Source organism: Balaenoptera musculus, chromosome 15 (assembly GCF_009873245.2).
Source record: "Balaenoptera musculus isolate JJ_BM4_2016_0621 chromosome 15, mBalMus1.pri.v3, whole genome shotgun sequence".
Taxonomy (NCBI): Eukaryota; Metazoa; Chordata; class Mammalia; order Artiodactyla; family Balaenopteridae; genus Balaenoptera; species Balaenoptera musculus.
The window spans coordinates 72,884,686-73,028,864 of NC_045799.1; the positions used below are offsets into that span (position 1 = coordinate 72,884,686).

At 39.4% G+C, this 144,179-nt stretch overlaps 4 protein-coding genes across 10 annotated transcripts in view; 2 read left to right on the top strand and 2 right to left on the bottom strand.

The window, feature by feature from the left end:
- Positions 1-570: 570 nt before the first annotated feature.
- SEPTIN14 (septin 14) lies at positions 571-40,922 on the bottom strand. The gene is made up of 10 exons (XM_036826117.1): positions 40,887-40,922; positions 39,923-39,992; positions 30,523-30,643; positions 29,949-30,144; positions 20,125-20,311; positions 17,051-17,212; positions 11,326-11,422; positions 9,871-10,039; positions 6,782-6,914; positions 571-1,253 (listed from the first exon to the last, which is right to left on the bottom strand). The coding sequence occupies exons 2-10, from the start codon at positions 39,953-39,955 to the stop codon at positions 1,074-1,076; spliced, it is 1,278 nt and encodes a 425-aa protein (XP_036682012.1). The 5' UTR covers positions 39,956-39,992; positions 40,887-40,922; the 3' UTR covers positions 571-1,073.
- A 3,256-nt stretch (positions 40,923-44,178) lies between these two features.
- MRPS17 (mitochondrial ribosomal protein S17) lies at positions 44,179-87,235 on the top strand. 5 transcript variants are annotated; one of them, XM_036826693.1, is made up of 7 exons: positions 44,206-44,351; positions 54,126-54,553; positions 55,150-55,235; positions 63,080-63,375; positions 66,741-66,867; positions 67,195-67,287; positions 71,059-75,040. In XM_036826693.1, exons 5-7 carry the CDS (start codon positions 66,834-66,836, stop codon positions 72,099-72,101), a joined length of 1,170 nt encoding a protein of 389 aa, XP_036682588.1. In that variant the 5' UTR covers positions 44,206-44,351; positions 54,126-54,553; positions 55,150-55,235; positions 63,080-63,375; positions 66,741-66,833; the 3' UTR covers positions 72,102-75,040. The 5 variants fall into 5 exon arrangements, with proteins under 5 accessions (XP_036682586.1, XP_036682588.1, XP_036682589.1 ...); XM_036826694.1 differs by lacking the exons at positions 63,080-63,375; positions 71,059-75,040 and adding exons at positions 84,601-84,740; positions 86,786-87,235 and having other exon boundaries at positions 44,257-44,351; XM_036826691.1 differs by lacking the exon at positions 63,080-63,375 and having other exon boundaries at positions 44,179-44,351; positions 71,059-72,535.
- Positions 87,236-91,098: 3,863 nt separating this feature from the next.
- NIPSNAP2 (nipsnap homolog 2) lies at positions 91,099-118,552 on the top strand. Its single transcript, XM_036825329.1, has 10 exons — positions 91,099-91,263; positions 101,287-101,426; positions 101,509-101,554; positions 104,406-104,500; positions 104,836-104,906; positions 105,835-105,975; positions 106,837-106,868; positions 111,887-111,981; positions 116,105-116,188; positions 117,398-118,552. The coding sequence occupies exons 1-10, from the start codon at positions 91,172-91,174 to the stop codon at positions 117,460-117,462; spliced, it is 861 nt and encodes a 286-aa protein (XP_036681224.1). The 5' UTR covers positions 91,099-91,171; the 3' UTR covers positions 117,463-118,552.
- A 7,275-nt stretch (positions 118,553-125,827) lies between these two features.
- Positions 125,828-144,179, bottom strand: part of PSPH (phosphoserine phosphatase) — a 25,372-nt gene continuing 7,020 nt past the window's right edge. The window contains exons 3-7 of one of the 3 annotated variants that reach the window (XM_036827674.1): positions 131,237-131,395; positions 130,203-130,337; positions 129,588-129,733; positions 128,434-128,582; positions 125,828-126,326 (exon numbers count right to left, since the gene is read on the bottom strand). In XM_036827674.1, coding sequence (XP_036683569.1) covers positions 126,219-126,326; positions 128,434-128,582; positions 129,588-129,733; positions 130,203-130,337; positions 131,237-131,395 — 697 coding nt within the window. In that variant the 3' untranslated portion in view covers positions 125,828-126,218. The remainder of the gene's footprint in view (positions 126,327-128,433; positions 128,583-129,587; positions 129,734-130,202; positions 130,338-131,236; positions 131,396-144,179) is intronic. The other 2 variants (XM_036827675.1, XM_036827676.1) reach the window with 2 other exon arrangements.

The window sequence follows — 144,179 nt, forward strand, 5'->3', positions numbered from 1 at the left end:
AAATCATTGTGGATATACCTCCCTTTCCCTGTATTTTTCAAAAAAAAAAAAACTTTCAAGAAGTAACGGTATTATAAATCAGATTATATTTTCTCAAATATTTTGAGGCGAAATCACAATACCCTGATACCCTGAAAAAAAAATGCTGCCTTTGAAATGAATGCAGTAATACAATTACAACAGAAGAAAAATTTATTCTTTTAGGGACATGAGAAAAATTCCATGAACTATGCCAGATGTAGCTGGAGTAAATATATACAGACCCTCAACGGTAGTACTTTCATAGAATGAGTCACGGTGAGTCAGCCATACACATAGGTGAACTGACATTGTAAATGCGGAAAATCAGGATATATAGTCAGAAGGAAAATTTTGAAATGGCAAAAAAAAAAGTCTACTTTATTTGATAACTTTCGTTTTAACATATACCCCAAATATGTAAGGTGTAATATTATCATCCAAATGTTACTCATGGTTTCCCACTCTTTTCTGGCTCTCCCTAACTTTTCAAGATTTATTCCAATATTAGTTTTACAAGGTCTAACATAAAAGCCTAAGAGTTCCAATCAGAAACAATATTTTATTTAATAAAAAGTATCAAGAAATTATTATCAGTAGAATTTGTTAAGGAATATCAGCATAAGAATTAGCTTTTTATAACATAATATTTTATGCCAACAAATCCCCTACTTCTATTTAGATATGAAATAGTATATATATATACTTGGTCCCTGGAGCCACAGGTAGGGCTATGGTAAAAGAATTTCAACAGCTAATCACTTTTTACACTCTGCTATATAATTCTTTGATTTTCTTTCATTTTAGCAAATATGTATTGAGTGCTAATTCTGTGCTATTCTTGTTCTAAACACTGAGGACAGAGCATTTAACAAGATGGTCAAGGTACCTACTCCCAAGGAGTTCACATTCTAGTTGGAGAAAATATACAATAAGCAAACAGATTTTAAAACTTAGTATAATTTCAATCAGAATTAGTGCTATGAGAAAAATCTCACAGGAAGATGGGATTGAGAGTGATAGGGCTCTATGACACACAGAACGGTAAGAGAGGATTATTTCTTACGATCTTTGTCCTTCCTTATATTGGTACACCCCTGAGTCTGCAATGTTCCAGAGGCAGCCTTCATTTTATAAAAATCTATTATTTCTTCTTCTAATTGTCTTCTCTCCTCCTCAAGTTTCATTGTCTCCTTTTGTTGGACCCTCTTAAGATGCTCAAACTTGTCCTGTAGCTGTGAAACAAATCTGCAGTTGTGACTCAAAGCACGCTATGGTGGCACATCCCCAAGAACATGTTTCTTTTTTTCTGGTTATCAAACATACCCTAATCATCAGAGTAACACTTGATCTTAATAACAGTCTCAAAAATTATCTCTGCTGGAGTCATATTGCTCGTAATTACATTTTCAGACCTGAGAAGCAAATGAGCATCTACATAAAATGGCAAGAAGAATGATTGCAAAGGCTGGGGATGTGGGAGTGTGGTATTTATAAATGATGGCAAAATCATTGAGAAAACTTTTTACTTAAAGATGGGAGGTTGAAGGTAGAAATCAGAGAAAGCTAAACTTTATCTTAATACATAAACGTTTCAAATATTAACTACTCTGGTGAGAAACTTGGACTTTTCCTGCAAGTCAGGTTCAAGGTAAGGATGTCCCCCCTCACTACTCCCTTTCAACATTGTACTGGAAGTCCTTGCTAATGCAATAAAGTAAGAGAAGAAAAATAAAATGTATACAGATTGGGAAGAAAGACATAAAACTGTCATTGTTTACAGATAACATAATCATCTATGTAGCAAATCCAAAAGAACTGACCAAAAAACTCCTGGAACTAATTAGCAATTATAGCAAGGTTGCAAGATATAAGGTTATTATATAAAGGTTAATTGCTTTCCTATATACCAGCAGTGAACAAGTGGAATTTGAAGTAAAAAACGCAATAACAATTGCATTAACCCCCCAATGAAATACTTAGGTATAAATCTAACAAAATACATACAAGATCCATATGAAGAAAACAACAAAACCCTGATGAAAAACATTAGAGAAGAACAAAATAAATAACTATTTCATGTTTGTGGATAGGAAGACTCAATATTGTCAAGTTGTCAGTTCTTCCCAACTTGATCTACAGAGTCATTGCAATCCTAATCAAAATCCCAGCAAGTTATTTTATAGATATTGACAAACTGATTCTAAAGGTTTTATGGCAAAACAAAAGACCCAGAATAACCAACACAATATTGAAGGAGAAGAATAAACTTGAAGAACTGATGCTACCTGACTTCACTGACTATAGTAATCTGACTAAAACTACAGTAATCACGATAGTGTGATATTGGTGAAAAAAATAGAAAAATAGATCAATGCAACAAAATAGAGAGCCTAGAAATAGATGCAAATATATTTAGTAAATTGATCTTTGACAAAGGAGCATAGGTAGTACAAGGAGGAAAGATAGTCTCTTCAACAACTTGTGCTGAAACAACTGAACATTCACATGAAAAAAAAATCCCCAAAGAATCTAGACACAAACCTTCACAAAAATTAAACTCAAATGGATCATAAATCTAAATGAGGGGACAGAAAAAGTGTTCTATGCAAATGGAAATGAAAAGACAGCTGGTGTAGCAATACTTATATCAGCCAAAATAGGCTTTAAAGCAAAGACTGTAACAAAAGACAAAGAAGGACATTACATAATGATAAAGTGATCAGTTCATCAAGAAGATATAACAATTGTAAATATAGATGCACCCAACATAGGAGCACCCAAATGCATAAAGCAACTATTAACAAACTTAAAGGAAGAAATTGACAGTAGCATAATCATATTAGGGAACTTTAACAATGCACTCACATCAATGGACAGATTATCCACACAGAAAACCAATACGGAAACATTGGTCTCAAATGACAGATGCACACACACACACTCACACACACATATATAGAATACTCTGTCCAAGAGCAGCAGAAATATACATTCTTTTCAAGTACACATGAAACTTTCTCTAGTATAGACACATGCTAGACCACAAAAGAACTCTCAATAAATTTAGAAGAGTGAAATCATATCAAGTCTCTTTTCTAACCACAGCACTATGAGCTAGAAATCAACGATAAGAAAAATACTGCAAAAAACACAAACATGTGGAGGCCAAACAATATGCTGCTAAACAACAAATGGGTCATGGAAGAAACAAAGAGGAAATTTTTAAATACCTGGAGATAAATGAAAACAGAAACACATTTTTCCAAAATCTATGGGATACAGCAAAAGCAGTGCTGTGAGGGAAGTTTATAGCAATACAAGCCTACCTCAGGAAACAAGAAAATATCTAGTATAAACAACTTAACATTACACATAAACAAATTAGAAAAGAAGAACTAACAAAACCCAAAGTTAGCAGAAGGAAATAAATCATAAAGGTTGAAGCAGAAATAAATGAAATAGAGGCTTAAAAAATAGAAAAGATCAATGAAACTAAGAGCTGGTTCTTTCAAAAGATAAACAAAATTGATAAACCTTTAGCTAGACTCATAAGAAAAAAAAAGAGAGGGCCCAAGTAAAATCAGAAATGAAAAAAGAGAAGTTACAAATGATACCACAGAAATACAAAGGATCATAAGAGATTAATATGAAAAATTATATGCCAATAAAATGGGCAACCTAGAGGAAATGAATAAATTTCTAGAAATGTACAATTTCCCAAGACTGAATCAGGAAGAAATTCAAAATATGAACAAATTACCAGTAGTAAAATTGAATCAGTAATTTTAAAACTCCCAACAAACAAAAGTCCAGGACCAGATAATTTGACAGGTGAATTCTACTAAACATTTAAAGAAGAGATAATGCCTATCCTTCTCAAACTATTCCAAAAAGCTGAAGAGGAAGGAATACTGCTGAACTCATCCTACAAGGCCAGCATTACACTGATACCAAAACCAGACAAAGAAACCACACACACAAAAAATTACAGGCCAGTATCACTGATGAACATAGATGCAAAAATCCTCAACAACATACTGGCAAATCAAATTCAACAATACATCAAAAGGATCATATACCATGATCAAGCAGGATTTATCCCAGGGATGCAAGGATGATTCAATATTCACAAATCAAACAATGTGATATATACTATATTAACAAAATTGAAGAATAAAATCATATGATCATATCAATAGATGCAGGAAAAGCTTTTGACAAAATTCCACATCAATTTATGATAAAAACTCTCAACAAAGTGGGTATAGATGAAACATAATAACCTCAACATAATAAAGGCCATATATGACAAACCTACAACCAACATGGTACTCAGTTGTGAAGAGCTGAAAGTATTTCAAGATCAAGAACAAAACAAGGATGTCCACTCTCACCACATCTATTCAACATAGTATTGGAAGTCCTAGCCAGAACAATCAGCCAAGAAAAAGAAATAAAAGGCATCCAAATTAGAAAGGAAGAGGTAAAACTGTCACTGTTTGCAGAGAACATGACACTATATATAGAAAATCCTAACGATGTCACCAAAAAACTGTTAGAACTAGTAAACGAATTCAGTAAAGTTGCAGAATACAAAATTAATATACAGAAATCTGCTGCATTTCTATACACTAACAATGAACTATCAGAAAGAGAAATTAAGAAAACAAACCCATTACAATTGCAAAAAAACATAAAATACCTAGAAATAAATCTAACCAAGGACGTAAAAGACTTGTACTTGGAAAACAATAAGACAACGATGAAAGAAATTGAAATGACACAAATAAATGGAAAGATATACTGTCATCGTGGATTGAAAAAATTATTGGTATAATAACTACAATACAAAAGGCAATCTACAGATTCAATGTTATCCCTATCAAAGTACCAATGGCATTTTTCACTGAACTAGAACAAATAATTCTAAAGTTTGTATGGAAACACGAAAGACCACGAATAGCCAAAACAATCTTGAGAAAGAAGAACAAAGCTGGAGGTCTCTCCATCCCTGATTTCAAACTATATACTACATAGCTACAGCAATCAAAACATATGGTACTGGCACCAAAACAGACACACAGACCAGTGGAACAGAAAAGAGAGACCAGAAATAAACCCACACTTAATACGGTCAACTAATCTACAACAAAGGAGGCAAGAATGTACATGAGGGAAAGACAGCCTGTTCAATAAATGATGTTGGGAAAACTGGACAGCTACATGCAAAGGAATCAAACTGGACTACCTTCTGATGCCATATACAAAAATAAACTCAAATTGGATTAAAGATATAACTGTAAGATTTGAAACCACAAAACTCTAGAAAAAACATAGGCAGTAAGCTCTTTGACATCGGTCTTATCAATTTTTTTTGGATATGTCTCCTCAGGGAAGGGAAACAAATGCAAAAATAAACAAATGGGACTGCATCAAACTGAAAAGCTTTTGCACAGTGAAGGAAGTTATTAACAAAATGAAAAGGCAGCCTACTGAACGGGAGAAGACATTTTTAAACAATATATCTAATAAGGGGTTAATAATCAAAATATATAAAGAATGCATACAACTCAACATAAAAAAAACCCAAACAATCCAATTACAAAAAGAGCAGAGGAACTACACAGACATTTTTCCAAAGAAGATATGGAGATGACCAACAGGTACATGAGAAAATGCTCAACATCACTGATCCTCAGGGAAATGCAAATCAAGTTCACAATTAGATATCTCTTCACACCCTTCAAAATGGCTATTATCAAAAAGATAACACTTTGGCAAGGATGTGGAGAAAAGGCAACACTTGTGCAGAATTAGTGGGAATGTAAATTGATACGGTCACTATGGAAAATAGGATGGAGCTTCCTCAAAAAATTAAAAATAGGACAACTGTACGATCCAGTAATTCCACTTCTGGGTATTTTTCTGAAGAAAACAAAAACACTAAGTTGAAAAAATACATGCACCTCTATGTTCATTGCAGCATTATTTACAATAGCCAAGATATGGAAGCAACATAAGTGTCCATCAATAGATGAATGGATAAATAAGATGTGGTATATATATACAATGAAACATTAGCCATAAAAAGAATGAAATTTTGCCTTTTGTGACAACATGGATGGACCTGGAGGGTATTATGCTAAGTGAAATAAGTCAGATAGAGAAAGATAAATGCCATATGATTTCACTTATACACGGAATCTAAAAAAAAAATTCAAATGAACAAACATAATAAAACAGAAACAGACTCATAGATACAGAGAACAAACTGGTGGTTGCCAGAGAAGAGTGGCATTAGAGGATGAGTGAAATAGGTGAAGGAGATTAAGGGATACAAACTTCCAGTTATAAAATAATGTCATGGGCATGTAATGTACAGCATAAGGAATATAGTGAATAATATTGTAAAACCTTGTATGGTGACAGATGGTAACTGGGACATCACGGTGATCATTTTGTAATGTATAAAAATATTCAATCACTGTTGTATACCTGAAACTGATATAATATTGTAAGTCAAATTATACTTCAGTTTAAAAAATTAAAAAAGTAAATTCTCCAAATGCTCTAGAAAAAAATAAGATTACAGATGGCAAATTTTTAAAGGCTGTATCCAAAACCTATATGGTAAATAGCTACTTTTTGAAGAATAGCAAGGATCCTCCAACAAAATCATCTAAACTCTTGAGATGAAAACCTCCAACTTAATAGAACACCTAAACTTGAATACAAATTATATCAAACTAGCAGGACTTGCCTCTTTTTCAGCTTCTTTAAATGCTGTTTCTTTCTGCTTTACTCTCTGCATAAACTTCTGTTTCAACTCTTCTTCTTCCCTCTGACATTGATCCAAGAACTCCTGCCTTTTGGCTTCATAGATCTCTTGAAAACTGAAAAGAAATTTGTGTTACTTTTATATTAAAATGTTAATATAAATAAACATGTAAAAATATATATTGTTTATTAATATAAGTAGCTCATACAACTCAACAACAAAAAACCCAAACAGGGGGCTTCCCTGGTGGCGCAGTGGTTGAGAATCTGCCTGCCAATGCAGGGGACACGGGTTCGAGCCCTGGTCTGGGAAGATCCCACATGCCGCGGAGCAACTGGGCCCGTGAGCCACAATTACTGAGCCTGCGCGTCTGGAGCCTGTGCTCCGCAACAAGAGAGGCCACGATAGTGAGAGGCCCGCGCACCACGATGAAGAGTGGCCCCCGCTTGCCGCAGCTAGAGAAAGCCCTCGCACAGAAACGAAGACCCAACACAGCCATAAATAAAATAAATAAATAAAATTAAAAAAAAAAACAAACCCAAACAACCCAATCGAAAAACAGACAGAAGACCTAAATAGTCATTTCTCGAAAGAAGATATACAGATGGCCAACAGGCACATGAAAAGATGTTCAGCATCCCTAATTATTAGAGAAATGCAAATCAAAACTGCAATGAGGTACCACCTCACACCGGTCAGAATGGCTATCACTAAAAAAATCTACAAATAACAAAGCCTGGGGAGGGTATGGGGAAAAGGGAACCCTCTTACACTGTTGGTGGGAAAGTAAATTGGTACAGCCACTATGGAAAACAGTATAGACATTCCTCAAAAAACTGAAAATAGTGTTGCTATATGATCCAGCAATCCCACTTCTGAGCATAAATCCAGACAAAACTATAATTCAAAAAGATACATGCACCCCTGTGTTTATAGCAGCACTCTTCACAAGAGCCAAGACATGGAAACAACCTAAATGTTCATCAACAGATGATGGATAAAGAAGAGGTAGTACATATATACAATGGAATACTACTCAGCCATAAAAAAGAATGAAATAATGCCATTTGCAGCAACATGGATGGACCTAGAAATTATCATACTAAGTGAAGTAAGTCAAAAAGAGAAAGACAAATACCATATGGTATCACTTATATGTGGAATCTAAAATATGACACAAATGAACTTATCTATGAAATAGAAACAGACTCCCAGACATAGAAAACAGACTTGTGGTTGCCAAGGAGGAGCGGGGAGGGGAGGGATGGACTGGGAGTTTGGGATTAGCAGATGCAAACTATTATATATAGAATGGATAAACAACAGGGTCCTACTGTATAGCACAGGGAACTATATTCAATAACCTGTGATAAACCATAATGGAAAAGAATATGAAAAAGACTATATCTATATCTATATATATATCTGAATCACTTTGCTATACAGCAGAAATTAACACAACATTGTAAATCAACTATACTTCAATAAAATACATATATATATTGTTATGTCACATATAAGGACATTTACCAATATTCTCTCATGTACAGAAATGAAAATTTCTATATCACGAGATGTAAAAAAGTGAGGTGCCATATTGAATATAAGTATAGAGAGTGTATATATAGTAAGTACTCAAATTTTGAAACACTTAAAGTATGTTTTGTTTCTCCTACCACTTTTTATTATATCACACTTCTTCACATCTTTTGACAACAAAATTTGGGGAAACATCTAATTTATGAGGTTCTCAAAGCAATTAAAATAAGGCAGGCGTCTTTCAAAATATGATGCATTTAAGATAGCCAGTTCAATTCTGGTTGCCTTCAAAGTACTGTAACTAATATAACTGGATTGTTCTACACTGTGACCCTTCTGCAGCACAAATCCTATTCCTCCTCAGTATAGCTAAGTACACCTGCTCTCAAACTATTTTCACTTGACTTCCATTGAAACTGAGTCCCCCTAAAACCTAGTTCCTCTGCCAAGTTTATGATTGAGCTCTCCATCCAAAATGTTATTCCCTATCTTGTCCAACACCTGTTCCCCTCAAGATTGAGGAATATCAAAGAAAAGGGGAGATTGAAACCGAGCGGGATGTTGTGGGACCCTCCCAGACATAAAAGCCTTTCCGTGTACCCCCTTTCTTGTTTGTGGGAAAAAGGCTTTCCACCTCCTAGACCTTCCCTGAGTTCCAAAGGGCAGATTCAAACAGTTACTGGGAGGAGAGTGAGGGAATGCAGAAAGAAACAATAGTGCAGCATGGGGTCCTGGACCTGGTTCCTCCTGGGGCAGGGGCGGGAGTGTGTGTATGACAATCTGATACAGATCTCTTGAGTTCTTCTACAGGAACTAACGTGCCTACCCAGGTGGAGGATGATAATTTCAGGCTGAGCACAAGCATGTAGACCCAGACTGGTAGGAACCAGAAGGCTGATGACTGAACATCACCCTGTTACCTCACCATCAACCAATCAGAGGAGGGTTACACACCCTATAGCCCTCCCCCACAAATTTTGCCTATAAAAACTTCTTCCCTGAAACCCATCAGAGAGTTCAGGTCTTTTGAGCATGAGCCACCCATTCTCCTTGCAAGGTCCTTGCGATAAACCTTTCTCTGCTCCAAACTCCAATGTTTCGGTTTGTTTGGCCTCACTGTGTGTCGTGCACATGAACTTGGATTCGACAATGCCATGACATTACACTGCTGCTTTTCCTCTTTCCTCCATCCAATCCTCAATATCCTTTGCCATCCTTTTCAATATCCTTTGCCATCTTATACCAATTTTTACTAATATTTGCAAATCTCTTTCCTGAGCTTCTGTTCCATATAAAATATACTTTCTCTTTTGGATACACATTTCAGCACATACACATATTGGATGCATATAAATGAGCCCTTGCATTATGTTGCTCCTACTAACTCTCCATCTAAGTCTGAAGATGATGAAAAACCACAAAATTTAGGATGTGAGAAGTACAGCTATTCTCATTCCGAAATAATCATATCTCATCGTTGTAGGGGATTTCTAAGTCACCCGTCATCTTGTTTGAGCAAGATCTCCACTCACCTAACTGGCTGGTTGTCTGGACCCACATCAGTAAATCCCATTTTCTGAAGTTTGCTGCACCTATAACGTTCATAGTGCCAAGTGTGGGTTTGTTCTTTCAAGTCTTCCATGTTTGTATAAAGAAGCACATCCCGGAGCTTAACAAAGTCACAGTGATCTTCATTTTCCACTAGGCAGAAGAATAATAAAGCCACAATGCTTATTATCAATCCCTATCACTTTCTAAGTATTCTTGAATGAGCTAAGAGATCGTTCTGATTAATAGCTATAATTCTTTTAACCATGTAACTATGGTTATATGGTACATACCAATTATAGGTAGAGCTTATTTATAGACCAGGAAATTTGCTTGAAATTTATTAGCCAAAGAATAAATAGGAAACACTGAAATAACATGTAATATTAGTAGATGGCATAAACTTTCATTAATAATTATGTTAGTATTTTTCAAATGAATATTCTCAAGGTATTTTACAGAGCACTAAAAAAGAATATAACATAATTTCACTAAAGTAAATAATTTTATTAAAGTAAATCCTGCTAACATAAAGGTCTTAAAAACTATGCATGATTTAGTTATTAAACTATATTTACACACCATATTTATGAAAATGAATTAGTCAATTTTCAAAATCACTCAGTAAATTCACATGGCTCTCTACTGTGTTTGTCATATCCAAAAGACTGAACACAACACTTTGTGCATTGTGTATGATATTGTAACCAAATGTAATATTCATTAAAATATGTTGTTTTTAAGTACATTTCATAAATTAAAAAATTTGTAATATATTAACTGAAAATAACATTTGGAAACTAGTCCCCAATAATTAGTATCACAAGTATACGAATCAGACAATAAATGACTGCTATTACACTATTCTAACTCATCATGATGCTAGATAACTAATATAAATGTCTAGGTATAATTTATCCAAAAATGAATTGTACTACTTTATTTTTAAAATGGTTTTCCATCCCTTTTTATAGTGACCACTTTAAAATGCTTTATAAATTAGGTAGCAATTAACTTATATAACATCTTTCAAGTACCAATATTTATGCTTCTGTGTTGTTCAGAGTTCTTTTGTTCAAAGAACTTTCCAACATTCTGAATGTGATGGTTTATGCATAGAGAGGTAATCTGCATATGGCAGATAGGGGGAAATGAGGAGGTTCTGCCCAGTTTCTGAAGTTTTGCCTAAAGCACCATCCAGAAAACTCCCGTGAGAATAGATTACAATCAAAATAAGCATTATCTTAAATGAAACAGAATCTGTGCTCCTTATCAGTAACTATTAATTTGCTGTTTAGCAAGAGTTACCAATATTGACTCAAGTTAAAATGTTTTGTTTTATATATTTATACAGTTATATTTTATATAATTTTTATAATTTTATATATATTTAAGCATAATCATTCCAGAGCAAGCCTGCGCATCTTTGTTACATTTACCTTGTAAAACTCCCCAAGGGTACTGACGGCCTCTGACCATTCTTTTTCCAACTTTCACTTCATCCATACTTCCTACTACAGCAAAAGGTAAGAGTCCCTAGAAAGTAAGTACAATTTTAATCATGTTTCCTTATACCAATATGACTTACTCTGTTAGTCTTATTTCTGTTATGGAAACAACAGAGACAATAATATCATCATAAGTTTATTCAAACAAGTGATTTATCCTGCCTCAGATTTTATGACTTCACGTTAAATATGTGCAAATTAATTTCTGTAAGCATTTGTGCAAGATCATGCACACAGTTGAAAACTGCCTACTGAGTACAGCCTAAAGCAAGGCATTCTACTGTGGGGAATACAAAGAAAACAGTTTTTGGTAGACATATAATTTTTTCTCACATTATCTTTACCCTGAAACACAATAAGCAAATCACTTTTAACACCAGTATAAAAGCTAAAAGACAAAATTAAGAAAACTCTAATAATTAGTTAATTGAAATATAACATAAAGCATATTAATAAATAATACTATATAGAAAATGGAAAAGAAAATTAAAAAAGAAAAAAAAGGAATGCAAATCAGAAAGGAATAAGTAAAACTATCTGTTCTCAGATGATTTTGTGTGTGTGTGTGTGTGTGTGTGTGTGTTTACTTTTTTTTTTTTAATTTATTTATGGCTGTGTTGGGTCTTCGTTTCTGTGCGAGGGCTTTCTCTAGTTGTGGCAAGTGGGGGCCACTCTTCAGCGTGGTGCGCGGGCCTCTCACTATCGCGGCCTCTCTTGTTGCGGAGCACAGGCTCCAGACGCGAAGGCTCAGTAATTGTGGCTCACGGGCCTAGTTGCTCCGCGGCATGTGGGATCTTCCCAGACCAGGGCTCGAACCCGTGTCTCCTGCATTGGCAGGCAGATTCTCAACCACTGTGCCACCAGGGAAGCCCTCAGATGATATTTTTTAAAATATTTTTTAATTGGGATATAATTGACATATTATATTAGTTTCTGATGTACAATATAATGATTTGGTCTTTGTGTATATCGTAAAATGACCACCACAGTAAGTCTAGTTAACATCCATCACCACACAGTTACAATTTTTTTCTTGTGATGAGATCTTTTTGAATCTACTCTCTTAGCAACTTTCAAATATACAATACAGTATTATTAACTACAGTCACTATGTTGTACACCACATCCCCAGGACTTATTTATTTTATAACTGAAAGTTATATGACACAAATGTACATATCTATGAAACCGAAACAGACTCACAGACATATAGAACAGACTTGTGGTTGCCAGGAGGTGGGGATTGGGAGAGAGAAGGAATGGGAGTTTGGGATTAGCAGATACAAACTAGTATATATATAGGATGGATAAACAACAAGATCTTACTGTATAGCACAGGGAACTATATTCAATATCCTGTGATAAACCATAATGGAAAAGAACATGAAAAAGAATATATATGTATATATATACATATATAACTGAATCACTTTGCTGTACAGCAGAAATTAACACAACATTGTAGATCAACTATACTTCAGTAAAGTATAAAACAAAATAAAATAAACTATTTGGGGTTAAAAAAAAAGAAAGGCAACTGATTTCTGTATGTTAACATTGTATCCTTCTACCTTGCTGAATTCATTTATCAGTTTTAGTAGTTTTTGTGTGGAGTCTTTAGGGTTTTCTATATATAGTATCATGTCACCTGCATATAATGACAATTTTACCTCTTCCCTACTGATTTGAATACCTTTTATTTCTTTTTCCTGTCTGATTGCTGTGGCTAGGACATCCAATATTATGTTGAATAGAAGTGGTGAGAGTGTGCATCCTTGTCTCATTCCAGATTTTAGCAGGAAGGCTTTAGTTTCTCACTGTTGAGTAGTATATTGGCTGTGCGTTTGTCATAAATAGCTTTTATTATGTTGAGATACATTCCCTCTATACCCACTTTCGTAAGGGTTTTTATCATGAATGGGTGTTGAATTTTATCAAATGCTTTTTTCTGCATCTATTGAGATGATCATATGGTTTTGTATGGTGTACATGGTGTATCACATTGATTGATATGCTTATGTTGAACCATCTTTGTGACCCTGGTCATGGAAAGCTTGTTTTTTAAAAGGGTAAGCAAAATTGACAAGCCTTTAGCCAGGCTGATTTAAAAAAATAGAGAGAGAGGACCCAAATAAACAAAATAATAAGTGAAAGAGGAGAAATTACAATGAATATTACAGAAATTAAAAAATCATAAGAGAATACTATGAATAATTGTAAGCCAATAAATTGGACAACCTAGAAAAAATGGATAAATTCCTAGAAAAATATAATCTCCCAAAACTGGACCAAGAAGAAATATATAATCTGAACAGACCAATATTTAGTAGTGAAATTGAATCAGTAATCAGAAAACTCCTAGCAAACAAAAGTCCAGGACCAGACAGCCTCATATGGGAATTCTACTAAACATGTAAAGAAGAGCTAATACCTATCTTTCTCAAGCTACTGCAAAAAACTGAAGAAGAGGGAACACTCCCAAATTCATTCTATGACTCTACCATTACCCTGATACTAAAACCAAAGACACAGCAAAAAAAAAAAAAAAAAAGAAAATGACAGGCCAACATCTTAGATGTATATAGGTACAAAAATCCTCAACAAAATATTAGGAAACCAAATTCAACAATATATAAGAAGAATCATAAACCATGATCAAGTCTGATTTATTCCAGGGATGCAAGGATGGCCCAAAATCTGCAAATCAATCAGTGTGACACACCATATTAACAAATCAAGGGATAAAATCTCATGATCATCTCAATAACTGTAGAAAAAGCATTTGACAAAATTCAACATTCATTCATGATAAAAGCTCTCATCGGTGTTGGTGTAGAGGGAACATATCTCAACATAATAGATGCCATTTATGACAAACCCACAGGTAAAATCATACTTAATGTTGAAAACTGAAAGCTTTTCCTCTAAAATCAATAACAAGACAAGGATGCCCACTATCACCACTTCTATTTAACATAATATTGGAAGTCCTAGCCACAGCAGTCAGAGAACAAAAATAAATAAAAGGCATCCAAATTGGAAGGGAAGAAGTAAAACTGTCAGTATTTGCAGATGACATGATACTATATACAGAAAACTTTTAAGCCTCTACCAAAAAACTACTGGAACTAATAAATGAATTCAATAAAGTTGCATAAAAAGGTTAATATACAGATTTCTGTTGCTTTTCTATACACTAATAATGAACTATCAAGAACAGAAAGCAAGAAAACAATCCTGTTTTAAATCACATCAAAATGAATAAAACACCTAGAATTGGCTTAAAAGAGGAGGTGAAAGACCTATACTCTGAAAAATATAAGACGTTGGTGAAGGAATATGAAGATGACACCAATTAGTGAAAAAAATATACCACGATCATGGGTTGGAAGAATTAATAATGTTAAATTGTCCATACTACCCAAAATAACCTGTAGATTTAATGCAACCCCTATCAAAATACACATGACATTTTCCACAGAACCAGAATAAATAATAATAAAATTGTATGGTACCACAAAAGTCCTTGAATAGCCAAAGCGATCTTGAGAAAAAAGAACAAAACTGGAGGTATCACACTCCCTGACTTCAGACTATACTATAAAACTACAGTGTCAAAATAGTATGGTACTAGCACAAAGACAGACATATAGATCAATGGAACAAAACAGAGAGCCCAGTTATAAAACTACACACAGATGGCCAATTAATCTATGACAAAGGAGAGAAAAATATACAATGCGGAAAAGACAGTCTCTTCAATAAGTGGTGCTGGGATAACTACATGATAACTACACAGCTACATGTAAAGGAATGAAGTTAGAACCTTTTCTCATAAGATATACAAAAATAAACACAAAATTGATTAAAGACCTAAATGTAAGACCAGAAACCATAAAACTCCTAAAAGAGAACATAGAACACTCTTTGACATAAGTGGTTGCAATATTTTTTTGGATCTTTCCCCTCAGTCAGAGGATACAAAAGCAAAAAAAATAAACAAATGGGATCTAATTTAATTTAAAACCTTTTGCACATCAGAGGAAACCATCAACAAAACGAAAAGACTACCTACTGAATTAAAAAAATATTTGCAAATGATATATCTAATAAGGGGTTAATACCTAAAATGTATAAACAGCTCATACAACTCAACATCAAAAAAAAGCAAACAACCCAATTTTTAAAAAGGGCAGAAGACCTCAATAGACATTTTTTCAAAGAAGACATGCAGGTGGTCAACAGGCACATGAAAAGATGCTCAACATCACTAATCGTCAGGGAAATGCAAATCAAAACCACAATGAGATACCACCTCACATCCATTAATATAAACTATTATTTTAAAAAAACCCAGAAAGTAACAAGTGTTGGTATGAATGTGGATAAATTGGAATCCTTGTACACTTTTGGTGGGAATGTAAAATAGTGCAGCCACCATGGAAAACAGTATGGCGGTTCCTCAAGAAATTAAATGTAGAATTACCATACAATCCAGCAATTCCACTTCTTGGCATTACCCAAGGGAATTGAAAGCAGGGACTCAAATAAATATTTGTACAGGTATAAAAGGACAAATATATATTTCCATCTACTGGAAGTACCTTGAGTAGTCAAATTCATAGGACTGAGGGAAGGAGTAATGGGGAATTATTGTTTATTACAGAGCTTCAGTTTTTGAAGATGAAAAGAGTTCTATGGATATAGATGGTGGCAATGATAGTAGCACAACATTGTGAACGTATAATGCCACTCAGCTGTAAGCTTTAAAAGGTTTAAGATGGTAAATTTCAGGTTATGTGTATTTTACCACAATTTTAAAACCTCTTAGAAGAAAACTTATAAGTAAATCTTTATTACCTTGGATTTGACAAAATATTCTTAGGTATGACATCAAAAGCACAAGTAACAACAAAAATAAATAAACTGGACTTCATCAATATTAAAAAGTTTGTGTTTCAAAGCACACCAAAAATAAAATGGAAAGACCAACAGATTGGGAGAAATATTTGCAAATCATGTATCTCATAAGCAACTTGTATCCAGAATATATAAAGAACTCTTACAACTCAATAATAAAAAGACAAAAGCTCAATTAAAAATAGACAAAGGGTCTGAGTAAATTTTTCTCTTGGGAAGACATATTAATAGCCAATAAAAACATGAAAAGACCAAATATTTTACAATTCCATTCATATGATATGTCCAGAACAGAGAAATCTGAAGAGAAAGAAGTTGATTAGTGATTTCCTAGGGTTGGTGGAGAGGAGGGCTGACAGGTAGTAGGGGAGAAAAGCTGAAGAGTATGGGATTTCTTTTTGAGAAATAAAAATGTCCTAAATTTGGTTGTGGTGATGGTTGCACACATTGTGAATAGACTAAAACTCACTAAATTGTATATTCTAATGGGTGAGTCACATGGTATGTGAACTGTATCTCAATAAAACGCTTTTTAAAAGAATTGATTATCAGCAAACATTTTTCAAAATCAAGAAAGTGAAACATTTTCCCACACTGGCTTTTGGGGAAAAAATATCTTATTTATAGTCTCTTTGTCAGATACAAGTGACACTATATTACTAATATTGTTACTTATAAATTATACTTTCATTCCCACCTGTCAAATAGAACTGATATTCAGTAGTTAGAAGCTTACATTCATTGAGGTGTTCACGTGCATGGTAGCTTCATCATCTGTTGGGAGTTGGTATATCTGGATGCCATTACTAATCAATTCACTCATTATCTTACACTTAAATTTCTGTAAATCATTTTTAGAAATTGTATCTGCTTTGGCAATCAGTGGTATAATGTTCACCTATTAAGAAAGAAGCAAACAAAATCTCACCATTGAGGATTTGTTATTAATTTGTTATTTTTACAGTCAAAACCTCAATCTCTCACGATAAATTTTCATAACTAGATAATCACTGGCTATCATGACTTCTTCACAGAATTACTTTCCAAAATCATCAGTACTTTGAAGATTAATCTTTAATCAGAATTCAGGTTTAGAAATCTCAATTTTCTTTCTCTTCTCAAACTTTCTTACACTTCCAACACATCTGGAGTTAGTAAAATGTAAGTAGCAAAATGAAGTATGATCAATTTGATTTCATTATCAATTTGATTTCTTATTAAACTGAGTATTAAAAAGTCAGAAGAGACCTTTCATCAAAATCATAGAACAGATCAACTTTGTCCTTCTACCTGTCATTCATTTGCATCATCTTCTCCATAAATCCATCTTAATCACTGTCCCATTTTCTAGGTAGAACCTTGTTCTACCTAGATGACCTTGCAGGTAGAACTGCTTGTGTTTTCCAAAGACCACCTAAAAGTTGTAGACTTTTTTTTACTATACTTTAAAAGCTGAGTGTGTATATGTGTGTGTATAGCACCTTGCTAACAAAAAAGTCCATTTGTAATTTGTAAAAAGAAATGATTTCACATTGCATATTTGAAGTTGAAATTTTATACATAAAATTTTCTTCCTAGCTCTACAATATGATCATTCCTTCTCAATGAATTTACATCTTAATAATTAAACTTTGTAGAAAATAACAATAAAACATTCCAAAATATGTTTTATTACTGTTAAAATAAATCTTTACTGTTAAATCATAGCTACACAACATTAAGTTCTGTGATCTAGTAGAAATGCATAAAAGTCAGTTTTAGGTCTATTGCTTTTGTTTTAGGTTCCTCAAAGTACATTTTTAAAAAATCCTTGTGAAAATCTAGGGCTTCAATATTATAACGTAGATGTTCAAAATTTTGTCTAATTTTAAAATCTTAAATAATAGCTTCCATAGTAAAAAGCAGACAACTGCTATGGTAGATTCAAGACTAGCATAAATGTCGTGGGTTGTATTCGTGAGAAAGCTGGGAAAAGATACCCTCCAGTGATAGTAAATCATTAACACATGAGAAATGAAAACGCTTCATGTCAATAATTCCTCAGGTGTTCATATTTAAGGAACAAAAGTCACTTATTGCAAGGAGAGCTGAGAAACCTGTAAGAGAAGACAACAGACAGACACACACCCTTGCCCAACCCTTTATGCAATGGTCTTTGCAAAAATTAGCAACTTCCTGTATCTGGAAATGGCTTGATGATTACAGCTGCCCATAAAATTAAAAATAAAACTGTGTGTCCTTGAGTATTGAATATACTACTAATCGAGAAATTGAGACAGCTCTTAATTTTAACTAGAAATCTAACTTCTTTCAACTACTTGGTGACTTAGATTAAGTACAACGTTTCTTTCCAGTTTGAACAATACACAGCAAAGGTCAGGCCTTCTTTGATAAAGGGAACGCAATTTTAGAACTCTTCCTCCCTTCATCTGAATAAAGTTGAAGACAGCATGTTTTATCAGGGCTGAGTGCAGAAAAGAATCTCATGACATAACAAGTTCTTTCATATGTATATTTGCTCTCTGTTGGAAAAAAAATTATATATATTCTGAATTTTCTCTGACAGAACCAGTAGCCAGGATCATGAAATCTTCATGTTTCACACCATCAGTGGTACCAGGTAAACGTTAATGGCATTATTTTATAGTACTATAGAGTAAATTCTATTTCAAAACTACAGGTAAATGACCATGATCTGAATTATGATTTAATCACAAACCCCTAAACTTTAAAAAAAATTTTTTTAAGTTTTTTAAATTTTTATTTTAGATTGGAGCATAGTTGATTAACAATGTTGTGTTCATTTCTGGTGTACAGAAAAGAGATTCAGTTATACACATACATGTATCTAATCTTTTTCAAATTCTTTTCCCATTTAGGTAATTACAGAATATTGAGCAGAGTTCCCTGTGCTATACAGTAGGTCCTTGTTGGTTATCTATTTTAAATATAGCAGTGTGTACATGTCAATCCCAGACTCCCAATCTATCCCTCCCCCCCACCCTTCCCCTCTGGTAACCATAAATTCTGTTCTCTAAGTCTGTCTGTTTCTATTTTGTAAGTTCATTTGTATCAATTTTTTTTTAGATTCTGCATAGAAGTGATATCATATGATATTTGCCTTTCTCTGTCTGACTTACTTCACTTAGCATGATAAATTTTAAATTTTATTAAATTTTTTAAAACCTGTGTCTCATTTTCCTAACTGATGCACATCCTAATTAAATTTCTCTGGAAAGGAAGAAAGGTTGAAATGTATCAAATGCTATTATGGGCTGAATATGTCTCCCTCTTCTCCCTCACACATATCTTAAAGCCCTAAACCCCAGTATCTCACAAAGTATTTGGAGATAGAACCTTTAGAGAGGTGATTAACTGAAAATAAGGCCATGAAGATAGGCCCTAATCCAATCCTACTGGTGTCCTCATAAAAAGGGGAAACTTGGGCACACAGTGACATCAGCTGTGTGTACAAAGAAAAGATCATATGAGGACGCAGTGAGAAAGTGGCAATCTGCCACCTAAAATGAGGTTTCAGAAAAAATGAAACTTGGCGACACCTTGATCTTGAACTTGTAGCCTCCAGAATCGTGAGAAAATTAATTTCTGTTGTTTAAACCACTAAGTCTGTGGTATTTTGCAATGGTATCCCTAGGAAATGAACACAAATGCTTTAAAGATTAACAACAACAAAATGATATATATACATTTACAAAATAACAAGTTCTCTGTGTGCAAATGCCTTCAAGATTTGTATTATTTCAAAATAAGTATCAAATCTTGATTGGTTGATAGATTTACCAAACGCACCTTACTGTCAATGTTCTTCATGGTTAATAGATCAAGGGATTTCAGAGAATGTCCTGTAGGTGAAATGAAGTAAAGGCACACGTGGATACGGGAATCATGGTAGTCAACAAAGGAACGCTTAATTTTCAATTCTTCTTGAAGATAGGACTCAAATTGAGCATCTATGTAGTCAACTATCGGCTGGTAGCTGAAAAAATGATTATTTAAACATTTAGCATAACAGATTAATATCATCTGATGTCTGCATTTTTACCATTTAATATCTAGTTAATATGTGTACTCACTAGTTTGCCACAGTGATAAAATGTGCATAACATGTCCTTACAAAGATAACAGCTACAAAGCAATAAAAAGTCCTCTTGTTTATAGAAAAGGAAAAATGATCTATCAGTTCAATGAAGTTCCAATCAGAAAACATATTTTTTATATGTATACATATGTATAAGTGCAAAGAACCAAGAATGCTCAAGACATACAAGCCCTTGTATGGGCTGTCCATACAAGGTCAGAGAAAGCCCCCAGATATAACAGGACGAATAAACAGTATATCCACCTAAATGCAACTAGTAAAAGATTTGAGGAGCTGTCTGCTACTTCAAATGCAAAAGCAGCAATGCAAAACTCCAAGGAATGTGAAGAATCAAGAAAACATGTCACCCACAAAAGATAATAATAATCCTCTAATAACTGAATCACAGGCACAGAATTTTGCAATCTATCTGAAAAAGATTTCAAAATAATTGTTTTAATGAAACTCAATGAGATACAAGAAAACACATAAAGACAATTCAACAAAATCAGAAAAACAATGTATGAGCAAAATTAGAAACTTAACAAAGGGATAGAAATCTTTAAAAAAAAAAATCCAAACAGAAATTCTGGGGCTGAAAAATTCAATGAATGAAATAGAAAATGCAATAGAGAGCATCTACAGCAGAAGAGACCAAATGGAGAATAGAATCAGTGTGCTAGAGAATAGGAACTTTGAAATAACTCAAGCAGAGGAAAATAAAGACAGAAAGAATGAAAATGAATGAAGAAAGCCTATATGATCTAAGAGACTTCAAAAAATATATAAATATTAGAATAGTTGGAGTTCCATACTGAGAGGAAAGGAAGAAAAGGGCAGAACGTTTATTTAAAGAAAGAATAGGGACATCCCTGGTGGTGCAGTGGTTAAGAATCCGCCTGCCAATGCAGGGGACACGGGTTCGAGCCTTGGTCCAGGAAGATCCCACATGCCATGGAGCAACTAAGCCCATGTGCCACAACTACTGATCCTGCGCTCTAGAGCCCATGAGCCACAACTAGTGAGCCCGCATGCCACAGCTACTGAGGCCCATGTGCCTAGAGCCCGTGCTCTGCAACAAGAGAACCCACCGCAATGAGAAGCCCACGCACCTCAACGAAGAGTAGCCCCCGCTCACCGCAACTAGAGAAAGCCCGCACACAGCAACCAAGACCCAAAGACAGCCATAAACAAACAAACAAACAAACAAACAAATAAATAAATAAATAGAAAGAATAGCTGAGTGGTGACCTAAATGGGAAGGAAATCTAAAAAAGGGGGGATATATGTATACATATGACTGATTCATTTTGCTGTACAGCAAGAAACTAACACAACATTGTAAAGCAACTATACTCCAGGAAAAATTAACTTTAAAAAAAGAAAGAATAGCTGAGAACTTCACAAATTTTGCGAGACACTTAGCCACCTAAGTTTACAAACCTAATAGATCACCATATATCTCAATGCATAAAGACCTTCTCAAGACACATTATAATGAGACTGTCAAAAATCGAAGACAAATAGAGAATCCTAACAGCAGCAAGAGAAAAAAAAAGTGTAACCTATAAAGAAACCCCCATTAGGCTATCAGCAGATGTCTCAGCAGAGACCTACAGGCCAGGAGAGAGAAAAATAACAAAATATAAAAACTGCCAGCCAAGAATACTCTATTTGGCAAAGTTATTCTTCAGAAATGAAGGAGAAATAAGACTTTCCCAAACAACAACAAAAAAGCTGAGAAAGTTCATCAGTACTAGATCTGCCTTGCAAGAAAATCTTTAAGAAATTCTTCAGGCAGAAGCAAAAAGACACTAATTAGAACATGAAAATGTACAAAAGTATATAACACACTGGTAAAGGCAAATATACAGATTTAGAAAAATCTAATCTGTGATAAGATAGCATGTTAACAACTTAACGAGTATAATGGTTAAGGACAAAAGTATTAAAAATAACTATAGTACTGTAATTTGTTAAAGAATATACAATATAAAAAGAGGTAAATTTGTGACCTCAAAATATAAAATGGGGAGCAAAAGGGTGAAATTTTCTTATGCGATCAAAGTAAACCACCTATCAGTTTTATCTGTAAGATAAAAGATTTTATGTAAGTTTCATGACAACCACAAAGCAAAAACCTAGAGTAGATCCACAAAAGATAAAGAAAGGGAAATCAGAACATACCAGCACAAAAAATCACCAATTTACAAAGACAGAAAGAAACAGAGAAAAAAACTAAATAATGGAACTACAAAACAGCCAGAATGCAATTAATAAGATGGCAGTAGTAAGTCCTTACATATCAATAATTATTCTAAATATAAATGAGTTGAACTCACTAATCAAAAGGCACAGATGGCTAGATGGATTAAAAAAATAAGACCCAACCATCTGCTGCTGACAAGAGACTCATTCAGCATTAAGGACACACATAGGCTCAAAGTAAAGAAATAGAAAAAGATATACCATGAAAGTGGAAATGAAAATAAAGCAGGGGTGGCTGTATTTATGTCAGAAAAAAAAAGACTTTAAGCAAAAAGGGTAACAAGAGTCAAAGAAAATCATTATATAAAGGTAAACTGGCCAATCCATCAAGAGGTTATAACAACCACAAAATACATGCACTCAGCATTGAAGCACCTATATATTAATCAAATGCTAACAGATCTGAAGGGAGAAACAGACAACAATACCATAATTGTAAGGGACTTCAGTACCCCACTTTCAGCAATGGGTAGATCATCTAGAGAGAAAATCAACAAGAAAACGTTGGACTTGGGACTTCCCTGGCAGTCCAGTGGTTAAGACTCCCCACTTCCACTGCAGGGGACATGGGTTCGATCCCTGGTCAGGGAACTAAGATCCCACAGGCCACGCTGGACAGCCAAAAAAAAGGGAAAAAAAGAAAACATTGGACTTGAACCATACATTAGACCAAATGGACCCAAGAGACATATATAGAACATTTCATCCAACAGCAATAGAATACACATTTTTCTCAAGTGCACATGGGACACTGCTCCCAACAGCCAAGATGGGGAAAATGTGAGCAAAAAAAATTTTTTACAGTATTGTATTATAACTCATAAAATAAAATAAGTATCCACGAGTCCAACTGATATAAAAAAATAATTGAATAAGTAAATAAATGGGGGAGAACATTAAACTTCCCTTAGAGAATAATTCCAATTAATAAGTGTAGAAAGAATAAGAGAAATACAAATTCAACATTAAAGCACCACAACAATGATTGTTACAGGCAGAATCCAGATGCTTACAAGAGTAGTTGAAAATTTTAGGAGAAATAGAATATTTGTATAGTCTCAAAGTATTAGTCGCCAAGATGTTTATTCATTACAAAGGTAAAAAAATATCTTAACTTTACAGTGAAGAAACCCTGGTAGATACTATCTTAATCTTAATCAGTTTAACATCACTAGCAATAAGACATGCCCACATCATGCACCTACTGTTATGACACATTGAGAAAGTAAAATCGACTCTGTGGTATTCTTGCCAAATTGTACAGACTCAGTCTAATCATGAGAAAATATCAGGGAAACCGAAATTGTAAAGCATTCTACAAAATAAATGGCCAGTGCTCTTAAAAATGTTAAAGGTCATGAAAGGTGAAAAAACAAACAAACAAAAAACTGCCATAAACTGGAGTAGACTAAAGAGACATGACAAATAAATGAAAACTGAGTTCCTATGTTGAATCCTAAAACAGAAAAAAAAAGTTGCTAGTGGAAGAACTGGTGAAACTGAATAGTCTATAGTATAGTAAATTACATTGTAGCAGTGTTCATGTCTTACTTTTGATAATTGAACTATAGTTATGCAGGATGTTGACATATATGGAAAAATGGGTAAAAGTTATAAAGAAGCTCTCTTTACTAATTTGAATCACAAAAGTCTAAAATTTCTGTAGGTCTAAAATTATTGTGGAATAAAATAATTTTTAAAACTCAGTAGGAAAAAAACCTCAGTAGATAAGCAACAAGATTTACTGTCTGTATACCCAAAACTAACACAATACTGTAAAACAACTATATTTCAATTTTTTAAAAAAGAGGAAATACCAAAGACAAAAAACAAACAAACAAACAAAAAGAGTAGAAAAGTAAGCAAAAGATTGAACAGGGATTTAACAAATCAGGTTCACAAAATTAGATGTCAAAAAAATGAAAATATAAAAATCTCATTAGTATGTAGGGAATTGCAATACAATACAATCATAAACCTACTAGATGGCAAAACTTGAAAGGTCTGTCAATATCTGGTGAAGGTAAAGATGTGACACAAAAAGGTGTGGTGCATACATTGCTGCTGGCAGTGTATATTTTTATAAAAACATTGGAGAAAAGTTCGGCATTATCTAGTAAACTTGAAGATATGAATATCTTCTGATCCAGTAGTTTTACTCCCAGTTATATATTTAGGGTACATTTACAGCAATGTCTATTGCAATACTGTTTTAAATAGCGCATGTGGTAGCCAGTCTTCAAGTGATAACCAATGATCCTCAAAGTCTGCTATTTGTGTCCTGTGTGGTCCACTCCCAAGAGTTAATAAGAGTTGCTAAGTAGCAAGTAAAAGTGACCATGCGTAATTACCAAGACTGGGTTATAAAAGTATTTCATTCTCCACCCTAGTCTCTAGGATAATTTATTCTGGAGGATGGACATCTAACATGTTATGAAGATACTGCAGCAGTTCAAGCAGGCTTTTGGAAGATTTATGTGAGGAGAAGCTCAGTCATCCTGCCAACATCCAGAACCAACTTGTTAGCCATGTATTTGAGTCATTATAGAAGTGGATCCTGTAGCTCCAGTCAAGCCTTTAGACAACTGTGGCCCTAGCTGATATCTGACTGAACCTCATGAGAAACCTGAGCTAGAACTTTTCCAGGTGGCTCTTTATGAATGCATGATGCACAGAAAATGTAAGAGATAAAAAAAATTATTGAACATTTCTGGTTTTTACATATTTTGGGAGATGTAGAAACCTAAAAAGATGATTGCTCTCATTCTTACAACAAACAACAAGGATTTACTTGTTGTTTGCACAGGTAACTATATTCAATATCTTATAATAACCTATAATGGAAAAGAATCTGAAAAAAATATGTATATAACTGAATCACCTTGCTGTACACCTGAAACTAACACAATATTGTAAATCAACTATACTTCAATTTAAAAAAAAAGAGAAGAAAAAAGCTGGGCAAAGTGAAAATCAATGACTTTTCTTGAATCCATCAGAGAAATAAAGTCATAGAACAAGAAACGTACTGAAAATCTAGAGGCAAAGAGAGGTGTATAGGGAAAAACAGTAACTGATCATTTGCTTACCTGAGACACATGTCAATGAAAACTATATATGTAAATTATATATGTATTATATATGTAAATTATAATGTAAAAACATTAAGCTAGGAATTTTTAACTAACTGTTAAAATCCAAGAGTGGGCTAACCTGAGAGCATAAAACACTTCAGGAACCATATTAGGGAATCACAGAGAAGATCAGGGAAAATCCTGAGAAATGTCCCCCAAGATGCTGGCGAGGGGAAGGTCACAGCAGTCAATGCTGAAACTTCAAACAGACCTATCTTCCAAAGGAATAAGTCTTAACCTTCAGGGATAAAGGCTTCAAAACTGCAGCCTGAGGGCACTAGTAGAAAGCAACTGAAGATTAGGGAGAGGAACACAGGCAAAAAACAAAAACAAAACAAAACAAAAAACTCTACCCACAAGGGAGGCACAGAAATATGTGCTAGGCCAAACATTATATATGTAGGAGGAGAAATAATGCTTGTGAAGACCACACCCTTGATAAACAGATTCTTAACAACTAGCTAACATTAAATTTTAATTAGAACAATAGACAATGACTGATGAAGCCCCAATGATGTGAGGTAGATACTGTTCCATGAATTATACAGAAAAGGAAAATTGGGCTGAAAGAAGTCAACTAGATCTTGAACAAAATGGTGGACCAGGAAGCCCCAAGCTCTCATTCCTCCACAGAAACATTAAAAAATATCCAAAAACTACCTGAATTAACTTTAACAGAGCTCTTGAAAATAGTCAAAGATTTATAGGCACCAAATAAATGCCCAATCGAGAAAAAGCCACCTTCAAATAGTAAGAAAGTTTTGTGACATTTTTTATTTGCCCTTGTCTCACCACCTCCTTGTCATGGAAGTGGTCTTGGCATTACAGGAGTGACAGCCCAAATCACAATTTCCTCCCTCAAACTGGGGGGAGCAGAGCAGACCTTATTTGCAAATTGTTTAGCACTTATGTTCTAACCAGTGGAGCTACCTGAAAGACAAATCAGAAAGGAAAATAGAGACATTACTACTGATAATATAGAAATAAAAAGAATTATTAGAGAATACAATGAACAATTATAAGTAATTGGATTACCTATATGAAATGAATAAATTTCTGGAAATATACAACTGATCAAAACTGACTCATGGGGGCTTCCCTGGTGGCACAGTGGTTAAGAGTCCACCTGCCAATGCAGGGGACACAGGTTTGAGCCCTGGTCCGGGAAGATCCCACATGCCATGGAGCAACTGAGCCCGTGCACCGCAACTACTGAACCTGCACTCTAGAGCCCGGGAGCCACAACTACTGAGCCCACATGCTACAACTACTGAAGCCCATGCACCTAGAGCCTGTGCTCTGCAGCAAGAGAAGCCACTGCAATGAGAAGCCCGCACACCGCAATGAAGAGTAGCCCTCACTCGCTGCAACTAGAGAAAGCCTGTGCACAGCAACGAAGACCCAATGCAGGCAAAAATAAATAAATAAAATAAAGTTTTTTAAATTAAAAAAAACCCTGACTCATGAAGAAATAGAAAATCTGAATATATCTATAACTACTATAGGTATTGAATCTGTAATTTTTAAATTCTACATAAATAAAATTCCATGACAGATGGCTTTGTTGGTGAATTCTACCAAACATATGAAGAAGAATTAACAGCAAACTCCTCTTAAAATTGATGAGGAGGGACAATGTCTTGACTCATGTTATGAGGCCAGCATTATCCTGATGCCAGAGCCATACTAAAACATTAAAAGAAAAGAAAATATACACCAATATCTCTCACGAATATTAATGCAAAAATCCCCTATTAAATATTAGCAAAGCAAATCCATCAGTACAGTAAAAGGATTATCACCACAAATAAGTGGGATTTGTTCCTAAAATGCAAGAATGTTTCAACACATGAACATCAATCAATGTAATACATCACATTCGTAGAATGAAAGGGAAAAAAAACAGATGATCATCTCAATAATTGCAAAAAAAGACATTTGACATAAGTCAATACCATTTCATGATAAAAGAAAACACTTAATAAACTAGGACTAAAAGTAACCTTTCTCAACATGATAAAAAACTATATATGAAAACCCCACAGCTAACATCATACTCAATTGCAAAGTCTGAAAGACTTTCCCCTAAGATTAGGAACAAGTCAAGTATGCCTACTTGTGCCACTTCAATTCAACATAGTATTGGAAGACCTAGCAAGAGCAGTTAGGAAGAAAAAGAAATGAAATCCAAATTGGCAAAGAAGAAGTGAAATTATCTTTGTTCACGGATGACATGAAAGCAATTTCATTTATAGTAGCATCAAAAAGAATAAAATACTTAGGAATAAACTTAACCAAAGAGGTGAAAGATGTGTACACTGAAAACTACAAAACATTAATGAAAGAATTTAAAGAAGACACAAGTAAATGGAAAGAAATATCATGTTCAAGGAGATTGAATATTGTTAAAATGTCCATAATACTCAAAGCAATCTACAGATTCAATGCTATCCCTATCAAACCCCAGTGGCTTTTTTTTTTAATAGAAATAGAAAAAACAGTTCTAAAACTCATATGAAAACACAAAAGACCGGAGATTCTCAAGGTGAGGAATAGAACAACTGAACTAAAAAACCACTAGAGGGATTCAAGAATGACTTGATGAGGCAGAAGAAAGAATCAGCAAACTCAAAGACAGGTCATTTAAAATTACCCAGTCAGAGGAGCAAAAAGAAAAAAAGACTGAAACAGGGTGAAGAAAACCTTAGGAAATTATGGGACTCCATCAAGCAACAAGCAAACCAACATGCCTATCATGAGAGTCCTAGAAGAAGAGAGAGAGAGAAATGGGCGGTAAGCTTATTCAAAGAAGTAATTGCTGAAAACTTCCCATATCTGGGGAAGGGAAATGGAATAGCAGATTGAAGAAACTCAAAAGACCCCAAAATAAGATGAACCCTAAGAAGTCGCCACCAAGACACAATATATTCAAACTGTCAAAAGTCAAGGACAAAAAGTAAAATTTGAAAGCAGCAACAGAAAAGCAACTCATCATGTATAAGGGAGCTCCCATAAGACTATGAGCTGATTTCTCAGGATAAAATTTGCAGGCCAGAAAAGAATGGGATAATATATTCAAAGTGACAAAAAGAAAAAACATGCCAACAAAGAGTATTATACCCAACATAACTGCCCTTCCAAAATGAAGGAAAAACAAAAACTTTCCCAAATAAATACTGAGGAAGTTCATCACCACTAAATCTGCCTTAAAAGGAATGCCACTAGATCTGCCTGAAAAGAAATGCTAAAGGGAGTTCAATTTGAAACAAAAGGACACTAAACAGTAACACAAAAGCACACAAGCGTATGAAACCCACTGGTAAAGGTAAATATATAGACAAATAGAGAATACTGTAATACTGTAATTAAAAAGGTATGTAAATCACTTTTACCTGTAGCATAAAAATTAAAAGAAAAAGAGTATTACAAATAACTATAAATATAAAAATCTTTTAATGGATACACAACATAAAAATATGTAAAGCTTGATATCAAAACAAAGTGAAGGACAGGTAAAACGGTAAAATTTTTGCATGTGATTGAAGTTGCTATCAGCTTAAAGTAGACTGTTATAACTATAAGATGCTTTATGGAAGCCTCATGATAACCACACAGAAAATACCTATAAAAGGTAAACAAGAGAAAAAGAGGATCAAACTATCACTACAAAAATCAACAAAATACAAAGAAATTAAAAAGAGAGAGGAAAAGAGGAACAAAAGAACTACAAGATAGACAGAAAACATTTAATAAAATAACAATAGTAAGTCATTCCCTATCAATAATTACTTATATGTATTACTATATACTATATATAATAATTACTTGAATGGAGTAAACTCTCCAATCAAAAGACATAGAGTGGTTGAATGGATTTAAAAAAAAAAACAAGATCCAACTGCATGCCATCTATTACAATAGACCCATTTTATTATTTTTTAATTGAAATATAGTTGATTTACAATGTTGTGTTAATTTCTGCTGTACAGCAAAGTGACTCAGTTATATATATATATGTACATGTATATATACATATATATATATTCTAGAAGACTTTTACTTTTTAATACATGGAGAAAGAAAGTTCCTTGAAATAAGAATAACTTTTTAAATTAAAATAAAAAACAACTCACCTGGCTTCCTTGTTTATTTGATCACCATACCCCACTGTTTTCACAACAGTTAAATTCAATTGAATGTTGCTTTCCTGAAGTTCATATGTCTGAATTTTAAGTCCAACATTTGGGTAAAAATGTGAGGATTTTTTGTCTTTCAAATTAGTATTGAACAGTGTGTCGATCAATGTTGATTTTCCAATCCCAGTTTCCCCTGTATAAACATAGATACATCATAGGGACATAAGATGTCTGAGAAGAAGTAACACCCTGACCCTCTAGGATGGTTTAAAGGGTCCCAAACACTTTAAAGACTGGAATGTCCTTGAAAGTATACATGCTACTCTTGACTCCCTCCATCATTAACATAATATAGAAAGATAATATACACAAAGCTATATCAGATCTTGAAGAGCACTGAAACACTTAAAGAAAAAAATGTCTAAGTAACCTGACTAAGAAGATACAAACCAATACAAACATGAAGGTGTAGTCTTAAATTAACAGCACCAGTGTTACGCTGCTTAAGATAAGTTGAAATGAGCATTTAGGAAAATGAGGAAATAATTCATGTGAGGGATTTGGCACTTACCCACACAGAGAATATTGAAAAAGAACCCTTGTTGAACAGATTTGTTCATCAGTTGATGAGGCAAACAATCAAAACCAAAATGACCAAGCAGAGTTAAGCAACGGATATTATCTTCTTTTTGCTTAGAGAAAAAAACAAATAAAAATATATTAATTAGAATAGAAAATATCATTTGAAAATATGACTATAATAATATGTCAAAGAAATGGAATTGATTATCATTTGATCATCATACCTCAGATAAGACGCAAATGAAGTAAATTTGTGAGAAGAGAAATCTTTATCCAGACACACAGATTTTTGTCATCATTTTTATAAACAGTGACTCTATCTCTGATCACACTCAGACTATGTTTCTAAATTTAAAAATAGGAAATTAAAGAAATACCACAAGAAAGCCTAGTGTGTTACTATACAATAATAAATTATTTTTATAGAAAAAAGGAAACAACATTCTTTCACTCCGTTTCAGTGTAGTAATATATTCAGGAAACCCAATATATGTTAATATATGTAAGGAAAACAAAGTTAATTTGAATTTTTTAAAAAGCAACTAAAAACTTTGACTTCAGATTTGTTATATGCCCTCTGAGAACTTGTGTTATATCAAAATGTTAAAGGAATCCACTGCTAATAATACCAACCTAGAAAACTAGAAATCCAACAATATTATACATAAATTTACCAACTGATTATTTTTAAAAGGTGGAAAAATAATTCAAATAAGGCTTAACAATCTACACTAATCTCACCCCTAGAAATCTCTCCCAAACACCTAGAAAATTTCACAAATGCTTTATGCAGAAAAGTGTTCACTGTAGCTCTCTAACATCCAAATATATAACTCCCTGAAATAGAATATCCAAGTAAATGATAATATATTTATTCACGCACACACTGGGACATTCTTAAGTCTTTTTTTTTTTAATTTATTTTTAAACTTTGGGTTTATTTATTTATTTATTTATTTATTTATGGCTGTGTTGGGTCTTTGTTTCTGTGCGAGGGCTTTCTCTAGTTGCGGCAAGTGGGGGCCACTCTTCATCGCGGTGCGCGGGCCTCTCATTATCGAGGCCTCTCTTGTTGCGGAGCACAGGCTCCAGATGCGCAGGCTCAGTAGTTGTGGTGCACAGGCTTAGTTGCTCCGCGGCATGTGGGATCTTCCCAGACCAGGGCTCGAACCCGTGTCCCCTGCATTGGCAGGCAGATTCTCAACCACTGCGCCACCAGGGAAGCCCCTCTTAAGTCATTTTTTAAGATATTTATGAAGAATGCTTTAATAAATTGAAAAATACATGAAAATATTAAGTTAAAAAAGTAAGGTGTGAAATTGTGTGTACACTCCTAGCTTTTGGTGATAGAGTAACTTATAGCATTTTACCTTTCCTTACATTAACAATTAGAAACAACTGTTTGGGGAGTTCCCTGGTGGCCTAGTGGTTAGGATTCCGGGCTTTCATGGCCGTGGCCCGGGTTCAATCCCTGGACGGGGAACTAATATCCCTCAAGCCGCATGGTGCAGCAAAAAAAAAAAAAAAAGGACTGTTTGAAGGCACTGGAAGGGAAAGAAAAGGAGGCAGAAACAAGAATAAATCACGCTGGGAATAAGATTAGCATAATAGGTGAAACTAGGTTTATCCATATATTCCCTTGAAGTGATTCCCCAGTAAATGAGAAACTTGGGAAGCAGAGCTCAAGCAGAGTGACAGTCTTGAGCTGGGAAGTCTAAGGTCAGAAGTTGAGCTGCCAAAATACTGGGATATTGAGAAAGAAATGCTGGAAGAGCAAGCCACAGAGTGGGGAGATCCAAATCTGCAAACTTTAGAACACTTGGCTGAGTCTAACTCTGCACTTGCAGGCATGACTACAAAGAGCTCAGTGGCAATGGAGAGAAGAGTTGGCATTCCAAAAGTGCTAAGCTGGTATTTCAGCAGTGGTCCTGGGAAGACCCAAGGAGATAGAGTTTGGAGTTTACGTTTCTTCCAAGTTAGACAAGTTTGGTCAACACTTTAGATAAACACTTTGGACTTTTTATTTAAATTTGTAAAAGGACTTGCTATAGTATTTAGGATTATGTTCTAAGTCAAAGGGTTACTCCCAAGTTAAAAGGTATAACTAACATAAACCCACCTTTCCAAAGAGTATCATGACTCAACAGGGTCCAAATGACTTGCCAGTAATCTAACTGCCTGCTAAAACAAAATTCAATACTCTTTAGAGAAATATAATAATAGAATTCAGACTTTCTACAATATCATCCACAATGCTCAATGCATAATCAAAATTACTAGATTTGAAGAAGCAGAAAAAAATCTGTCTCATAGCCAAGGAAAAACACAATCAATAGAAATACCCACACAATGAGGATATTGGAATTGGCAGACAAATACTATAACTATTATGAACATGTATAAGAATCTACAGAAAAAATGAGTTTAATGGATGAAGTGATAGGTAATTTTAGATACTTGAAAGATGATGATATAGGAGTCAAAGCATACCACCAAAAAAAGTCATCAGATCACAAAGGAAGACAGCAAGATAACAAGTAAAGAACAAAGCAATTACAAAACAATCAGAAATAATTAACAAAATGGCAATAGTAAGTCCTTACCTATCGTTAATTGTTTTAAAGGTAAGTGAATTAATTCTCTAATAAAAGGTCATAGAAGGTTGAATGGATTTTTAAAAATCAAATGATATGCTGCCTACATGAGAATAATTTTAAGAACACAACAGACTGAGAGTAAAGGGTTGGAGAAAGATATTTCAAACAAATGGTTACCAAAATAAAGCAAAGGAAGCTATACCTATTTCACACAAGATAGACTAAGTTATAATTATAAAGAGGACAATCTATCAAGAAGATGTATTTATTATAAATATGCACTCAGTACCTAAATATGTAAAGCAAATACTAGCAGAACTAAAAGGAGGAAGAAATAGCAATGCAGTAGTAGCTGGGGACTTGAATACCCCACTCTCAACAATGGATACATCATCCAGATGGAGAACCAATAAGGAAACAGCAGATTTGAACAATGCAATAGACTGAATGGACCTAATAGGCATATACAGAAAGTTCCATCTAACAGCTGCCTACTACACATTTTTCTCAGGTGCACACAAAATATTTTCTAAGGTAGATCATATATTAAGCCACAAAACAAGTCTTGATTAATTCAAAATGATAGAAATAATATCAAATATCATAATGATATGTAAGACATTTACACTGAAAACCACAAAAGAATGATAAGAGCGATTAAGATTGAACTAAATAAATGGAAATATATATCATGTTTACACATTAGAAAAACCATTAATATTAAGATGTTCTTTCTCCCCATATATATTCAAATGCAATTTTAAAAGCACAGGAGAATCTGTTTAAATGGCACCTACTGGCAAAATGTTGCATATTTGAGCATCAAAATTATTAACTATGAGATTACTGTTCTTCATATTCCAATTTCATGTTCCTTTCTACATGCCTACCCCTTCCTGAATCACCCTGCTATGGGACTCTTAATTGAGTTCAGTAGTAAGAGTAAAATAGGTTTACTATATCATGTTTTTAGCATAACTATTTTGAATAGTGTGGTCAAAAATATGAAATTATTAAAAACTTTTTCTTAACAAAGAAAACATAGAGTTGGTAGTCCTAAATAAGAATATGCTTCAAAGATTTTTTTAAAAACACTCTTTGCATAGAAAATAAAATTATGCTATTTCTTTTCCCATAAGCATTATAATATTATAGACACAATGATATAAGGAAACATTTGTATTAATAGTTTCACTATGATTAGTATTAGAATTAATTTAATCCTCTTATGTTAAAATAAGGGATTAAGATCCAAACAGTTTACATGATTTACCCAAAGACAGAGTTCAATACACTTTAAGATCTTTGAGATAGAATTTTATTCATTTTATATCATTAACTCCCAGCTCACAGTAGGCTTTCAATAGCTTTTGGTTGAATTAGTGCATGCTAAATGAAGAGTGAATGGTAGGGATAGGAGCCTACCAGGGTCCTATCTGGTCTCAACCAAGAATCCCGGAATCAACAAAGAATTAATTAGAAAAAATTCCATGGGGATTTTATATTTAAAGAGAGTGTATTTAGCAATACTAAACTGAAAATACAATCAAATAAGAAATAATAAAAAATTTCAATTTGTTACTTGTGCTCTTAGAAGACAGCGTTTATACATGGTGGTAAATTTTGAGTTCTCTACTCAAGAGAGAACATTCTGACCCATATAATCTGAAGATTATATGTAACAATAAAAGATTTGGACACTCTACTGTCCTCTCTGTCCTAGACTCCCTTGTGGCAGGCTTCTCTCATTTTAAACACTGTAGCTTAGGGAGGTACCAGATCAAAGTGCTTTGTGTGTCCATAGAACAGAATATAGCCCATTTTCTTATCAGGAACAGACCAGAAACCTTGGCCTCATGAACACTGAGTTTTCACCCACAGAGCAAATATCGATAGAACAAGCAGGGGTTTCCATAGAATCATCACTATTACTTAACAAATGTCTTCTGACAGGCCAAAAGTTCTTTCTTATAATATTTACTTTTATAAAATTCCAATATAATCTATGTAGAAAACTTAAATATTTCAGATTCTACTAATTTGGAATTTGTGATCTTTCAAGTCTCGTTCTTGAATTCACCTTTGCCTCATCCACAAACAAAGCACAAATAAAGCAAATTAAGAAATAAACAAGGTAGATATATAAAAATATATGAACCTACTATTAAAAGGATTATTTCACATGAAACTGAAATGCAAATCATACATTATTTTAATCCCTCATGATAGCAAGGACACACAGTCTACCTCTAGCAAATGGGATACTGTACATAAAGTTATAGTCTGTAAATTTATAAAAGGACTCTACAAGCTCTGACAAGCCCTGATGTTTACCCTGTATTCACTGAACTCTTTTTTCCAGTGTCATGGGGAAAGGTAGCTGAATAAGAAAAGTCACTAGTCATTGTGAGCCTTTGGGACAGTCACTGGTGCCTGTTTTCTCTTCTGTAAAATGAGAACATTTGATCAGGAGAGCTTAAAATTCTTTCACACTCTGATGTTCTATAAGTCAGAGTCTTATTTATGAAGAGCCTACAATTTCAGTGAGAATAAAAGCCATGAAGAAAAAGTGAAAATATCTATTAATATCATACTAAGTACCAAAATTATAGAAAAGTCAAAAAATAATATAGGAATTTGGAAGGATAGATGACTGTGGCATGGAGTAGTTAAAAATAATTTTAAGATGACAGATTGGCTCTTGAAGACAAGATAAGATTTGTATGAAGGAGGGAGGTATTATGAACAAGAGGCAAAAAAAGGACCCCAACAATAGACAGTTTTAAATATGAGGCTAAGGAATACGGATTTTATCTAAATGGCAATGGGCAGTGGCTAGAGGTTTGAGCCAGAGAATAGTAGAAGGAAGAAGCATTTCAAAAAGATGAATAAGGCACTAGCATGACAGTGGCCTGGAGAGGAAACTAGAGCCAGAAGATGAGTTGTGAAGCCCCTTCCCTTATAAAAGTGAGTGTTCTGTTGGTGGGAATGTAAATTGATACAGCCACTATGGAGAACAGTATGGAGGTTCCTTAAAAAAACTAAAAATAGAATGACCATATGACCCAGCAATCCCACTACTGGGCATATACCCAGAGAAAACCATAATTCAAAAAGACACATGCACCCCAGTGTTCACTGCAGCACTATTTACAGTAGCCAGGACATGGAAGCAACCTAAATGCCCATCGACAGATGAATGGATAAAGAAGATGTGGTACATATATACAACGGAATATTACTCAGCTATAAAAAGGAACGAAATTGGGTCACTTGTAGAGACGTGGATGGATCTAGAGACTGTCATACAGAGTGAAGTAAGTCAGAAAGAGAAAAACAAATATCGTATATTAACGCATATATGTGGAACCTAGAAAAATGGTACAGATGAACCGGTTTGCAGGGCAGAAATTGAGACACAGATGTAGAGAACAAACGTATGGATACTAAGGGGGGGAAAGTGGCGGGGTGGGGGTGGTGGTGTGATGAATTGGGAGATTGGGATTGACATGTATACACTAAGATGTATAAAATAGATAACTAATAAGAACCTGCTGTATAAAAAAATTTAATAAATAAAATTTTTTAAAAAAACAACTAAAAATAGAACTACCATGTGACCCAGCAATCCCACTACTGGGCATATACCCTGAGAAAACCATAATTCAAAAAGAGTCATGTACCACAATGTTCATTGCAGCTCTATTTACAATAGCCAGGACATGGAAGCAACCTAAGTGTCCATCAACAGATGAATGGATAAAGAAGATGTGGCACATATATACAATGGAATATTACTCAACCATAAAAAGAAATGAAATTGAGTTATTTGCAGTGAGGTGGATGGACCTAGAGTCTATCATACAGAGTGAAGTAAGTCAGAAAGAGAAAAACAAATACCATATGCTAATACGTATATATGGAATCTAAAAAAAAAGGTTCTGATGAACCTAGGGGCAGGACAGGAATAAAGACACAGATGTAGAGAATAGACTTGAGGACACGGGGAGGGGGAAGGGTAAACTGGGATGAAGTGAGAGAGTGTCATGGACATACATACACTACCAAATGTAAAATAGATAGCTAGTGGGAAGCAGCTGCATAGCACAGGGAGATCAGCTCCATGCTTTGTGACCACCTAGAGGGGTGGGATAGGGAGGGTGAGAGGGAGACGCAAGAGGGAGGAGATATGGGGATATATGTATATGTATAGCTGATTCACTTTGTTGTACAGCAGAAACTAACACAACATTGTAAAGCAATTATACTCCAATAAAGTTTGTAAAAAAAAAAAAAAGAAGAACAGAGCTACTAAAAGAATTAGGTTGATCAGTATGAGCTGATATGAAAAGTGTCCAGAGATTAGATTAGTTATTGCCTGTAAAGAGCTAGGTTGAGAGGCTGTATCTCTTTCCTATTGTTTGAAATTTCTTTTAATAATGTTATTTTTAATTTCAAAAAGGAGAATAAATTAAGTTGCCATTTGTAAAGGGTTCAAAAAAGGGTTGGGAGACTACTTGCTAAATGGTTTGTAGCAAGCATTTATATATCAGATTAAAGTTCGACTAATTGATCCTCGGGATCCGCCTATTCTAAAATTTTATGATTTTAATGTCATGTAAACAGAGGAGCATTCACCGTGATTTAATGCATCAGAGCGCCCAAAGGTAATATGGGATGGGCATAAGTCAGTGGTTTAGTCACTGAGATAGGACTCTGACAGTAGTTTTGTCACCAGCAAAGCCCACTGGGGTCCCTGGGAAAAATATGATGGAATCTAGGTGATCGGATAAGGTCTAACCTCTTCTTTTGTGCTTAGTCTAGTCTCACTTGCCTTAAGGGGGCCAAGCGCAGAGCCCCTACACCTAACGTGTGGGATTAGAGTTCCCAGCTCAGAACCACTGCACTCAGGACTTCCCTGGTGGCAGAGTGGTTAAGAATCCACTTGCCAATGCAGGGGACATGGGTTCAAGCCCTGGTCTGGGAAGATCTCACATGCTACGGAGCAGCTAAGGCCACGTGCCATAACTACTGAGCCTGCGCTCTAGAGCCCACAAGCCATAACTACTGAGCCAAAGTGCCAAGAGTAGCCCCCGCTCACTGCAACTTAAAGAAAGCCTGTGTGCAGCAATGAAGACCCAAAGCAGCCAAAAATTAATTAATTAATTAACAACAACAAAAAGAACCGCCGCACTCGACACCCCAACTTGGCACTCCATATGGAGAAGCGCTATGCAAGACACCTCAATTCAAGATGATGACAGTGAACCGTGTGCAGAGACGCTGCTGCACCCGGCACTGCAGTCGCCCTCCAAGAACTCCGCCCCTCTCTCCGCTGACAAGAACCCTATAAAGCGAGCCCTTCTACAGCTTGTTCAGGAGAGCGAGGACTCTAGAGCGAGAGCTCACACCTCTCCATTCTCTGATCAAAGAATAAAGCTTTCCTTTGCTTCTGAACCAAACTGGGTCTCATTCTATTGGCTCCAATAACACCAGGCAGGAGGACTCCTGTTGGAGCCCGACTCAAAAGGGTCGGTAACAATAAGATAAGGTCTAACCTCTTCTTTCATGCTAAGTCTAGTTTCACTTGCCTACAGGGGCCGTGTGCAGAGGCCTGCACCTAACACCTCGGATTACAGTTCCCAGCACAGAACCCCTGGGCCCAACACCCCAACTTGGCGTACCGTGTGGAGAAGCCCTGCGAGCAACACTTGAACTCAAGATAGCGGTGGGGTGCCGTGAGCACCCACGAGAACTCCGCCCCTCCCTCCGCAGCCCGGAACCCTACGAAGCAGCCTGCCCACAGCCTGTCCTGGGTGTGGACTTTAGAGCTTGAGCTCACACCTCTCCGTTCTTTAATCAAAGACTAAACTTTCCTTTGCTTCTGAGCCGCACTCAGTCTCATTCCACTGGCACGAGTGACCCCAGGCAGGAGGACCCTTGTGGGGACCCGACTTGAAAGGGTTGGTAATAGCTTCAGAAGAGCAACGAAGATGAAAGTTGGATCAAATGTGATTTTTAAAGTGTGGTTGATAGAAAAATAAAGGTGGAATAAGCCATTCACTTCAGAAAAGTAACTGAGAAAGAGAAGAGAAAAAATATGATCGTTTGATGGTTCAAATGAAGATACAGAAAACCACGCATGATTGGAGGAAAACACCGAAAAGAGAACCATTAGTTATTAAGTCATAAACCAACACTACTTAACATAGCTCAATATTCATGTATCTATTCATGTATCTATTTTGGTCAAAAATAGTTCTAAAACTCAGTTTTCACCCATTCAGATATGCTACTCTCTTTTAGGGTAAAATTGTATGTGAATTACTATGTTTTCCCTAGTACAGAGGCGCCTCTTAAAATGGAACTTGGTTCGATCTCCCACTCAGTAAAGTAATAAAAAAGCAGCCACCCAGCCACTTCCTAAAATAACTTCATTTAAAAGTTTTTTATTATCAGTATCTAAAGGTCCACAAACATATGCATCAAAGTAGCATTATTCTCCTCACCTACTGGGAGGTTCTGGAATTTTCATTTGTTATTCTTTGGTGTTAAATAGGAATAGTTTTTTGTACTACTAAAAATGTCTGCAGATGCAAGAAACATGCATCAGTTATTTAAACAATCATTGATATTTAACTCCAATCAGTATAAAAGCTAATTCATGCCCAAACATAACAAACATAAGCGTTTACCATCTAGGTCTATATCAGTTTACTGAGTCAATATTTTGAAGCTACACAATTTTGTTAAGGACAAAAAGGAGAATTCTCTTTGAAATATATACTCAACTATATCTTCATTCATCGGTATTTGTGTGGACATACCGCGTTGGTTTTTCTGCCATGTCAGGCTGAAGGAGCTGAAAACAAAGAAACAAAAACCTTTAAAAGATTACTTTAAAAGGCTACATTCCTACAATATAATTTAGATCAATAAGGGAGCCTAATATAGACATTATCCCTGGCTTTGGCTTCAGTCCACACTGTTAACCTGTTTTCAATTGTGGCTGCTTTGCTAGACAGGCTTCTATATAATAAATAATACTCAACTTATAATGTACAGTAATACATTTAATCATAAACACACAAAAAGCATCTAAAGGAAGGTAAACTCCCTTTTGAAACCAAAAGGACAAAGAGCATTGTTCTTCTTTAAAGAACTCTCTGGGCATGAGAAATGGAAATAGGGAATTTTGCTTTTCTTTTTCACTTTTTCTTTAGTGAAGTATAGTTGATTTACAATAGTATATTAGTTTTAGGTGTACAACTAATAGTATATTGCTTTCAGTGATTCAATATTTTTATAGATTATACTCCATTTAAAGTTATTACAAAATAATGTCTATATTTCCCTGTGCTGTACAATATATCTCTGCTGCTTATTTATTTTATAGGTAGTTGTTTGTGGCTCTTAATCATGTACTCCTATATCACCCCACTTCCTTCTTAAAAATTGCTAAAAGAACCAGGAAGACACTTATAATTACTTAACTTTCCAGAGTAACTTATCAGGGGAGGCTGGGGTGTTAGAGTGTACTTATTGAAGGAGAATTGCGAAAGCAGAACTTCTAAAAATCTAAACGACTCCCTTAGACAAGGAACTAAATTAATGATAGTTGTCATTTATGAAGCATTGTGCTGAGTGCTGATGTGCTTTATCTCCTTTAGTTCTCATAATAGATATGAGATACACATATTTTCATTGCCATATGCTAAAAGAGAAAATTCAGAATCAAAAAAATTAAGTAACTTACTTGCTCAAGATTTCAGCTATGCGGCAGACACAGGTCTGAACTGACTCCAAAGCTGGTGTTCTTTCTACTGTCCCCAGTTCTGGACCAAATATTCACTGTGTTTGCAACAGTTTGGAACAAGGGAGGAGAGGTACAAGAGAGCAAGCTGTGCTGATTTCTAAGCAACACTGCCTGAGAAGGACATGCTACCCTACTTTTGAGTATAACACAAAGATACTGAGACTATGAGGCATGTTTTAAAGGGAAATATTATATATAAGCATAGCAAAGAAAAGCAAACAGAATTAAAGAATGGCTCTGTATCATGGTATTTTCACTTGATATATCCTGAGGATTATTCCACTTTAGTATATAGATTTACCTCATTTTTTCCCTAATGGTAAATAGTGTTTTCTAGTACAAGTAGTGTTTTGTTCTATGGTATGGTTTACTCTAGTCTAGTATATATGAAGGTTCTATATTATTTAGCAGAACAATAATGGTGGGTATTGCAGTGATTTCCGAGCTTTAATTGCAATCCAACAGTAAACACTTAAACCACTGAAAAAGGGTTATTTCTTAACTTCTTATACTTATCCTACCTCAGAATTTGAAGTAAATTACTATAAATTTAAGAGTCTTGTGTTTCAGTTATGCAAATGAAAAAAATTCTAGAGATCTAATGTACAGCATGGTGACTACAATTAACAATACTGTATTTTATACTTGAAATTTGCTAAAAGAGTAGATCTTAAGCATTCTCCTCCCCCCCAACACACACACACACACACGCACACATGCACGCACACAGTGGTAACTATGTGAGGGGATGGATATGTTAGCTTGATTGTGGTAATCATTTCACAATGTATATATATATCAAAACATCACATTATGCACCTTAAATATATACAACTTCTATTTGTCAATTATATCTCAGTAACTCTGGAAAAAAAGAGAGGAACTTTTAAAAAATAAGAGTATCTCTGTGTAACTGCTGACTTTTTGGCAAGTTTGCAGAAGACGGTTTGAAAACTAGAGATACAAGTTATCTTATTTTTTTAAAACCTAATTAATGGTGCCTTAAACAAATAGGGGTTTACTTCTTTCACATAAATCTAGAGCAGAAGTTTACAAAGTATGGTCCCTGGGCCCCTGGGCCCCTGGGGATCCCTGACTCTCTTTCAGGGGGCCCATACGGTCAACTTTTTTTTCTAATAATACTAAGGTAATTTGCTTTTCCCACTGTGTTGACATTTGCACTGATGGGTCAAAAGCAATGGTGGCTAAAACTGCTGCTACTTTAATCAAGGTAGTGAGTACCATAAAGCATTTATACCGTATACAAGTGCGATGGCTCTCTTGAGCAAAACAAGTTAATGTGATTGTGAGAAATAGTAACTCCTTATTTTATGGAACACCAATTTCAACTACAAAAACAACTGACAAATACTAGTTTTTTAGACTTGGTTATTTCTAAGACAGTTTCTTGAAAATGAATGAAGTGTGCTTTATAGCATGAAGGAAAATAACTGAAAATATATGTTGTAAATGATAAAATTTGAACTTTAAAGTTTTTGGAGAACTTGTAACCACTCTCTTGACAACTTCCTAATACTTACAAACTTTCCCAAAAAGATTAGTGATGATATTAACAAACACAAATTTTTATATTGTATAATTAAATATGTCAGCATTAAATAAACTAGGGTTTTCCAACCTCAGTACTATTGACATTTGGAGCTATATAATCCTTTGTTATGCATTGTTAAAATGTTTAGCAGTACCTCTGGTTTCTACCCAGTAGATGTCAGTAGCAACCCCAGCGTGTGACAACCATTGCCACATATTGCCAAATATTTCTAGACATTGCCAAATATTTCCTAGAGGGTAAAATCATACCCAGTTAGGACCCACTGAGTTAGGTAACTCAGTAAACAGATATTTTCCAAATGGCCAGTGTGTGATATTACAAAGTCATACATGAGTTCAAGATCCATTTGGAGAGTGAGACAGACTAACAGATTGTGGTGTAAAAACTAAAAGTATATGAATATGGTTTCAGATTCTACATTGCAACTAATCTCATCAAGTTTTGGTGGGGTATCAAAGAAGAATATTCACAATTACATGAGAAGACTTATTAAAGGATTCCTTTTTCCAGCTATGTATCTATATGAAGCCAGATTTTCTTCAGAAACATCAACCGAAACAACATATTTCAAAAGATTAAATGTAGAAACAGATATAAGGATCCAGCTGTCTTTTTTCTCTTTTTATGGTATTAAAAAATACATAACATAAAATTTACCATTTTAAGTTCAGTGGCATTCAGTATATTCACTTTGTTGTGCAGCCATCATCTCCAGAAGTCTTTTCATCTTCTCAAATTGACATTTTGTACTCATTAAACAGTAACTAGACATCTCCATTCCACCTTCAGCCCCTGGCAACAATTGTAATGTCTGTCAATGTCCAAATTTAACTACTCTAGGTACCTCACATAAGTGGAATCACAGAGTATTTGACCTTTGTTTTTTAACTTTTTATTTTATATTGGAGTATAGCTGGTTAACAATGTTGTAATAGTTTCAGGTGCACAGCAAAGGGACTCAACCATACATATGCATGTATCCATTCTCCCCCCAACTCCCCTCCCATCCAGGCTGCCACATAACATTGAGCAGTGTTCCCTGTGCTGTACAGTAGGTCCTCGTTGGTTATCCATCTTAAATATAGCAGTAGACGTGTATTATTATTATATATATATAATATATTTATTTATTATATATAATATATATATTAATATATAAATATTATTATATTATATATAATTATATATATTATTTATATAATATATTATAAAAATATATATAATGCTATTATATATATAATATTCTACTGAACATCAGTAGACCTGTATTATATATTATATATATTCAATCATTATTATTGTATTTTTAGTTTCGTCAATATAAAATTCGGGAGGGGGGCGGTATTTCAGGACTGAGGAGAGCGACGGCTTGTGTGGTCACCTAGGGGACCGAGCAGTGACCCACGCGGGAGCTTCTGATTGGCAGGGGCTATGAGGGGTCCTCGGCCCTCTCAGAAGGCGCAGTTCTGCGAGTGCCGGGAGCGGGAGGTCCGGGCCCCCGGGGTCAGCGCGGCCCTGGTGAGAAGCAGACCCGTAAAAGCGGGCGGGAGTTCCGAGCCCTGCATATGGGAAGCGGTCGGCCCTGGGCGCCGCCGGCGCATGCGTATCGCAGAGCCGAAGCCAGCGCGGCGTGGCCGCCATTGCTTGGAGGCTTTCGTCAGAGCCCGGCTGGCGCCGGCGGCTGGTCCAGCCCCAGGGGCCTCGTCACTGGGCGTCATTGGCTCAGGCATCAGGGCCCTCATCACCCTCTCCCGCCTGGGTCCGGACGGGCGGCGGCGGTGTCGTCGTCAGGGGGCGGAGCCGCCCTGGGCGCCCTTTGTCTGTGGAGGCGGGTGAGTGCGGCCCCCGCGGGCCGGGCGGCGGGCGAGGGGGCAGGGCGGGCGGCAGCCCGGGGGCCCCGGGTCGCGGACGCCGCCCCTCCGGTCGACTCGGACCCCCCCAGCGGCGCCCTTAGGCTTCTTGGACACCCTCTGCCCCTTTGAAAGGAAGGCCTCCCCATTCCAAGATTACAAACCTATTTTCCTCTAATATCTTCTGCAATTTATTTTGGTATAGGCGTGGGTGGGTATCATTTTTGGAAAGTTTTCCCCATTTCAAGAGTATTAAAACATTCACCTTTATTTTCTTGTAATACTTTTAAAGGATTTTTTAAATAGCTTTTTTTTTTTTTTACATTTTAACCTACTGGGTATTAATTTTGTGATAACGTGTTAGATACGAATATGCCTTTTTCCTCGGTGGTCTTGCCATCATCTATTTTCCCACTGAATTGAGGTGACGCTTTTATTCTATTCTACAGGCGTGTGTACACTCGGATCTGTTTCTAGACTGTTTCACGGCCCTCACAGTTTCTGCACTGATACCATTTTGTTTTAATATGTGGCAGAGCAGATCCCCCTAATTGTGTCTTTTGACATAATGAGCTTTCTGTGTCTTTTAGTTATTTTGAATTGTGGGAAATGTAAAAGATACAAAAGTTACCATTTTATAAGAGACAGAGTTGACCATGGCACTTAGTAGGTGCTCTTATTAAATGGAGAATTTGTTGAAAGTCACTCTATTGCTGAAAACTTTTATATGCTTCCCTGCTGCCATCAGGATAATGTTTTAGTTTCTTAGCAGTGCCCTCAAAGCCCTTTATGACCTTAATATTGCATACTGCTTGGCCTTCCACCCTTGCACTTTATGCTGTAGCCCTACCAAACCACCCAAACAGGACACAAAACCCTCTGGGGAAAATTCATTAATTTAATGATATCAAAAGTTAAAGTTTTTGTATTTGAAAAGAACAAAGGGCTAAAAATTAGAGATATGAAGAAAATATTTGCAACATGTGTTAGAGAAAGTGTCCATAATATGTAAAGAGACTTGTTGAAAAAAGAAAAGAGAAAAAAGAAAAGTGGGCAAAGGATATGCACAGGTAATTTATAGAAGATACAGGAAACCAATGAAGAAAGTGCTTAACTTCATAAGTAACCATAGAATGCAAATGAAGACATATTTTTCACCCACTGGACTGGCAAAATATAAAAATATTGGTGATACAAAGTATTGAGGAAAGTGCAGGGGGGGAAGGGCACCGGTTGTACAGTTGAGGAAGTATTTTGGGTGGCAATTTGACTGCATTTACCAAAATGTTAAATGAGCTCACTCTGTGGTTCAGAAATTCTATTCTAAGATCTGTCCTGCAGAAATACTTGCACAGGTGCACAGGGAAGTATGTACAAAGATGTTTATTACAATATTGTTTGTAATTTGAGAAATAGGTACAGCTTAAATGTTCACTCTGGATATGGTTAAACATATTGTGATAGACCCATACAGTGGAATATTGTGCTGCTATAAAATAGAATAAGATAGTTTTTTATGTAGTTTATTGTGAAGTTAACACACAAAGAAAGATCTCTAAGACATTTAGTGAATAAAGGATGTTGCAGAACAATGAATATAGTATGGTGTGCATTATGTTAAGTATGTATGTGGTTATATTATGTATGTTCATAAATACACAGAAAAGGATGCAAACCAAGTGACTGACAATGAGTTACCTCCAGGGAGGGAAGCAGAGTAGAAGAGAAGTTGAAAGGCACACATACTTTACTCTGTGTACACCCATGTTTTGCATACTCATGTTTTTATGTAGTATGTGTAAAAAAAAAAAAAACCTTGTTAACATGTATAATCTGTGTAAGGAAAACAAAACAAAACAAAAACCCTCACACACACTTAGAACCTATACAGAGAGAAAAAAAAAACCCCAGGTTTTATAAGGTAAAATTTTTAAATATTAGCTCTTTTTAGAAAGCAGCAAAAATTAAAGACAGATGATAAAATGAAGACTATATTTGTTATCTATGTTATGACAAGGGAGTTGCTGGTTACTATCTGTGTTCAGAGGTCCCCAACACCATACTCAGGTTCAGTGATGTTCTAGAAGTACTCACGGAACTCAGCAAAACTGTTATACTCCCAGTAAGATGAGTATTACAGTGAAAGGATGCAGATTAAAATCAGCAATGAAAAAAAAGCATGTAAGGCAGGGTCCAGGAGAGACCAGGTGCAAGCTTCCAGTTGTCCTCTCTCAATGGACTTGTGCAAGTAGTTCTTAATTCTCCGGGCAATGATGTGTGGCCACATGTATGCAGCACTGCCAACCAGGAAAGCTCATTCAAACCTTGGTGTGCAGAGTATTTATTGGAAGTTGGTCATGTAAGCATGGCTGACCATCCATTTTGCTGACCTCCAGTCTCCAGCTCCTCCAGTGGGCAAGCTGATACCACGTGGCCCAAGGTTCCCACCATAAATCCCATTGTTAGCATAAACTTTTTGACCTGTCCCAAGGCCTCAGGTAAACAGAGACACTCTTAACAGACAGGATGTTTCAGGGGCTTATAGGTTATCTACCAGGAGCCAGGCCAGAGTCAAACCTTTCCTTGGAATATGCAGAGTTTGGACCATTCAGACCTGCTCATTTAATCCTTTATTGCAGACTATGTAATAAAGGACTCTGACAAATCAATAAGAAAAAGACAATATGGTAGAAAAGTGGATAATTGACACAAAAGGGTAATTTATAAAAGAAAAAATATAAAAGTTAAAAATGGTAAAAGTCCTACCTTACATGTTATCTAAGAATTGCATATTAAAGCAGCAGTTAAATACTATTTGTGTATTAGATTTAAAAACGATAATAACTAACATTGGCTAATGGTCACTGTCATATATTGATGAATATATAAAATGATACACCTTCCTGAACACCTTTTGCCTTCCTTTTTACCCAGCAGTTCCTCTGCTAGGAATTTATCCTAAGGAAATAGTCAGGCAAAATTATGCCAAAACTGTATAATGTTTGCTGTTGTCTGTAACAGCAGAGAAAGAAGGAGAGAGAGAGGCCTAAATGTCTATTAATAATAAACGTGTTAAATAAACTTTAGGTATCGCATGCAATGGAATATACTATGAGCCTATTTTTTTAATGAATATTTAGATTTTTGTTTTCTACCATGAAGTGATGTATACAATGTTATCAATTAAAATCCAGGTTTCAAAAAAGAAATAACATGCCATATTATAATGTGCATGAGTGTGTGTGTGTGTTTGTGAAGGAAAAGCCTGAAAGGCTATATCCCAAAAAAGTAATTGGTTATCTCTGGGTGATGACATTATAGGTGATTTTTTTTCTGCTTTTCTGTATTTACTAAAATTTTCATTTTAATATGTGTCAGAAAATAAAGTGAAGGTGTTTCCACAGTAGAGAAGGGGTGTGGAGAAAGATCTCTCTGGCTGCAGTGTGAAGAAAATGTTGGACTAAAGTCAAGGACCAGTTAGATGGGTGTGGCAGTAATCAAAGTGAGAGATGATACCTGAATAAAGGTAGTGGAAGTGAAGATGGAACACTCACTACGTGTTTAAGGAGGGAAATTTACCAGGATTTGACGTTTGATTGGGGAATGAGACTAAGGGAAAGAAAGAGAGGTCAGGAATGGCACTCAGGTTTCAGGTTTGGTAGCGCTATTCATTGAGACAGGGAATATGATAGAGTAAGAATAATATGTAAAATATATAAATACTGCTAACTAAGTGCTAATATGATCTAAATATTTACAAATATTTAATCCCTTAAGCCTCACAACAAACCCACGAGGTAGGTGGGGATGTCCAGTAAGAGTGTATGTGGTTATATAGCTCAAAAAAGATGATCAATGAAACCGTAGCAATGGGGGAACCACCTGAGAGTAAATAGACTACACTCAGCCCTTTGTGTTTTCGGCTTCCATATTTATATATTCAACCAACTGCAGATGGAAAATATTTGGAGAAAAAATTCCAGAAAGTTCCAAATAGCAAAACTTGAATTTGCCATGTGCAGGCAACTGTTTATGTAGCATTTATACTGTATTAGGTGTTATAAGTAATGTCATCTAGAGATGATTTAAAGTATACAGGAGGATATGTATAGTTTATATATAAATACTACATAGCATATTATATAAAGCATTTGAGCATCCTCAGATTTTGGTATCTGCAGTGGATTCTGGAACCAGTCCCCCAGGGATACCAGGGGATGGCTGTAAAAATAGAAGAGAATGAACACAAACACTAACAAACATAACTGTAGTACAAATGAATGACATAACCTCACTGAAGGAAGTGGCAAAGAAAAGAACTGACCTAAGTAACTTTAGGAACCACTATCTTGACTGGATACTCTAAGGTTAAAGACAAAGAGAACTCTACATAAATGCTGTAATCAAGCTAGTAAATGTGTTTCTCACAAGGGTATGAGTTAGTAATTCTGAAACTACTTTGTGTGTATACCAGAATTGAACAAATAAGTAAATATACTGTAGATAATGAGAGCCAACAATTTTTCACTGTTGGAAGAAAGAAGTTACCAATGAGAAAAGGAAGAAGACCAAAATGAGCCCTGTGGTATTGGATTGGAATCAGAGGTGTCAGTGTGAACTCATGGTATTTAATATATAGACAAACACAATAGAAGTATGTATATGTATGGTTGATATGCATACATATATACTTTGTAGCTCAGTCTCCTGGAGGGCCTAGAAGCAATGATACACCAGTAGCAAGCAGCACACCTGGTACCCAGATTTTTGTGTCTAAACACTTCTCCAATAAATGGAACCAGGGCTCTTTGGAGAAGTGGCGGATTCCAGGGATGGTCAGGGAAAATACAAGAGCCTAGAACATCTTTTTTTTTTTTTTTTTTTTTTTTTTTTTTTTTTAAATTTATTTATTTATTTTTGGCTGCTTTGGGTCTTCATTGCCGTGCGCAGGCTTTTCTTTAGTTGCGGCGAGTGGGGGCCACTCTTCTTTGCGGTGCGTGGGCTTTAGTAGTTGTGGCACGTGGGCCCAGCAGTTGTGGCTCACTGGCTAGAGCGCAGGCTCAGCAGTTCTGGTGCACGGGCTTAGTTGCTCCGCAGCATGTGGGATCTTCCCAGACCAGGGCTCGAACCCGCAACCCCTGCCTTGGCAGGTGGATTCCCAACCACTGCGCCACCAAGGGAAGCCCTAGAACATCTTATGGTGCCAGTAAGTGTTCAAAATAGCTGAGCTAGTCAGAATAACACAGGAGCCTCCTAATGGCCAAAGCTGGAACAGTTTGTATAATAAAATAATAATGTTTTGTATTTTAACTCATAGAATAAAACAAATATCCATAAATCCATACAGATATAAATAAATTAGAGCCAAGGAACAGCTTTTCCTTATGGAAAAATTCCAATTAATAATTAGTAGGAAAGAGGGAAATAGAGAAATCACCATTAAGCAAACACCATATTAATAATTGTTGCAGTGGAGAAACCTGGTAAACACCACCTTAACCAGGTGATAATGGTCAACGTTACCATTCATAAGACATATCTACATCATAAACCCATTCATATTATGCACTAAGAAAGACACAACATCACTTCTGTATTATTCTTGCTAAAAATCTTAACTTCATTCCAACCCTGAGAAAACATCAGACAAACCCAAATTGAGGGACATTCTACAAAATAATTCATTAGTACTCTTCAAAAGTATCAAGCTCATGAAAGACAGAAAACCTGGGGAGCTGTTACAGATTGGAGGAGACTCAGGAAAAATAAAAACTAAATGCCATGTGGGATCCTAGATCAGAGAATATTAGTGGAAAAACTGGTGAAATTTGAATAATTTGAATTAATAATATTGTTAAATTCTTGGTATTGATCATTGTACCATGGTTATGTAAAATGTTAATATTAGGACAAGTAGGGTAAATGGTAATTAAGAACTGTGTACTACTTTTGCAGCTTTACTGTAAGTCTAAAATTGGTTCAAAATAGAAAGTTAAAAAATAAAAAAATAGGGCTTCCCTGGTGGCGCAGTGGTTGAGAATCTGCCTGCCAATGCAGGGGACACGGGTTCGAGCCCTGGTCTGGGAAGATCCCACATGCCGTGGAGCAACTGGGCCCGTGTGCCACAATTACTGAGCCTGCGCATCTGGAGCCTGTGCTCCGCAACAAGAGAGGCCGCGATAGTGAGAGGCCCGCGCACCGCGATGAAGAGTGGCCCCCGCTTGCCACAACTAGAGAAAGCCCTCGCACAGAAACGAAGACCCAACACAGCCATAAATAAACAAAAATAAATAAAAATTAAAAAAAAAAAAAAGTAAAGCACAGCTTTAGTAAGAGTAATCTAAGAGCACGTACAGTTCACTTGCTCTTACCAAATCAGAAATCCTTCCACCAATTCCTTTAAAAAAAAATAAAAAAAAATAAAAAAAAATAAATAAAAAAATAGAAGAACAAACACCAGAACCCTTTCATTTACTCATTTAGCAAATATTTGATACATATCTACTATGAATCACATACCGGGCCTTGAAATTAGAATAGTTAAGCAAGACAGAACAGATTCCTGCCTTCATGGAGGTTAACATCACACAGTAGTGAGATATAAATAAAGATGGATAACTGTACAATAATTACAACAATAAAAAGTGCTACCTAAGGAAGGAAGGTATGAACAAGGGGGCCTCACTTGGTCCGTGATGTCAAAATCTTACTTGATTTAAGCTGAGACCCGAAGGAAGCATAGGTATTGCTAGGGGAGGAGGTGGGGGTGGATCCCACACATGACACATTTAAACACCTAAAAGCAGGATGCTGTGTATGAACCCTCAAAAAGCAAACAGCAGAGTGGCTTGAGAGGGAACAGGAAGCAGGTCGTAGGTTTCTTTATGGCTTTGTACTCCAGCCTAAGGAAGCTGCTGAAGAATTTCAAGTGAGGAACTGATACAGTCAGGTTAAAATCTTTTAAAGATCCCTTTACTTCAAGTGTGGAGAGAGCGAGAGTAGATTTTGGAAAATCATAAGGAACAACAATATGTGAATGGTAGACACAGGAAAAGGGATTAGAACATAGCCCACTGAAGTAAAGTGAGACGCAGCTGTCAGCAGTACCAGATACCATCAGAGCTCAAGAAAGCAAGAAGTAATGAGGTCCACTGCATGAACTACAAAAGAGAGCTTGGTATTCTTGACCAGAGCAATTTCAGGGGAGTGCTGATGGCAGAACAGAAGCAAGATTACAGAGAATTGAAAAATAAATGGTAATGAGGAAGTAGAGACAAGTATCGACAATCCTTAGAAGAGTTATGGCCTTGAATAAAGAAAGAATGGTAGTTGCAAAGGGGTGTAAAAACCAGTGAAAAATTTTAATGTTGGGAGAGACATTAAATGATTTTAAATGATGATAGGAAGGAGTCAATAAAAGTGAAAGATAAAGTTGAAGATCTAGGAATGAGAAGATAGGTGCTAGATTCGTGCCTGTAGGGAGGCTGGAGAGAACGGACTGATTCCAGGGAAGAAATACTTGGTAATGCAAATTCTTGGGCCAATAATATCTCCAGAGGTGCTATTTCATGAGATCTAGGATAGGACCAGTGAGTCTGCTTTTCAACAAATACCGTGATTCAAGTGATCTTCAGACCACACTTTGATAAACACTGCTCTTTTGTCTATTTTCCCTCGATCTATTAAACCACTACTCCTGCCTTCATTTTCTTCCCCATCTAGTCTAGAACCTAGGTCTCCCGATTCACAGTCTAGTGTTGTGTAAGGTAAGAAAGATTTCAGAAGTAGTTCGGCCCTAGAAGTGGGTGACTGAAGTAGAATGATGGTGAAAATCATTGGGATTGAGGGTGTGAAGGAAACGAAAGGCTCTGATAGTTGTTGTGAGTTCTTGCTTGCATCAGAATCACTTGTGGGGCATTTAAAAAATATGTGGATGCCAGAATTCTTCTCAACAGATTCTGATTTAGTAGCTCTTGGGTAGAGCCTTGCCCTATATATATATATATATATGCATCTGGCCCTATATATATGCATCTGTTGTGTCATTTTAAATCTGGGCTGAGTCTAATGCACAGCCCAGATTGAGAACCACGGCATAGGTTTTCTATGGGCAGTGAAGTTCACTCAGATTTTTGGAAGAGCTTGGGGTGAAAATGAAAACTGTTAAGCCAGAATCATTCTTCCTCTGAATTGACTATAATTCTAGTATTCTTTAAGCAGTCAAGGGAATTTGTTACTTTCCCAGCCATCATGGTTACTTGTTTGAAAAAGACTGGCAATTCTGCAGTCTCTTTCTCTGGAAAGCTCCACCCGTTTGTTGTATGAGGAATTGCACAGTTTGTGGGTCGGGAGTGGTTCTCTTTTTTTGTTCTTTCCAATATAGGAATTAAAAGGGAAATTATGAAAAGAAAGGGATCAGATTTTTTTTAAAGGAAAAGGGAGAAAACAAGTAAAAAACTCCAGTGTATACTAGAAAGAGCCCAGGGCTGAATCAGAAGACCTAAGTGTTCTAGAACCAGCTGTTTCACTTAGCTCTGTGATTAGAGGTTCATTAAGCCAAGAACTCATTAAACTCAGAATCCTTCATTAAACCAAGGAACTGAGAACTAAATCAGCATTTCCAAAGGTGTATTTTAAGGAACCCTAGTCCCATCAGATGCCATAAAAAGTATTCTCAGGGGACTTCCCTGGTGGCGCAGTGGTTGAGACTCTGCACTCCCAATGCAGGGGGCGGGGGTTCAATCTCTGGTCAGGGAACTAGATCCCATATGCATGCCGCAACTTAGAGTTCGCATGCCACAACTAAGGAGCCCACGAACTGCAACTAAGGAGCCCACCTGCCACAACTAGGACAGCGCAACCAAATAAATAAGTAAATAAATATTTTTTAAAAAAAGTATTCTCAAACTAGCTATATTTGTATACAATGTGTAATATATTTGAAATGTTCCTCATTGCCTTGGGTCCACACATATAAAGGAGAAACCCTGTCCATTAACATGGTTAGTGCTGTTTTTGTTGTTGTGAATAAATGGTTTTCAGGTGATTGGGTTTGAAACCTCAGGACATCCTCGTAGATTCTACCTGACTCTTCAGACCATAGGACCTTTTTAGAGCTTTTGCTTGGTAAAATAAGGACCTGGTTCTTAAAGTGCTTTTAAATTACTCTTGAAAGGTCTGCCTCTTAGTCAACTGGTTGTAAAATGTTAGAATCGTGCCATGTCTTGGCTTGAATGGCTTCCTTATCTAACAGGGCCACTCCATTGGAACTGCAGTTTTCTCTTTTTCTCAGAAATGACTTCATTCTTCATTTCTATCAATAGTTTTTGAGAAAAGTTTTTCAGGTCAACTTTTGTGAGCAGAGAACAAATGTATTCTCTCATGATTATTAGCAGATCAGTACATTTCACTCTGTTGTTGGTATTGGTGAAACACCTGTTTTTTCTTCTTTCTGAGGAGAAGACAACTCTATCTGAAAGTCTTCCTCTGGGCAAGGACCACATGTTTTCTGTTCTGAGAAGAAGGTGGGAGAGGACTGAGGCTAAGTTTGTTGTAGTTGATGCATCTGTACATCTCTGCTCTTTGTAATCTGAGGAATTCTAAAAATGCTTTTTGTTTGTTTTAAAGAATTCCACATCCTACGGTGCTCTATCTTTATGAATGAATAGTTTGTATGTCTCTTTATAGACTCCCTAGGTCCCTAGGTGACTGACACTGCTGGATTTCTTCTGCTGACTCTGGTGCATCTCATTACAGGTGCTCAACCTGAAACTGCTCAACCAGGAGGCAGATTTGAATATCATAGTGAAGTCTGTACATGAAGGATTGATGCCTTTAGGGAAAAAAACGAATGTAATAGCCACTTTCAGGAACCTCTGCATCTCAACTCTGCATGAACAAGGCAAGATTCTGAGAGTGGCTGCTCCTGGGAAGCAGAAGTCATTCTCATGGATATCCACTGGCTCCTGACCCTCTCATGAGTTGAGGCACCTTTAATACCTGGGAGTGGCTGTTTCCTATAAGGCACTGGGAAAAATCAGCCTTCAGGGACTGACAAGGATACTGAAGCTGCTAGTACTGGTGTATCTCCTGACTGTCATGCTAGAAGAGAACAAGGCTTTGGGGACATTACAACTTAAGAACTGCAAAGAGGTGTAGTCATCCTGGTGGAGGACTGAATCCAGGTACTCAAAAAGGAAAGCGAACATTCTGAAAAATAAAAGAGTGAAATCTCATTTCTATATTAGAAGGGTCATCTTAAAGAGAGTAGAGGAGATGTCTGGAGTTTGAGGTTAGGGATGAGTTTATCCCCTTAAAGGGTAAGAATAGGCCCTTAACATATGTTCTCTGCATCACCTCATCTCAGTGGTTCTCATTTCCCACTTAGAATCACTTGGAGACTTCAGAATTTAAAATGCTGTTGCCCAGGATCACCCTAGACCATTAAATCCAAATCTCTGGGAATAGGGGCTAAGCATTGGCATCTTTTTAAAATTCCCCAAATGTGTAGCTAGGGCTGAAAACCAGTGAGCACCTTTGAGCTTCCCATATGTCACAACAAGTGGAGTTATACTACAGAGGAGAGAAAGTCCTGCATTATGTTCCTCAATGTGATAGAGGAACAAGAATGTCACAGTTAAGTCACCCAGCCTTTAGGCTTATGTCTTAGAGGGCTTCTCTCTAAACCATTTGCCATCCTAATCCAAAACAAAAGCCCCAAGATTTAGGTTCAGCCTTAATGTCATACGTTGACAAGATTCTTCTTTTCTCTTTTTCCCAGTAATGCCTTCTCAGAATGCTGTACTTTCCCTGGAGGGAAACATGGAGAAGGAAATGAATGTTGGATCACAGATACAGCGGTCTCAGGTAAGTTCAGTTTTACTCTCCTCTGAAGTGCTATTATAGTTCTCAGAATGCGGGCACTTTTATTTTTCAATTTTCAGAAGTACTAAGCCCCCAAAATCCAGAGCACTTGAGACTCTTGTGACAGATGCTGATCTCTACGGGATGTTTCCCACTCTCCTTACGTGCCCCTTTATAGCTCTTCTCTCCTTCAGCACTTTTACCAGATCATGGACTCATGTCTGAGCTAGATGTTGTAAAGGTAACACAAGAAGCCATAGACTGTGTTTTAATCACCCTTCCCTTAAATAGCTCACTAGAATTCAAACAACACTTGCCACTGTGTCTGCAAACAATGAATGATGCCCAAGTCACTGTGACTGCTTGAAGGTAACAGGACTGTTAATGTACCTGAGAACATCTGTTGACACAAGTTAGTATTTATCAAGAATCTGTTGTATCTCTTCCAAAACCTGTTTAAACCTGTTGTTACAATTTGATTAAGTATGATGTAAATCTCTATGAGGTATAAGTATGATAAGTTGTTTCTATGAAAACTAGTTGAATGCTTTGGAAAGACTCAGTAAATGCCGGTCACCTTTTAAAATATTGCTGTCAAATTAGGTGTGAGCAAAACTGTAAAACATTGAAGGAAAATCCTAAAAATCTCAGAGGGTTCTACACCAGTATTATTTCCTAAGAGTCATTTGCTTGTTCTGATTTAATGAAACAGGAAGTGATACATTTTGGATATGGGCCCTCAATCATTAAAATCATTCTCATATCAAAAGACAAGGGAATAAATGTACACTTATGTATTTTAAATTTAAATGTTTAAATCTTTGAGATATTGTTTATGGATCTCCACTTTAACCAGCTGGTACATACCAGATACCAGTCTTGATTGCTTCAGAAAGGAGGACTTCTGTTGTTCCACGTTGTTATGAGATAATCATTATCCACAGGTAGCAAACTCATTGGAGGAGATTTTTTAAAGCCTACATCACACAATTAATATTCAGAAAAGTGTAATGTTGGGTTCTTCTCTGAATGCCAAAGACAACAAATACAGCAGGTGCTCAGAGAGGACAGAAGTCCAATTAAGACTGGAGTGGTGGGGGCTTCCCTGGTGGCTCAGTGGTTAAGAATCCGCCTGCCAGTGCAGGGGACATGGGTTCGAGCCCTGGTCCGGGAAGATCCCACATGCTGCGGAGTAGCTAAGCCCATGTGCCACAACGACTGAGCCTGCGCTGTAGGAGCCCACGTGCCACAACTACTGAAGCCCGCACGCCTAGAGCCTGTGCTCCGCAACAAGAGAAGCCACTGCAATGAGAAGCCCACACACCGCAACGAAGAGTAGCCCCCGCTCGCCGCAACTAGAGAAAGCCCGCGCACAGCAATGAAGACCCAACGCAGCCATAAATAAGTAAATAAATAAATAAGACTGGAGGGGACCAGGACTTCCCTGGTGGTCCAGTGGTAAAGAATCTGCCTTCCAATGCAGGGGGCGCAGGTTCAGTCCCTGGTCAGGGAACTAAGATCCCACATGCCGCAGGGCAACTAAGCCCGCGCACCACAATTACTGAGCCCCCAGGCGCCTCAACTAGAGAGCCTGCGTACCGCAAACTACAGAGCCCCCGCGCCCTGGAGCCCATGTGCCACAACTAGAGGAAGAAAACCTGCACGCCACAACTAGAGAGGAGCCTGCACGCTGCAGCTAGAGAGAAGCCCGCGTGCCGCAATGAAGAGCCTACGCACCACAACTAAGACCTGACGCAGCCAAAAAAATTAAAAAAAAGAAAAGAAAGGGAAAAATAAGAATAGAGGGGCAAGGGAAGACTTCATGAGGAAAGGAGAGTTTGAATTTGTGCTGATATGAGATAGTATTTGGACATTAGAGAAGACAGGAAATAGAACTTGAGCAAGAGCAGGGACCATAAGGAGACCGTCTGCCGAGCTTTAGCATTTATTCGGTATCAGTGCTTTGGGTTGCAAGGAATAGATTCACTCAGTTTACTCTTAATTGTAAGGCTCCCCACAGACAGGGATAGAAAGACATTGAGAACTAAGGTAGCGTATCTGCTTCTTGGCATTCTAGCCAGAGGAGTTTGCTTTAATTTTCCAGAACCATTTACTTTGTTCAGAAGAAAGATGATTCATTCATTCAACAAGTATTTTTTGAGCAGTTGCTATGTGCCAGAAATTGTGCTTGGCATCAGAACTACATCAGTGAGCAAAACAGTCATGGTCCTAAACCCAAGTTGTTTAGCAGAGACAGACATTCAGCAGATATACTAAGGAATTGCAAATTGAGATGTGTATTATACATAATAAGAATAAGGCGTTGTGAATATGCATTAGGGAATCAGGGAAGAACTTTCTGGGGAAGCGAAATTTAAGGTGGGATGTGAAGGAGAATATAGGAGTTATAAAAAGTAAGTAGACCATCTCTACAATCTCATAGCAACATCTGTTCACAGGTTGCAACCCAATTGAACTGCTGTATACCTGGGCACCAGGGCACTGGAAAGAATAAGAAATTTGTATCTGCTTATATTTACACAAAGAAACTCTAGAAGAATACATAAAATACTGATAATAGCGATTATCTGTGGGAATGGAGGTGGGGACCAGGTCAATTGTACCAGGAATGTGAGACCTTTTTTGAACCGTATAAATACAACTGTTCAAAAATATTTTAGGGCTTCCCTGGTGGCGCAGGGGTTAAGAATCCGCCTGCCAATGCAGGGGACAGGGGTTTGAGCACTGGTCCGGGAAGATCCCACATGCCGCAGAGCAGCTAAGCCTATGCGCCACAACTACTGAGCCTGCGCTCTAGAGCCCGCATGCCACAACTACTGAGCCCACGTGCCACAACTACTGAAGTCTGCGCGCCTAGAGCCCGTGCTCCGCAACAAGAGAAGCCACCACAGTGAGAAGCCCACGCACCGCAACGAAGAGTAGTCTCTGCTCGCTGCAACTAGAGAAAGCCCGCGTGCAGCAATGAAGACCCAATGCAGCCATAAATAAATAAATAAATAAATAAAATTTATTAAAAAAAATTTTTTTTAACTATAAACAGTGTACCAGAGAAAACTAAATTGGATATAATGAAGCTTGATGACAGCTTCTGAGGTCAATAAAAAAGCAGATTTGGAAAAAAAAAAAAAGTAAGTGGAAAAGAGCATTTTAGGCATGTGCCAAACATCATGTACAAAAACTATGGGTATATTTGAGAAGTCAAAAGAAGGCCACTGTTGTTGGAGTGGACGGAGAGGGGGACTTGGAATAAACTTGGAGAAGTATGCAGGGGCTACGTATACAGGGCTTTATGACCATGATAAGAAGTTCAGTTTTTATTCTAAGTGTAGTGGAAAGCCTTTGAGAGAATTTAAGCAAGGTAGTAACATAATAAGTAACTGAATTCTACTTTAAACATCACCCTGGTGCATGCTAGATAGTAAGTGCATTTGTGAAAGGCAAGAAAGGAAAGGGGAGAGATCCCTTAGGAAGCTATTGCAGTATTCTAGATGATAGAAAGTAATACCTTAAAATTAGAAGATGTAGAAAAATAGGTGGACTTGAGTGCTTTGCTCTGGGAAACAGCAGAGATTAGTGAGAGGGATAAAGACAAAGGAAGAAAAAAGATGACTTCAAAAAATGTAGCCCACGTAGAGAATGGACTTGAGGACACGGGGAGGGGGAAGGGTAAGCTGGGACGAAGTGAGAGAGTGGCATGGACATATACACACTACCAAATGTAAAATAGATAGCTAGTGGGAAGCAGCTGCATAGCACAGGGAGATCAGCTCAGTGCTTTGTGAACACCTAGAGGGGTGGGATAGGGAGGGTGGGAGGGAGACACAAGAGGGAGGAGATATGGGGATATATGTATGTATATAGCTGATTCACTTTGTTACAAAGCAGAAACTAACACACCATTGTAAAGCAATTATACTCCAATAAAGATGTTAAAAAAAAAAAAGATGTAGCCCAGGAAATAGCAGGGTAATGGTAGATCAGACCATGTCACTCCTGTTCTCAAAACGCATGGCTCCCATTTCACTCAGAGTAAAAGCCAAAGTCCTTATGATGTCCTAAACAGTCCTGCAGAATCCGGACCTGTTACCTCTCTGACTTCATCGTTTACTTCTCCCCCTTGCTCATTCCACTCTAGCTACCCTGGCCTCATTCATCGTCCTTGATCATGCCACACACACTCTTGCCTTTGTACTGTTAACTTTTCAAGTCTTTTCTCCATTGTCACCTCTTCAATGATATCTTTCCTGACCACCTTATATAAAATTGCAACTGCCTCACCTCCACATTCTCAAACCCTCTTCCTCTATTCTTCTTTTATCTTCTAACACACTATGTAATTTACCTAGTTATCATGTTTATCGTCTACTTCCTCTGCTAGAGTTTCATAAAGGAAGAGAATTTTAGTCTCTTGTTCACTAGTATATCTCAAGCACTATAGTTGGCACGTAGGAAGCACTGAATAAATAAATATCTGTTGAACAAATACGAATTTAGCATATAATATAGGTCACATCTCAAACCAGTGGTGAAAAGATGGGTTATTCAATAATTGATGGTATTTCTGTGGAGCCACCTGGAAAAAGGTAAAGTTGAATCCATACCCCATACTTTACATCAGAATAGTCTTCAAACTGATCAAATATTTAAATGTGAAAAATTAAGGCATAGAAGTTACACAAGAATAAAATGGGAGAATTCCTTTATAGCGTTCACTGAGTAAAGACTTTCTAATTACAACTGAGAATCCAGAAGCCATAAAAGAAAAAATGGATGGGTTCAACTCTTTAAAAATACCCAAAAATCTGTATGAGAAAAGAAAACTGTAAGCAAAGTAAAAAGACATGTCAAATTCGGAAAAATATTTTTGCTACTCAAATTGTAGTGGGGTAATCTTTCTAATAATAATAGTAGTCTTTCTAATAATAATGAAACACTCCTCTAAATCAGGTAAGAGATTAGGAGTCCAATTGAAAAAATGTACAAACAACATAAAAAGACAATTCACAGGAAAGAAAATTCAAATGCATCTTAAACACAGGAAAAATGTTCATCTGTACTCATAACAAGAGGAAATTTAAATTAAAACTAGAGAAAGCTTGACATTTTATCACCAAGCTTTGTATTTCCTACGGGGTTGATATTTTCCACAAGCTTGATAACGTACTCTCTTGGCAAAACTTTGGGAAAACAGACACTCTCTTACATTGCTAATGTGAGTGTGTGGCAGATTGCATTTCCAGAAAAATGACCAAATATCTGCCATCCAAAATGCTTTCTATACAATGACTTTGACATTCATCCCATCAAGAGACATCGAGGTCAGTGTTCCCTCCATTGAATCTGTGCGAGCTTGTGACCGGTAGAAGTGAAACTATGTGACTTTCAAGGCAGGTCATAAGAGGCAGTAAGACTTCCGCTTCATTCTCTCATGATGCTTGGTCTAAATCCAGCCACCTTGCCACACACACACACAAATCCAAACAGCTCATGGAAAAACCTACATGAAGAGGAACCAAGGCCCACAGACCTGGCTGAGCTCTCAGTGAGAGCCAGTACCAACTTGCCAGCCATGTGAGTGAGCCATCTTGAAAGTAGACTCTCCAAACCACAGTCAAGCCCTCCCAGCTGATGCCATGTAGATCAGAGGCAAGCTGTCCCCACTAAGTTATGCCCAGATTACAGATTTGTGAGCAAAATCAATGATAGTTGCTGTTTTAATCCCCCAAGTTTTGAGGTGGTTTATTATGCGGAGATAGATAAATAACTGGTACAGATTTTGTTACCTGGAAGTGGTGTGCTACCAAAACAAACATAGAACATGTGGCATCGGCTTTGCAGCAGAGCCAGTTGAACAAAGGGCAGAAGATGGAAAGGAAAAGGTTATTAGTAGAATCATAATGGCCTCAAGGAGAGTTAGTGGAGGCCTATGGGACCTTTCACAGGGCTTAAAGGATAATAAGGAAAATCTTACTATGAGCTGGAGGAAAGGGGAAGCTTGAAGAAGGAATTTTGGTCAACACTGTCACCTCCAGTAACAAGGAAAATAGGAAATATACTTAATGGACTCAATGATCTATTTAAGGAGATTTACAGGTAGAAGATTGAAAGTGCCAACTGTCAGCTTCTGGCTGCCTAAAGTAAAATGCTAGAGGAAAAAGAAGATAAAAAAAGAAATATACAGGAACCAGACATGAAAATATGCTCAACATTGCTAATCATCAGTGAAATGCAAATCAAAACCACAATGAGATATCACCTCACACTTGTCAGAATGGCTGTCATCAAAAAGAACACAAATAACAAATTTTTGCGAGGATGTGGAGAAAAGGGAACCCTCATACAATGTTGGTGGGAATGTAAGTTGGTGCAGCCACTGTGGAAAACAGTATGGAGGTCTCTCAAAAAACTAAAAATAGAACTACCACATGACCCGGCAATTCCACTCCTGGGTATATATCCAAAAAAATCTAAAACACTAATTTGAAAAGATACATGCACCCCAGTGATCAGAGTGGCATTTACAATTGCCAAGATGTGGAAGCAACCTCAGTGTCCATCAACAGATGAATGGATAAACATGTGGTATATATATATACATATATATACATATATATATATACATATATATATGTATATATATGTATATATATATATATACACATGTATATATATATGTATATATATATATACACAACAAAATACTACTCAGTCATAAAAAGGAATGAAAGTTTACCATTTGCAGCAACATGGATGAACTTGGAGGGCATTATGCTAAATGACATAAGTCAGAGAAAGACAAATACTGTATGATATCACTTACGCGTGAAATCTAAAAAACACAACAAACTAGTAAATAAAACAAAAAAAGCTGACTTGCAGATATAGAGAACAAACTAGTGGGGAGAGGGAAGCAGAGAGGGGCAATACAATTGGTAGGGGATTAAGAGGTACAAGCTATTATGTATAAAATAAGCTACAAGGATATACAACACAGGGAATATAGCCAGTATTTTATAATAACTATAAATGGAGTATAACCTTTAAATTTGTGAATCACTATACTCTATACCTGTAACATATAATATTGTACATAAACAATATTTCAATTTTTTAAAAAGTCTAAAAAATAAATATAAAGGAGCCAGGAATTACTGAGCTTGAAAAGAAAACTATTTGTCATTCACACCTCTCAACATGTGCCCAGCTCAGCTACATTTTAGAATTGCTATGAATTGCTGTGTACTTGAATGGGAGTGTCTCTAGTGGTTATTTCTATGCCTTTCCCACGACTTCGAGTTTGTGAAGGGTAGAGGGTGGGGCCAGATTACTATTTCTTTAGCTCACAGAAGGAAAAATAGGGAGAAAGCTTTCAAGGAACTGTACCTGAGAACTGCGCTCAAAGATCCTCATCTGCATGTGGACCTGATATAGGTGACAAGATCCTGGACTTCACACTGACGCTCTAACGGGATGAAACATGGGGGTCTTGAGGAAGATGAGTGTATTTTGCATGTGGGAGGGATGTGAATGTTTACATTCAGAGGGTAGACAGTAGCAGATTGTATTTTCTGAAAATGGCACAATTTCTCCCATTCCATAGGCTCCTCATGTACTATGATTTAAATACTCTTTCTATCAAGAGACGTGGGAGTGTGTTCCTTCCCCTTGGATCTGGGCAGGCCTGTGACTGTGGTGGAACTGAAGCTATGTGACTCTTTTTTTTAAAATTTTTATTGGAGTCTAGTTGATTTACAATGTTGTGTTAGTTTCTGCTGTACAGCAAAGTGAATCAGTTATACATATACATATATCACCTCTTTTTTTAGTGAAGCTATGTGACTCTTGAGGCTGGATGATGAAAGCTGGTTCTCTTGGGAGTTTTGCATTTGGGGTCCAGCTACCATGCCGTGAGGAAGCCCAAGCAGCCTGTGGAGAGGCCCGTATGGAGAGAACCTGAGGCCCCTGGTTGAGCTCACAGCTGACAGCCAGCACCAACTTGCCAGCCACATGAATGAGCCTCTTAAAAGTGAATCCTACAGCCCAAAGTTGAGCCGCCCCAGCTGAAACAAAGTGGAACAAAGATGAGCTAGTCTCACTGAGTCCTGCGCATGTTACAGATTCTGTGAGCAAAATAAATGATTGTTGTTGTTTTGAGCCACTAAATTTGGGGGTGGTTTGTTATACAGCAATAGATAATTACAGAACTGATACAACCCCTGTGGAGGTCAGTTTGACAATATATATCAAAATTGCAGATTCATATACTCTTTTGGATTCTAGAGATAGACTTACATGCAATTGCAGAATAATATACATAAAAGATAATTCATTACAGCATGATTTGTAGTAGCAAGAGAGTAGAAAGCAGCTAAAATGTCTGTTAATAGACTAGTTAAATAATTGTGGAACATTCACACTGTCCCATCCAGTTATAAAAAAGAATGAGGAAGATATCTATGAATTGATGTGGAGGGATTTCCAGGATAAGCTGTTTAGTGGAAAAATATCAAAGTGCAAAAGAGTATCTGTAAAATGCTACTTTTGTGTAAGAAAGAAGAGGAAATAAAAATATGCACATAGGGACTTCCCTGGTTGCACAGTGGATAAACTCCACACTCCCAATGCAGGGGGCCCGGGTTTGATCCCTGGTCAGGCAACTCGATCCCACATGCATGCTGCAACTAAGAGTTCGTGTGCCACAACTAAGGAGCCCACCTGCTGCAACTAAGACCCGGCGCAAACAAATATTTTTAAAATATGCATATAAATCTATTTGCTTGTTTGAGCAAAAAGAGACATTGGAAGGGTAAACTTGAGTCTAATGAGTTTGGTTACTTGTAGGGCTTATATGGGACTGGGGTGAAAAAGAGGGAGTGGAGTGGGGCGGTATGGGAGGAGGGCTTAAAATTGAATACAAACAGAAACAAGTGAACCAAACTGTACTTCAAATTACAGATATAACCACACTGAAAAGGAGTTAACTTTTGAACCTAAATAGTTATTTATACTATATGTCCTCAGGCTAAAAGCAAAACAGTTCTAAATAGTGAACTCTCATTTGTAGGCTTGTTTTGCACTGAGACATGTGTTAGCAATACTGAAACCACTTTCTTTACCTTCTAGGATTGAGCAAATAAGTAAATTCATTGTGCATAATAGGAGCCAGGTTTCTCATTGTCAGAGAAGGGAATTACAGATATGAAAAGAGAGAAGGATGGAATGAACCTTGCCATGTTGGATTAGAATTAGAGGTGTCAGTGTGGACTCATGGGTTTTAATACATATAACTAAATACAGAATTGGGTATGGAGTTGTGTGTGTATACATACATCATTATGTATATTCCTCTCTTTCCCAGGTGCAACCCCTGAGAGGGCCTAGAAGCAGTAATACTCCAGTAGCATTGGACACATCTAGTGCCCAGATATTGGTGTCCAAGTGCCATTCTCCATTAAAAGTAACCAGACATAGCCACTCAGTATTTGACCAACAGAGCAGAACATGACAGACTGTGACCCTGTAGATCTTCTAGTGGGAAGCAGAGCTGCTCAGTATTTGACCATTAGAAGGAATCAGGGATCCTTTGAGAAATGGCTGAGTCCAGGTTTGGAGCAGGAAAAGCACAACATGAACCTTGAAAGAACATCTTTCTATCCCAAAAAGTAAAGTACTCAAAGAATGATAGGTACATTTCGAAAGAACAAAGAAGCCAGTTTGAAGGGGCTTCTTCTGGCTAAATCTAGGACCATCTGAGCATTTTTAAAATAATGATAGTAAATGATTATAACTTATAGAATAAAATAAGTAAGTAAATCCACCTCATATAAATTAATGAATAAATAGGAAGGGAAACTGCTTCAGCACAGTAGAAAGCCAACTAATAATGTACAAAGAGTGTCGGCATTAGAAAAGCACCATGAAAATTACAGTTGGTTCAGGCAAGAATTATCAGTGAAAGCCAAAACGAGTGGGTGAAAGTTTGAGGCGGAACAAAGTATCTCCCCCACAAGAAACTTAGTAATTACAGGATTCAATAGTAATCTTCCAGGGGAAATTACTGGTAGGTAACCACCTTAACTAAATTATCAAAGTTAACACTGCCAGTAATGGAACTAGTCAACAATGCGTACAGTTCACTGAGAAGAACCCAGCATCGCTCCTGGACTATTCCTGCCATAAATGCATAGTGTGAATCTACTCATGATGAGACATTAGACAAGCCCAAATTGAGGTTTATTCTACAAAATAACTAGCCTGTGCTTTCAAAATGTCAGTGTTAGGAAATACAAAGAAGGGCTGGGGAACTGTTGCAGATTAAAGGAGACAAAAGATACAAGACAACCAAAAATCTTGATTTTGGTTATAAAGGACATTATTAGGACATTTAGTGAAATCTGAATAAGTATATAGCTTAGACAACAGCACTGTATCGATGTTAATTTCCTGATTTTGATCATCCTACTGTTGTTACGTAAGAGAATTCCTTGTATTTAGGAAATAAACAAATTTTTTAGGGGTAAAGGGGCATCACCTCTGCAACTTACTCTTTTTTTTAATAGATTTATTTATTTTTATTTATTTATTTTTGGCCGCGTTGGGTCTTCGTTTCTGCTCGCAGGCTTTCTCTAGTTGCAGCGAGTGGGGGCTACTCTTCGTTGCGGTGCGCCAGCTTCTCATTGGGTGGCTTCTCTTGTTGCGGAGCACGGGCTTTAGTAGTTGTGGCACGCAGGCTCAGTAGTTGTGGCTCATGGGCTCTAGAGCGCAGGCTCAGTTAGTTGTGGCGCACGGGCTTAGTTGCTCTGCAGCATGTGGAATCTTCCCAGACCAGGGCTCAAACCCGTGTCCCCTGCATTGGCAGGCGGATTCTTAACCACTGCGCCACCAGGGAAGTCCCTCTGCAACTTACTCTTAAACAGTCCAGGAAAATTATAGAAAGAAAAAGGGAGAGGATGGGTTTTTTCTTTTACTGATCCCAACATGCATCACGTGCCTTCTACTCTCAACCTATTTGCCCTTGTTGCCTTTTTTTTTTTTTCTTTTTAAACACACTGGAATATTCTCTCTCCTCTTTTGTCTAAAGCTTAAAAATCTGTTAAGGAGGTACACATGATCCACCAACTTGATACCTACTTTCACTATTTCAACATATTCTGAATTCTTTCAATTCTGAAATCTTAATAGCATGAATTTTCCATGTAGCTTTTTAATCGTTTAGATGATACGAGAGAGTTTCCTCTGCAGCAGGTTGTAAAAAGCCTAAAAGCAAGCATTATTTCATGCATGTTTTTATACCTGTCCTGAAAGGTGATAGAAGATAGAATTGTTGCTTCCAAAATTTTGACCTGGATTACTCAGAGCCCTGAAGACTTTCAGCACAACTGTTTAGGCATCCTAACCTTTGTCTACTGCAGCACCTTTGCCTCTTCCCCTAAGGGCCCCTGTAAAAAAAAGTTTTCTGGCTGAGCAAGGATGTACTTGGTGTTTCAGGAATCACTGACATTCCAGGACGTGGCTGTGGACTTCACCAGAGAGGAGTGGGACCAGCTATACCCTGCTCAGAAGAACCTCTACCGAGACGTGATGCTGGAGAACTATAGGAACCTGGTTGCACTGGGTAAGGATGGCATCCCTGTAAGACTGGAACTCATTCTACATGGGTTTCTTTCCTTTAGTAGTGAAAACCTTCAAAGCTTTTGTGTATATAGTTCAGGCCAGGATGAAAGAATGCTAATCAGGTTTGGAGACAGAGACCTTTGTTTTTTGCTTTCTTCTCAGGTGAAAGGTCCTGATTTTGAGATGGGTAGCTTTAGTTTGCTGCCTCTGAAGCCTCCCCTTTCCAAATCCAGAGGCCCTAAAGATTAAACAGGTTGGAAATGAGTTCTGAGAGAGATTTTTGTTCCCAGTATAAAATTCTAAGATACACATTTTTTCCCATGAATAGGGCATCAACTTTATAAGCCAGAGGTGATCACTCAGTTGGAGCAGGAGGAGCAGTGGATGATGGAAACAGACAGCCCACCAGACACTCATCCAGGTGAGAAGCGAGCATTCGGGTATTTGCAACTCAGTGAAGGAAAATAGTCGCTTTTGAAATACTTAACTGAGTGTGTTACAAACATCTGCCTCTGGGATTTAAAGAGGCATGCTTCTTAAAAATTCAGTTCATATTTGACATTTTTCCAAAGTGGAAATGACTCTCTTACTTTTCTTCTGATTAAACAGATAATATATACTTATTATTTAAAAAACTTATACACAACACAAATTTATTTTGAAGGTGTTAGTTTGAATGTCCATAAATACCTTGATGTTGCAAATCTCCACGAAGCATTTTCTTTCTCTTCTTTGTTCATACATCCTCTTGGTATTCTTTAAATCTTTTCCTTCTCCATATCAAAAATCCTCTGCCATTTTTACCCATTTTTCATTCTTTTTTTTTCTTTTTATTATCAAACACGTTAAACTTGTCTAAAACCCATAGCCTCAGTTTTAATTCTCTAGCTCACCTTTGTGATGTGACAAAGGTGTCCTACTGGTGTTACTAAAATTGTTTTCTTGGAGATTACCACTGACTTCCTTCCAGTCAAATCCAGTGACTAAAAAACCACAGTTATTGTCTCCTATGATTGTGTTGCATTTAACTGTGCTGACTTGACTTTCTTGAAAGTCCACTCTGGCTTGTGATACACACCATTCTTGCCTCTTCTGGCCTCTCCCCTGTCTCTCTACCTGCTCCTTTAAATACCCTCCCTCCCTCCTTATTCTTCTAAAGGCATATATTCTTATGGACTTGGTGTTCACTCTGTAGTATCGTGCTTTTAAGTGGCCTTTCTATGTTCATTTTCCCATTTCTAGCCTCAGTATTTCACCCACATTCTCTTCCCAAATTTTAGATTATATTTGTGTTTATGAATGTCATGCTATCATCTTTTTTTTTGGCTTCATTGGGTCTTCGTTGCTGCGCACGGGCTTTCTCTAGTTGCAGTGAGCGGGGGCTGCTCTTCGTTGCGGTGCACGGGCTTCTCATTGCGGTGGCTTCTCTTGTTGTGGAGCACGGTCTCTAGGCGCGTGGGCTTCAGTAGTTGAGGCGCACGGGCTCAGTAGTTGTGGCTCGCAGGCTCTAGAGCACAGGCTTCAGTAGTTGTGGTGCATGGGCTTAGTTGCTCCGTGGCATGTGGGATCTTCCAGGACCAGGGCTCGAACCTGTGTCCCCTGCATTGGCAGGCGGATTCTTAACCACTGCGCCACCAGGGAAGCCCCTGTATAATGCTTGATGAGGGTGTTCATACTTAGCAGTGACCACCCTCCTCATAAGGGCAGTTGCAGTCATGTCTACAAACATAGGGGCTTGGGTTAGGTGAGGAGCTGGAGCAGAGACTAGAGTTTGTTTTTCAAAACTGCTTTAAAGTCCAAGATAATCATTGTCTCCATCTGGAGTCTAGACCCTGTCCCCTGGCGTCTTGCCGGGTGGCAACCCTTTGGTTGAAGATCTGATGTGCCTTGAGGGTGTCTACCATGGGGGAGCAGTACTTGTACATTTCATGCACTATCACTCCTCCTGGTATGTTGATCAGGCTGCCCTGTTTCCAGGGATAAATGAAAGTTCTGGAAGATAGGCCTTAGGCAGTGAATGCCCTGAAATCTACTCCTAGGCTGTAGGAGCCTAGAGCACCACACTTACCTGTGGTTCCAGGAGCCAGGTCAGCAGCCTATGGATTTTGATGCTAAGAGAATAGAAAAGACAGTGTTCTGAGCTCCAGCCAATTATTCCAACTGTTTTAGAGCCAAAGTCCCTGAGCAGACAAAAGCATTTTATCTGAAAATAAAGTGGTCCAGTTGATAATTTGGTTGAAATGATAAACTGGTTTAAAATGAATCTTTTAAATCACATTTTTTCCACATATAATTTAATTCTTGACCAGAGTAAGTTTATTTTCTGACTTGGACTTTTTTTTCTTTTTAAAATTTCTATTGCATGTTCAGCCAACTAACTCTTCATGTTGTGCTGAAGAATAAGCCCGAAGTAACCTAAATGTGAATTGACTTTGGCACATCCATAAAATTGGATATTTTACAGTCCTTTAAAAATTATGTGGAAATGTATTTGATGACATGGAAAGTGTTCATGACGTGCAATAATGTAAGAAAGCAAAATACAAAACAGTATTATGGTATAATTCTATTTTATTTTCCCAGGACAGTTGCTGGCATAATTATTTATTAATGTTGCCTCTTTTGCTGTCAGGTGTCCTTGACCATAAGCATATGTGCCAGCTTCAAGGGGACCACTCGTACAGCTTTGTATATACCTCCCCTGTGGGTAGAAGACCAGGACTAGTGCATGATTCACGTCTGAGAAAGTTAAAGCAGTACAAGGCCTGAGAACAGCTAACTCTGACTAAGGAAATGGCTTTGATGGGTGAGCCAGGAGAAGCTGCTGAGTTAGGATCAGTCTGCGCTACCCAAGTTTTGTTGGGACAAGGTATTATGAGTGTTTTTCATGAGTCAGCCAACATGATCTTGGATCTCGTCCAGTAGGGTTCATGCCCTAAGGCTGGTCCCAAGGGATTACCCAAAATAGAAATATATCTATCCTAGATCATGGAAATGACCGGAGAGCGAGGGGTCTAGCTAGAACCTTCCAAGAGTCATAAAAGTTCCCAAAAGTGAGTCTGTTTTAAACATCCACCAAGCTGAGAATGTGAAGCTACCATACAAAAACTGGCCTATCTCTTGATCTCTCTTCCCTCCACACAGCTGCTACCCTCCAACTCTTGTTAGAAGGGAATTAAACAAGAGTTAGTGAGTGAAGGAAGAAGTGTGTAGGGAAATAGTTAAGGGGAGAAAGAAGCAGAGTAGAAGCAGGGAAAAGACTAGAAGGGAAAGAGTAGAGGGGGGGAGAGGCAGGGAGAGAGAAGGAGGAATATTGACTCTGTAACAGCCCAGGGAAGGGTAGAGGGATTAATTTTGAAGTTTTGAATACTATACATGACTGAACACTTTAATTACTGAATAGAGACTGTGTTTGCAACTTAATGTAACAGTAGGAGTATCTGTTACCTAATAATTAAAGGAAGAGCATAGGTCCTGCCCAAATCTTCATACAGAAGCAGAGGAAAAATACCCCCACTAAATATAAAGTTTAAAGAAGCAGTGGGAGACTGAAATGAAATTTTGTTTTTACCACAATCTATGTGTCATGCTTGTTCAAAACATGGTTACATTTATATTTATGTGAATATAGGAGAAATCTGGCAAGAGAGGCTCCAGACTTAACAATGATTACATTTAGGGGGTGGAATTCTTAATTTATACATTGGATATGTTACTATAAGCAAGTATTAGTTTTATCATTTTAAACAAAAGATTAAAAATCAGAAGAAATACTTTTAAAATAAACAAGTAGTTGGCATTATAATAGAATAATCCACAGGTGAGATTTAGAAGGTCTTGGACTTGGACCTGTCTTCTCTAAGTAGTCTTTTCTCTGTCTCCCACCTCTGAACACAGACCTTACCCTGATATTTCTTATTCTCCTTTCCATTTCCTTTCGACTATGTATGCTCCTGATTGATCTCTTCTTTTTATGATTACCACACATATTTTAAAATTTCCACCTGCTCACTGCTTCTCATCATCCTTCTATAGTCTTTCCCCTGTTACATGGCCATATTTCAAAACTTTTAATGCCACATTTGCCTTGTCTGCATTACTGTCAGTTTCATTTGGTAATTCACTATGCAACAATTTCTTTTACAAAACAGAGAATACTGAAAAGTGTTTATATGTTCTGAATTTCTTTTAGATGGGGAGAATAGTCCAGAAATAAAAAAATCAAACCAGAATATTTCTGATGAAAATAAAACCTGTGACATGCTAATGGAGAGATTAACAGGAGACAGTTTCTGGTACTCCATCTTAGGTGGACTCTGGGATTTTGATTACCGGTTAGAATCTAACCAAGAAAACCAGCAGAGACATTTAGGACAAGTATCTTTCACTCACAAAAAGATCACACAGGAGAGAAGCCTTGAATGTAATAGATTTGGGGAAAACTATAATCTGAACTCAAACCTTGTTATGCATCAGAGAATTCCTTCAATTAAAATACCCCTTAATTCTGACACACAAGGAAATAGCATCAAGCATAATTCAGACTTGACTTACTATCAGGGAAACTATGTAAGAGAGAATCCTTATGAATATAATGCGTGTGGAAAAATCTTCAATCAACATATTCTTCTTACTACTCATATTCATACTGAGGGGAAACCCAGTGAATGTGGGAAGGCCTTCAGTCAAAAGTCATCTCTTACTCAACCTCAGATAGTCCTCACAGGAGAGAAGCCCTATAAGTGTGATGAATGTGGGAAAAGATTCAGCCAGAGGATACATCTTATTCAACATCAGAGAATTCACACAGGAGAAAAACCTTTTATATGTAATGAATGTGGGAAAGCCTTCCGTCAACATTCATCCTTTACTCAACATCTGAGAATTCATACTGGAGAGAAGCCCTATAAATGTAATCAGTGTGGTAAAGCCTTTAGCCGTATCACATCCCTTACGGAACATCATAGACTTCATACTGGAGAGAAACCTTATGAATGTAGTTTTTGTGGGAAAGCCTTCAGCCAAAGGACACATCTTAATCAGCATGAGAGAACTCATACAGGAGAGAAACCCTATAAATGTAATGAATGTGAAAAAGCCTTCAGCCAGAGTGCACACCTTAATCAACATAGGAAAATCCATACTCGGAAGAAATTATGTGAATATAATAAATGTGAGAAAACCTTAAGCCACAGTCCTTCACTTACTCCTCAGCACATAACTCAGAATTTTTAGCTTTGTCCTGGCGGGGGTGGGGGTGGGGTAAGGGACTCATATGAATATATAAATGTAGGAAAATTTTGGTCAGACCTTTTCATCCCACGCAATATCATATTATTCATAGTGGGGAGAAAGGTTATAAATAAACTTTTAATGTGTAGAAGCCAAATAAATTTAGATCTTAAACTAGTAGCATATTATATTCCCAGAAGAGGTTATAAATAGTGAAAGTAATTTATTTTATAAACAAGATTATATGAGGAGTCATGTTCCAAAACTTTTCTTAATGACCAGAAATCCTGTAGGCAATAACCTATGATTATTTCCCTGTGATTTTTATAGCATAAAGTTTTTAAATTATATAAACATTGATTAATCAAGGCAATGATATGGTATAACCAGTCACATAAACTTGAAATGAACAGAAAAGAGCAATATTTCTTAAACTTCAGTCATTTGTATGCATCCTTTACAGATTTTACCATATTCAGTGTTTACTTAATATTTTCCTTTAAAGGGACTCAGAATTTTTAGCCTTGTCCTAGGAAATATTATTTATGGAAATTGTGAGTTCTATATGCTAATTATATTCTAATTTCCAGCAAAATAAATATATAACTTTGAAATTGAAAATATCCATTGATGTACCACCTAAGTCTTCTGACCATTTTTTGAAAAGCCATGTGAGAGGATATGGCAGTATTATGTTATTTTTTAGGAATCCTTGCATTATTTTCATCAAACAGGTCCTAGGATCTTTAAGAAGAGTCTTGGAGGAGACTGAGGGTCATATTGATGAACTTTGAAAAGTGATTCAGAGAAGTCTACTTTTCTATCCTGTTATTCTAGTTTTAAATTTCCCTGTAGCAAACATAGATTTTTGAACTAAAATTGTCATTTCTGTTATTATTGCAGATTTGAATAGAGAGAAGGTTTTATTTTATAATGACAGGGGCTTTATAAGAATCCCTACACCTCCCTGCACCACTGTGGAAGATGGAAGTAGGGCACCGTACCAGAGGATGAGTGGTGGTGCCACACTGAGGCTAAGAACCAGGGAAGAGCCTTACTGGCTTATATAAACAACTAAAGAAGTGTTACTAATTGGCTTATTAATTCGTTTTATTTATTGAAATATATTTAGGTACCACCTTTTTCCAAAAAGAATTTAAGGTGTTTTAATTTGATTTTTATGATTACTGCCTTGTTTGACAGAAATCACTTTTTGACATTACAAAGCATCGTAAATATAAACTGTCATAAGCCATGAACAGCTGCAACTAGGAGGCTGCTTCTGTTTCTTGGCTTTCTGTTTTTCTCTCGGTCTTCTCAGGTACGGCTGAAGAAGCCATGAGGCTAAGTAAGAATGCAGTCCCCTTGCTTTCTCACCTTCCTTCTAACATATCTCCCAGCTCAAGACTTCCCCCTTTTTTTTTCCCTGTGAAGGACTAGATATCACAGGCCTTAAGTGAAAGCTGGAATGATTTAAATTTTTTAAAAAATTAAAACACTAAAAACCAAGAAAGAAATGAAATGAATTCATTTCATCATGGAAGTTAAACTTTTCAAAGTACATTTATGTCCCATGCATCAGTGGATGAAATAGTTAATAAAACCCCAAGTTACTGTAGTCATGGAGGATTTCTAATAGTATTTTGTGTTCAGATATCTGTGAAATGGAGATCCATTGTCAAGACATATAAGTTCTGGAAGTGTCTCTTCACCAAAAGGATCTACATTGAACATTTATTTACCCTAAGGAGGCAGAGTATAGAGCACTCAGGTTTCAGGAAGAGAGAGTGAGCCAAGGCGAAGTCTCAGGTAGCAGAGGTATGTATGAAAAGAAGTAATGGTTAATTACAATTGGTGAAGCCTTTGATCAAAGTTTAATTTTGCAACTGGGGGGCGGGGGGGGGCGGAAACCTGAATAATCCACAAAGAGTGCTAAGGGCTTCAATACAAGGCATTGTATCTCAGCACAGGGGAAGAAGGAGAGCACTATGGGATTTTTCAGGAGAGGATCAGCAGAATTTGGACAGTTTCAGAAAAGAGGAGTCGGGACTGAAGAAGACCAGTTGGCCATGGATTTTCAGCAATTCTTCATAAATAGGAATTATAAAATTAGAAGCCTATTATATATCCTTAGGGTCATAAATGATTATGCTTATGTTAACTGTACAGTAAACTATGTCATTCTGGTGTGAATTCATTCTCATGTCCTTTGTTGTCTTCAACATGTTCCAAGTTAAGTGAATCCTAAATATATTTATTACATCAAAATTCAAGGAAGCCATAGGAGTAGTACTCATTCAGAAACCTGTTGTTATGATTTATTTCTGTGTAGGAGGGCAAGATATTACCCTTTTACATATATTAATTCATTTGGTCCATCCAAACAGGTGTTGTTGCCTTTCTTTTATGAAAAGAGATACTTCAGCTTAGACATAATAATAAGTGATTTATTATTCAGGGCTTCTTGGACTGAAATGTCACTAGAACATGGATCATGTTACTCCTAATCCAGTGGATACAAACAGTGCCAGGAACAGTGTTTTATAGCACTCTGAAAACATTTGATAACTATATTAAAATTAATAAAATGAGAGATTGCTGCTCAACACCAAAATTCATATGACTCTTTTTCTGAACCTCAGAGTATAAAAGGATTGCCATGTTGATAGATTCTCTTATGTCCAAACGTCTTATGGGTTGGAGAAAAATACTCATCTGGATTTTGATTAATGTTCAATTTATTAATTTAAGGAACCAACTGACATTCTTTAAGCAGCCAACATTCCTCTAATTATTCATAGATGTGCAAATAATAAATAAAAACTTAAGAATTTCTAAAATTAGATATCCCTACTCTTTTAAACACTGATCAGATTTAAATACATGTAAACATTTCATTAAAATCACAAACCTAGGGCTTCCCTGGTGACACAGTGGTTAAGGATCTGCCTGCCAATGCAGGGGACACGGGTTCGAGCCCTGGTCCGGGAAGATCCCACATGCTGCAGAGCAACTAAGCCTGTGTGCCACAACTACTGAGCCTGCACTCTAGAGCCCGTGAGCCACAACTACTGAACCTGCGTGCTACAACTACTGAGGCCCACGTGCCTAGAGCCCATGCTCCACGACAAGAGAAGCCACTGCAATGAGAAGCCTGTGCACCACAACAAAGAGTAGCCCCTGCTCGCCACAACTAGAGAAAGCCCACGTGCAGCAACGAAGACCCATCACAGCCAAAAATAAATAAATGAAATAAATAAATTTTTTTTAAAAATCACAAACCTAAAATTTCAAATTTTATTAAGTGCCTTAAACACATTAAGAAACAGGTAAGAGGTACCCAGATTATAAAAATAATTATACCGAAACTAGTTATAAATATGTTAACTCCAGGCTTCCCTGGTGGCGCAGTGGTTAGGAATCCGCCTGCCAGTGCAAGGGACACAGGTTCGAGTCCTGGTCCGGGAAGATCCCACATGCCGCGGAGCAACTAAGCCTGTGCTCCACAACTACTGAGCCTGAGCTCTAGAGCCCGTGAGCCACAACTACTGAAGCCCGCATGCCACAACTACTGAAGCTCACGTGCCTAGAGCCCATGCTCCGCAACGAGATGCCACCGCAATGAGAAGCCCGCGCACCGCAACGAAGAGTAGCCCCCGCTCGCCGCAACTAGAGAAAGCCCGCATGCAGCAGTGAAGACCCAACACAGCCAAAAATAATAAATAAGATAAATTTATATTTAAAAAAAGTTAATTCCATGGACTTGATGTTTTTATCCTTATTTGAATATTTTCCCAGGGTTCCAATTTTCGTATGTTCCTAGGTTTACATTTTTCTACCAGGTACTATTTGTATACCTTCCTCAGGTTTTAGTAATCTTATTCAACCCAAAATAAGAATAATACTGTGACAGACAAATTAAGTTGAAATTTATGGGTTAGCAACTGGCTGATCTTTACTTAGGTCATCCATAAAACCTAGTTGCACAGACCAAATATTCTTTGGTCTCCTTTTATAACAAAATATCACTTGTTATGTCACGGGACATTTTAAGACCTTACTTTTATATAGATTGTAAATTTTTGACACTTGAACTTTCCCAAAACCATCTGGCCCATTGGCCTGTCATTATGGTATGGTGATCTCGCTGGCTAGCATTATTTAAAGCTTTTATGTGCATCATTAGGATAATTAATGAGGCTATCCAGCTCCTTCCAGAAGAATGCAAGTTTTGTTGTCAGTTTTCCTCTATAGAACATTTGGCTACTTCATCATTTTGCAACATATTGCAACCAACTTTCTGCTTGTTTATTGTATGTGACCGTTAGAGGTGATTAACTGTTGAACCATCTCTCTACTTGGTCTGAGTGACTGTCCGGTTCTTCCTATTTCTTGATATGGTTCAACATTTTCCAGGATTATCTGGCTTGCCCAACACCCCTTTGTTTCTTCTTAACTGATTAAACAGGAACAAATACATATATACACATACATGCATGTATATATACATATATATGTACATATGCACATACTTAGCAAGAAATATATATATTACTTTTTAAGATCAGTATTGAATTATACATATCATGTTACAATCATCCTTTTATGACTGTTTTAACACACTTGACTTGAGCATCATTATGAACACTTGGCCTCTTATATAACAAGCAGTTCCAATTAACCATTTTTTTAAATGCTCAAATTGTGAGAACTTAGCCAGTGGAAGCTGCATTAAGCTAGCTTCTTTTAACTCTTAGCACTTTTTCTGTTATCTGTAAACACTTTCTCGTTTTTGGAAGTAAGATGGTCCAAACCCATTCCAAAATTTTCACTGTTCCAAGACGTGAGAATACTGTCTTTTTTTTTGGCTGCACTCAGCATGTGGGATACCAGTTCCCCAACCAAGGATTGAACCTGCACCCCATGCAGTGGAAGCGTGGAGTCTTAACCACTAGACTGCTGGGAAACTCCCAAGATGTGAGAATAGATTCCTGCCCAAAGAGTTCTATATTCTTTTAGTACAGAGTAGTAGAAAAGACCAAAATCTGGGCCCTAGGGATGTCTGTGACCATTGAGAGTGAGCAAAAGTCCTGCTGCTACTACAGCCACTGCTATCAGGACACTTTTTAGACTTTATAGAAAACCTTCAAAACTCCACCAAAAGCTATTAGAACTAATAAATGAATTCAGTAAAGTTGCAGGATACAAGATTAATATACAGAAATCTGTTGCATTTCTATACACTAATAATGATCTATCAGAAAGAGAAATCAAGAAAATAATCCCATTTACAATCACATCAAAAAGAATAAAATACATAGGGAATAAATTTAACCAAGGAAGTGAAATACCTATATGCTGAAAACTATAAGATACTCATAAGATACTCATGAAGGAAATTGAAGATGTTACAGATAAATGGAAAGACACCCCGTGTTCATGGATTGAAAGAATTCATATTGTTAAAACGTCCATACTACCTGCAGAAAACTATAAGAAGACACTGATGAAAGAAATTAAAGTTGATACAAATAGATGGAGAGATATACTATGTTCTTGGATTGGAAGAATCAACATTGTGAAAATGACTATACTACCGAAAGCAATCTACAGATTCAATGCAATCCCTATCAAACTACCACTGGCATTTTTCACAGAACTAGAACAAAAAATTTCACAATTTGTATGGAAACACAAAAGACCCCGAATAGCCAAAGCAATCTTGAGAAAGAAAAACGGAGCTGGAGTAATCAGGCTCCCTGACTTCAGACAGTGGTACAAAGCTACAGTAATCAAGACAGTATGGTACTGGCACAAAAACAGAAATATAGATCAATGGAACAGGATAGAAAGCCCAGAGATAAACCCACGCACATATGGTCATCTTATTTTTGATAAAGGAGGCAAGAATATACAGTGGAGAAAAGACAGCCTCTTCAATAAGTGGTGCTGGGAAAACTGGACAGCTACATGTAAAAGAATGAAATTAGCACACTGCCTAACACCAGACACAAAAATAAACTCAAAATGGATTAAAGACCTAAATGTAAGGCCAGACACAATCAAACTCTTAGAGGAAAACATAGGCAGAACACTCTATGACGTAAATCACAGCAAGATCCTTTTTGACCCACCTCTTAGAGAAATGGAAATAAAAACAAAAATAAACAAATGGGACCTAATGAAACTTAAAAGCTTTTGCACAGCAAAGGAAACCATAAGACGAAAAGACAACCCTCAGAATGGGAGAAAATATTTGCAAACGAAGCAACTGACAAAGGATTGATCTCCAAAATTTACAAGCAGCTCCTGCAGCTCAATATCAAAAAAACAACCCAATCCAAAAATGGGCAGAAGACCTAAATAGACATTTCTCCAAAGAAGAAATACAGATTGCCAACAAACACATGAAAGGATGCTCAACATCATTAATCATTAGAGAAATGCAAATCAAAACTACAATGAGATATCATCTCACACCAGTCAGAATGGCCATCATCAAAAAAATCTACAAACAATAAATGCTGGAGAGGGTGTGGAGAAAAGGGAACTCTCTTGCACTGTTGGTGGGAATGTAAATTGATACAGCTACTATGGAGAACAGTATGGAGGTTCCTTAAAAAACTAAAAATAGAACTACCATACGATCCAGCAATCCCACTACTGGGCATATACCCTGAGAAAACCATATGTACCACAATGTTCATTGCAGCTCTATTTACAATAACCAGGACATGGAAGCAACTTAAGTGTCCATCGACAGATGAATGGATAAAGAAGATGTGGCACATATATACAATGGAATATTACTCAGCCATAAAAGGAAACAAAATTGAGTTATTTGTAGTGAGGTGGATGGACCTAGAGTCTGTCATACAGAGTGAAGTAAGTCAGAAAGAGAAAAACAAATACCATATGCTAACACATATATATGGAATCTAAAAAAAAAAAAAAATCATGAAGAACCTAGGGGCAGGACAGGAATAAAGACGCAGACCTACTAGAGAATGGACTTGAGGACACCGGCAGGGGGAAGGGTAAGCTGGGAGAAAATGAGAGAGTGGCATGTACATATATACACTACCAAATGTAAAACCGATAGCTAGTGGGAAGCAGCGCATAGCACAGAGAGATCAGCTCGGTGCTTTGTGTCCACCTAGAGGGGTGGGATAGGGAGGGTGGCGGGGAGGGAGTCACAAGAGGGAAGAGATATGGGCATATATGTATATGTATAGCTGATTCACTTTGTTATAAAGCAGAAACTAATACACCATTGTAAAGCAATTATACTCCAATAAAGATGTTAATAAATAAATAAATAAAATGTCCATACTACCCAAAGCAATCTACAGATTTAATGCAATTCTTGTCAAAATACCCATGACATTTTTCACAGAACTAGAACAAATAATTCTAAAATTTGTAGGGAACCCAAAAGACCCTGAATAACCAAAGCAATCTTGCGAAAAAAGAACAAACCCAGAGATACCAGTCTCCCTCACTCTAGGCTACAAAGCTACAGTATGAAACAGTATGGTCCTGGCACAAAAACAGACATACTGACAAATGGAACAGAATAGAGAGCCCAGAAATAAACCCACACGGTTATGGTCAATTAATCTATGACAAATGTGGCAAGAATATACAATGGAGAAAAGATGGTCTATTCAAGAAGTGGTGCTGGGAAAACTGGACAGCCACATGTAAAAGAATAAAAGTAGATCATTTTCTCACACCATAAAAAGAAACTGGAAATTATTAAAGACCTAAATATAAGACCTGAAACCATAAAACACCTAGAAGGAAACATAGGCAGAACACTCTTTGACATAGGTCTTAGAGATATTTTTTTGGATCTGTCTCTTCAGGCAAGCGAAATGAAAGCAAAAATAAACTAATGGGACAGACTCAAACTTAAAAGCTTTTGCACAGCATAGGAAACCATCAACAAAATGAAAAGGCAAGTGTCCATGGACAGATGAATGGGTAAAGAAGATGTGGTATATATATATATATATATATATATATATATATATATATACACAATAGAATACTACTCAGCCATAAAAAGAATGAAATATTGTCATTGCAGCAACATGGATGGACCCAGAGATTAACATACTAAGTGAAGTAAGTCAGACAGAGAAAGATGTACCATATGATATCACTTATATGTGGAACCTAAAAAAAGATACAAATGAACTTATTTACAAAACAGAAACAGACTCACAGACATAGAAAACAAACCTACAGTTGCTAAAGGGGAAAGAGGGAGGGGAGGGATAAATTAGCACTTTGGGATTAACATATACACACTACTATATATAAAATAGGTAATCAACAAGGACCTACTGTATAGCACAGGAAACTCTACTCAATATCTTGTAATAACCTATAATTTAAAAGAATGTGAAAAAGAATCTGAATCACTTTGCTGTACACCAGAAACTAACACAACATTGTAAATCAACTATACTTCAATTTAAAAAATTCGACAACACACTAAAAGGATCAAAAAACATGATCAAGTGAAATTTATCCCTGGGATGCAAGAATGGCTCAACATACACAAATCAATAAATGTTATATACAACATTAACAGAATGAAAGATAAAAATCATATGATCCTCTCAATGGATGCAGAAAAAAACATTTGACAATCCTGTCATGATTTTTTAAAAAAAATCAACAAATTGGGTATAAAAGGATATCCTAAAGATATCTGCATTCCTATGTTTATTGTAGCATTATTCACAAAAGCCAAGATATGGAAATAACCTTAATAGTGTCTGATGAATGAATAAGGAAATGTCATATATATATATACAAAATACTATATATATTTTTACATTATATGTATGTGTATATATTATATAAATACAAAATTCCATCTCTATATGTATATACAAAATACCATAGACTGAGTGACTTATAAAAACAGAAATTAATTGCTTACAGTTCTGGAGGCTGGGATATCCAAGATCAAGGTGCCCAAAGATCTGTGTTTAGTAAGGGCCCACTTCCTGGTTCATAGACAGTGCCTTTTTGCTGTGCCCTCACATGGCAGAAGGGAGCAAGGGAGTTTTCTTGGAGTCCTTTTGTAAAAGAGATTGAATCCCATTAATGAGGGCAAAGCCTAATCACTTCCTCAAAGCCCCATCTCCTAATACCTTCACAGTGGAGGTTAGGATTCAAGATAAGAAATTTGGAAGGACACAAACATTCACACCATAGCAGTGACCGTGAGGAGAAATGGATGAGAAGGATGGGTTGGGGGGCAGGGGGCGGAGGGGGAGAGAGAGGGAGATTGAATATATGAGAATGAATAATGTGTATATGGGTTATGGGTTAGGGGACTGGATGGCTGACCAAGAAGCTTATCAAATGTGGGGAGGTTTTACTCCTTTCCAAAAGCATCTGATTCATGTCTTACACCATGAATGATTGCATGTTGTTTTCCATTTTCCAAGTGCCAACTTCTTTATAGGTTAAATTTTTGTGGGTGCAAGCAGCAGACATTGACTCTGGTTGTATAGTCTCTCCAGGACACCTACCTCAGGATGCAGTAGCTCCAGTCACCTCCCATCCTCCGATCAGAGCACTCAAGATTCATATTCCTGGAAGGTAATTTGATTGGTCCAGCTTGGGCCTCGTGCTAAACGAAGATGGAGGACTTTGATTGGCAGACCCATTGAGGCTACAGACACAGGAATTCAGAAAGGCAAATCAAGGTGTTTTTACCACAGCAGACAGGACGCTAAGGGGTGATAGGACTCAATCGGATCCCCCAAAATGGTATAAAGATTCCCTTAAACTGAGGACATTGAAGATACAGCAGATGCAGAAAAAAAGCCTTTTCAGAGTGTCCCTTATCTGACTAAAGGCAGAGTTTTCTTTTTTTTTTTTTAAGTCAATAGCTATTTTTTAAAATATTTATTTATTTTGGCTGCACCGGGTCTTAGTTGAGGCATGTGGACTCCTTAGTTGAAGAAAGTGGGATCTAGTTCCCTGACCAGGGATCGAACCTGGGCCCTCTGCACTGGGAGCAAGGAGTCTTACCCACCGGACCACCAGAGAAGTCCCTAAAAGCAGAGCTTTCTAAGAGTGAAGCTGCCGTAAATCCCCTCTCAGAGGAGATTCCAGCTAGGACGGAGACCAACAAACCACTGGCACCAGGATGAGAAATTGCACAAACAACATTATCACAAACTGTTATACTACTTCCATTGTTCTCATAAAAGCCCATTTGCCTTTCCTAAAAGTCCACTTGTTTTTCCCAGAGGCCCTTTCTCCCTCCTTCCTTTCCCCTATTAAGTTGGTATATAATCTCCTATTTCTAGTTGTCCAGGAGTCCTCTTCATCTGCTCCTGCATGCATGTGTAATAAACCTTGTCTTTTCCCCTGGTAATCTATTATCGGTTCATTCACAGCTCCACCATCAACACTCAAACCTAAGTTAGTAGAGGGAAAGTTTTCCTCCCAATGAGGGTTGGAAAAAATCAGCAGAAGTTTTTTCTACCTTCGATGGTGTGAAATGATTTGATTTGCATTAAAAAATCATTCTGGGGGGACTTCCCTGGTGGTCCAGTGGTAAAGAATCCACCTTACAATGCAGGGGACGCAAGTTCAATCCCTGGTCAGGGAACTAATATCCCACATGCCACGGGGCAACTAAGCCCGCACACCACAACTACTGAGCTCGCGCACCTCAACTAGAGCCCGCATGCCTGAAACTACAGAGCCTGTGTGTACTGGAGCCTGCGTGCCACAACTAGAGAGGAGAAAACCCGCACGCCACAACTAGAGAGAAGCCCGCGCTGCAATGAAAGATCCCGCATACCTCAGTGAAGATCCAGCGTGCCGCAACTAAGCCCTGACACAGCCAAAAATAAATTAAATAAATAAATAATAAATCTTAAAAAAAAAATCACTCTGGGTATGTCATTGGTTTTATTAACAAGAGAAGTTGTAAGCTTGCTTGTAAAAGAAAGGAATTTAAGTTCATAGCTAGAGGGAAATATGATATCCCAGAAAAGTTTTTGTTCATATGAAATAATGCATATAAAGTTATTACCACTTTCATTGAAAATTAGCTCCCATTTCTGAAATTTCAAACATCTCACACTCTCCCCCCCACCATCTCTCCTTTTAAATTCACTTGCTAAGTGTGCCCTTGGCCTTAATTCTTTATCTGGATTCACACTTCAATCTAATGACACCACCACTTTTTTTTTTTTTTAACCCTCCATTAACTCCCTCCTAGTCTAGCAATTCCCTAACAAGAGCCTAATACGTTCCCAGCCTTCCTTCTAACTGAGAAGGCGTCAGCAGCAGCCCACATATATATGTACCCACACCGGACTTCTCTCCATCTCACAGATATTGAAAATTAACACCTAAAGTCATACTAGACATAAAAATCTCCTGAAGTTTATCTTAAATACAACTCCTGGGGGTGGAAACGCTTAAACATTTCAGTCTCAGCATTTGGCAACGTCCAATGATCCAATGTTTGATGAATGAATTAAGTTCCTTTGATTTGGAAGGCCTTGTCCAATGCCTGGGAGCTCAACAGTAAAAGAGGGAAACTAAGTGGCACGTATAAAGGAAAGGCCGAATCCCAACGCTCCAGCCGCCGTGCAGGTGAGGAAAGCAGAGATCAGAATCTCCAGTTAAGCCACAGTCCGCGGCTCCTTTTAAGGGGGAGTGGGCGGAGCCCTGGCTTTAACCCCGCCCAGGACTGAGGGGACTCGCGGCCAATGAGAGGGCGGTCCGGGGTGGAGCGACCTGCGTGCGACGTGACGCCATCACGCTCCGGTCGGCGCTCCTCAGGGCGTGCGCCGGAACAGTGGACTCTGTAGGTAACCGCCTGCCGCGCTCTGCCGCAGAAGTGGGGTGGATTCCGGAGACCGAAGCGCAGCGTCGTGGGAGCCCTCCAGGCGAGTCGAGTCGAGTCACCCGGCCTCGGGGTTTTAGGGGCGAAGGGATCAATCACCCCCAACCTTCCTCAGGCTGGGCGGCATGGACTCACTATTAATTGATCTCGAAAGCAATGACAAGTCAAGGTCTCCGGTGGAGAGGACACCACGGCCGCGCCGCGTCGGCCTCGCGTGCCCCAAGTAGCCAGGCTGTGAGCGTCTGGGGAGAGGCAGCCCAGCGGGATGGAAAGCAATAGGGACGCCAGTAAAGGACAGCGTTTATTCGCGCTGTTGGGCACCTTATAGGTTAAATCTTCAAAGCACTCCTGTGAGTAAGCCCTGTTGTTATTCCCATTTTGCAGAGGGGGAAACTGAGGCTTAGAGAGGTTAAAATTACAGCTTTGTAAACAGTATAAAGATGGGAGGTTGAGTAATTAAGGAAATAATGAAACGTGTAAGCAACTCTAAAGCGGTGATTCCAGAGGGCCAACAAAAGCTGTTTCTGAACTGGGGCAGTTCTAGTGACAAAATTCATTTGGTGAGTCACAACCATCAGAATATTGAACTTTGGAATTTGTTTTCAGGTGACCAAAGCCACATAATGTCAGTAGTTCGTTCATCTGTCCATGCCAAATGGGTCGTGGGGAAGGTGATTGGAACAGCAATGCAAAAAACTGCTAAAGTGAGAGTGACCAGACTTGTTCTGGATCCCTATTTATTAAAGGTAAGGAACATCTCTATTTTCAGATGGCATTGATAAATCACCAACATGTTCTGGGTTCTGAGCAGAAAAACACTCCCCTGTCAGTAAAGATGCATTGAGCATCTGCTGCACACCAGACATTGTGCTGGTCTGTGGGTGTAACAAAGTGAATTAATCATGGTTCACACTCACATTTTAGAGACACATAGAGTTAATTTCAATTCAGTCTGACAACTGCTATAGTCATTCTATGTGCAAAATACTGTGGGAGCAGAAGACTCCTCGTTCTTCCTTCCCAGGTTGCTGAGGAGAGCATTCTTGATTATATAAGACATTTGAGCTGAAGCTCCAAAAGGATTTTATCCAGGGGACCAGTTGGGGGGCAGGAGGAGTTGGGGGAGTCATTCCAGCCATGATGAATAGTTTGTGGAAGTTCTTTTAGCCATGTATTTACCTAAAACAAATAGACTGCTAGTTATTTCGGCAGCAAAAATGTGTTTATTCGGGATGAGCAGAGAATTGCAATTCAGGGTCTGTAACATGGTGAGCCACGTGCAAGTCTCCCACAAAAGTGGTGAGGTGACCGGGGAGGAGAGTGCTTTTACAGATGGGAAAGGAAGTTGGGAGGGGATGGTAAACAAAGAGCCCATGGCTCTTCACTGGCTGCGTTGTTGCTGGGAAAGAAGAGAATGTCTTTCTTCCTGTTGAGGTCTGCTATCATCACAGGGTGTGAGAGCTTCCCCTTCTGGTCTCCTGACTCTGTTTAATTGAGGTTTCTGTTTATTAATTCCTTACGCATGAAAGGGCATGACATTCTAACTGGAGCAGCAAGTGGTTCGGCAATGTTGAGCCCAGAGCTTGGCACTAAGTAGAGGCTGTTGTTGAATGAACACGAGAAGGATTGGAGTTGGAGTGTCAAGGGTCTTATATGTTGTGTTTTGGATTCATCCTATAAGCAAAGGAGACAGAGATAGGGATGAGGACTGGGGGTAAGGAAATGGGTAAGGAGGTTATTGCAGATGTCTAGGATGGAAATGATAAATAACTGAACAGTCCTGGGAGCAGTGAGGATGGAGTGGAAAAAGATTTCAAGAAAGAAGGGACAGCGTCCTTGATTTGGTCGATGCACAAGGGGGGGAGGGGGAAGTGCCAAGGATGTTTCTGCATTCAAGGTTGGGCACACTGGTGGGCACAAATGCTGTTTGTTATCTAGGATCAAAAACACAGGAGCCTTTTCAGGGTCTTGTGAGGCTGGGGAGATCCCAGCCGGGAGAAGGACGTTGGATCTCATTGTCCTCCTAGCCCTTCGACTCTCCCTCGAAGCCTCTCAATGAAATGGCATGATCCCAAAGCAAAAACAAAAGCAAAACCACAGGAGCAAGCTGAAGAGTGATGGCATGATCATTGGCCTTAGAATCAGAGGGCCTTAGTTTGAGTACTGGCTGTTGGTTACTAGCCGTGCACATTACTTAACCTCCTTGAGCTTGTTTTTCTCATCTGTTAAATGGGACTACCTGCTGTGGCAGGGTTGTCTCGAGGAATAGGTGGTTCTAGTTCTCATCTGTGGCTTGTTTGCAATACTTTGAGTGAGGCATGAAGCTAAGTGCTTTATGAACATTATAATGTTTCATTCTCTTGATAACTTTAGAGGTGCAGGTATTGGAGCCTCATTTTATGGTGGGGAAAAAAAAAACTGAGCTTGGAGTAGTTAAGTGACTTGTCCCAAATCACACAGCTAGTGATGAGATAGTGTGTTTTTAGGCTGGAGAGAAGGCTCTACTGGGAAGGAAGAGTTTAAATATTGTAGAAGAGGATGATAATTGATAGAGCAAGGGTAGTGCAGGAAATAAGCAGGAGAGCTTGGGACAAGATCAGTTCTGGAAAAGTCATTGCCGTTTTCCAGAATTTAAGCAGCTAATTTTTGTATTGGAAGTCTCCATAAGTATGTTATCTATTTTTTTTCCCAAGTTCCAGCTTGTTTTCTGCGCATTCCTTTTTCAGATTTTGTACTGCATTGCCAGGTCATGGATGGGAACTACTGATTTGTTTCCTCCTTCTCTCAACAGTATTTTAATAAGCGAAAAACCTACTTTGCCCACGATGCTCTCCAGCAGTGCACCGTTGGAGATATTGTGCTTCTCAAAGCTCTACCTGTCGCGAAAACAAAGCACGTGAAGCATGAACTGGCTGAGATAATTTTCAAAGTTGGACAAGTCATAGATCCAGTGACCGGAAAGCGCTGTGCAGGAACCACCTACCTGGAGAGTCCAGTCAGTCTGGAAACCACCCACCTAAGCAAAAACCTGGAAGAACTCGATCTCTCTTCAACACAGTGAAGGAGGATTGGAAAACGGAGCCAAAAGGGAAGGATTTCTAAGTTTGCTTTATGGAAAAATTTTTATAAGTTTCCTCACAAACCGTCCAGTTTCTTTTCTGGTATTTATGAACTAGCTAAAAGTAAATGAAGTAAAGGCCTTGTTATAATTTTTCATAAAGGTTTACAGTCATGTTTCAAATTTCCTTCTCAGCGAACATACTTTCCTGTTACACTAAGTGTGCCTAGCAGTGCGCTGCATTATTTTGTAAGCTCACTGTTTTAGAAGGTGGTTTTTTGTTTTTGTTTTCATTCAGAGGAATCTGGAATTTATCTTAGAACTTTTATTTTGGGAGAAGAAAACCTTTTGATATCGTAAACAGATAAGACCACATTAAGTGAATATTTATTTTTGATACTATATATTCGAAATTAAGTTTTTCTCTGATTTAACCAATTCCAAATGGAAACAGTTAACATGCTGGGGTCAGACTTTATCAGATTAAAGTCTGTATTAATAAGAATGTTGACACGTAGAAAATAAAACTAAAATTCTGTCACTTTTCTCCTGTATCCTAGGCTAAATAGGAATGAGTTCTTAAAATCTGATACATTGATGAAGTTGTAGAATTTCTCACACACATGCATTTGAGTTGGAGAGTTTCAGAGTTTTATTGCTGTTCATTGATAAACTGTGATAACTTAGATTTTGACCTGATGAAACACTGAGCTATATATTTCAGTTTTCTGGCTCCCAGAAGGGACTTGGAGTATATTTCAACCTCAACAAATATGTCAGTATTTGAGTAATAACCACAGGCACTGCCCCCTCCTCAGGGCTTATAATTTCCTGGGCAGGTATGCACAAGTATCTTCATGACAAACACAGAAACACATGGGTGGGGGAGAAACTGGGGTAACTTTCCAGAAAAAAATGAGAGAATGCTAGAACTGAATCTTAAAGGAAGAGTCTCCAGGTTAGTGCGTGAGGGATTTGGAAAGGGCATTCCAGGCAGAGAAAGGGGGTGTAAAGTCCTCGAAGGATGAGAGAAAGGACTAACCAAGGGGTTTTGGAAGCGGTGAGCACTGCTGGGACATTGAACGAGAGTGGAACTCAAGTAGAGAAATAGGCAGGAACTGTAAGTGGTGGTGGGTTGTTTCATGTTTTAAAGAGTGATATAATTAGATTCACATTTCTGTAAAGTAATAGCATCTGTGTCAGGAATAGACTGGAATGGGAAGGATTGGAGGTAGGGAGACAGTGACCTGTTCAAAGATTGGTCCTAAGACATAAACTGAGTTGGGCAGGGAAGATGAAAAGAAGTTAGATAGATGATGTTCCGAAGCAGAACTCTCAGGGAGGATGAGCCAAAGGGAGGCATCTTAGACTGTCTGCCAAGGGGGTGGCTATGCGGTACCGGTTATCCTGGAGGGGACAGGACACCTGTCCAAGCCATCTCTAAAAGCTCAAATATTTTAAAGGCTTACCTATACTCTAATGTATCATTTTTATCTTAACATAGATACTTTCCCTGAAAATCTTGGTGTAAAAATTATCCTCCAGGAAGATGCCCCATGTTTATCCTATGACATTGTAACCTAAGCCACACCCCTGTGAAATAAGAGTTATCTCCTTCCCCCCAGTAAAAAGCACTGGGTTAATGGAACTTAAGAGCAAAATGATAGTGGAGAAAAAAGTGCAGAATGAGTGGCCTAATACTAAACACAAAAGCCAGGTCAGCAAAGAAATGCCTTCCAAGTTAACATTTCAGGAAAATAGACTTGAAAGCATTTGTTTCCTGAAATAGAGCTGAGAAATTGGGGAATATGTAAGAAAGTCGCACCGACACCACTGGCTTGAAGAGGCCCTGCCTCCCACAGTGCAGGATGGGGACATGTCCTTTCCGCCTTGGAGAGAACTCCAGCCTCCCTTTTGCGTCTCTGCAGCCTCTATGGCCTCAGGAAGCGTAAGCCAGTTGAGATCAGGAGCTGGCCTGATCAACAGCTTCTGGCCTCCTGTCCCTGTAAGCCTGGCCTCCTTTCCACCAGCTGCCTCTCCCTGGTCTGGGGCAGATTCTTGTTTCCCTCCCTCCATCCACAGGGTCCACTTCTGTTCTCCCTGGTGGCTCCTTGCCATATTAACATGTTCAAACATTGCCCCAGTCAGAGAAACTCCTGCACCCCTGGAGCCCCCTCCCCCTTCCTTCGCCTCCAAAGATTACCAGCTTCAGAGAACCCCTCAGTCCGCAAGCCCAGTTCCTGCCCCCAGCCCTCCTAGCAGAGACCTCCCCGCTCCCCAGTCCTGAGTGGCGTGGTCCGAACGCGGGTTGGAGAAGAATTTCCAGACACAAGGCAGAATGTAAAGAAGATAGAATTTATTAGAGGGAAGGGTCACTGCCAGAACAGCGGGCCGACTTCCTAGTAGTCTGGGAGAGCCGAGCCGGAACATGTGCTATTGATCAGGGGTTTTTTTTTTTTGTTATTTTGTTTTGTTTTGTTTTATTTTTTGGTCATCCTGAGTGCAGCTGACTTTTTTTTTAAATTTTTTATTTATTTATCTATTTTTGGCTGTGTTGGGTCTTCGTTTCTGTGCGAGGGCTTTCTCTAGTTGTGGCAAGGGGGGGCCACTCTTCATCGCGGTGCGCGGGCCTCTCACTATCGCGGCCTCTCTTGCTGCGGAGCACAGGCTCCAGACGCGCAGGCTCAGTAATTGTGGCTCACGGGCCCAGCCGCTCCGCGGCATGTGGGATCCTCCCAGACCAGGGCTCAAACCCGTGTCCCCTGCATTGGCAGGCGTATTCTTAACCACTGCGCCACCAGGGAAGCCCTATTGATCAGTTTTTATAGCCAGAAAACAAAGGAATGGTCCGAGGTGAAAATTTCGTTTACCGATTGGTCGGGGCACATATACCTTCCTTCTCTAGGGTGGGAGTGGGACAGGCCAGATGCCTTTCCTTATTTGGGACAGGTCCTGTTGCCCAGGTGGGCGTCGCCCAGGTGGGCTCAGGAATTTCGTAACCATCGCAACATGGTGGGGAGGGCGAGTAAGAGTCCGGTAAGGGGTGCTAAGGGGTGTAACGCTGACACTTTTTCAGGCAGGGTCGTACTTTGTACTTGGAGCACCACACTGAGGACCCGCACTGGCTTTGAAACGCTCCCTTTGGTGGCTGGGGAGCTCCTCCCTGTTTCTCTCCCTTTTCTAACTGTCCATCTCACTTTCTGCGGGCCTTGTCTTGGTTGCGGTTTCATGAGTACATTTGTGGCTCTTTTATCTTGCCACAGGATACATTTCCCCCCAACAGTGCCATCCTGACCCACGCCCTTCTTTAAGCTGTTTCCTTGGCCAGGCAGAGTTGTCCTCCCTCCTTCCACGAGTCAACTCTTTCCCTTGGGACTGCGCTGTTGTGCCAGCTCCCCAGGGTCTATCCTCCACTTCCCAGGCACCACCGGTTACATGCTCTCCCGTCCGTGTTCCCTCCCTTCTCTCCATTTCAACACTTGACACTCCAGTCATTTCACATCCAGCCCCACCAGACTGGGACGGCTCCAGGGCGAGGATGGGGCCCAGCCCACCGGTGCTGAAATCAACGGGAACAATGGAGTCTGGAGACCACGAGAGAACCTGAGTGTGCGTCCATCCAGAATGCTTCTATTACAGCGTAATTTATTTTTGAAAAGGCAATATATTTACACGGAGCAAAATCCAAAAGGGTATTCGGGGAGAAGCCCGCCCCCCCCCAGGCTTCGCACCCCAGGTCCTGGATTCCCCTAGGAACCGTGTTACTCTCCCCTTGTGGATCTCGCCACGTGCATTCAAGCCTTGCCCTTGTTCCTTTGGCGTACCCTGTGCTACGCACCGAGCTCCTTCCGCTGGAGCTTAAAGTCTCAAAATAGGTTCTTCTCCAGCTTCCCTTTCTCGAGGCTCGCAGCTGCGGGACCTCGGCGCCGGGACGCACTGCGGACACGACCGCCGCAGGCCCCGCTCCCCCTGGCGGCCGCGCCCCGCACTGCAGCGGTAGCGCGCCCGCCCCGCCCTGCCCCGCCCCCGCCTCGGCTGGCCCGGCCGGGGGAGGGGTCGCGGCGGCGGCGGCGGCGTCAGCGGCTGCCCGGGCGGTGGGAGCCGAGGCGCTGGAGCAAGATGGCGGCGCGGGTGTTGCGCGCCGGCGGAGCGGCCTCGGCCGGCAGCTTTCTGCGGCGGGCCGGCCCCTGCAGCCTCCAGCCTAGGCTCTGGTGAGCAGCGCCGCCCTTTCCGGGAGCGGCCGGGGAGGGGCCGCCGCGGGGCGGAGGGCACGGGTCCCCGGCACGAGTGTACGCCCCGGCCCGGCCGCGCTCCCACTGGGCAGGGCCTCCCGGACTGCGGGGCGGCGGGACCGAGGCCTCGGTCGGCGCGGCTGGGCGAGTCGGAGCCTCGGCGGGGTCGGAGTGCCTGCCTGCCGGGCCGGCCGGGCTCAAGGTCACGGTGGGAACGACGCTCGGCGCCGAAGCCACGTCCGCGCGCCGAGCCTGCCCGGCCTGCGGGACCCTGACCCGGCGCGACCCGGAGCGGTGGCCGGGCGGCGGGCTCATGCCTGAGGCCGCAGGCCCTGAGGTCGCGGCCGCCTGAGAACACTGCTCGCCCGCGCAAAGCCTCAGTGCTTGATTCCGCAAACGGCAGTAGAGATAACCCTCACCTCCTGGGTTGTTGTGAGGAAGAAATAAAATACCGCCTCGTCCCCGGTGAGCCCTCAAGTGGAGGTCGGGGGAGTAGTGAAGAGGTGTCAGCCCTAAGAACAGTCGTTGACTTGCATTTAAAAGTAGATAGCGAATCAAAAAGTATGTACAGTTATCAGCACTAAGGGGACGTTGGCTTCATGTTTAAACTTTTTTTCTAACCTCATTGGATTAAATATTCGGTTTTCAGAATCCATCCCTGAGATAGCCATGTCCCATTTTCCAAATCGAAAAACCAAATCCCATACCAACTTACACGTCGATTTGCTTCTTCAGTTTCTTTACGTTGGGTAACTTAAATTTTCTCTTTTTGTTTGTGTTTAATTAAATAGTGAGCCTATAGAAAATACAGTTGAAGCTTAAAAATGGAAGCGGGAGGGAGCTACCTGTTTGTTGAACTCTTAATACGGCCCGGCTTTTTATTGATACGGCTTATTTAACGTAATCCTAGTAGCACTCTTAAGAAGTAAGTAATAGGATCTGCATTTTAGAGATGAGAAGGAACCTAAAGGGCTTGAGACACATGGCTGGAAAAGGCATTTGAACCCAAGTTTGTGAGGCTTGAGGCCCAGTGCCCTTCCTAGGACTCATGCTCAACTTGTGTTTCAAAATTTGATATTTATGTTTCCAAGTTGGTTAACAAATCACCCTCCTTTTATTTTTATTCTGTTATTAAGTATCTACTGTTGCTTTATTTTTTCACACAGATGATAAAAGCCTATGAAATTGATATTTTCTTCTTTTCACAAAAGACAGCTGAGACTGAAGGCGTTCCCCTAAAGTGCCCAAGGTCACTTGAAGCTAGTAAACTGGAGATTTGGACCCGGGTGTGCCCGGTACCCCCACTTCCTGCTGGGGCCAAATGCTATTGACACTGGCGTCCTTGTCTCTATACAAAGTCCCCTGTCCTTTCTGACTACTCACTCCTTCCTGGGCTCTAGTCTGCTTTAACTGTAGGTGTTCTTTAGGACTCAGTCTGGACCCAGCTAACTCATTGATTCTATCAGATATTGAATGTATATGATGTCGCTGAAACTCTATGGACCTGAGCATAATAGCCATGGTCACTCTCCCCAGGAAGCCATGGCAGAGGTGAAATCCCACGTAGACTTACAGACTGAGGTAGGTGGCATGGGAGAATCAGGGAACCTCCCTGCATGAGGTCATGGAAGGCCTCTCCGAGAAGGTGGCATTAAGCTGAGACCTGAAGGGTCAGTGGGCATGAAAGTCGTGAATGGGAGGAGTCAGGCATGCTGGGAAACCCGAGAAAAATCTAGGAGCAGGAGTAAAGGGAAGATGCAGAACAGGTGGCGAGGAGCAGGGGCCCGATAATTCCAGGCCTTACAAGCCATTGAGAGAGCTTGGATTTTACTCTGAGAGCCATGGAAGACGTTTAAAGGTATACACTTTAGTGTGACATGATCTGATCTACGTTTTTAAAAGATCAGCCTGACTTTGAAAAGGGGACAGTCAGGATGATGGCCAACGAGGCAGATGCTGGTGCCATTTACCGAGACTTGTTTGTTCCAAAGGTGAGAATGCCCACCACTTGCCAGGTGCTGTTGGGAAGCATCAGTGAATAAGGCACACAGGGTGCTTGTTAGTCATTCAGAGAAGGAGGAACAGGTGCAGGGTGGGGAGGGGGCGGATCCAGGGCAGTTTTGAACCCGGTGAAATTGGAGATGGCTGTGAGCTACTCGAATAGAAAGACCCAGTAGGCAGTTGGCTTATTGGATCTATATGACTTCTCCAAGGAGATGTCTGGACAGCATTTGAGAGTTGTCAGCATATAGGAATGCAAAATGTTAATAGATCTATGGGTTTCAGTATACTATATTGTATTTGATTGAAATTTTTCATAATAAAATGCTTTTTTAAACTATAGGAATGGATGAGATTTGCTTGAGGAGTGTGGATAGAGAAAGAGCTGAGAAGCAGGCCCTGGGCTGTATGGATATTTACAGGCTGGATATAGGAAGGAGAGGCAGCAAGGGAGCTGGAAGGGGCAGCTGTGAGGTCATTATGGGTCAGTGCCCGGGGGCGGTATTTCAAAGAGGGAGTGGTTCAGCTGTGCCAGATGCTGCCAGAAGGTCAAATGACAGAAGAAAACTGCACTTACCGACAGGGGTGTTGTGAGTGACATTGGAAGAGTGGTTCTAGAGGGACGGAGGACGCGTTCCCGGGAGGCTGACTTGCCAAGCATATCTTCGCTCTGCTCAGTGCCAGGCCCTCTGCTCAGCTGTTTACTGAGCACTGCACTAGTGTCCCCCAGGTGCCGGAAACGACCATGTACCCAGAATTTAACTCATCTTCCTCCTGCAAAGCCTGCTTGCTCCTCCTGGGTTCTCTCTCCCCAGCCATGGAGCATCTTCCATTTAGTGGTCCAGGCCAGAAACCAGGTCTTCCCCAAGCCCTTCCCCTCCTGCTCCCGCCCATCTAGTCAGTTGCCAGATCTGTTAGTTCTGCCTCCAACATGTCTTGACTGTGCCTCTGCATCACCACTCGGCTGGATTCCTATCAAGAGTGTAGACTTGAAGCCATTGGTGAGGGGAACAGCTAGAGAATTCCCCAGAACAAATGAGCAGGACATTTTCCTACTAGAAAGATCTCTGACATGAACCCTGACTGGATCCTAATCCCTCTTCTTTTCCACCCCACGTCCACCAAGAAAAAAATCTATAAAAAACATCTTAGAGACAATTGGGGACATTTTAAGATGGACTGGGTATTAGGTATTATAGAATTATTATTTTCGTTAGATGTGATATTTATCATTAGTGACGTGGTTTGTCCTTGATCTTAGGAGATGTGTGCTGAAGTATTTAGGGATGGTGTATCATGATGTCTGCACTCTGGTTTCATATGGTTTGGTAAAAATGAAAAAGTGAAATATATATAAACAGTAAAAATTATAAAATGTTCATTTTTCATCTAGATACAGGGCATAGCGGTCTTCGTTATACTGTTCTTTCATCCCTGTGTCTGAAGTTTTTCAAAATGAAAGGTTGGGGAACCGCTCTCTAGCAGCAGTGGCGAAGACAGATTTACTGGGCTTGGCGGCGGGGCGGGGGAGGGGAGGCCCATGGCTCCTGCTTTAAGGCAAGACTCTTCTTCGGGTCGGGCCCTTCGGCCTCTGCCCCTCGCCCTCCCCTCTGCTGTATTCACATTCCCCTGGCTTTGGCAGCTAGAGTTCTGCTTCCGAGAAAGTCCTTCCTCCCGTGGGCAGCAACCTGACAAACTGCTCCTCATCTTCCGGGTCCTCAGCTCAACAGGTGCCTCTTCAGAGGGCTGGTCCTCGTCTCCCTCAGGCTGACCTAGACCCCACTCCCTCTGCCCCAGCCCACCACGCCCACCACCTGTGTCTCCACGGAGGGGCCCTTCTTCCCCTGGGCTGTGATCACGTTTGTCCGTCTGCTTCCACCAGCAAACCGAGCTCTGTGAAGTCAGGGCCAGGCTTATTCCTCTTCGTAGCCTCAGCCTGGCCCAGTGCCTGGCACATGCAGGGCACAGTTCGTGCATATTTGGTGATCAGACGACCAAAGCCCCTTGCCTCATCCTGTGGTCTCTGTGTTAAATGTATTTCCCTTCTGTAATTTGCCCCGACTAAACCAAAACACCATCTTCCACACCTAATCAGGACCCGTGTCTTCTCCTCTTCACCTCAGGAGTATCTTTTGAATGTAATCCATCCCCTTCATCCCTCCTGCCATCATCTTAACCCAGGACCATCCTTTGGTCCATCCAGTGTGTATCAAATGCCTTCGGTGTGCCGGTACTGCTGGGCTGGGCAGCCGGCCAGGAGCCCAGGAGCCACGCTCCCTGCCTTTCTTGCTTAGTCCACCCGTCACACCACCGCCGGGCTGCTTTTTACACCTGAATCTTTTCTGAAAACTTGCTAGCATTGCCCCGTCTACAGGATAAGGTCCAGCTGATAGGCTTGGTGCACGGGAGCCCAGCCCCCCTGGCCCGCTTGCCCTCCCATTGTTCCTCTCACTGTCCTGTCACACCCTGTTCTCTTGCCTTCCTGAACGCTTTGCTGTTCCAGAAACATGCCACACAGCTTCACGACTCCATGCGCCAGGACACGTTGTTCCCTTTGACTGGGATTATCACTGGCTTTGTCCCCAGTCTTGCTTGTCCTCCAAGACAGAGCTAGACTGTCTCCACTGGAGTCCCTCTTGCTCCTTGCAGGCCGAGGCCAAGATGGTTCATTCCCTCGAGTTCCCACAGTGCCTGTGAGTCCACAGTGCCTGTGACCGCTCTGGCTGTTTACTGATAGGTTTTTCCCATGACAGTGGGCAGGCTAGGCATCTGTTCATCTTTGTATCCATTGAGCCAGGCACATAATGCTTATTCTATGTAGAATCTAGTGTTTTGTAGGATGTGCTGCCCCCTACCTCACCCTCTGTAAAGTGCCACCCGACACATAAATGATGTTATAAAGACAGCTGATTGCGGTGTTTGTCACTCTTGGTAAAGCACCCTGGCCCAGCCCAGGTCTTATCACCCTGACAGCTGTTGGCATGGCTGCTTCTGCCCCTTTCCGTGATTCAGCTTGGACAGTGAGATGGGCTGGGCACGTGGGCCGTTTTGGTCACCTGCCAGCTGGAAGATTTCGGAGCTCGACAGTCAGCTGGGGCTATGCTGCGCCACACTGGTTTCCATTGGTCAAGACAGTTGCTACCCAACTTTGACAAGGAAGCAGCACTCAGGTTCTTGTGTGTGTCCTGTGATGTTGACTACTTCTTAGGTTAATCTTTAGCTTACAAAGTGTTGTCATATCCCTTACCTCATCTTACCCATCCTAAAGTAAATCCCTTTGGTATTAAAATCTGGAACGAATGCTCACTTGGGGAGGTTTGTGTGGAGGAGGCATCCCTTATTAGTGAAAATATTTTGAACTTTACAGTTAGATCTGGGTTCATATTTTTATCTTGCTGCTTCTTAGCTCAGGTTGTGTAATAACCTCTGTGAGCCAGTCCTTAAAATGCAATAATACCTACTTTGCTAGATTGTTCTGGGGATTAAATGAGAAGACAGGAACAAACTGCCTAGTCCAGTGCCTAACAGGAAGTATGTGCTTATTAGCTTGTAATCCCCTTAAGTTCTAAGGAGGAAGGGAAGAATTACTTTGGAATTTTTTTCCCTTCCAGATTTAGTCTGTCAATAATTCTTTATTATGCTCTCTTATTTTATAAAGTATTCAATGCCATAGGAATTAAATATCAATATGAGTGCACGTGGTATATGCTTGTCTATGCACTTCTGGAAGGATTCATTAAGAACTATTAGTAGTGGTTGCTTTGGTGAGTACTTCTTAATGAAATTCCTTAGTGCTGATATTTTTAGAAACTTCCATTGTACCCCTTTCCTAGTTGTTCATAATTGTTATTCCTAAAAAAGAAAAAAACTATACAAAGTCCTGTTAAAAAAATCTTAAAACTTTCTACTTTGCATATCACTAATTTTATATGCTTGCCATTTCTCTTCATGATATTATTTAAGCAAATATCCCAAAACATGGTGTGTTTAAAATACTTTAAACACGGGAATTACCTGGTGGTCCAATGGTTAGGACTTGGTACTTTCACTGGCGAGGGCCCGGGGTTCAATCCCTGGTCAGGAAACTAAGATCCCACAAGCCACGTGGCACAGCCAAAAAAAATAAAATGAAATACTTTAAACGAATTGACAAAAATGTTTTTATTTTTATTGAAGTAAATTTTACCATGATTCATTTGGAGAATTGCCTTCTTCAGAATTAGTTTATTTATATAATCAAAGAGTGGGGACTTCCCTGGTGGCGCAGTGGTTAAGAATCCACCTGCCAATGCAGGGGACACGGGTTCGAGGCCTGGTTTGGGAAGATCCCACATGCCGCGGAGCAAATAAGCCCGTGCGCCACAACTACTGAGCCTGTGCTCTGAAGCCTGCGTGCCTAGAGCCCGTGCTCTGCAACAAGAGAAGCCGCTGCAACGAGAAGCCCGCGCACCACAACGAAGAGTAGCCTCCGCTCACCGCAACTAGAGAAAGCCTGCGTGCAGCAACAAAGACCGAATGCAGCCAAAAATAAATAAATAAATAAATTTGGAAAGAAAAAAAAAAAAGAAGAGTGAATTGAAAACAGAGACAAATACCGTATGATTTTGGTTTCTGCTAAAGAGCTAATAGTTTTTATATATAATTTCTTTTAATTTAAAAAGTTTTTTTAAAGTAGTTTTAAAAACAATTTTTAAATCTCACCATTAATCAGGTGCTGTCCTAAGTGCTTTAAGCATATTTACTAGGGGTTAAACATGTACTTAAAAATATACAAGAGTAAAATAAAAAACATAGTCAATACAGATATTATATGGGGAAAAATGTGTTTCTCCTCTATTTTAACTCTCCATCCTTCCTTCAGGGATACCACCATTAACACTTTTCTCAATTCTAAGGCATTTTAACATATAATAAAAGCAAAATGGAAGAATTTCCAACTTCTTTTTACAAATGCCGCTTAGGACTATATATTTTTGTCATATGCACTAATAAGAAAAATTGCATATACTGGTATTAACTTGTTATTTTGCTTATTTAACATGAGCTTGCTGCTTTTTAATCTTAAAGATTTGAAAAATGCTTTTCTGTTTCTTGATAACTGTATTTATAGAAAACATTTTATTGTTAATTTTATATTTGTATATTTTGTTTATATATTTGTAAGCTCCATCAGTCAAAAAAATTTTTCATCTGGTTTCTAGCTATTGTGATAATATCCTATGAATTGGTTTTTAAATTTAAAACATCATATGGAGTGAAAAGTGTTCTGTAATGTTTGTTCATTAAGCAGCAAGTCGATTTTTTTTTAAGCAAAAAAAGAAAAAGGCTGCCAGTGTAACCCGTGAAATTTAGAGTTCTGTTTTTTCTAAAGCACCATAGTTGAATAAGAATAGGAATTTGTATTAATGTGGAATCCACACGTTCATCTCGTGAGACATTAGGGAATTTGCATGTCATGCAAGTTTTTCTTGCCTCTTGTTTAAACTCCCCTTCCTTAACACCTGGGGTCACTCTCTCTTTTCTCTTATATTGCTTTATGGTATCTGTGCCCTTAAACAGGTCTGCTAAGCAGATTGAAAATGGTCTGTAGGAATCATCTAGTGTTTCCAAGAGATCCCCCCAGAAAGGCTCACACTGGCCTGTCAGTAGCCAGACCTTGTTTGAAGCACTGGATAAGATCTGAGTGTTTGTATTGGTCATTTTGGAATCCCAGCACGTACTGCCCTTGGCTATGATCTAGCAAAGCGCAGAAAAGATCATTATGTGTACATGAATTAAAGATCAAACAATAAAGAGTATATTGCCGTGATATCCCTGGCCAGAGAGGATGGTCATCCGCATAAAGGCGATCGTGCAGAAAGAATGGGCACAGTCTCAATGACTACATTCTGTATGATTCCATATATTATGAGCATTCTGCAAAAGGCAAACTATAGAGACAGAATAGATCAGTGGTTGCTAGGAGTTGGGAGACTGCAGAGACATAGAACAGATCAGTGGTTGCTAGGAGTTGGGAGAAGGGTTGATTACAAAAGGAGGAGTTTTAGGGAGTGAAGGAACTGTTCCCTATCTTACTGTGGTGGTGGTTACATGGCTTTATGCATTTGTCAAAACTCACAGAACTGTATGTCCAAAAAAGAGTAATTTTACTGTGCATGAATTAAAGTGGAGAAGAGGAAGGGACGCGATTTGTCATTTGATTATGGTTGTGTGATGTTAGGAAGAGGGTGAGTCTCAGCCAGGCTTTAGTTTTTAAAATCTTGTTCTCAGGTTATATATACCTATATACCTTACCCATAAAGGAGTTTCTAAACATGCACTTTAGATTTTTTTTTTAAATTTTTATTTATTTATTATTTATGGCTGTGTTGGGTCTTCGTTTCTGTGTGAGGGCCCTCTCCAGTTGCGGCAAGCGGGGGCTACTCTTCATCGCGGTGCCCGGGCCTCTCACTATCGCGGCCTCTCTTGCTGCGAAGCACAGGCTCCAGACGCGCAGGCTCAGTATTGTGGCTCACGGGCCCAGCCGCTCCGCGGCATGTGGGATCTTCCAGACCAGGGCTCGAACCCGTGTCCCCTGCATTAGCAGGCAGACTCTCAACCACTGTGCCACCAGGGAAGCCCACACTTTAGATATTTTAGCTAATTTTAGGTATAAAATAATATATTGTATATGGAAAATTCTCAAAGAGTCCAGAAGGTGTATACAACGAAAAGGAAAACTCTCTCCTCCCATCCCAAGCCCACTACAGTCCCCAGGTGTCCTCACTATTAGCAGTTCACTTTGTGTGTGTATTTGTGGTTACTGTTCTGGGCCCTCCTTTTCCACGTACTCATCTCAGCGATACCAACATCAGTGGATGTATATCTACCTCATTCCTTGTATGATTGCATTCTATTCTGATTTGGCTCTACCCTTGATTTATTTGACCAGTCCCCATTAATGGGTTCCAAATTGCCTGTACCAGGAACAAACTGGAAACAAGGTAGTAAGGAATGCTTGCACGCATTCAGCTGTGTGCACTTGTCTAAATATAGCTGCCCGTGGGACATACTACAAGTGCAACTCTTAGGCCGAAAGGCCTACGCAGTTTTAATTTTGCTATAGATAATGTCACACTGCCCTCTAGGGAAGTCACACAAATTTGTGATCCTACCAGCAAGCATATGGGAATTAAACATGCACTTAAAATTTCACGGGTCAAGTGTAGTTTGTTACTTAAGTCAAATCTATCCTCACTTTCTGACAGCATGGATAGTAGGAGTTCAGTTATAAGATGAAAATAAGCAAATTATTTATATGTTAATGAAGTCTGTATTCTTAGGTTTTTGTGAGTTAAAAATCTTGATTCTAAGGTTAATTTAGTTTAGGGGTAAAAGTTTTTTTAACAAAAGAATTCATTTCACTTTCTCTGTATATTCCTTTTCACATTTTTTTGTTGTGGTAAAGTACATATAACATAAAATTTGCCATTTTTAAGTGTACAGTTCAGTGGCGTTAAGTACGTTCACATTGTTGTACAACCATCACCACCATCCCTCTCCAGAACCTTTTCATCTTCCCCAACTGAAACTCTGTACCCACTGAGTAGTAACTCCGCATTCTCCCCTCCCCTCTGCCCCTGGCAACCACCATTCTACTTTCTTTCTCTGTGAATTTGACTATTCTAGGTTTCCTTGTATGTTTTTTCTATGTTGAAAATTTCCTTGGAGGAAGGAAGAACACATGGTGGAACTCACAGAGATACATGAGAACTCTCCTAGGAGTGCCGAAGTTACTTCTCTCACACTTTGCTCCTGCGTTCAGAGTGCACGCTGGTGGCATGGAAAGTGGACATGTGGTATCCCAGGTTCTAGAACAGTGCCTAGACAGTGTGCTCAAGGAGTGTTTGCTGAATGGATTGATGAATTTATGAAAACAATGTACTACACGACACAACCTAAAGACCCTGAGATCTTCGTACCTCTGATTAAACTCAAATTTTTGCATTTGTTATTCCATAGGAAATTGGCGTTTTCCAATAACAGACCTCGAGAGGACAGCTGGTTAAAATCCTTATTTGTCCGGAAAGTTGATCCAAGGAAAGATGCTCACTCTAATCTCCTAGCCAAAAAGGAAACAAGCAGTCTGTACAAATTACAGTGTGAGTCATAGGTTTGCTATCTTCATAGTTGACTTTTTTCCCTTTGTTCATAAGTTTATCGTTGAATTTTCTTTTGTTTCAGTTCACAATGTTAAACCGGAATGCCTAGAAGCATACAACAAAATTTGGTGTGTATACCAAACTATCCTTTACTTGGGGAAAAATAATGATTTTAATATTTGTCAGTTGCGCTAACCCTTGATAGCAGAGCGAGATCTTTCACGCCTCTTCTTAAAGCTGAACATTGAGAGGCTCTTAAGTTGAGCTCTGTTGGACATTACCAAGGGTGTTTTGATTTTAAGCGCTCTTTCAGCTAATTCCTCACATAGGCTATCAGACTTTGGAATGTTACTAGACTCTTCAGGTTGGAAGGGACCTTGCAAGGCGGTCTAGCCCAGCTACTCATCCAGTGCTTGAGTCCTTTCTGTAGCCCTTCCTGACGCTATGCTTAAATACATTCCATACGCTCCATTTCTGGACAGCTCTGAGTGTTAGGAGTTAGAATTCACACCCCTGGGACCTCCACTTTGTCCAGTTTTACTCCTAAGTAATATTGCCACGTGAGAGCCCTGTATGGATTTCAGTAGAGCTGCCATTTCTTCCCAGGTCTTCCATCCGCCAGGATTCAAGTCCCTTCAGCAGATTCTCATATGATATGAAACCCATATATTCTTATAGAATTTGTAAACTTTAAGACCAAAGAGAATTAAGTGCATTAGTTCTTAACAGAAATAGCATTTTAATGATCAGTTGTCCACAAATATAATTTAAAAGCTTTTTTTTTAACCTTTCATATCTGCTGCTTTCATGAGAAAGCAAATGATTTTGTTACCAGAATCAGCATAACTTTCAGAAGCAAAACAACTTTTGTTGTTTTATTTTTGGAGGTGGTTTGTGAAATGTAACATTAGTGTTGAGTTTCTTGCTCACCTCAGCACAGTTCTCTTTATTTTAGAAGTGCCCTAAAAACAAAACAAATGCTTTTTTTCTAATTCTCTTCTCATAAAATGAAATTTTTCTGTATGCTGATGTTTCCCTGGATTATCTTTCCTGTCCTGTTTTTTTTTTTCACTTCATCTCCTGTCTCAGATTCCTGGCTATCTATTCATGTTCTCACTTCAAACTCAATGTGTAGAATTACCCTGCTCTTCCAGTTTCTCCATGTGTGACACTCACCATGGTTTTATTTGACTCTTTCCTTAGTTTTATGTGATTAGCCAGTCACTGAGGGCTGTGCATTCTTCATTTGACGTGTATTTTGCTTCTCTTTGCTTGTTTCCCTCTCCAGGCCTGTTGAGGCCCATTTCCAAGTAGCCCTTTCTGACTGCCTTCCTGGGCTTGAAGCTGCACCTGTACCTTCACCCCACCCTGCAGTCCATTACCCAAAAGTTTGTCAAATTGATCTGCTTGAGTTCTGTTTTCTCCTTCATCATGTTTGTTTTTCTTTTCTCTGAAACTTTCAGCAGCTCCCTGTTTCCAGCCTGGTTTTTAGGGGCCCAGATAATGAGGTTCTTCCCAACTCATCAAGTTCTGGGTACAAGTGCTACCTACCTTACAGCCCCCATTCACCTGGGTCATCTGTGCAGGCTTCCATCTGCCACAGTAGCTCCAGTGCTGGGTTGTTTACTTCCTGCTCATGTCATGTGGCAAAAAGAAAACCCAATTCCATTTCCCTGACATAATCTGTCTTTCTCCACCCCCGATTTCCATCAATCCCGTGTGATTTCTGAACATTCATGGGTCATACATCAGATACATTTAATATCTGATCTTAATTTTAAAAGTAAATGCTACCCTTCAAAAAATTACATGGTTTGGTCATTGTACTGGGTCTTAAAGACATTTGAGTTTTCAGTTAGACATAAGAGCATTCAGAGCTTTTCTCTGTCAACTAGTCACATCCACCCAGTCCTAGCGCTCTGACTTCGGGTGGTGATCACTGGCTTAATATCACTTTTGACGTCAGCAGATAATCAGAACAGGTTCCATTTCTGACCCTTGATATCTTTTTGCATCCATTGTTGGATCTATATGGCACTTTTTCATCATAATTTTTCTATTCAAAAAGAGTACAAGTTTTAGCTTTTCTCTTGGTATGATGCAGTTATGCCTCTTCCCTTTGCCTTTCCCTGTCCATTAGGATCTGTAATGTGGGAAGGTTTCTGTGGAACCAGGCTCTGACACCTCTGTTAAATTAATACACTGCCAGGACCATGCGCAATCAATAGCGACAAACTGGGCGGTGTGTCCAGCATGGGATTAGCTGCGATACCTTTCAAATCCCCTCAGCTGGTTGAATTGAGTAGAAGCTAATTTATGCCTCATGTCGTCTCTTTCATTTGGATTCTGCTGCCCCTTTGACGCCCTTCGGGATTGTTGGGGTCGGGGTTGCTTCCAGACTGTGTTGTGTCCCGGCTCTGTCGTCTTCCTTAAAGCCCACTCGTTCTCTGCCACTGCTTCCTGTGCCTCCTGGGCCGCTCCTGTCATCTACCCCATCCTCCACATGACCTTCTTCCCTTCCTTTCTTCTCTCGCGTTCTTTTTCTACTATTCCCATTTCTCTCATCCTTCCTATCTTTGGAACCAGCAAAAGTTAGCTTTCATACACATCACCATTCCTAAGTATATACTTCTTTTTTTTTTTTTTTTTTCTCTGAAACAGCAAATAATAGACTCATAGTTCCTGGAATTTTTGGACCTTTGGCTCTTCTTTATCATTTTTATCAATATACTTGAGTTACTTACCACTGTTGTAGATAGCTGGGGTATCAGTCACCTAAGCTTCTGATAAGTGGGACATGAGAGCACAACAGAATTCAGCCAAAAGGCTAATTCTGCACGTCTTTTTATCATAAACGTATTCTGAGGTCAGTTGTCAGAACACAGAGTAGATGACCTTTTCCTGTTACTGATCATGTGTTGTCCACCTGGTGTCATTTTGGTGGTTGTTTAATTAGTGTTGCTCTTTCTTCTCTTTAAGTCAAGAGGTGTTGCCAAAGATTCATGAAGATAAACATTACCCTTGTACTTTGGTGGGGACTTGGAACACGTGGTATGGCGAGCAGGATCAAGCTGGTAGGAAGCAGAAGTCTTTGGAATAAACACTTGTTCCTTAAGCCTTTACTGTCATTACTTAAATGATTTTTAACATAATGCTTGTTTTTATAAGCAAAGCTTTCCAAGTCTCAGTCTAGTTTTATGGTTAAAGTAGTTTCTCCAGTAAATCACTGCAAAAACTCCTTTTTGATCGTTTTTCATGTTTGAATCTATCATTGAAACTTTATGGTGTAACTTGAGCCAACACACATTACAGTTTTGTACTGTGTTAACACCATGCGTATCTAGAATATTTTCAAGGTAAGAGTATCATGAAACTCTAAATGTATGTTATCGTTTAAAATATATTTCAGTTCACCTCTGGAGGTATGAAGGAGGTTATCCAGTCCTCACGGAGGTCATGAATAAACTCAAAGAAAATCAGGTAATGATTTTTGAAAAAGACTAATGATACAGTAGATGTTAGTACAGAATTAAATGACTCTTTTCTGTCATCGTTTTTGTTAGTAAACTGTTAGTTTTCTGTAGTAAAAATTTTATTATTTGGACTCTTGAGGTTGTATTTAAACATAGAGTAACCAGTTGTAATACTATTAAAATAATAGTTCTTATTGTAAAAGTCAGTTGTACCTTGATAAGCTGGAACTTTGAAACCGGTAAGTCAGTGTGGGTTACCTAACACATATCTGCTTCAGGAACTGACAACCACATATTCTTCATCTTGAGCCGACTTTGCTATCCTCCCCCTCCCTTCACGAATAGGTGTGTGTTAATGGAGAATATTCTACCAGCCATACATTATTAGGAAAGAAAACCTTTTGTGTAGACTCCCCGCCCATATATAAATGACTTTTTTTTTTTTTTTCTGCCTCGCTGCGAGCCTTGTGGGATCTTAGTTCCCGATCAGGGATTGAACCCGCGCCCTCAGCAGTGAAAGCACGGAGTCCTAACCACTGGACTGCCAGGGAATTCCCAATGTAAATGGCTTTTTGATTATCTGATGTTTTGAGGTTTCCATGTCACCTGTCTCAATATGCTGTCAAACACTGTTAGAAGAACCTAAAATCGTAGGAAATTAAATTTGTTTACTTTGTCATTTAAATAATTAGGATGACTATGTAGTTTGATATCTAAACTTGGACACTTTTGAGAGTGAAAGGGAATACTAATAGTCATTATGCTGTTCAACAAGATGTAAACTGGGACTGTCTCAGGCCAACTCGACCCTATTTATAATAGTATTCTATTGTGGGAGGAACATAAATGTTGCTAAAGTGGGTTTATATATAAATCTTCTCATATTTATAATATAAATATGAGAAGATTTCATGAGCACCTTTGTTCACTCAAAGGAATTTGCGGAATTCCGTAAGGCGAGAAGCAACATGCTTCTCTCGAGGAAGAATCAGCTGCTATTGGAGTTCAGTTTCTGGAATGAGCCTGTCCCACGGTCAGGACCGAATATATATGAACTCAGATCTTACCAGCTCCGAGTAAGTACTGAAATAGGAGTTAACTGTCCCCTTGTTCTTCTGTGCAGAAGGACACGCACCCCTGATGCTGAGTGGGCAGCAGACACTGAGCGAATGTTCTGTGATGTGTGTTTGGCTCGTTTTCTCCCCTGTCCAGTTCTTCTCCTCTTGTTTCCTTTTTTTAAACCTTCCTTCTTTCTCCTTCTTTCTCTTTGCTAAGCTCATTTGTTTTTTATAGCCTTACACGTAAGAGGAAAGACCTAACATGCAGGACCAGCTACATTATATAGCATCTATTGTCATTGAACTAGAGCAACTAATAAGCATGTGACTATTGAATACATTATACAGCACTGTAAGACAAAAGGGGAATAAACTTTGTACGACTTTCTAGATATTTCCCTACTTAGGTGACCACTAAAAAGAAAGGCCCAGGTGGCAATATAGTTAAAGTGAAAAAGTATCAGTAGATCTTGTGGTCTAATACTCAGTATTATACTGGGAAAAAAACAAGTGATGTCCTTGTTAGGTTTACTTAAATTGAATTATTTAAAAATTTCACAATAAAGTCTGAATAGGTACCAACAATTTAATCATCGTGGGCCTAACTATAGTTTTCATAACTATAATTGGATGACTTAATTAACTCTCACTTTGTGTGTATGTTGTCTTCTTAGATGAAGCCACAGAATATTACTTCCACTATGGGATAGGTATGAACACAGTGAATAATACTATTTTGTTACATTTTTTTTATTTGTTAGATCTCACATTATTAAAAGTTAATTTTTAAGTTAGTCTTGTCATTTGATGTTTTTTATACTGTTAGTTCCATATTTCTTCACAGAAGAACTAACAAACCAAATCCAAATCTCTTTTCAGCCGGGAACTATGATTGAATGGGGCAATTACTGGTGAGTATTTTACCAAATGATGAGTTTGTTAAGTCTTATAAATAGATTCTTTTAGGCCATAGTGTTACTTCTAGAAATAAAATCTGGGGTTAGTGCCGTGATTTGATACTAGACTGTTGTTTTGTTTGACATATTTGTATTATGAAATTTTTGAAACATATACAAAACTAGAGAGAATAATACCACAGGTCTCCCTTCTATACCCATTACTTAGCTTCATAATTATCAACACGTGGCCAGTCTTGCTTAGGTCTAAATCCCCCAACCCAGAGTATTTGGAAGTAAATCTCAGACAACATAAAATTTCATCTATAATATTTTAGTATATATCTCCAAGAATAAGGACTTATTTTAAAAAAAAAACAAAACCCCCCAGTGTCCGCATGAAAGTTATCTCATATTCTTCTTGGATGTTATCTTTTCTGAAATGTTGCTTTTGTCACATAAACAGAGCACCACAATGATACAGTTGCTTCTTTTTTTTTCTCTTAGTTTAGCAAAATATGAATTTTCCTTCAAACTGATCTATAGATGCAGCAGAATCCCAATCAAAATCCAAGCAGGCTTTAGAATGCAAGGGACCCAAAATAGCTAAAACAACCTTGAAAAAGAGGAACAAAGTTGCAGGACTCACAGTTCTCAATTTCAAAACTGACTGCAAAGCTAGAGTAATCAAGACAGTATGGTACTGGCATACGGACAGGCATATAGATCAATGGGATAGAATTGAAAGACAAGAAATAAATTCTCACGCATGTGAGCAATTGGTTTTTGACAAGTGTACCAAAGCAATTCGCTGGGGACTGATAGTCTTTTCATCGCAGGGTCCTCAGACAACTGGATATCCTTGTAAAAAGATGAATTTAGACCTCTGCCTCACATTATATACAAAAACTAACTGAAAATGAATTGTAGACCTAGATGTAAGAGCTAAAATACAACACTTTCAGAAGAAGACATAAGAGAAAATCTTCGTGACCTAGGGTTAGGCAAAGAGTTCTTACATAAACACCAAAATCACAATGCACAAAAGAAAAAAAATGGTAAATTATAATTCATCAAAATTAAAAGCTTTTGTAATTCAAAGGATACAGTTTTTTTTTTTTTTTAAGATTTATTTTATTGATTAATTGATTGATGGATTGATTGCTATGTTGGGTCTTCGTTTCTGTGCGAGGGCTTTCTCTAGTTGCGGCAAGCGGGGGCCACTCTTCATCGCGGTGCGCGGGCCTCTTCACTATCGCGGCCTCTCTTGTTGCAGAGCACAGGCTCCAGACGCGCAGGCTCAGTAATTGTGGCTCACGGGCCCAGTTGCTCCGCGGCATGTGGGATCTTCCCAGACCAGGGCTCGAACCCGTGTCCCCTGCATTGGCAGGCAGATTCTCAACCACTGCGCCACCAGGGAAGCCCCTCAAAGGATACAGTTTTAAAAATTAAAAGACGGGTCACAGACTGGGAGAAAATTTTGCAAGTCACATATCTGATAAAGGACTTGTATCCTGAATATATGAAGAAATCATACAACTCAATCACGAGAAGATAAATAACCCAATTAAAAAATGGGCAAAGGACTTGAATAGACAGTTCTCCAAAGATACACAAATAGCCAAAAAACATAGGAAAAGATGGTCAGCATCACTAATCATAAGATAAATGCAAATCAAAACCACAATTATTTTCCATTCATCTTACACCCTTTAAGAAGGCCATTATCAAAAGAACAGAAAATAACAAGTGTTGGCAAGATACAGAGAAATTGGAACCCTTGTGTACTGTATGTAGGAATATAAAATGGGGCAGTCATCATGGAAGACAGTACAGAGGTACTTCAAAACATTGAAAATAGCATTACTCTCTGACCCAGCAACCCTACTTCTGGGTATATATTCAAAAGAATTCAAAGCAGCATCTCAAAGAGATGTTTGCACACCCATGTTCATCACAGCATTATTCACAGTAGGTAAGAGGTGGAAGCAACCCAAATATCCATCAACAGATGAATGGATAAAAATGTGGCATATATATATAATGGAATATTAATGCAGCCTTTAAAAAGAAGGAAATCCTGCCACGTGCAGGGTGAACCTTGAGAACATTATGCTAAGCAAAATAAGCCAGTCACAAAAGGACAAATACTGTATGATTCCACTAATACAGAGTTTCTAAAGTAGTAAAAACCATAGACACAGAAAATAAAAAGGTGGTTGCCAGGGGCTAGGTGCAGGGGAGTTGGTGTTTAGTGGGTATAATTTCAGTTTTGCAAGATGAAAATGTTCTGGCGATCTGTTGCACAACAATGTGAATAGACTTGGCCCTACTAGCCTGCACAGTTGAAAATTGAGATAAATTTAATGTTAGGTGCTTTTTACCACAATAAAAAATAAAATCATAAAATAAATTTGAAAAAAAAAATTTAATGGGCAAAGAATTTGAATAGACATTTCTTCAGAGGAGCTCTGTGAATGCCTAAAAAGGATGTGAAAAGCTGCTCAACATCCTTAGTCAGTATGGAAATGCAAAGTAAAACCACAGTGAGATAGTACTTCATACCCACTAGGATGGCTATAATTTAAAAGACAATAACGTGTTGATGAGGTTGTCAATGAATTGGTACCTCTATACATTTCTGGTGAGAGTGTAAAATGGTACAGCCACTTTGGAAAAGGAAAACCATGACGTTTTACTTACTTTCAATTTATATATATTCTCTTTTTTTCAGTTATAAAATTTCTTGCTTTGGGCTAGATAATTTCTAAGATCTCTTCTACCTCCAAAAAACAGTTCTGGGATCTTTTTTTCTAATGAATCTTTTCTTCTTAGGTCATCAAAGGCTAAATAATGCAAGGTAGAATTCCTTTTCATTTGAAAACTAAGAAATACATATTTGATTGTATCCTATTATTGTAGACATCATTTTATTAAGGAATTGGGGGGTAGGGTTGATGCTATAAGTGTAGTAATTTAGTTGCCCACAGAATAGGATCACCCAGTTCTATGTTTCCGTATTACTCATTGAGACTTGCCCACCGTGGAATCCACAAGGAAGGAACTGAGGTTATTCTTCAGTTATTTTAAAAATTATTTATAAAGCCAGTTCAGCATTCAGTTTATATTTTGGCACATAGGTAACTAAGGTGGTGATCTCCTCTTCACTACATGCTTCTGATTATTTCCAGGCTAAGGCAAGTTATGTTTTCTTTGCCTACTGAGAAAGTGAATGAGAAAAATTCAGAATGAAATGAACAGTCCTGAATATTTATCACTATCAATGAAACTGAGGGTTTTCCCCCTTAGGGTTAGAATGCACATTAAAGTGATTTGCTTAATTTCAATAATTTACGAATCAGATTTGTAATTTTTGTGAAGATTATGATCACTTAACACTACATGTAAGGTTAAAGAAATTAACATCACTTGGAGGTAGCCCATGGGGGCAATAGCAAGAGATCCCTCCTTTTCCCCTAAAGAACCTGAAAGCATGGGTCACCTTCGTGGAGTTGAGCACGTGGTGAATGAGAGCCAAGATGTACAAAGTGACCTTGAGGAGACTGGCTTCCTCACTCCCACCACAGGCTGCACTTGCTCTGATTCCACACCCCACTTTGAGATGTTCTAATTCAGTTACTATGAAGTTTGCCTCTAAGAAGAGAATGTGTTGGTCAGGCCGACTCACTTATCTTGTCTCTCACTGTGGATATTAGTGGATTGAATCCTTGTTCATAGTCTCCAGCTCTTTTAAATGAATTAGAATGAATCCATCTTCCCAAGTCCTGTCCACTCTGGGACCCTAACATGACTGAGACATCAGGCCAAGCCTGGGCAGTGTTGATATAAACTGACTGGGTAACTGGGGTGTGGAGTCTCTTGAGAGACTCTACCTGTGACCTTCCTACATCACTTGAAGCTGCTTCCTTCATTTTCAACTTTGATTCTAGAAAACTGCTTTAAGAAAACATACATTTTAAAAACTTGTTTAGGATTTCAAGTGCATCACTAAATATAAAAATAAAGTACTGGTGCAGACACAAAAGAAGGTGTTTAAAAAGCTGATGCCTTTTGCAGCAGGGAATCTTAAAAAGCAAAGTTTAAGGCAAGTGCCAATTTTTAACCAATTCAATCACAATTTCATGTTATACACATAGACACATGTGTATCCACACATGGTGCATACATAATGAATGCCATTTGGTACTCATTTTCCTAACGGTTTGCTTAGGTAAGGGGGCAGAAAAGGAGGCAGCTTCAGTGTTGGCAGTGACAGTGAACTGCCAGGAAGCTCACGTCCATGGTTCTTCCATATGCTGTCCAAGGGGTTGCAGAATTTGACACCCGCCCTCAGTCGTAGATCACAGAGCTTGCGGGTTTCTCAGAGCTCACGGTGTGCGGCTGCTTTGTAGGTGCGGTGCACTTCCTTCCTCTCTGTTTTAAGCCCTGTTCTCGAGGCAGGGTCCCTGCCTCCCTTGGAGTACAGTGCCTCTGGCACCATGGGCTTCTTGGATCGAGAATTCCCTCACTTTCTCTCAGTGTGTTCTTGGAAAGCAGCTTTTTTTAAGTTGACAGGTCCTACCCTCTGCCAGTTTTCTAGACTTTACGTTAAGAATCAGCAGTGCAACCACATATCCTCACGTTGTTGTTTTTATTTTTCATTTTTCTTTATTTATTTATTTTGGCTGTGCCGGGTCTTAGTTGCGGCATGTGGACTCTTAGTTGTGGCATGCATGAGGGATCTAGTTCCCCAACCAGGGATCGAACCTGGGCCCCCTGCATTGGGAACATGGAGTCTTACCTACTGGACCACCAGGGAAGTCCCATGTTGTTTTTATTTTAATAGTTATGAATTACTGTCTACTTTTCACGAAAATGACTGCTGTAGCTACAGAAAGGTACATTTACATCTTATGTACATTAAAATAACTTTCGAATGCATTCTGAACCACTTGCGCTGAGGATGGAGGGAACTCACTGATACTTTTTAACATACCTGATTCAATATCTGAACGTTGTTTTTTTTCTTATAGGGCTCGTGCAATTCGCTTCAGACAGGACAGTAATGAAGCAGTTGGAGGGTTCTTCTCCCAGATTGGGCAGCTGTATATGGTGCATCATCTTTGGGGTATGTTTTTTTCCCTTCATTTTTGTATTCCTGCGATTTCAGAGTTCATTACTAACTAACTTGTCCTAGGCAGTAAATCGTATCTCAAGTCAGGAACCTTAAACACTGCAGCTGACCCAAATGTCCCAGATGGAACATAGGTGCTGGGCTACCCGGAATAAGAGGTCAATAGTGAAGGGTCCACAGATGTGCGGCACGTCAGTGAGCTGGTGAAAGTGAGAGTGGGGCGAGAGAGGTGAGGCAGCAGCCCCAGGCGAGGGGAGATGATGGAGCTGCCCCCGGCTCCCTCAGGGACGGTCCCGCTTTCCATGCAGAGGAGGTGCCCACACGCGCGCCCACCCCCTGCCTCGGGTCTGACTCCACTGTCCCAGAGGCCCTTCTCTCGCCTTTTCCATCCCCGCCCACTTTGGTTTGGCACCGTCTTTGGTGTCTTTCAGGGCCTGACTCAGGTGTTCCCCTTTGTCCCCAAGGGAATGTCGCTGTCCCCTGAGCCCCCAGAACCCAATACTGTGTGTGTGGTCACAGTCATGGCTGTTTGTGTCTGTCTCCCTGCTGAACAGGAACCGGCTCTCAGCAGTAGCTTGGTTCATTCTGGGCACATTTGTAAATGGTTATTAAAGAGATGAAAAGCATGACTTTTTCCAAACCTTATGAATTTGCTGAGGTGTTGGTTTGCCCTGTTTGGTCCACCAAGTGCCGCGGAGTCACGTGCCTGCTGGGTTAGCAGGAGGCTCAGAGACGGGTGACAGGTCTGCTGAGCGGGAAAGCAAACCTGAGTGACAGGCCACCAGGCCGTGCGCGGTGAGTGACGCAGGGAGTTCCAGTGGGGGTCCTCCTCGTTAGGAGTGTATATCGGGATATAAAGGGATACAAAGCTATGAAATGGGGGAAAACCAATGAAAGGTGGAATACGAGCTAGACTTCAGCATCTAGATGGGACTGACAGGTAGAGGTGGGAAGGAGGGGCTGGAAGAGCAATGGAGACACGGGAAATTATAAAAAGTGCTCAGGAAACTACAAATAGTGCCGACGGGCTAAATGGTAAGATACCTGCCGGGGACCTGGGTCTAAATGGGTGAGTTGAGGCAAGAAAAGTCATTTTCACATTGTGCCCCTGGAACCTTTCCCTGAAACCCTCCGTGTCTGGGGAGGAGACCCCACTCCAAGCCCCCGCCAGCCGCTGCTCACCTCAGCCACACACACTGGGCTTCCCCGGCATTTAAAAGATTGAAACCTGCACCAGATGATTAGAGGCCGCCAGTAACCCTCAGCTCCTGGAATGTCGGGGGCAGTGGCGTTCCTGGGAGCTGTTTTCTAGCCAGCTGAGATTTGACCTCCTAAGGATCAGAGTTTTCAAATGGAGTAGATTTGCAAACAGATCTTTAAAAGATGTGTTCTGTGTCCCTGCCTTTTGATTATACTAAGTGTAATTTAACCTTTATGGGTTCAAGGTGGGAGTGAAGTCATTTTTATCATTATTTTTTAGTGCATGATCTGTCCAGAGGATATAAACTGGAAAGACAGACCCCTGCCCTTCCCCAGCCTGGAGGGGCCTCTGAGGGCGGCCTCTAGTGAGCGAGCGCGGAGACGGATGGGTCAGGACCCACGTGCTTTGGCGCACAGGCAGAGGTCAGGCACCCGTCTGCTCTGAGGCCCTGCCCTTCTCCACCTTCCTTTTTGTCTCGAGTCTGTGTCCCAAATGTCCACTGCCCACTTCCTACTTTATAGGAAAAAGTCTTGAGATGTGCAGAGATGAATTCTCAGTTGTCTGCCCCCAAAACTTACCCTCACTTTTCCATCTTTTTTAGAGAAAGAGAACCAACATTTATCAAGCGCCTCCAGTGTGTTGGTTATTTATGCACCATTCCCTTTAATCCGTACAGCCACACACCACAAATGAGATACCTGTGACTCATGGGTGGTGAATAAATCACCCAGAACCCACAGCTGTTCAGGAGCTGAGCCAGGCTCAGACGTCAGCAAGTCTGGCTTCAAAGCAGGTCTTCCCCCAGCACAGCCCCCCTTCCTGTTACCCTTGCACGTGATGCCATCCCTCCCCCACCTCCTCAAGGCCTCGCTGCAGACACGGCTCCTCCACCACCCGATCCGTGGCCTCCTTCCCTTAGTATATGAATGGGCTCAGCGCCTCCCATCTTTAAAAGCCTCCCCAAACCCAAAGGTGCATTGACAGATGAACAAAATGTGGTTTGTTCAAATTCATAGAAACAGAATGTAGAGTAAAGTGTATCGGGTTGGGGGAAGAGGGGAATGGGAAGATACCGTTCAATGGATAATGGTGGCACAACGTGAATGTACTTAATGCCACTGAACTACACATTTAAAAATAGTTAAAATAGTAAATTTTGTTATGTATATTTTACCCCCCCCCAATTTTTTTTTTAATTAAGAAAATTTATAAAAGAACACAGGCCTCTCCAACCTGTGTTCCCTCTGGGGGGGGGGGGGCGAGGGGTCACCACATGGTGCCCTAGGTGTGCACCTGACCCCGGTGAGGTCACTGCTGCCTGTCACATGAATGTTAACTGTTTTCCTCCGGGTGGTGAGAGGTAAAAGATTTTGTTTTCCTTCTATTTTTCTGCATCTTCAATATTTTATGTAATAAATTTATACTCCATTACTAGTGGAGGGAACTTTTGTCTTTAGATGGTCAAATTGCCAGGCCTGCAAGGTTAGGTCTTCTCATAGGGAGAAGGAAGCCCCAAAACAGAAACTAGAACTGAGGAGGGAGCCCTGGGTGATCTCTTAGTCGCGACTGACACCGTGTCCAGATGCCTAGGAGGCATTTCCCTGGTCACTGGTTGGAAGGATCTTGCCCGGGTTGGGAATCAGAGACCAAGGCACCTGGGTGAGATATCCGAATTGTACCCCAAGGACTCTGACCCTTGGCCCATGCTCTTCCCTCCACCTGGAGCGCCTTTCCCTCCCGTTCCCGCGTGTCGATGATGAAATGGCCTTTTCAACCTTGAAGACCCACTTGGTCAGATCACAGCTTCCAGGCAGCTCTCCCTGGTCAGCTGTGTTCTCCCTGTTGAGTCTCTTTGTTCTCCACTGCCTTGAATACAGTCTCACCCAGATCACTGTAGTGCTTTATAAATGCTGAGAAAAATGGAATCTAATATCGCTTATCCGTAGTCTGACAGTGTGTGGTTACAGATTTAACATGTATTGAGGAAGTTCACTTGGTTTGTAAAGGCACGTCTTGAATCCGCTAGACTGTGAGCCTTGAGAGCGGGTCTCCCACAGGGCCTGACAATTTTGCTCAGAATAGCCAGCTCACAGTCATTCCAGCTTAGTACTGAGTTCCCAGAGTATAGGTGGTCCCTGACTTACGACGGTTCAACTTAGAATTTTCCAACTTTACGACGGTGCAAAAGTGATCCACATTTAGTAGAAACTGTACTTCACATTTTGAATTTTGCTCTTTTCCCGGGCTTTCGATACATTCTCTCGTGATGCTGGGCAGTGGCAGCCGCAGCTCCCAGTCAGCTGCACGATCACGAGGGTGAACAACCAATACACTTAAAACTATTCTGTTTTTTACTTTTAGTGCAGTATTCAGTAAGTTACATGAGATATTCAACATTTTATTATGAAATAGGCTCTGCGTCAGATGATTTTGCCCAACTGTAGGCTAATGTGAGTGTTCTGAGCACGTTTAAGCTAAGCTAGGCTAAGCTAGGATATTCCAGTAGGTTAGGTGTATTGAATGCATTTTCGACTTACAATATTTTCGGCTTACAATGGGTTTATTGGGATGTAACCCCATCATAAGTTGAGGAAGGTCTGTAGGCTCTTTGAGAAAACGAGGAATGCAGCAGAATCAACACTTAATGGATACACAGTTGACCCTTGAACGTTCAACAAAGGTTTGGACTGCTGGGGTCCACTTATATGCAGATCTTTTTCAGTAAATACACACAGTACTATGACCCATCGTTGGTCAAATCCAAGGGTACAGAACCATGGATACAGAGGGCCGGCTATGGGATTTGAGCACCTGCAGATTTTGGTATTCACAGCGGATCCTGGAACCAGTCTCCCACTGTACTAGTGGAATTATGTTTGGTTTAAGTCTTAATTCTTCTGTGTGGCTATTTTTAAGCTTACAAGGATCTTCAGACCAGGGAAGATATACGGAATGCAGCATGGCATAAACACGGCTGGGAAGAACTGGTATATTATACAGGTAATATCTTAATAGGCATAAAACATTTCATTCTTCTCACCTCATTGTTTTAATGTTCTTTCACCCTGAAGCTAATATGTATTTAAAAAAAAAAAAATAGTACGTTGTTCTAGGATCGTGAATTGTAAGGTTGAGGGAATGGAGAAATAGTCATATTTTTCTTTGACAGTTACAGGACATTTTTTCAATAGAGAATATTCATTCTTTCAAGTATATATGTTTGGTACAGTTCTCAGATCTTTGTGTATTGTAAACTTTACATCATTACCCTTTTTGTACATTTCTTTCTCTGAAAATTTATTATACAAATAAATTTTTTTCTAAGCTTTTCCTTTGTCATCAAAATTGTCCATTCCCCAAAGCATTACAATTTAATACAGCAATTAAAAAGTAATTTTGAAAATTAATTTGGTATTTAGACTTTCCATATGTACATGTATATGCATGTGTACATACGTGTACACCTATACATGTATGTGTACACACACACACACACACACACACACACACACACACACACACACACACACACACACACACACACACACACACACACACACACACACACACCACACACACACACATCCTAGTTGCTTGATTTTTAGAAGAAAACAGCCAGGCTGAATACCACCCAATGACACCAATGCAGGTACCACCTATGTTGCACGTCAGGTACATTTAAGCCCATATCCTACCAGGAAGATCAAAGAGTAATTTGTTCTGGAAAATAACTATTATCTTGTCTTTTAATTCAAAAAAATCATATAACTGTATGTGGCTTTGCTGTTTATTCTTACATTTCCATCAGTTCCCAAAGATGTGTTTTACTTAGCACTGACAGTTCTACAAGTACAGTGTATTTGTTCCTTTATACAGGATACAAATTATTTGATGTTATATAAATTTTAATTCAGTTGAAAGAACCTTCTGAGAAAGCACCATTTTTCTCATAATATGGACTTTCCTAATTTCCTACAAATGAAACACATTTCCGACAGAATGTTTTAATATCATCTTATAGGATGTCAGCTGATCTGTCATCAGCTTGTGTATTTCTTCCCCTGAGATCAGTCCTAAATATTCCAGTACTCTATTCTGATTTCAAGCAGCATGTCTTCTGAATATTCTTAGCAACATATTTGTTAATGTATATTTACTGCAGTCTGTTTAGAAAAGAACCAGCCCAGTAATCTTGATCTTTGTTTTCAGTCCCACTTATTCAGGAAATGGAATCCAGAATCATGATCCCACAGAAGACTTCACCCCTCCAGTAAAGCTACAGAATTTCGATGTGCCTACATAAATTTATGTGACAAGTACTTGTCATAAATTAATTTGAACTGTATATCAAGTGAAAAAGAAACACTGAATTGTAAACTGCTGTATATAGCTTGTAAGAGACCTCTTTAAAATTTACAAAATCACAAGAAAGTAAACTATTACAGTTTGGCTGATTGTAACAGTGCTCTGTAGTCCTCTGAAACATCCCTGTATTTGTCGAATATACCTTATAATACCCAGCCACCTCTCCCCACCCTCCAGGAAAAGAGGGCCCAAATTAAAATTGGAATCATCTCCAAATAAGAATCCAACCATGGAAAAAAATTAGCCATTTCTTTATAAAAAGCAAATCTGTTTTATAATTACAGATTTTTAGACAAATTTCTTGTATCAGGAAGAAATATAAATTTTGTCATGTTTCTGTAGCATTTTTCTGAGTCTCAGACTAGGAACAAATTATAAGTGTACCCAATACCTGAAAATGTTTTACTTCACTCTCATTTTTAATGTCAGCATAGTAAACAGTGTATCATTACTGAGCTGGAAGTGGTTGATCGGTAATTCAGTCTCCACATTGTGTATCGTGATATCTTTATGTGAGAGGAAAAAATGGCTTGAACCTGTGTATTATATGTGACTTTGAAATGAACACCTTGAATAGCACTAATTTTTATTTGTAATATTTTTCTATAACAAAACGAGTAGCACTAGGAAAAGAGGTTTTATTTTGTAAACAATCATCTGTGACCTCAGACATTCTCTGGTTAATATTTTAGTAAGCTCACAGACGATTTTTCCAAGATCATGTATGAGGGGTGGTGCATGTTGAGATTTAAATTGGCATAAAGCTGCATACTTTGTCTAGCTCTGATTTAGTTTTTTAATATAGTGTGCCAATTTTGTGACTGTAATCATGTGAAAGTCCTGTTGAAATGAAAAATTATGGGTGACCCCCAGATCAAAGAATTTATGTTAAAATAAAAGTGTGAATAAAAATCTCATATCAAATGTCAAGCTTTTACATGCGAATGGTTTTCTCCAAGAACATATAAAAGTCAATAAAATCCTCTTAATTTTCACATATTACATGTTTGCGATCTCTTTTTAATGACTGGTGCTGAGAATGACCCTGTCACTCTTGAAAGATAGATAGCTTGTCCCAGTTCAATGGGCATATGTGCGTCTACAGAGTAAAATATTAAATAGGCTCATCGGCCGCTCTTTATGGCCACTTGGTAGGTGTTATGAGGAATGGGTGTTTGGGTACCAGTGCATGATGGCCTGATGTTTGGGGGCTGGGACTGCCAGTGGAAGAACAGGCTGTGCTCCTTGATGGGGTACTTACCCTCCTGGGTGTTGAGTTCCTTAACCTATAAAATGGGGAGGTTGAATCCAATAGCCTTTAAGGTCCCTTCAGCTCTGAATTTCTGTAACTGGCTCTTCATGGTGGCACAGGAAGCAGTGGGAGAGAGAGGGTATAGCAAGCTTTGGCACAGAAAACCTGCAGTTTAGCACCAGCTACTCTACTGATTGATTAGATGGCTCAGAGCATGTTTGCAGCATGTGAATGAAAACTATATGAAACTGCTTTCTAAACTACTTAAAGAAAAATGGTAGAATTACTATTACTAGTAAAGGTAATCTAGCTATTCAGAACTGAAAAAAAATCGCTGCAAACAGGGAATTTTCACTTACAAAATTGCGTGGACTTGTAAATGAAACAAACCCTGCAGAGGTCAGGAATCTTCTATCATACACTGGTGTATTCGGGTCCAGAGAAGCAGAACCAATAGAATATCTAGATATAGATATATTTAGGGGGGGTGAGGAAGGGAAGGACTGGGAGTTTGGGATTAGCAGAGGCAAACTATCATATATAGGATGGCTAAACAACCAGGTCCTACTGTGTAGCACAGGGAACTATATTCAACATCCTGTGACAAACCATAATGAAAAGAATATGAAAAAGAATATATGTGTAACTGAGTCACTCTGCTGTACAGAAGAAATTAACACAACATTGTAAATCAACTACACTTCAATAATTTGTTTTAAAGATATATTTAAGCGGGGATTTATTATAGGAGTTGGCTCATGCCATTATGGAAGCCAACAAGTCCCATAGTCTGCTGTCTGCCAGCTGGAGAACCAAGAAACCCAATGGTAAGATTCTGTCCAAGTCCAAAGGCCTGAGAATCAGGGGGAACTGATGGTGTAACTCCCAGCCCAAGGTCAAAGGCCCAAGAACCAGAAGCTCCAGTATCAGAGCAAAAGGTGGGCATCCTACCTCAAAAAGAGAGTGAATTTGCCCTTCCTTCACCTTTTTGTTCCATTCATGTCCCTGACGAATGGGGTGATGTCCACCCACATTGGGGAGGGTAATGCGCTTTACCTAGTCTATTGAATCACATGCTAATCTCTTCCAGGAAAACCCTCACAGACACACCCAGAAATAAGGTTTTACCATCTGAGCATCCCTTAGGCCAGTCAAGTTGATACATAAAATTAACCATCACACTGGGCTCAAGAGCTTCCCTAAACTGCCTCATCCACCTGACTCCCCGTCCACGGGCCATCCAATATCTGGTGAGAACCGGAGTGTCCAGGTGCCAAACAGAATATGAAAGGATGATATTTTCTTTTAGAAATAGTTCACGTCTCTCTTTCTGTCTTGCTTTCTGTTCAGAAAAGCATAGAGGGGACTTCCCTGGTGGTCCAGTGGTAGAGAATCCACCTTCCGATGCAGGGGACGGGGGTTTGATCCCTGGTCAGGGAACTAAGATCCCACATGCTGCAGGGCAACTAAGGTCACGTGCCTCAACTAGAAAGCCCGCGTGCCGCAACTAAGACCCAACGCAGCCAAAAATAATAAAAATAAATAAATTAATTAAATATTTTTAAAGAAAGAAAAGAAAAGAAAGAAAAGCGTAGAGCAATAAACCAACTCTAAAATGGAGTTAGGGACTTTCCTGGTGGCGCAGTGGTTGAGAATCTGCCTGGCAATGAGGGGGACACGGGTTCGATCCCTGGTCTGGGAGGATCCCACATGCCTCCGAGCAGCTAAGCCAGTGCGCCACAACTACTGAGGCTGCACTCTAGAGTCCGCAAGCCACAACCACTGAGCCCATGCTCCACAACTACTGAAGCCCGCGCGCCTAGAGCCTGTGCTCTGCAACAGAAGCCACCGCAATGAGAAGCCCGCGCACTGCAACGAAGAGTAGCCCCCACTCGCTGCAACTAGAGAAAGCCTGCACGCAGCAACAAAGACTCAATGCAGCCAAAAATAAATACATAAAATAAATAAATTTTAAAAAATAAAAAATAAAATCAGCTCATATAATGAAAAAATAAAAGAGTTCTTTCAGAATACACCCTCCTCTAGAGTTCTGAGGAATTTCTGTCCTAATTAAGTCATTGGGTTTCACAAGGCAGCAAAAAAGCCCCACACTGGGCTTTAGTCTTCATTCAAGTCAACAAACGTTGAGCTTCTGTTATGTGCCAAGCACCAGGCACTTGGAATAACATGAACAAAACATGATCGCTGCCCTTGCAAAGCTTACAGTCCAGTGAGAGGAGACTGGCAATTAAAATAAAAAACCCTGTAAGTTACATGGTATGGTAGAAGTTGATAAATGCTGTAGTGGAAGAAGGCAGAATGGGTAATGGAGATCAGGAATCTGAGGGTGGGTTGGGAGGGGCGGTACGTAATATTATATACGTTTGATCAGAGTTGGCCCTGCTGAAAAGCTGAGATTTAAAATTGAAGGAGCCGGGCTTCCCTGGTGGTGCAGTGGTTGGGATTCCACCTGCCAATGCAGGAGACACAGGTTCGTGCTTTGGTCCGGGAGGATCCCACATGCCGCGGAGCAACTAAGCCCGTGCGGCACAACTACTGAGCCTGCGCTCTAGAGCCTGCGAGCCACAACTACTGAAGCCCACATGCCTAGAGCCCGCGCTCTGCAGCAAGAGAAGCCACCGCAATGGGAAGCCCGCGCACCGCAACGAAGAGTAGCCCGCGCTCGCTGCAACTAGAGAAAAGCCCGCGTGCAGCAACAAAGACCCAACACAGCCAAAAATAAAAACAAATAAATTTTTAAAAAATAAAGTCAGTGGGAAGTGAATGTAGATAGAGAAGAGGACCAAGGTGAGGACGAACCAGGAAGGGAGAGTGAGACACCACCAGGGAAACAGGAAGAAACTCAAGGAAGTGGGATATCATGAAAGCCAAGTGAAGAAAGTCCATCAAGGATGAGATCACTTGTGTCAAATGCTACTGCGAGGCTGGGTTGGATGAAGGCTGACAACGGATCATTAATTTAGCAACACAGTGGTCACCTGGTGACTTTTGACAGGAACATTCTATTAATAAGCTAATTTATCAAATTAACACTTTATTTTAGCAATTCTTGCCCAATTTGTCAAATTCTTTTATTAAACCCCCAGAATAGAACAAATTATATTAATTTGTCCAACTATTAATTTTCCCTGGCAATATTCAAAACTTCCAAACTCACTTTCCATTCATTGGGTATAAGTCTGGTGGTTATTACTTATATAAGCCAAATAATTTTTAATTATAGTTCATGTGATATCAGCCCTACTACTTTTCTTTTTAATTAATTAATTTTATTTTTTTTATTTTTGGCTGTGTTGGGTCTTCGTTGCTGTGCACAGGCTTTCTCTAGTTGTGGTGAGTGGGCTTCTCATTGTGGTGGCTTTTCTTGTTGTGGAGCACAGGCTCTAGGTGCACAGGCTTCAGTAGTTGTGGCTCGCGGGTTCTAGAGCGCAGGCTCACTAGTTGTGGCGCATGGGCTTAGATGCTCCACGGCATGTGGGATCTTCCAGGATCAGGGCTGGAACCTGTGTCCCCTGCATTGGCAGGCGGATTCTCAACCACTGTACCACCAGCGAAACCCACCCCTACTACTTTTTAAAAGCCCTCTTGGAACCACACTTCACTCTCCTCCCAACTAGCACTTGACAGAATCTGCTTCTTTTCCCTTATTCTCACAGCTGCCTGTGAAATATCCTTTTCTTCAGTTCTACATTAAACTTTTAAATTTCTTATTAAATTTATACTCTCAGTTTCTGGCTGAGACATAGCAGATGTTCAATAATATGCTTGATGAGTCGACAGAAGGAAGAGAGGGAGAAAGGGAAGGAAGGGAAAAGGAAAGTATAGAGACTGTCAGTTCTGGGAATTCCCTGGTGGTCCAGTGGTTAAGACTCCGAGCTTCCACTGCAGGGGGCGTGGGTTTGATACCTGGTCGGGGAAACTAAGATCCCAGCTGCTGTTCGGCAAAAAAGAAAAAAAAAAAAAAATCTTTATAGAGACTGTCAGTTCTAACTGGAAAATACATGATACTCTCAGAAAGCAGATACTGCCGTGCCTTTATTCCTACTATTTTCATATTCTAGAAATCCTTAGAAATACATTCTGCCTAGATAAGCTCCATAAAAACAATTTAAAAGGAAGACAATAAACATATACAGAAATATGTTCAGAGTTGGAAACTGTGATAAGCAAAGTACTGAACAGTCCTCTGTTAACTAGTACTAAAACTAGTACTTTTTCCAGAGTTCAGTTAACCGTTAAAAATGAAACCACTGGAGCTTCCCTGGTGGCGCAGTGGTTAAGAATCCGCCTGCCAGTGCAGGGAACACAGGTTCAAGCCTTGGTCGGGGAAGATCCCACATGCCGCAGAGCAGCTAAGCCCGTGCGCCACAACTACTGAGCCTGCGCTCTAGAGCCCGCGAGCCACAACTACTGAAGCCTGCATGCCTAGAGCCGGTGCTCCGCAACAAGAGAAGCCAGCACAATGAGAAGCCCGTGCTCTACGCAACTAGAGAAAGCCCGCGCGCAGCAACGAAGACCCAACGCAGCCGAAAATAAATAGATAAACAAATAAATAAAAAAAAAAAAAATGAAACCACTTGTATTTTTTGCAAAACAGGACTTCCATCGTAGGAAGTAAAATTTCATCTACTGTATTAATACATGTTAACACTTGTGGTCACAGTTCAGGGTGGATTCTCTCGGCCCCAGTAAACTGTTAACACTCTAGTAATGCATAAGATAAGGAATGCTGTGGAAATCACTGGCCTGGGTTCCAGCTCTGAATGTGACCTCGTAGCAGTCATCAACTTCTCTGAGCTTGTTTCCTGTCTGTTAAAAATAGGGCAGTGATATGACCTCAGGCCTATAAGAATCACATGAGGAACATGTGAAAACACCTTGGAAAATGTGAAAATAAGCAGTGTGACTTATGGTCAGATCACTCCCCAAGTTTTCTGAACCTGATCATAAAGATTCTGAGGGTCATAGAGGCAAAAGCCACCATGCCGTGCCATCACTTACTGAGGCCGACCACTTCAATCTCTGGAATCTCTTGCTACACTCCTGCCCCAGGTCTATAATGCTGTCCCCTGCTCTTGGGGATGGCAGCCAAGTGGGCCTCCCTAGATGTCATGGAGAAACACTTGTCTCCCCTGGAAGAGAGAGCGAGAACCCAATTCTCAATTTTTTTTCTTTTTACATAACCCAATGGTCATAATCAGAATGAAAAATGGTGGGTGTCACAAGGATAGGAAGCCACATAACACTGCCACTGCTTTCTGAATCCTGTCCTGGTGTCACCATATACCTAACTCCTGGGAGAGCCTTTCGGTCGCTGTTTCCAGTGAGTCCAGAATTAGAAAAGCATGAAAGAGGTTAGCACAGTTCTTGGGACATTTCAAACTCACCCCTCTGACACAACAAAGAAGGGACTGTCCCTGCTGCTTTTGTGCAGCTTGTGAGAGCTGGGCAGCCTGGGGGCCAGAGGAGGGGCTGTATAATTGGTATAAAAGGTTCTCTGTGGGTATCATGATTCCTCAGCAGATCAGACTCCTCTGAGCCAAATTCAGCACGCACCCCCCCTGTGCAGGCTGCTGCCCAGTGGAGGGCAGGCTCTGAAGGCCTGGCGGTTAGAACGGACGGCACAGCATGGTGGCTTTTGCCTCTATGACCCTCAGAATCTTTATGATCAGGTTCAGAAAACTTGGGGAGTGATCTGACCACAAGTCACACTGCTTATTTTCACATTTTCCAAGGTGTTTTCACATGTTCCTCATGTGATTCTCATAGCCCTGAGGTCAGATATCACTGCCCTATTTTTAACAGACAGGAAACAAGCTCATAGAAGTTAACCTGCCCGCCCGGCTTGCTCCAGCTTATGCACACAGGGTGGTAGCAGGGGCTGAAACAATTTGAAGCACGCTTCACAGGCCTGGCATGCCTGGCCCTGCCCACTTTGCACCACTGAGAGTGCCAACACCGCAAAGCGGCTTCGAAGAGAGCTGCCAGCGAGCACTCCCAGTTATGAAACAACTGCCTTGCTGTCTGGGGTCTCGGTTAAAGGTTGCCAAACTGATTTCATGGCTCTCCTACAGAAACTTTGATCTGGAAGGAAGCTTGATTCATCTGATCTGATTATTTGGCTAAATAATTATCTGACAATTTGGCCAAATTTGATTATTTGGTTAAATTATAAATTTTTCAAATAACTTCCAATGTTAAACCCTTCCGGCCTTTTCTACTTAATTATCCAATAGTATCCACTCATGGCCTGCCTCTTCCTAAACCTGTGTCTCTGTCTTCCCCCACCCCCCCGCCCCCGCCGCTTTCCCACCAGGGAGAGAATATAATCTCCTACTTTCAAAGCATGTTCTGAAATGTCCCTTTCAAGGCGTTACTCAGAATAAACATGAACCTGGGCTTTCAGGTCCTCCCAAGTCCTCTGTAATAAAGAAATGGTTCATATATGTTCTGAGGAGTTATTTCTTAATTCATTTAAGGGAAAATACTGATCTTCATCTGGCATAAGTAAAACTTGTTTTTAGTTCTCCTAGTTTATGTGATTATCAAATATCCATTTTTTAAGGTCAGTACTTTTGTTTAAGGCGCCATGGTTATCTTTTTTAAAAAATCTTTGTAACATTCCCTATATGACAAATACCAAGAGGTCGTAAAAGCACTTCCATCCCTCTGGCCCAGCGCTTCCCTCAGTGGCGGGGGCTGAGTGGTGGATTCACTGTGACAAGCACTCTGCCCTGTGCTCAGGAGGGTCTCGACTCCTTGGTTCCTTGCCCAGAGGTCATTTCTACTCAAATACTTAAATACTTGAAATACTGGATACTGAAATACATGATAGGCAGAATTAAAAATTCTACAAATCGGGAATTTTCTGGCGGTCCAGTGGTTAGGACTCCGTGCTTTCACTGCTGAGTACCTGGGTTCAATCCCTGGTTGGGGAACTAGGATCCCACAAGCTGAGTGGTGTGGCTCAAAAGAAAAAAAAAAAAAATTCTACAAATCTGTTCTGATATGTGGATAAACTTTTATTTATATATAAAGGGAAAACCAATTTCACTTAAAGCTGCCTAATCCATATTTCCAATAATGAAGGTGTTTACTATCCACCTTCAAAAGGCTTCAAATAAAATATAGCTAGGAAAATACATAAAGAATTCAAATTATAAAACTCTCCAGGTAATTAAATGGTCATAATAATACCAGAACTACAGTTAAAAAAAAAAAAACCGAACCACAATGTTCTAGGAGCCCTAACTATAGTTTACTTGGAAGTACAGATAATCAGTACTAAATTTATATATTAAGTCCTAATATGCAATTGGAAGCAAACAGTATCAAACTGTATAACTTTTAAAAATTAACCTGAAGTTGTTATGAACTGTATAAAAACGGATCTTATTCTTCCAGTTCTCCCAAAAGCTCTACAAAATCAGTGATGTACCATTCCGAGTTGTCCTTTACTTGTTGCCTGATCACATTTCCTCCAAATCCAATGAAAACATCCTAAGAAGAGAACAAAAGGGAAATAGTTTAAAAGAGAGAGAAAGATACAGCAGCGGCCTAGGGCAGTAAGTGTTGTTTAAAAGAATAAACTCTGTGCAAAGAGAGATGAGCCCAGCCTCACCTGGGGCACCTCCCTCCCCAGCTCCCTGGGAGCCTCCTTCCCCCCTCCTGCCCCGAGAATGAATGAGTCTGACCACCACTGCTGCAGATGCATTCAGCTGGACATTGAGGGCTTCAGGAGAACTGAAGCCCTCTTAAAACCAAGACAATTGCTTACAAAAATAAAACCACACCAGGCAGTAAACATCTGAGTTCTAAACTAGGTGGCAATCACATCCAGGCCAGACAATTTCAGAGAAAGAAGATCAAAGAGAAGCCTGTGGTGCCGTGGAAATGCCCGGGGCCTGGAATCAGGACCAGAGCAGGTATCTCCCGGCTGGCGTCCTGGGTGAAACTGAGGGACCTCCCTCCCAGGAGGGCATGTTATTCTGGGCTGAAGGAGATGACAACCCCAGAGTATGTTAGCAGCACTCTACTTTCCACTGGTAGAATTATTTAAAGTTACATTGTTTCATTCATTTCTGCTCAGTGATACCTTCTTTTAGTCAATGATCTTTTTAAATGGTATTTTCTCTTTTTCTGCCAGGCTACAGACACAATATACACTAATTTCGAAGTACAAAATTCTCTTACTTGACCTTTGTCTTCATTTTTATTTTCATACCATACAAGGGGGTGGGGTGGGGAATAACTAGATGCTTACCTTCTAGTTAAATTTAGCCTCCTTCTAACTGAGCTCCCTGCCTCTGTTGCAGCCCTTTCTGCATGCCAGCACCAACTCAGCTGTCCTAACACACTGACTTGTTCCTTCTCAGTCCAGAAGCCTTCCAGGGCTTCCCAGGACCCAAAGGTAACACCAGAGTGCCTGGTATGTGGGGTCTTCTTCTCTTGCTGAAGAGAAAGCTCACTCGTGCCTAGGACCATGCTAGTACATACTGTGCTCTGCTGCTTCCCCTCCCTCTAGAAGTTCCACACACACCCACCACGCCAAGTCCTGCCAGGCCTCCACATGCAGGCTGCTAACCGTCCTTTAGGGCACAGGTTCCTCTGACCACCTTCCAGGGCCACACACCTGCACGCACACCACTTTCTCTTGGCTCAGTCAGGCTGTATCATTTTCTGACTGGTAGGGTCATCTGGAATTTGTAATTTTGCTCTTTCTGGACACTGGGATCGGGGGGCCCCTGAGAGAACCCTGCATTTTATGCCTTGTACTCATTCAACTAGCCGGGCGTTTACTACTCAGTCGACCCCAGCATCGGCTATAAATCGTCTAAGAATGTGTTATCTCGAACTGACTCAAGTAGTGTTAGAAGGATCCCAAAAGATTCTTTAACCACGAATGCTTAATCATTGACAGAGAAAGATGCTATTTTTAGAACTCAGGAAACTAGGTAGTAAAACGTTCACCGCTGTATTTTTGGTTCAGTTTTTCTTAAGTTAGAACAAGACAATATAGTCAAAGTCGTACGTGAAATGGACATGTGATAGTTAAGATATTGGCTATATAGCACTTGTTTCCTGCTAGTCTCAGAAAACAATGTTAATTCAGAAGAATAAAATGCTTTAATATGGGCGTGGTATCAAACCTCCCTGAGCCTCAGTTCCCTGATCAGTAAAAAGGAGAAGATAATACTTTTACCTCACAGGGCTGTTATGAGGATTAAATGAGATAACGTATGAGGAAATAGTTTATCAAATATAAAACAGCATTAAAATTTTGGTTATAGTATAAGAGCTGCATTATTTGTGGAAATGAAGCCAAACCTTGTTGAGCACGTACTTGGGCTAAGAGGTGGCAGCCATCCTCCAGGGACAAGGGGTCTTTGGAAGTTTTAAAAGGTTTTTAAGTTCCTTATTTGCAACCTTCCTTAGGTTTGCAAAAAGCCAATTAATATATTGAGATTGGATTTGTTTTATTTATTTTGGTTTTTTATTTTAGGCTGATACAGGTTTTTGTTTAACTCTCACAAATTGTACTGAGTTCTAAGTCAGCTGTCAACAGTAAAAGTACAACCGCAAAAAAATTAGTACACTTAATACATACAGCAGGAGGACAGGCTTCCATGTCTGTGGCTCCATCTCCAATCATGACTATTTTCTTAAAGTGAAATTTTTCCTTTAAAAGTTTAATAACTTTTCCTTTCCCACCAGATTCGGCTGTTGGCTGCATCTCATCAAAACCTGCATATTCACCTTAAAAGAGCCATTAAAACAGTGTTAAAGATCCACAGGATTGTATCAGTAGGGCCAGCCTTTTGCATAGATGATAGCCTCACCTTCATGTCACTCACAAAGCTAAAAACGGCCTTCAGTAAAGTGACACAGCCTGGACTTCCACACTTATTCCTCAGAATGAACAAGCTTTGCTTTTAAATTACAAATACCTCTTGTCAAGGTTACTCCTTTAGATGATAAACATCTTGGGGTAAATTAATTTTATCCTCTAAGCTTCCAGTGTCATAATTCTCAAAACTTGTTGAGGTGGCAGAACACCATGAAATAGTAATATATTAATTTAAAACATGTTAATATACAATTTCATCTAAGAAGAGATTATAATTTATATTTGATGGATTATTTCCATTCTTACAGTAATTACCACACTTATCTCTATTATTTTTTTAATGATTTCTATCTATAGACCCTTAAAAAGTATTCTATTAACACATTTAATTTTTTTTTAATTAATATTATTTGGTTTTAAGAATGTCAGCCACCCCTTGACATAACTGGAGACATCTTGAGATGACAGAAAACTACAGCTGTGGCTCTGTGATGGTCCAGAGAGGGGCCAGGAGGTGCCTCCAAAGGCAGCTAAAGTGCAGCTACTTGCTCACAAATTAACTCTCCTTCCTGAGTCTAAATTGATTCAGATACGTGAGAGCTTTCATAGAACTGAAATATGATGCATAACAAAATAAGTCACGTGGGTTACATAGGAACTAACATTTTACTAAGTACAGACATTTATATACAGATAGATGATTATATGGACACTGAAGGTAGGAGAGATGATGACCTAAGTCTATTTTGCAGGGCAAACGATACCAAGGTGCAAAAGACATCATAAAGAGAATCCTTTATCGCAGCATTTAACTCTGATGCCACCTTGCTTGAGCTGCGTTCCAACAGACATTTCCTAGGATACTGAACACTAAAACTGATAAGAAGGAGAAAACGTTACTATTAAAGACTTACCATTAAAGTAGAATTTCAGCCTGTTGGCAAAGACATTGGTTGGTGGGATGTTGAGCTTTGAAGCAACATGTTCCACAATGCTCCTAAAGCCTCCAGATATTAGAAAAACCTGAACATTTCGCTCTTGTAGGCGACTTACTAGCTCCCTGAAAAAATAAAAACAAAAAACATATAAAATACCAAATGCTGATTAATATAAAAGAGAAAACATGAAACATGAAAAGGAAACTCAAATATATTTTTTTCTCCAGATGCATTTGCCCAAGGTACATCAGACGAGGTATACTGCCTAATGAATTAATGTTTTATATATGTTTTTCTAAAAGCACTTAGAAATTAGTGGGTGGGGCTTGACCACTTTAGGAAACCATTCCACAACTCTATTCTGCCCATGGACCCAGAAACACAAGAAGAAGAGGAGGCTTGGGCTCTCCATGGGGAGAGAGGGAGGGCAGACGTGGGCAGGACCAACTAGCAGACAAGACCATATACAAGTACCAAAGGAACCACAAAGAAGGGAGCTCTAAAGTAATGGTGAGATACCCTCAGGAGGACGTGCCCCCAAATGCAGGTGCTGATAGGGAGACAGTGTACCCAGACCAGGGAGCCCCTTACCTTATGCCGGGGGTCAGGTGTGGTGGGTGCTCTGCTATGAGCCTTTGCACCTGTTCCCTGGAGGGCTGGATCAGAGCTAAGCGCTCTGTGAGGGCAGCCTTGAAAGGCACTGCCCCGCCCATGGCTCGCCGTGTCCTAGGAGGAAGACCCAAAAATCAGGCCAGCCAAGTGCTGTCTTCGAAGTTTACACGTCTACCCTCCCCAGCTCCTCACAAGGTCCACGCACAAGGAAGGTGCCCCACCGTACAACAGACGTGGTACGTGGCCATGGGAGTGAGTGAGGCCTGGGATAAACTATTGAAGGTTTGCTTGAGAATCACGTTAATATTTTGAAGCCAAAATAGCCTAAGTCTATTTTGCAGAGCAAACGATACCAAGGTGCAAAAGACATCAATAAAGAGAATCCTTTATCCTTTGCATCCACAGATACACCCTCCAGTGAGCTAAGAAAACCACATATACTATCCACAGGTACCTGCCTTGGAAGCTGTGAGCGTTTGTAAACCAAGAAAGAAACCAGAGGCCAGGGACTCTTGCATCAAAGGAAGCTGAACATGAAATGGTCCATGAACTAGTGACCGCAGGTGGCACAGGGGGGGGCAGGAGGGAGGGAGGGACTCTCATCCAGGCACCCATGGAGAGACTCTGAACCATAACTAGCTTTCTAGCAAACCACTAAGGCCACACTTTCAACCATGACACAAAGCACTGGACCCCTGGAGACCCCCCAGGTCATCTTCTTTGGTTACTTATCGTCATCATTCCCCTGACCAAGCTAAGAGTATGTCATCCATATTTGTTTGTCAGAGGCAACCATATATTTTTTTGCCATAAATATTTGTATAAATGGATGGTTGGATGATGTACATTACCAAATTCAGCTCTCAGTGGCGGAGGAAAAAGCCTAGTGCCCATGTTTCATAGGCAGGGACTAAGATCAGGGAATTGTGGCTCTGGTCCTGCATGTCATCCAGAAGTCACTCTTCTTTTGCAATTCTTTATCATTTCGTAAGGTGAATAAATACTGTTCTTACATTTCTGACACAGCATCCTCAACTCCACAGAATTTGGCCAGCTCATCAATTCCTTCTTCCCTGATGACTGTGCTGTCAACATCAAAGCACACTGCATCAGCTGAACAGAAAAGTTTCCTCAGCTCTGAATGGGAGACCATCTTGGGAAGAATTCTCCTCCTACAACAGAAAAAAATAAATATAGTTAAAGACATAAAACAGAGTCATAAAAAGGTCTAATTTTGCCTACGACTGTCAATATATTTTAATTTGTATCCAAGTCAGTGTAGCCCATATAAGCATGTCCTCATGGAGTCATTCATTTTTTTTTTTTTTTTAACACAGAGTAAGCATCTTCTAAATGTCAGGCTCTGGGGTTACAAAGATTAGCGGGACCCAAACTCTGCTCCCAGGAATTGTCTAATGAAGGTACCAACTTATAAATATATTTGATGTTCAACCAATATTCAAGGACTTTTGACCTAACAGAGCAATAAGGCAAGGGCTACAATGTAAATGTGCATAAGTTACCGTGAGCACACAGAGGAAATGTTGAACCTTGTCTATGAAACAGGGCTTCCAAGAAGTACAGGCATTAAGCTGAATCTTGCAGAGTAAGTGGCCCTCTGAGTGGGTTCTCAAAGGGCAGGGTATCAATTTGGGGTGTGCTGGGAATTAGCAGGGAGGGAGACGGCAGCAAGGAGAGAGGGTAATGTTAGCAGAGGGAAGAGCAAGGGCAAAGGCAACGCAGCCGAAGGATGGATGACGTGCTGGAAGCGGCCCAACAGCCCAGTCCAGCTGCCAGGCAGTGCACGGGGAGTTAGTGCGGGCCGGGCCAAGGAGTTTGGATTTTAACTTCTAGCTAATGGGAGACCTTGCTTTCCACCTCAGAAGAGAAGTCAGAGCTACACACACACGTGTTAGTCTCTGGTGCAGAGGTGGTAACTGAAGTCACAGCCTGATGGAAGTCACCAGGGAGAGTGGAAAAAGGGAGAAAGAAGAGGCGTGAGGACAGAGCACAGGAACTGGACATTCAAGTCAGCAGCCTGAGAAGGAAAATGAGAGGGAGAGGTCACAGGAAGAAACTCTGGGAGACCACAGTGCTGCAGAAGCTATGGAGGATAGTTTCAAAAGAATTTTGAGTATTTCTTTCTTTCTTTTTTTTTTTTTTTTAAGAAAATCACTGGACTAGAATCGTGGACGTGAACTAGATCCTAGAGGTCACCCAGACCACTCACCCATCAAAGAGACTAATATGTCATGTACAACGCCACACGGACAATGCAAATCAGCATAAACAGTGGCTGAAAACAGACTCAAAGGAGTCGGGCCAACCCACTTTGTAACTGATTTCAAACCAATGCATTTGGGGCTTCTCTGGTGGTGCAGTGGTTAAGAATCTGCCTGTCAATGCAAGGGACATGGGTTCGAGCCCTGGCCTGGGAAGATCCCACATGCCGCAGAGCCACTAAGCCCATGTGCCACAACTACTGAGCCTGAGCTCTAGAGCCCACAAGCCACAACTACTGAGCCCACATGCCACAACTACTGAAGCCTGCGCACCTAGAGCCCACGCTCCGCAACAAGAGAAGCCACGACAATGAGAAGCCCGTGCACCGCAACAAAGAGTAACCCCCGCTCACCACAACTAGAGAAAGCCCACGCACAACAACAAAGACCCAACACAGCCACAAATAAATAAATAAATAAATAAATAAATAAATAAATATATAACCAATGCATTTGGCAGAATGATCTGGTTCAAAGTTGACCTGGAAAAAAAAATCTTTTAAGCCAGGGGTCAGCAAACTACAGCCAGTAGGCCAAATCCAGCCTGCCACTTATCTTTGTACAGCCTACGAAGAATGACTTTTTTACCTTTTAAGTAGCTGGAAAAAATAGAAGAATAATATTTTGTGAAACATGAAAATTACATAAAATTCAAAATTCAGTGTCCGAAATAAAGTGTTATTGGAACACAGCCATGTTCATCATTTATGTGTCTATAGCAGCTTCCCCACTACAACAGACAAGTTGAGTAGCTGCATCAGAGATTGTACAGCCTGCAAAGCTTCAGATATTTACTATCTAGCCCTTTACAAAAAAAAATTGTTGATCCTTGTTTGACCCCTTACAAGACAGATCTCCAAACAGGAAATGTGAGTTTCATTAGAGACCCAATAAAAACAGGCAAGGGAGGGTAAACTAATGAATCCAGTTAGATAATAGAATCTTAAACTCTGCACTAACATTAACAACCTAAATGTGAATAAGTCTCCATTCAACAGAAAACTATTCTTAAAAAACATGAATACTAAACACATCTGCTACTGGTTATCAACAATCTGTTTTTTCCCCCAGCATCACGCTCTTGTTCAAGCTGATCCCTCAACTTAGAGGACTGAATTCCCAGGTTCACAGTTCATCGGCTCTTTGAGGCTAAGCTCCTTTGCTGGTTGGTTCTCTTCTGTTCTCTTAATGTTGCAATGGCCCATGGTCCGTCCTTGGTCTTCTCTACCTATACTCACTCCCTAGATGAATTAATTCATCCAGGCTCATGGCTTTAAATGCTGTCTCTATGACAGTAACTCTCAAATGTACACCTGCAGCTCAGTTTTCTCTCCCAAACTCTAAACTCCAACTACCTACCTGACTTCCACTCAGATGTTTGGTAAACATCCCAAACTTAACATGCCCAAAACTGAACTCCCGCTCTTCCCTCCCCCCAGAAAACTGTCACTCTTGCAGCCTTCCTTCTCTCCCTTGTGGCAACTCCATTCTTTAGTCACCCTTGACATTTCTCTTTCTCTCAAATCCCACATCCAATCTTTCAGGAAATGATGTTGGTTCTGCCTTTAAGCTCTAACTAAAATATGACCACTTCTCACCACATCCACTGCTATCGTTCTAGCTTGAGTCACCAATGTTTCTTGGCAAGATTATACCAAAAGCCTCCTAAAAGGTCCCCACCCCAGTATTTGCTCTCGACATAACAGCCAGAGAATCACTGTAAGCTATAAGCAAATCATGCTGCACTTCTGGCTCAAAATCCTTCACTGGCTCCTCATTTTACTAAAAGTAAAAACCGAAGTTCTTATGGTTACCTAGAAGGTCTGCCCGCCAACTCTGGCACCACCACCACCATGCCCTCCCCATTACTTCTCTGGCCTCATTTTCAACTCCTCTCCCCCTGGTTCACTCTGGTCCAGCCTCGCTGGTCCTCCTGCTGCTCTGCAAATACACCAGGCAAACTCCCCACTTAGGGCCTTTGCTCCAGCCGTGCCCTCGGAGGAAGGCTCTTCACACGAATATCCACTTGGCCAGTTCCCTTGGCAAGAGTCTGCCCAAATGTCAACCTGACCACCCTGTTTACCACTGTAACCCCCCCTCCCTAACCTTACCCCCAACATTACTAACCTCCCTCACGATGCCTTACTTCTTTTTTCTGTAACATCTCTCATCTTCTAACACACGATAAAACTTATGTTTATTATGTGTTGTCTATTTGTTCCCATTAGGATGTCAATTTCACAAGAGTAGGATCTTTATCAGCTTTGTTCACTGTTGGATCCTTAGGACTGAGAACAGTATTTGGCACACAGTAGGACTCATTAATATCGGTTGAATTAAGTGAATGAATAAAGCTCAAATGCCATCTTCACTATTAAGTCTTCCCTGATTCCCCTGAGCTGGAAAAAAATCTCTCCCCAGAACTTCCACAGTACTTCATGTAGATCTATTTTTTTAAGATATGGAATTCATAATATTCCAACTTATCTTAAACTGATTTATGTGCATAGCACCTCCACTCTTGGATTGCAAGCTCTTTATACTAAGATCCAAAATTTTCCAAAACACCTATTGTTTTGAACTTCTTTTGAGTAGATGCTCAATTAATTCTGAAGGTTGAATGAATAAATAAATGATAAAATTGTGAATTACATACCCACAACTAACCATTTTTTTAACTTTTTATTGTGGCAAATTTCAAATGCATACAAAAATAGAAAGTATGAAAAAAATAAAAAAATAAATTAAAAAAAAATAAAGTATGAATACATGAACTCCATGTATTTATCATCCTGCTTCAACAATCATAGCAAATCTTGCTTCATCAACCCCACTATAAAAGGTTCCGCACCCCAATTCCAACATTAGGAGGGTAGGGCTCCCACACTACCAAGCAATTCTCGGACACCAGCAGGGTATCCTACATCTCAACTCAATTCCGACACTATCTACCCATAGGAAGAGCATCAGATTCCACATGTCAAGGGTTCAGTCCCACAAGACTGACCCCACTCCACCCCTGACACACATACACACACACACACACACACACACATTTCAGATGCCAGTCACAAGTCCACAAGTCCAGATTATCACCTGTGCTTCTGACTGACTGGCTATAGACTGGAGGTTCCAACAACCTCCTCCTTGGGTTTGATTAATTTGTTAGAGTGACTCACAGAACTTCACTAGATTTATTCTAAAAGGATATAACTCAGGAACAGCAGATGAAAGAAATGTACAGGGCAAGGTATGTGGAAAGGGGCATGGAGCTTCCATGCCCTCTCCAGGCATGCCGTTCTCCCCAAATTTCCATGTGTTCACCAACCTAGAAGTTCTCTGAACCCCATCCTTTTCGGTTTTTATGGAGGATTCATTACAAGGGCATAATTGATTAAATCATTGGTCATTGGTGACTAAGCTCAGCCTCCAGCCTCTCCTCCCTCCCCAGAGGTCAGGGCAGTGGGACCAAAAGTTCCAACCCTCTAATCACATGGTTGGCTCTCATGGCAAACAGCCCCCATCCTTAGGTGGGTCCAAAAGTCACCTCATTAACATAAGAGACATCTTTATCCCTCTCATCACAGGAAATTCCAAGGGTTTTAGGAGCTCTGTGCCAGAAATGGGACAGGACCAAATATATGTTTATTACAAATCGCAATGTCACACCCACACACTTCCACCTTTGAGATAAATCTGATTTATCTCAAAGCAAATTATATCATTTCATACAAAAATATTTCAGTATGTATTTTTTAAAGGTAAAGACATTTTTTTAGGGCTTCCCTGGTGGCGCAGTGGTTGGGAGTCTGCCTGCCAATGCAGGGGACACGGGTTCGAGCCCTGGTCTGGGAAGATCCCACATGCCGCGGAGCAACTGGGCCCGTGAGCCACAATTACTGAGCCTGCGCGTCTGGAGCCTGTGCTCCGCAGCAAGAGAGGCTGTGATAGTGAGAGCCCCGCGCACTGCGATGAAGAGTGGCCCCCGCTCGCCGCAACTAGAGAAAGCCCTCGCACAGAAACGAAGACCCAGCACAGCCATAAATAAAAATAAATAAAATAAATTAAAAAAAAAAAAAAGACATTTTTTTAAACATAGTCATTTGCACTTAAATTTTAACTATACTGCTGTGCCTGCCTGTGTTCAGGTTTGGCTGCTGAGGACTGAAGAATCAAATCAGGTTAATCACATCAGACCTCATGATGCCCTTGCTCATCCATTCCTCATCATTAGCATATAAATTAACAAAATGTCTCTGTTATTCATTTTATGCCCTTCATGATTTGAGTCCTATTTCACCAATATATTCCCCATTGCTCTTCTCCCCCCACATACACTCACATACACACACCCACACCTTATGCTCAAGGAATACAGAGGACTTCTTGTTCCTTAAACATGTCATGATTTTTTAGTTCTCTGTACCTTTGCAGATGCTGTTCCCTCTGCCTGAAATTACCTAATTACTCATGTCTAATGGGAAAATCCCTATTTATTCTTCAAGGTTCAGATTAAATTATTTTCCCTGTACTAGCTCCTTCATAACCCCCTCAGAGAATTAATTAATCACTCCCATTCCCTTCCTAGAATGTGAGTTCCTTCAGGGTAGGGACCTAGACTGAATTATCTTTCTGTTTCCAGCACAGTGGGTGCTAAAATTAAATGTTTCATGAATTAGAGTTGAATCTAAGCAGTTACTGAGAACACAGAATCGAGTAGATTACTATTCTCAATAAAACAATTCCAATTTAGTGTGCTATTACCCTAAAATTAAAATCCTTAACAAGCAATGATGGCTATAACAGAGAAACAGAATCAATATCATATATTCTGAAGTTGGAAGGAAACTCAAAGCCATTATCTGGGGCTAGTCCCATGCCTTTCTGCAGGAACAATATTAATACATCCATTTCACAGATTAACTAATAGAGGTATAAGGAAGTTAAATGCTTTACCCAAGGTCATACAGCTCCTAAATGATAGTCAAAGAACGGAAACTTGGGTCTCAAATGCACAGAGACAACATAAAAGAGGTGGATAAATTAAGCAGAATTAAATAAGGTTAGACATTGTTAAGAACGTAATGTGGGGACTTCCCTGGTGGTGCAGTGGTTAAGAATCTGCCTGCCAATGCAGGGGACGTGGGTTTGACCCCCGGTCCGGGAAGATGCCACATGCCACGGGAGCAACTAAGCCTGTGTGCCACAACTACTGAGCCCACGCGCCTAGAACCCGTGCTCCACAACAAGAGAAGTCACCACAATGAGAAGCCCACGCACTGCAATGATGCAACTAGAGAAACCCTGCGTGCATCAATGAAAACCCAACACAGCGAAAGAAAGAAAGAAAGGGAGGGAGGGAGGGAGGAAGGGAGGAAGGAAGGAAGGAAGGAAGGAAGGAAGGAAGGAAGGAAGGAAGGAAGAAAGAAAGAAAGAAAGAGTAATGTGGACCCAGGAAATGTCAAAGACTTTCAGCAAGAATTCAGACTATCCTCCAAAGAAGACATACATATGGCCAACAGGCAGGTGAAAAGATTCTCAACATTGCTAATTATTAGAGAAATAGTGAAAGAAGAAAGTCTGCCCATTCTTTGGGAGACCAGCAGATAGAAACAAGTTTCATAAATTGTCAAATTCCCACCAAGCCAGCGAACTCCAAGGAGCTCCATATCCCACTCTCTGTGCCTGAGAAACACCCATTTGGCTCTGGTCCAGCGGGAATTAACCTAATATTACATGGCTAAGCAGGCTCACTATAAAAGCCTAGAAGACAGAAGTCTATCAGCAGCAAAGCAGTGCTTAATGCAGTGCAGTTCCACTGAGCATGGAGAATGAGCCATTTGTAAATGGAGAGAAAGCCAGCAACAGACAAACAAATGATGTTAGAGGATCTAAAATGAGATAAATGGAATGGGCTAAAGAACCTTATAAGAATGTACAGGAGGCGACATTCACAGAAAGATAGACAAGATGAAAAGGCAGAGGGCTATGTACCAGATGAAGGAACAAGTTAAAACCCCAGAAAAACAACTAAATGAAGTGGAGATAGGCAACCTTCCAGAAAAAGAATTCAGAATAATGATAGTGAAGATGATCCAGGACCTCGGAATAAGAATGGAGGCAAAGATCGAGAAGATGCAAGAAATGTTTAACAAAGACCTAGAAGAATTAAAGAACAGACAAACAGAGATGAACAATACAATAACTGAAATGAAAACTACACTAGAAGGAATCAATAGCAGAATAACTGAGGCAGAAGAACGGATATGTGACCTGGAAGACAGAATGGTGGAATTCACTGCCACGGAACAGAATAAAGAAAAACGAATGAAAAGAAATGAAGACAGCCTAAGAGACCTCTGGGACAACATTAAATGCAACTACGTTCGCATTATAGGGGTCCCAGAAGGAGAAGAGAAAGGACCCAAGAAAATATTTGAAGAGATTATAGTCGAAAACTTCCCTAACATGGGAAAGGAGATAGCCACCCAAGTCCAGGAAGCACAGAGAGGCCCATACAGGATAAACCCAAGGAGAAACACGCCAAGACACATAGTAATCAAACTGGCAAAAATTAAAGACAAAGAAAAATTACTGAAAGCAGCAAGGGAAAAATGACAAATAACATACAAGGGAACTCCCATAAGGTTAACAGCTGATTTCTCAGCAGAAACTCTACAAGCCAGAAGGGAGTGGTATGATATACTTAAAGTGATGAAAGGGAAGAACCTACAACCAAGATCACTCTACCCGGCAAGGATCTCATTCAGATTCGATGGAGAAATCAAAAGCTTTACAGACAAGCAAAAGCTAAGAGAATTCAGCACCACCAAACCAGCTCTACAACAAATGCTAAAGGAACTTCTCTAAGTGGGAAACAAAAGAGAAGAAAAGGACCTAAAAAAACAAAACAATTAAGAAAATGGTCACAGGAACATACATATCAATAATTACCTTAAACGTGAATGGATTAAATGCTCCAACCAAAAGACACAGGCTTGCTGAATGGATACAAAAACAAGACCCATATATATGCGGTATACAAGAGACCCACTTCAGAGCTAGGGACACATACAGACTGAAACTGAGGGGATGGAAAAAGATACTCTATGCAAATGGAAATCAGAAGAAAGCTGGAGTAGCAATACTCATATCAGATAAAATAGACTTTAAAATAAAGAATGTTACAAGAGACAAGGAAGGACACTACATAATGATCAAGGGACCAATCCACAAAGAAGATATAACAATTATAAATATATATGCACCCAACATAGGAGCACCTCAATACATAAGGCAACTGCTAACAGCTATAAAAGAGGAAATCGACAGTTAACACAATAATAGTGAGGGAATTTAACACCTCACTTACACCAATGGACAGATCATCCAAAATGAAAATAAATAAGGAAACAGAAGCTTTAAATGACACAAGAGACCAGATAGATTTAATTGATATTTATAGGACATTCCATCCAAAAACAGCAGATTACACTTTCTTCTCAAGTGCGCACGGAACATTCTCCAGGATAGATCACAGCTTGGGTCACCAATCAAGCCTCAGTAAATTTAAGAAAATTGAAATCATATCAAGCATCTTTTCTGACCACAATGCTATGAGATTAGAAATGAATTACAGGGAAAAAAACGTAAAAAACACAAACACATGGAGGCTAAACAATACATTACTAAATATCCAAGAGATCACTGAAGAAATCAAAGAGGAAATCAAAAAATACCTAGAGACAAATGATAATGAAAACACGATGATCCAAAACCTATGGGATGCAGCAAAAGCAGCTCTAAGAGGGAAGTTTATAGCTATACAAGCTTACCTTGAGAAACAAGAAAAGTCTCAAATAAACAATCTAACCTTACATCTAAAGAAACTAGAGAAAGAAGAACAAACAAAACCCAAAGTTAGCAGAAGGAAAGAAATCATAAAGATCAGAGCAGAAATAAACGAAATAGAAACAAAGAAAACAATAGCAAAGATCAATAAAACTAAAAGCTGGTTCTTTGAGAAGATAAACAAAATTGATGAACGATTAGCCAGACTCATCAAGAAAAAGAGGGAGAGGACTCAAATCAATAAAATTAGAAATGAAAAAGGAGAAGTTACAACAGACACCGCAGAAATACAAAGCATCCTAAGAGACTACTACAAGCAACGCTATGCCAATAAAATGGACAACCTGGAAGAAATGGACAAATTCTTAGAAAGGTATAACCTTCCAAGACTGAACCAGGAAGAAATAGAAAATATGAACAGACCAATCACAAGTAATGAAATTGAAACTGTGATTAAAAATCTTCCAACAAACAAAAGTCCAGGACCAGATGGCTTCATAGGCAAATTCTATCAAACATTTAGAGAAGAGCTAACACCCATCCTTCTCAAACTCTTCCAAAAAATTGCAGAGGAAGGAACACTCCTAAACTCATTCTATGAGGCCACCATCACCCTGATATCAAAACCAGACAAAGATACTACAAAAAAAGAAAATTACCGACCAATATCACTGATGAATATAGATGCAAAAATCCTCAACAAAATACTAGCAAACAGAATCCAACAACACATTAAAAGGATCATACACCATGATCAAGTGGGATTTATCCCAGGGATGCAAGGATTCTTCAATATTCGCAAATCAATCAATGTGATACACCATATTAACAAATTGAAGAATAAAGACCATACGATCATCTCAAAAGATGCAGAAAAAGCTTTTGACAAAATTCAACATCCATTTATGATAAAAACTCTCCAGAAAGTGGGCACAGACGGAACCTACCTCAACATAATAAAGGTCATATACGACAAACCCACAGCAAACATCATTCTCAATGGTGAAAAACTGAAAGCATTTCCTCTAAGATCAGGAACAAGACAAGGATGTCCACTCTCACCACTATTATTCAACATAGTTTTGGAAGTCCTAGCCACGGCAATCAGAGAAGGAAAAGGAATAAAAGGAATACAATTTGGAAAAGAAGAAGTACAACTGTCACTGTTTGCAGATGACATGATACTATACATAGAGAATCCTAAAACTGCCACCAGAAAACTACTAGAGCTAATCAATGAATTTGGGAAAGTTGCAGGATACAAAATTAATGCAAGAAATCTCTTGCATTCCTATACACTAATGATGAAAAATCTGAAACAGAAATTAAGGAAACACTCCTATTTACCATTGCAACAAAAAGAATAAAATACCTAGGAATAAACCTACCTAGGGAGACAAAAGACCTGTATGCAGAAAACTATAAGACACTGATGAAAGAAATTAAAGATGATACCAACAGATGGAGAGATATACCATGTTCTTGGATTGGAAAAATCAATATTGTGAAAATGACTATACTACCCAAAGCAATCTACAGATTCAATGCAATCCCTATCAAATTACCAATGGCATTTTTTACGGAACTAGAACAAAAAATCTTAAAATTTGTATGGAGACACAAAAGACCCCGAATAGCCAAAGCAGTCTTGAGGGAAAAAATGGAGCTGGAGGAATCAGACTCCCTGACTTCAGACTATACTACAAAGCTACAGTAATCAAGACAATATGGTACTGGCACAAAAACAGAAACATAGATCAATCGAACAAGATAGAAAGCCCAGAGATAAACCCACGTACCTATGGTCAAGTAATCTATGACAAAGGAGGCAAGGATATACAATGGAGAAAAGACAGTCTCTTCAATAAGTGGTGCTGGGAAAATTGGACAGCTACATGTAAAAGAATGAAATTAGAACACTCCCTAACACCATACACAAAAATAAACTCAAAATGGATTAGAGACCTAAATGTAAGACCTGACACTATAAAACTCTTAGAGGAAAACATAGGAAAGACACTCTTTGACATAAATCACAGCAAGATCTTTTGTGATCCACCTCTTAGAGTAATGGAAATAAAAACAAAAATGAACAAATGGGACCTAATGAAACTTAAAAGTTTTGCACAGCAAAGGAAGCCATAAACAAGACGAAAAGACAACCCTCAGAATGGGAGAAAATATTTGCAAATGAATCAATGGACAAAGGATTAATCTCCAAAATATATAAACAGCTCATGCAGCTCAATATTAAAGAAACAAACAACCCAATCCAAAAATGGGCAGAAGACCCAAACAGACATTTCTCCAAAGAAGACATACAGATGGCCAAGAAGCACATGAAAAGCTGCTCAACATCACTAATTATTAGAGAAATGCAAATCAAACCTACAATGAGGTATCACCTCACACCAGTCAGAATGGGCATCATCAGAAAATCTACAAATAACAAATGCTGGAGAGGGTGTGGAGAAAAGGGAACCCTCTTGCACTATTAATGGGAATGTAAATTGGTACAGCCACTATGGAGAACAGTATGGAGGTTCCTTAAAAAACTAAAAATAGAACTACCATATGACCCAGCAATCCCACTACTGGGCATATACCCAGAGAAAACCATAATTCAAAAAGGCACATGCACCCCAATGTTCACTGCAGCACTATTTACAATAGCCAGGTCATGGAAGTAACCTAAATGCCCATTGACAGACGAATGGATAAAGAAGATGTGGTACATATATACAATGGACTATTACTCAGCCATAAAAAGGAATGAAATTGGGTCATTTGTTGAGACGTGGATGGATCTAGAGACTGTTATACAGAGTGAAGTCAGAAAGAGAAAAACAAATAACGTATATTAATGCATGTATGTGGAACCTAGAAAAATGGTACAGATGAGCCAGTTTGCAGGGCAGAAATTGAGACACAGATGTAGAGAACAAAAGTATGGACACCAAGGGGGGAAAGCCACGGGGGGGTGGGGATGGTGGTGTGATGAATTGGGTGATTGGGATTGACATGTATACACTGATGTGTATAAAACTGATGACTAATAAGAACCTGCTGTATAAAAAAATAAATAAAATAAAATTTAAAAGAAAGAAAAAGAAAGTACAGGAGACAATACAAATAACGGAGAATGGGCAAGACTCCTGAGAATGACTGACAGGTTCCTGAAGCCTCAAAGATGTAAGAAGATGAAGCCAATCCACAGTGCCTCTCTGTGCCTAGCACAAGTCCTGGGAAATGCAGAATGGGCACCATCTTCAAGAGGTTCCCAGTCTCGTTGGGATGATCAGACAAATCATTATTGCTCACATTTGAAAAGCCAGCACCTTTAGCCTCTTTCCAACCACTGATATCAGCAATAGCTTCAACCAGATCATGAGCCTCAAATATGAAAGGAAATGTACATTTCCTCAAATAAAGTGAGGACTGATTTTCACAGACCCAGATGAACATTAGTCCTGACTTATGACTCAGAATTGCTGACACCTGCATCCTGGGTTGCACTGTGGTTCCAAAGACCGATTTTGATTCCAAAGACAGGATTTTTGAGACAAACTATTGGAGGACAGAGGGAACGAAAAGTGCCCACCAAACTGAGAAGGCACCTTGAGACCAAAAAATGAGGCAGGCAGCTCTGTATAATCAATGGATCGGTTCATCACAGGTAACTTACTCAGAGGGTGGGATCTGGATTGGGTGGACAACAATCCAGAAGCATTCGCAGCTGCACTTCCCACCACCCAGGGGCCACTGGGACAATTTTATAGTGCTTGGAGGTAGGCGCTTGGAAACAGGGTGTGCACTCCCAAGC

Bases quoted from the DNA above. Each gene is read 5' to 3' on its own strand.
- SEPTIN14 (XM_036826117.1), bottom strand. From the start codon at position 39,955: ATGTCCACACAAATACCGATGAATGAAGATATA. The intron at 20,312-29,948 runs GTGAGTTGTTTT...TCATTTTTTCAG, and splicing joins CAAATAAACAAGGAAGCCAG to CTACCAGCCGATAGTTGACT. The intron at 6,915-9,870 runs GTGAGTGGAGAT...ATTTCTTTTCAG, and splicing joins CCAGACAACCAGCCAGTTAG to TTTTCAAGAGATCTATGAAG.
- NIPSNAP2 (XM_036825329.1), top strand. From the start codon at position 91,172: ATGGCGGCGCGGGTGTTGCGCGCCGGCGGAGCGGCCTCGGCCGGCAGC. The intron at 111,982-116,104 runs GTATGTTTTTTT...GCTATTTTTAAG, and splicing joins TATGGTGCATCATCTTTGGG to CTTACAAGGATCTTCAGACC. The intron at 116,189-117,397 runs GTAATATCTTAA...CTTTGTTTTCAG, and splicing joins AGAACTGGTATATTATACAG to TCCCACTTATTCAGGAAATG.
- MRPS17 (XM_036826691.1), top strand. From the start codon at position 55,152: ATGCCTTCTCAGAATGCTGTACTTTCCCTGGAGGGAAACATGGAGAAG. The intron at 66,868-67,194 runs GTAAGGATGGCA...TCCCATGAATAG, and splicing joins TAGGAACCTGGTTGCACTGG to GGCATCAACTTTATAAGCCA. The intron at 67,288-71,058 runs GTGAGAAGCGAG...AATTTCTTTTAG, and splicing joins CCCACCAGACACTCATCCAG to ATGGGGAGAATAGTCCAGAA.